Source organism: Lathyrus oleraceus, chromosome 7 (genome assembly GCF_024323335.1).
Source record: "Lathyrus oleraceus cultivar Zhongwan6 chromosome 7, CAAS_Psat_ZW6_1.0, whole genome shotgun sequence".
NCBI classification, from domain to species: domain Eukaryota; kingdom Viridiplantae; phylum Streptophyta; class Magnoliopsida; order Fabales; family Fabaceae; genus Lathyrus; species Lathyrus oleraceus.
Window position 1 is genome coordinate 505,747,399 of NC_066585.1, and position 144,179 is coordinate 505,891,577.

At 39.1% G+C, this 144,179-nt stretch overlaps 1 protein-coding gene across 1 annotated transcript; it reads left to right on the plus strand.

The window, feature by feature from the left end:
- The first annotated feature begins 61,836 nt into the window (after positions 1–61,836).
- LOC127104626 (uncharacterized mitochondrial protein AtMg00810-like) lies at positions 61,837–62,430 on the plus strand. Its single transcript, XM_051041805.1, has one exon. The coding sequence runs from the start codon at positions 61,837–61,839 to the stop codon at positions 62,428–62,430; it is 594 nt and encodes a 197-aa protein (XP_050897762.1).
- The last annotated feature ends 81,749 nt before the right edge of the window (positions 62,431–144,179 follow it).

Genomic DNA, 144,179 nt, shown 5'->3' on the forward strand with positions numbered 1-144,179 from the left:
TTTCTTTTAAGTGTGGTATGTTTTAGGAGTATGGTTCATAGTACAATATCTCTAACAAGCATTAACACTAAAATTTCTATTGCCCGACCTCAAATAGTTGTGACTTCTACATAAGTTCAATTACGATTGTTTAACATAGCGCTAAATTTTGACACAAAAGGCAGAGCATTCTAGTAAGTGAGATTGTAAGTCTCCCCTCTTTCATGGTATTGTGTGGAAACTTTGTCTTTTTTCCTTCTGTAAGACCCCAATTTTGTCCCTAAGATCCCTCATGGCATCATATCATATCATATCATTACCTCAAGGATCATTGTGCACCTTGCCTTCTTTGTTGTGGGTGGGTTACATTGTGAGTGTGGTTCTTGATCACCAAGCATGTTTAGTATTTATATATCATTGCTTTTCATTTGTTTACTAACCCAAAAGTACAAAAATATTGTCATCTAACCCTGTTACTTGCAGATGAAACAATTAGGTCAAACCAGTCAAATGCAGCCATTGAGCCATAGATGGTGACCATTCTGAAGAATTTGGGCACCATGATCATTCATCAAGAGTTCATATGAGTTGTGATATCATTTGGAATCAAGATCCCAAGTGGTAGAGGCTTGAAATTCATCAAAGCATGGCTCAGTCAACCAAAACCCTAGCAAAGTCAACTGTGGTCAACTGTGCATTTAATCAGGGATTTGAAGGTGTTAAATGGTTTGAGAGGTCTCATTCATGTCCATACAAGTCTCATATAACATGTCAAACATCATCATTGAAGAATTGGAGGTCAGACAAAAAGTTTCCAAAAATAGCAAGTGACCTGTAATTTCAAACTGCCAAAAATGGAAAGGTCTTCTCCTCAACTTTACATCATCAAGCAAGCTTCAAATCAAATTTTGTCCAACATGAAAGTTGAAGATATTGCTCTTGCCTTTCCAAAATGTCCAAGAACATCCATTTCTCATGTGTGGTTGGCAAGTTATGATCAAATCATTGGCAATGGATTTTGAACTTCAAGGAGGCATAACTTTTGAACCAAAAGGCCAATTCATGTGATTCTTTTTTGAGGAAATCCCATTTGACATGAGCTATCATAATCCATCATTACATTTCATCAAAAATTAACACATAAAAAGTCCATTTTTCAAGTGAATCAATTTGAATTTTGGTGGGAAAAAAGGTCATTTTGAGAAGTACACATGATTTTCACTCCAAACCAATTGCAATGTCCTTAAAACAGAAATTTGGATTTGCTGCAAGTGGAATTTTACTATTCCATTGGTTACATTTGAAAAAGGGCATTTTGGCATTTTTGCATAAAGCTTCATTTCACTAATCCAATCCATTTGGCCTAATCATGTTTAACAATGCTGATTAACAGGTGGTATAAAGTCCTAATCATAACAGAATTCTGCAAAAAAACACTTCACAATTTCAGATCAAAACTTCTTCATCTCAAAATTTTCTCAAATTCTCTCAATTTTCCTCAACTTCTTTTCATCAATTTCTGCATTGCTTTTGCTTTGTTCTTGTTCTAATCATCATTTGCAGGCTTTATTGGCGTGAATTGAAGGAAGATCATTGAGAATTCATGCTGGATCTTGACTGTTGAACCTTGCACATTCACATGGCAGTTGGAGTTTTCAAGAGAATCGAGCATTGTTGAGCTGAATTCTTGCCTTCATTCATCTTCTGCATCATCATTGAGCATCTGTTTTCATCTTCCTGGCCTTGATTCACACGATTCCAACTCTGTTTTCTCCAACAAGGTTAGATTTCGAATCTTCCAATTCTTGAAATAATGATATGCATCTTATAGATCCCTTGCTGCTGGTTGTTCTGCACTTTAGATCGTTTGATTTCATTGAGTTTTGAGGAAGTTATGCTGTTTTGAACCTATGCATGTGAAATTTGTTTTAGCTCGATCCGTTTGTGTTAGCTTGAATTAATTGAAAATGATGCTGGATTGTTGATGTATGAAGTGAGAGGTTTCGATTGATATATGGCTCGATGATTTCTGTGCATGTTGGTTCATGTTGATGATGAACACGATGAGTTTTGTGAAGAACACTAGGGTTTGCTTTCCAGATCGTATTTTGATCCATCTCCCCGCGTTTCAGCATGTTATTTCGTGTTTGTGCACATGAATTGGGCCACTTGTCGCGATATCATTGGGCTGCGTTTCCTTTTAATGAAACGCGGCGTTTCATACAGGCGCCAATATTCAAATGTTCGGCCTAATTACATGATTGCCATTCGTTCCATTAATTCATTTTAATTTCCAAATGTTTATTTCATTTCATGATCAATCTTCAAAAAATCATAAGTAATGCATTGTTAATCCAAATTGAGTGGGAATTTTTGCATTGATCTCCATTTTTCCTCTAGTTTTTTACTAGCATGATAGCAAAAGTTGTGCACGGCCTGTTTTTGTTTTGGTCTAATGGTTTTGATCATGTATGCTTCTTGCCTATGCTTTACCATTTCATTTGTGAAATCATGATGGTTGATCCAAAATTCTTGAAATTTTACATGTGTAATCTAGACTCATTCCTGGTCATTTTGGTATATGGTTTGTGATTTTTGCCTTTCTGGATTGTGAGATATAATGTGATCTTTGGAGGTGTGACAATGTATGTCACACCATTTCTTGTCCATTTTGTGGAATTTTTGCCATGCCTATTGAACTTGAATTAATCTGGATTTTTGCATGTTGATACTTATGAATGTTAAGTTTGCTTGTGATTTTTCCTGGAATTTTTGAATGCATTTTCTATTTGTTTGAGAATTTTCCCTCTGTTTGACCAATTGTGAACATTTTGTGAGTCATGATCTCATATGTTTTGTGAAATTCTTGTGGTTTATTGGATGGACTTGAAATTTGGCATGCGTATTATAGACATCTTGAAGTTTGCCATGGCTTTGGTCTCATTCATTTATCATGTTTGGTTTCTGTTTTATGCTTGCTTGAAGTTGATGCATGATTTAGTGCCTTGTATGAGCTTGTTTTAATATGCTTTGACTTAGGGATTTTAATTGACTTGCTTCCACTCATCCAAATGCCATGATTTTTGGTATGTTGCTCATTGAATGTGTTCTGTTTAAGCATGATTTTTGTTGGAATTTATTGAGCCATTATTGATTTAATTTGAAGTGATTCATTCTGTTTACATCATTGAGTTCTCAACTTGCCTAGTTTGACATGATTGCTTTATGAAATGGATTTGATGAATAGTTTTGATATGAGACCAATTGGACTTTGTTCTTATTTGATTAATCTTGATTTTGATCAATTTTCATGTTCTGTTTTGGTTTATTTCTCCTCCTTTGACCCTAGGCTTTGGCCTAAGGGTCTACTTCTCATGTTTGAATGTGATTTTCAGGTTGAAGAAGCAATTGCTTTAAGGATTTTGATTCAAGTAGATTGAGTTTGGTTTATTTGATTGTTATGGACTAACTTGATTTTTTTTGTAGGATGCTATCTCATGTGATTTGAGTTTGTGCTTTGCACATGTGATTGATTATGTTGACTGTTGGTTCTTATCCTGTCTGTTTTGACTTTGTGATTGGTATACTGATTTTATTTGATTGATTTCAGGTACCTTAGTTGCTATAGTTCCTTTGTGAACTCGCTTTTGCTTTGCTTGATAGCATTAGCATTGAGGTAGAACCTCTTGTCTCCATGTAGTCTGGAAGACCTGGCCTGTTACTTGGCCAGACACCTGTCTGAAGTCCTCCTTAAGAGGCAATGTTTGTGATTGTTTACTTTTGTCCCCAAGCAGGAAAAGACCTCATATGAGGCAATTGGTAGATAGAAGAGATATGTAGCCTATCTCCTACTATTCTGTGTGTCACTCACCTTGCTCACACCATATGTGTTGATGCATAGTGAGTAAAAACCCAAGATCTATCGAGTCATTAACTTGTGGAGAGAGTTCCAACTTTCTGAACTCCCACACCTTCTGATATTCAAAGCTCTCCCTGACCAGGGATAAGAGTGATGAGGCACACCCCTCATATCCTTTCATCTGCTTCACCTTGGATCTCAATGTCAAGGTTAAGAGCACCATTTACCCCATTCCAGTTGACTGAAAAGTCTAACCCTTGCTTGAGCCTAATTGCTTGGTTATAGTGTGTGCTAAATGACTTTGTTTGATTGATTGATTGATTGATTTGTACATGTTTGTTTGATTGCCTTTGTGCATTTTATCACCATTGATTGTTCATTATTGCATGATCATCATTTCATATCTTTGTGATCCATCTTTGGTTTACCCATTGAGGACAACTGTAAGTCCATCCATTGGCCATTATTCCTATGATTTGGAAGGGATAGAGTGTAAGACCATTTCATTTGGCCACTTATGTCCATTGTTTCTGTTTGTTTGTTGTATGGGAGGATGCGATTGTAAGACCATGTTGTTGGCTTTTGTATTCCTATGATCCTTTGGAGGTTGGTATAAGTCCAGTTGATTGGCATCCGGTATCCACCCTTTTGTTTTGTTTTTGCTTTGTGAGATTGGAATAAGTCCATTTATTGGCTTCCGGTATCATTGTTTGTTTTAGGAGATTGGTGTAAATCCATTTATTGGTATCCGGTATCCGCCTTTGTTTGTGAGATTGGTATAAGTCCATTGATGGCATCCGGTATCACCTTGCTTTTTAGTTGCTTGCTTGTTCTGTTGCCTCATTCCAAAGGACACACTTGAATCATCTTCTATATGATTTCAAGAGGTGAACTTCTAGGAAGTTTTACACTCCATTATCCATCAGCATCCTTTTGTTTCAAAACCCCTTTTCACTTGTTGATTTTAAAACTTGTAAATACATGTTGTGCAAACATTTTCATGTCTTTTCAAATTAGAAACCTGGACCCTAAGTCCTTGACTTTTCAAACTTCACTTTTCATAACACTTCTTTGAATTGGATCTTAATCGTACCTTGACCATATTTTGTGAATACTCATAATCAATTAACTTCACCCATTCAATTGTTTTGTGGCTTTGTCCATCGTTGATATGTTTTCATACATTAGCCATAGGTTTCAATTACCATAGTGGTTGGTGTAAATCTTACCTTATCCTTAGTGAGTTGATTGTAAGTCTTCCATACTTATTATAGGGTTAACCCCTCACTAGTATGTTGAAGCCGTCCTCGCATGGTGGATTGTTGATTCAGGTTGAGTTTTCTCCCATTGGTAATGAAAAGCCTTAATGCTTGTGTTTAAAATGAACTCACTAATTTTTGGAAATCTTTTAGCCGAACTACGGCGTTTTGATCCTTACCTTTGATGGAAGGTACGTAGGCAACGGGTTCATCCGTTCAAACACAAAAATAATAAAAATGTACATTCTTTTCTCATCTTCCCATTCATGTTTGCACAATATGTCATAAACAAATAAACTTTTTATACAACAAGTCTGAAAAGGGCTCCCTAGGAGTACCTAGGACGTGATGGGTGCCTAACACCTTCCCATTGCGTAATTTACCCCTTACCCAGATTCTCTGATCTTTTCATTAGTTTTCTACGTGTAAAACTTCTTAGGCTTTTGTTCGCTTTTTAGCCAGTCCTTAGGATAAATAAAAGTGCGGTGGCGACTCGATTCTTTGTATACTTTGCTTATGGTTTAATCAATAAATCATATAGCGACGAATACACCGCTACAGAAAAGTGGCGACTCTGCTGGGGAATACATTAGACCTTCCCTGGTGGTATTGCCTACTTTTCACCCTTGTTGTATGATATTTGTTTATGTGTTATTTGACATATTTTTGTACAATTTGGGATAACTGTATTGATTGTAATGTTTGAATTGCTTGATATACAATTGTTGTTTGCTTTGGTGATCTCTGTGAGATGAGTTCTATACCCGAACTCGAGTGCACTCTAGGATAGGAGAATGGCGTAGTCTTGTTGACTGGTGTGGAGTATTCCTTAGCCAGTTGACTTGCGAGTCCATTCACTTGGTGGAGGTCATGTTGGATTAATAATGTCACACAAGTTATTTGTGGTTAGGCATTATTCTTTCAATCATGTGCCTTAGAAGCCAAGGACCTTAGTTTACCAAACCCATCTTGGCCTATTCTTAGGACGTAGTGCGGAGGTCGTTCAGATGTCAGATCTGATGCGATTGTTACGCGATACTACACTCATAAGAGTCTCTCTTGAGAATATTTTTGGAATACGAGTATTCGTTCCTCCGATAATATCCGAAAGATGGGACGATGATTATGGGAACCTCTGGTAGAACATGTCTGGCAGGTTTAAACCCTAGTACACTCCCTTTGGGTGGTTCTTAACCGAGACTCCATGCTCGTGACTCTCAGCAAACCCGTGATTCATGGTTGAGTCGTTCAGACAATCTTAATATCAATGGAACTTGGGTATTGATAAGGTGTAAAACCATAATCCGCCAAAATGGATGATTGATATTAAGGATGATTGAGCCGGTTCATGTATTGTTAATATCAATGGAACTTGGGTGTTGATAAGGTGAAAACCTAAATCCACCAAAATGGATAATTGATATTAGGGATACAATGAGCTTTCCCATGACCTTTGTTTGGTGTGACTTGCTTGATCCTTGAGTGTGATTGTTGAATTCATGCATTCATGCATTCATCTGCATCCATATCATCAGAAAAAAGAGAAAATTTTCAAGGAACTCAAAGGAGTTTATTTGCAAAAAAATTCAAACATGGAAAAAACCGGAAAACTTTTTCACCTGATATATCTGATGAGATATTCTCATATACGATCAAAATGTTAAACATTTCAAAGTTTGCAAATAAAACTCTCGAGTTCCTTTGAAATAAAAACAAATCATCCGCACGAGCATTGCATGCATCATGTGCACAAGAGGGTTTTGTTCCGGTCTCCCGTCCTGTGGTCTGATCCCCGTGCTCTTCATTTATTTTGAAGACGCACCTCGCCGGTACTATACCAAAGCCATCTCTGCCAGATTGATGGATCATCCTGAGCAAGAGAGTTGTGAACTTAGAGAGGAATCACCGGACTAAGTGCTTTGATGGAATTATTCCTGGTTAGCCACTTGTCTTCTTTCTCGTATATTGACGCTGAGGATGAAGTTGGAACGCCGTTCCAAGCTTTATTTATTGATGAACCAATCGAGAAGAAGTCTCTTTCATTTTCTTCCTACAAAGATGCGAAACTGGCCATTGAATGTGGTGCAGTTGCTGGTTTAGGAAAGGTGATCGAGCTTGAAGACAATAGATCCCGGGCTGGCATTGGCTACTGTTCTGGGGCATTTAATGAGCAAGGTTTGTTCAAGAGTGGAGGATTCATCCATGCCGATCAACCTGAGGAAGAAGCTGCTGCTATCTTGGAAGAGGATGCAGAAGATCTGAACAATTTCATCATACCTGGTGGTGTCTGCCACAATTGGGTCGCTGTAGATGTTCCTACAGTCATCCATAGATCAGAGTAATAGTTCACTTTGTTCAAAACCCTTCTCCCATGCTAAAAGGAGAAGTGATGACATTGTTGGCAGCATTTAATACAATGATATTTCATTCAATTAATGCATTGTTAAACATTTGTTTTTCCATTTGTTTTCACTTTTTGCTTTTGCATGAAATCAGTGATCACAAAAAACCCATAAAAACAAGAATAAAAGCAAACATTCTTCATCTGCATGATGATTTGCTTGTTTAAATTCTAAAGTTTTTCATTAACCAAAATCATTATGCAGGTTGATTCTAAAACCCATTGAACATAATGATCCAACGCCATCTCAATACAATTTTGAATTCCCTGTATTCGAGGCAGAGGAAGATGATGTTGAGGAAATTCCTGATGAGATTACCCGTCTCCTTGAGCACGAGAAGAAGATCATTCAGCCGCACCTTAAAGATTTGGAAACAGTCAACTTGGGGTCTGAGGATTGTGTTCGTATGGTGAAAATTGGGGCACTTCTTGAAGAATCTGTCAAGAAGGGGTTGATCAGTTTGCTACGAGAATATTCCGATATCTTTGCTTGGTCGTATGAAGACATGCCGGGTCTAGATACAGATATTGTGCAACATTTCCTGCCTTTGAAGCCTGAGTGCGTGCCTGTGAAGCATAAGCTCAGAAGAACTCATCCAGATATGGTAGTGAAGATCAAAGAGGAAGTTCAGAAGCAAATTGATGCGGGGTTTCTGGTGACTTCTACATATCCTCAATGGGTGGCCAATATTGTGCCTGTGCCTAAGAAGGACGGAAAAGTCCGTATGTGTGTTGATTACAGAGATTTAAACAAAGCTAGTCCGAAAGATGATTCTCCTCTACCACACATTGATATGTTGGTAGACAATACAGCTAAATTCAAAGTCTTTTCCTTTATGGACGGATTTTCCGGTTATAATCAGATCAAGATGGCACCCGAAGATATGGAGAAGACAACATTCATCACACCTTGGGGAACATTCTGTTATCGAGTGATGCCCTTCGGTTTGAAGAACGCCGGAGCCACGTATCAACGAGCTATGACTACCTTGTTTCATGATATGATGCACAAGGAGATAGAGGTCTACGTTGATGATATGATTGCTAAGTCCCGAACGGAAGTTGAGCATATTGAGCATTTGTTGAAGCTTTTTCAGCGTCTGAGGAAGTTTAGACTTCGTTTGAATCCGAAAAAATGTACATTTGGAGTCCGTTCCGGCAAGTTGTTGGGTTTTGTGGTAAGCGAAAGAGGTATTGAGGTTGATCCTGCCAAGGTCAAAGCAATACAAGAGATGCCTGCACCCAAAACTGAGAAGCAAGTCCGAGGTTTTCTTGGCCGCTTGAACTATATTTCCAGATTTATATCCCACATGACTGCCACATGTGCGCCGATATTCAAGCTCCTTCGGAAAGATCAGTCTCATGATTGGACCGAGGATTGCCAGAAAGCTTTCGACAGTATCAAAGAATATCTGTCTAAACCTCCGATCTTGTCTCCGCCTGTAGAAGGAAGACCTCTGATCATGTACTTGACTGTTCTTGAAGACTCGATGGGTTGTGTACTCGGTCAACAAGATAAATCAGGGAAGAAAGAATCTGCTATCTACTACCTCAGTAAGAAGTTTACTGATTGTGAGTCTCGGTACTCTATGCTTGAGAAGACGTGTTGTGCTTTGGCTTGGGCTGCTAAGCGTTTGCGCCAGTACATGATAAATCATACAACTTGGTTGATATCCAGAATGGATCCAATCAAGTATATTTTCGAGAAACCTGCTTTAACCGGGAGGATTGCCCGTTGGCAGATGTTGTTGTTTGAGTATGATATCGAGTATCGAGCTCAGAAAGCTATCAAAGGTAGTATTTTGGCTGACCATTTAGCGCACCAGCCGATTGAAGATCATCATTTTGTTCAGTATGACTTCCCTGATGAGGAGATTCTGTATTTGAAAATGAAAGATTGTGATGAGCCTACACTTGATGAAGGTCCGGAACCTGGTTCCAGATGGACGATGGTGTTTGATAGCGCTGTAAATCAGTATGGAAATGGAATTGGGGCAGTAATCATTACTCCTCATGGCACACATATTCCGCTTACAGCAAGGCTAACTTTCAAATGCACGAATAATATGGCTGAGTATGAGGCCTGTATTATGGGACTTGAAGAATGCATTGATTTGAGAATCAAGCATCTTGACGTGTATGGCGATTCGGCCCTGGTTGTCAATCAGATCAAGGGTGAATGAGATACGAATCAGCCAAGTCTCATTCCGTACAGAGATTATGCAAGAAGGATTTCAACGTTCTTTACAGAAGTTGACTTTCATCATATTCCTCGAGAGGATAATCGGATGGCAGATGCTCTTGCTACGCTTGCTTCCATGATTGTTGTCAAGTATTGGAATGAAGTACCCAATATTGCCGTGATGCGCTTGGATAGACCAGCTTACGTGTTTGCAGTTGAAGAAGTGAATGATGACAAGCCTTGGTATTTTGATATCAAGAATTTCCTCCAGAACCAGGTCTACCCGCCTGGGGCATCTGTGAAAAACAGGAAAACTTTGAGAAGGTTGTCAGGCAGTTTCTACCTCAGTGGAGAAGTGCTGTATAAGAGAAATTTTGACATGGCTTTGCTCAGATGCGTGGATAGACATGAAGCAAACCTGTTGATGACTGAGGTCCATGAGGGTTCATTTGGTACTCATTCCAATGGACATGCCATGGCTAGAAAGATGCTGAGAGTAGGCTACTATTGGCTGACAATGGAGTCTGACTGCTGCAAATATGTGAAAAAATGCCACAAGTGTCAGATTTACGCGGATAAGATTCATATTCCTCCGACACTTCTGAATGTGATTTCGTCACCATGGCCTTTCTCCATGTGGGGAATTGACATGATCGGCATGATTGAACCGAAGGCGTCCAATGGGCACAGGTTTATTCTCGTAGCAATTGACTACTTCACCAAATGGGTCGAGGCCGCTTCGTATGCGAACGTGACCAGACAGGTGGTTGTGAAGTTTATCAAGAACCAGTTGATTTGCCGTTATGGTGTGCCAGATAAGATCATTACTGATAATGGATCTAATCTGAATAACAAGATGATGGATGAGTTGTGCGCTGAATTCAAGATTGCACACCATAATTCCTCTCCTTACAGACCTAAGATGAATGGGGCTCTTGAAGCTGCTAATAAGAATATCAAGAAGATCATCCAGAAGATGACAGTTACGTACAAAGATTGGCATGAGATGCTGCCATTTGCTTTGCATGGATATCGTACATCTGTCCGCACTTCAACAGGGGCAACCCCTTTCTCTCTTGTTTACGACATGGAAGTTGTTCTCCCAGTAGAGGTGGAGATCCCATCAATGAGAGTCTTGATGGAAGCCAAATTGACCGATGCTGAATGGATTCAGAGTCGTTATGACCAGCTAAATCTGATTGAAGAGAAGAGATTGACTGCCATGTGCCATGGTCAGTTGTATCAGCAGAGAATGAAGAAAGCATTCGATAAGAAGGTCAAGCCTCGTGTGTTCCGAGAAGGTGACCTCGTGCTCAAGAAAGTCTTGTCTTTCGTGCCCGATTCCAGGGGCAAGTGGACTCCAAACTACGAGGGTCCATATGTTGTTAAGAGAGCCTTTTCAGGCGGAGCTTTGATGCTTACAACAATGGATGGGGAGGATTTCACTCGTCTTGTGAATTCAGATGCAGTCAAGAAATACTTTGCCTAAAAAAAAAGTATATGCAAATGAAAAACAGAATAGCTCGCTAAGTTGAAAACCCGAAAGGGCGGCTTAGGCAAAAATGAATGTCTCGGTGGAGAACCCGCAAGGGTAATTCAGGCAAAAATTAGAGACTTGAAAAAAGAGATATTTGCATCCCGCTAGATTGAGTACCTCACCCTGGGGCAATCTAGGCAAAAATTAGGGATCTGGCAAGTAACTGCGTCCTGACAAGACTTTCTGTTCCGCAGTCGTCTTTTCGTCAGAGGATTCTCGATTCGTCGTCAACTGAAGCTTCGCATACATCGAGATTCAAATTGGTAGAGAAAGGATCATTATGTTCAATGTAGCCCTCTTCCAATATATATCACTGGTTTCAAATTTGTACAGATCTATGGGGTCTTGCCATTTGCAGGCTACCATTCCATCAAATCAATTTGAGCTTTTTATCCAATTATTTGCATTCTTATTTGTTTCAATTCAACAAATGTTTTGCATGTTTTAATTGATAAAATATCATTGTTTTAAACAAAGAATTTTTTCAAAATTGTTGTTTTAAACAAAGTGAATATTCACAGTGGTGAAAGGATACTCAAGAATGTCTCAGTGCTCTCCCGAGGGTGGCATGATTTCCAACAGGTAAGATGTAACACCCTTCTAAAATACCCCAAATATTTAATTAAAATAACAACATATATCAATCAGAGTAGATATGCAATTAAGGGTGTCACACAAACACTTCACACCATTCACCATGATAACTGTCATGCTCTTTTATTAATTCAAAACATAAAGCATTTGCACAATACGCAGCGGATAGAGATTAATTCAATCATGCAAAACATGTAGCATATTACATGTAAACTGGTTCACAACCAACAATAAAACATTTAAAACATCCCATCCCGATGTTACATCTACCAGAGCATGACCCACTAAGGAACTACACTAGATTTCAAGCACTAGCTCCTACTCAATCACTGCTCGTTACCTGAAAAATAGTTGTAAGGGTGAGTTCCTCAATCGATATAATAAGCATTATAAAATATCATGCAATGTTAAGTAATTTAACACATTTCATCACCCTAATCATAACACACATTCAGTAACGGCACATCAACTCAAACATCATACTCAACACCAACATAAAGCACACGTATAATCTCAATTCATACTCAACACCAACACAAAACACACGTATAATATTGGAATACATCCATTCATATTATACGCCATACATACATTATGCAATGAGACTCCATGCATGCGGTACCGACTATTCGTGAACATATAGTTCAACTTCACCGACCAAATCCAGGTACGGCTACCAAGCTCACTAGTCCCACTCATTTGAGACCTAGTGACTCACATCACTAATTCCTCACCATGGGAATTAGCTACCACCCCAAGGGCCATGCTATGCACGCTAATCACCTAGCATGCAAACATCAACAACAGTCCAAAATGACTAACATCACTAATTCCTCACCATGGGAATTAGCTACCACCATAAAGGCCACATTATGCTATGCCAAATCACCTAGCATGCAACATCAACAACAATCCACAATGGACATATGCTCACACTCTAAGCCATAAAACAGTCCATCCACAATTACGTACATAATATATACATTCACAACATTATGCATATTTTCACACATCATCAGCATATTTATCACATAATCATATTATGTCATGCCAAATAATTCAGTCACAGTATTAGCACACTCTACTAATACCTATCCTACTCAAAACAACGGGAAATAATCCCTAATATATCACACACCGATATAGGCCAATCACCAATTATGTTCACAACATTAAAATATCAATTTTTCCAATTTCCAACAGTGTTAACCGGTTAACGCCCTGGGTTAACCGGTTAACGCAGGACAAAACACGCTTCCTGGCCAATTTTAACAGTGTTAACCGGTTAACGCCCTGGGTTAACCGGTTAACGCAGACAGAACAGCAATTTCTCAGAAATCACAACAGTGTTAACCAGTTAACGCCCTGGGTTAACCGGTTAACGCAAGCAAAACAGCAATACTTCATAATTCCTAACAGTGTTAACCGGTTAACACCCTGGGTTAACCGGTTAACGCAAGACAGAAAGTTGTTCCTGCGCTAACACGAAGCAGAATGCAGAGTTCTCCGCATTTTCCGCCGTTGGAGGACTTCCGGACCTCCGATTTCGATTCCGTAAAAAGCTATACGTTCGGAAAATCACTACCCATCCAATTACAGATTCAATTACGGCTTTAACACAGTTTATTCATCACAATTTTTCAGCACTCATCATCCCAATTATGGTCAATTCAACGGTTTATCACTACCCATTACATGTTAATTCATAATACCCATTAAACGGCGATAAACCCCCCTTACCAGAGTTAATCCTGCGAATCTTTAAGCTTCAAGCTTTTCTCTTCTCCAACCTTCTTCCTCTTGCTCTGTCTCTTTGCCCTTTTCCTCTTTTCAGCCGCTTCTCTGCTTTTCACGTGAAAACTCTTTTTACCAAAATGGAACTCTTTTTCTTATTTCCAACTTATATATATTTTCCAATAATTATTATTCCAATAATAATAATAATAATAATCGAATAATTCCAATTATTTAATTAAATTAATAAATATAGTATTAACTTAAATTAAATAATTATCTTATTTTTATCGGGGTGTTACAACTCTCCCCCACTAAAAGAGTTTTCGTCCTCGAAAACATACCTCAAGCGAATAACTCCGGATAAGACTCCTTCATCTGACTCTCAAGTTCCCAAGTCACATTGCCACCTGCTGGTCCTCCCCAAGCTACCTTCACCAAGGCAATCTCTTTACCCCGCAACTGCTTCAACTCTCGATCCTCGATCCTCATAGGTGATGTTTCAACAGTCAGGTTATCTCTCACCTGTACATCATCTATTTGGACCACATGCGACGGATCAGGAATGTACCTCCTCAACTGAGACACATGGAAAACCTCATGCAAATTCGCAAGTGACGGCGGTAAAGCGATACGATAGGCTACCTCCCCTATCCTCTCCAAAATCTGATAAGGACCAATAAATCGAGGTGTCAACTTCTTCGACTTCAAAGCTCGACCAACCCCAGTTATCGGAGTAACACGAAGAAACACATGATCTCCCTCTTGGAACTCAAGTGCCTTCCTCCTCTTGTCGTGATAACTCTTCTGACGACTCTGAGCAATCCTCATCTTCTCCTGAATCATCTTAATCTTTTCCGTAGTTTGTTTAACAATCTCCGGTCCAACTACAGCACTCTCACCGGACTCATACCAACATAAAGGTGTCCGACATCTCCTACCATACAAAGCTTCAAACGGTGCCATACCAATGCTCGAATGAAAACTATTGTTGTAGGTAAACTCAATCAAAGGCAAATAACAATCCCAAGCACCTCCCTTTTCCAAAACACAAGCCCTCAAAAGATCCTCTAGTGACTGAATCGTCCTCTCAGTCTGACCATCAGTCTGCGGATGATATGCAGAACTCAATCTCAGCTTAGTTCCCAAAGCCCTCTGCAAACCTTCCCAGAACTTCGATGTAAATCTAGGATCTCTGTCCGAAACAATACTTGACGGAATACCGTGCAAACTTACAATTTTCTCAATATACAACTCAGCTAATCTCTCTAACGGATAATCCATTCTGATCGGAATAAAATGAGCCGATTTTGTCAACCTGTCAACAATCACCCAAATAGATTCAAAATTCTTACTTGTCCTCGGTAAACCAGAAACAAAATCCATACTGATACTATCCCACTTCCACTCTGGAATAGTCAACGGTTGCATTAGCCCAGACGGCTTCTGATGCTCAATCTTTGACTTCTGACAAGTCAAACAAGAATAAACAAAACTCGCAATTTCTCTTTTCATTCCCGGCCACCAAAATAACTTTTTCAAATCATGATACATCTTCGTAGCCCCAGGATGAATACTCAGGCCACTACGATGTCCTTCCTCAAGAATACTCTTCTTAAGCTCGGTAACATCCGGAATACACACCCGATTACCAAATTTCAAAACACCATTCTCATCAACTCTGAATTCACCACCTTGACCTTGATTCACTAGAGTCAACTTATCAACCAAAAGCACATCGGATTTCTGACCCTCTCTAATCTCATCCAGAATACCACTCGTTAACTTCAACATTCCCAATTTAACACTATTGTGAGTACTCTCACACACCAAACTCAAGTCTCTAAACTGCTCAATTAAATCCAATTCTCTAACCATTAACATAGACATATGCAATGATTTCCGACTCAATGCATCAGCCACTGCGTTTGCTTTACCCGGATGGTAATTCAAACCAAAGTCATAATCCTTCAGAAACTCTAACCATCTCCTCTGTCTCATATTCAACTCTTTCTGATCAAACAAATACTTTAAACTTTTATGGTCACTGAAAACCTCAAATCTTGACCCGTACAAGTAATGCCTCCATAACTTCAGAACAAATACCACAGCTGCCAACTCTAAATCGTGTGTCGGATAGTTCCTCTCATGAACCCTCAGCTGTCTCGAAGCATAAGCTATAACCTGCTTATTCTGCATCAACACACCACCCAAACCTAACAATGAAGCATCACAGAAAACCTCAAATAAATCTGACGGACTTGGTAATATCAGAACAGGAGCAATAGTTAACCTTCTCTTTAACTCTTGGAAACCTTCTTCACATTTTGAGTCCCAAACAAACGCTTTCCCCTTTCTAGTCAACATCGTCAACGGTAACGCCAACTTAGAAAATCCCTCAATGAACTTCCTATAATATCCTGCAAGTCCAAGAAAACTCCTTATCTCAGAAACTGACTTCGGAGCTTCCCACTTAGATACCGCTTCTATCTTAGAAGGGTCAACAACAACACCACCTCTTGAAATCACATGACCAAGAAAGCTAACCTCTTCTAACCAAAATTCACACTTAGACAGCTTAGCAAATAACTTCTTTTCTCGTAGAACTTCTAAAACCACTCTCAAATGTTCAGCATGCTCTTCTTCAGATTTCGAATACACCAAAATATCGTCAATAAACACCACAACAAACTGATCTAGGTACGGATGGAAAATCCTATTCATATACTCCATAAATACTCCAGGCGCATTAGTCACACCAAAAGGCATTACAGAATACTCATAATGTCCATACCTTGTTCTGAAAGCAGTCTTCTGAATATCCTCAGTTTTCACACGTATCTGATGATACCCCGATCTCAAATCTATTTTGCTGAACACACTCGCACCAACCAACTGATCCATCAAATCATCAATCCTCGGCAAAGGATACCGATTCTTGATCGTCACTTTATTCAGTTGCCTGTAGTCCACACACAACCTCATAGTACCTTCTTTCTTCTTAACCAATAACACTGGTGCACCCCACGGTGACACACTCAGACGAATAAATTTCTTATCCAACAGATCTTCCAACTGGCTCTTCAATTCAGTTAACTCAACAGCAGACATACGGTACGGAGCCATCGATATCGGCCTAGTACCAGGTACCAAATCAATCGAGAACTCAACTTCACGCTCTGGCGGTAATTCATTCACTTTTTCAGGAAACACATCAGGAAAATCACACACCACGGCTAGATCGCAAATCACCAGTTTATCTTTAGCCTCCAAAGTCGCTAACAACATAAACAACTCTGCCCCATCTGCTACTGCCTCATTCACCTGCCTTGCTGATAGAAACAAACTCTTTCCTTCCTCAATCTCAGGAAAGATCACAGTCTTATCAAAACAGTTGATATAAACTCGGTTAAACACCAACCAGTTCATACCCAAGATAACATCAATCTGCACTAGTGGAAGACACACTAGGTCCACCCCAAAGTCTCTACCAAAAATACTCAAAGGACAATTTAAACAAATTGAAGTAGTAGTCACTGAACCCTTCGCAGGAGTATCAATCACCATACTTCCATGCATCTCAGATATCTCTAACTTAAGTTTCACAGCACAATTCAAAGATATAAAGGAATGAGTCGCACCTGTGTCAATAATAACTACAAGAGGAAAGCCATTAATATAACACGTACCTCGGATCAAACGATCATCTGCAAAAGTCTCAGAACCCGATAAAGCAAAGACCTTGCCTCCCGACTGGTTCTCTTTCTTCGGCTTAGGACACTGTGGGCTAATATGACCCACCTCTCCACAGTTGAAACAAGTCATAGTCTTCAACCGGCACTCTGCAGCCAAGTGACCACCTTTGCCACACTTGAAACACTTCTTCTCAGCACTGGTACACTCATGGAAACGATGTCCAGCCTGACCACATCTGTAACACTTAGCAGGGGCACTGGAGTCTCCCCCACTAGGCCTCTTCATCCCACTCTGTCTCTGGAAACCTTTGCCAGCTGCATACGGTTTCCCACGATCATTCTGATTCTTGCCTTTCCTATCAACCCTCTGCTGATAGCTCTCCGCTCTGGCTTTGGTATCCTGCTCAAAAATCCTGCAACAGTCAACCAAATCAGAAAACACTCTAATCCGTTGATACCCAATAGCCTGCTTAATCTCGGGACGTAACCCGTTCTCAAACTTCACACATTTCGAGAATTCCCCAGTAGCCTCATCATATGGAGTGTAATACTTCGACAACTCTGTGAACTTAGCAGCATACTCAGTAACAGACCGGTTGCCCTGCTTCAATTCTAAGAACTCTATCTCTTTGTTTCCTCTAACATCCTCTGGAAAATACTTCCTCAGGAATCTCTCTCTGAACACAACCCAAGTGATCTCAGCATTCCCAGCAGATTCCAACTCCGTGCGGGTAGCAACCCACCAATCATCTGCTTCTTCTGACAGCATATGCGTACCGAACCTGACCATCTGGTTATCGGCACACTCAGTCACTCGGAAGATCCTCTCGATCTCCTTCAACCACTTCTGAGCACCATCTGGATCGTATGCTCCCTTGAACATTGGAGGATTATTCTTCTGGAACTCACTCAGTTGACGAGCAGCTCCCATTCCCACAACATTCGGATTCCCTCCAAGTACTCCAGCTAGCATACCCAGAGCCTCAGCAATCGCAGCATCATCTCTACCTCTTCCAGCCATCTCTATTCTGAAAACCCAACAAGCTAAAACAATAAGTACTGATAGGGTTACACAACACCTATCACGTACAGGGAAACAGAATAATTACGACTCGACTCGACCGACTATGCTCTGATACCACTCATGTAACACCCTTCTAAAATACCCCAAATATTTAATTAAAATAACAACATATATCAATCAGAGTAGATATGCAATTAAGGGTGTCACACAAACACTTCACACCATTCACCATGATAACTGTCATGCTCTTTTATTAATTCAAAACATAAAGCATTTGCACAATACGCAGCGGATAGAGATTAATTCAATCATGCAAAACATGTAGCATATTACATGTAAACTGGTTCACAACCAACAATAAAACATTTAAAACATCCCATCCCGATGTTACATCTACCAGAGCATGACCCACTAAGGAACTACACTAGACTTCAAGCACTAGCTCCTACTCAATCACTGCTCGTTACCTGAAAAATAGTTGTAAGGGTGAGTTCCTCAATCGATATAATAAGCATTATAAAATATCATGCAATGTTAAGTAATTTAACACATTTCATCACCCTAATCATAACACACATTCAGTAACGGCACATCAACTCAAACATCATACTCAACACCAACATAAAGCACACGTATAATCTCAATTCATACTCAACACCAACACAAAACACACGTATAATATTGGAATACATCCATTCATATTATACGCCATACATACATTATGCAATGAGACTCCATGCATGCGGTACCGACTATTCGTGAACATATAGTTCAACTTCACCGACCAAATCCAGGTACGGCTACCAAGCTCACTAGTCCCACTCATTTGAGACCTAGTGACTCACATCACTAATTCCTCACCATGGGAATTAGCTACCACCCCAAGGGCCATGCTATGCACGCTAATCACCTAGCATGCAAACATCAACAACAGTCCAAAATGACTAACATCACTAATTCCTCACCATGGGAATTAGCTACCACCATAAAGGCCACATTATGCTATGCCAAATCACCTAGCATGCAACATCAACAACAATCCACAATGGACATATGCTCACACTCTAAGCCATAAAACAGTCCATCCACAATTACGTACATAATATATACATTCACAACATTATGCATATTTTCACACATCATCAGCATATTTATCACATAATCATATTATGTCATGCCAAATAATTCAGTCACAGTATTAGCACACTCTACTAATACATATCCTACTCAAAACAACGGGAAATAATCCCTACTATATCACACACCGATATAGGCCAATCACCAATTATGTTCACAACATTAAAATATCAATTTTTCCAATTTCCAACAGTGTTAACCGGTTAACGCCCTGGGTTAACCGGTTAACGCAGGACAGAACACGCTTCCTGGCCAATTTTAACAGTGTTAACCGGTTAACGCCCTGGGTTAACCGGTTAACGGAGACAGAACAGCAATTTCTCAGAAATCACAACAGTGTTAACCGGTTAACGCAAGCAAAACAGCAATACTTCATAATTCCTAACAGTGTTAACCGGTTAACACCCTGGGTTAACCGGTTAACGCAAGACAGAAAGCTGTTCCTGCGCTAACACGAAGCAGAATGCAGAATTCTCCGCATTTTCCGCCGTTGGAGGACTTCCGGACCTCCGATTTCGATTCCGTAAAAAGCTATACGTTCGGAAAATCACTACCCATCCAATTACAGATTCAATTACGGCTTTAACACAGTTTATTCATCATAATTTTTCAGCACTCATCATCCCAATTAGGGTCAATTCAACGGTTTATCACTACCCATTACATGTTAACCCATAATACCCATTAAACGGCGATAAACCCCCCTTACCTGAGTTAATCCGGCGAATCTTTAAGCTTCAAGATTTTCTCTTCTCCAACCTTCTTCCTCTTGCTCTGTCTCTTTGCCCTTTTCCTCTTTTCAACCGCTTCTCTGCTTTTCACGTGAAAACTCTTTTTACCAAAATGGAACTCTTTTTCTTATTTCCAACTTATATATATTTTCCAATAATTATTATTCCAATAATAATAATAATAATAATCCAATAATTCCAATTATTTAATTAAATTAATAAATATAGTATTAACTTAAATTAAATAATTATCTTATTTTTATCGGGGTGTTACATAAGACATTTGTTCATATTCCTGGCTTGGTTGTATCCTCTTTCTCCTGCTTTGTTGTTGGGGTTGTTCCCCAAGCGGAGTTCGTTGTTTGGGTGTTCCCCAGGAAGAGTTGTTGGTGGGGTTGTTCCCCAGTATAGTCGCAAGCAGAGATGTTGTTGAAGACTTCGTTTTCTTCTCCAGCAGTAGTCTCTCCCCAGTGCAGTCGCCAGCGGAGTTGTTGTTTCTCTCCTCAGCATGGTTGCTTTCCATTTTTCCCAACTTAGTCTACAAAATGGTTGTTGTGGCAGTTTTGCCTGTTGAAAACTCTCTCAATCCCTAGTAGGGTCGGTTGGTGGCTCTAGCATCCCAAAGATTGGAGTGGTTTCCTGATTTGCTTGTGATCCCAGTAGAGTGGCTTATTGCAGATTCTATTTGTGCGATCCGTCGGATGTATGTTCTCCCCGAGTAGAGTGGCGTGTTGCAGAATCTACTTGTGTGGTGCTTTCTCCTTCAGTGGTTTGTTCCCTGGAAGGATAGCTGACAGCTTTCCCCAGTAGAGTTGCTTGTGCAGTTAGATTCTACTTGGATGATTCTCCTGCAGTGGGTTGTTCCCCGGAGTTGTTGGGAGTTGCTTTTGCGGCAGTTCTTGTTTGTGCCGTGAACTTTTGTTTCTCAGTTGATACTGAGATCCCCTGCAGAATCTCGAGATTCTCTCGTTCCCCTACAGATTGGTCTTGGTGGTTGTTTGCCTGTTGTGACTTTCTGTACCCTGGTTGGGTTGGTTATGGATCCATCACTAAGAGATTCTGTGATATCTCTTGTTTTGCCTCCCCCAAATCTTTGCTTTTTAGCATGTGGATCTCAGCAGATTGGCTTTCCAGTTGGTTTTCCCCTGGAAGTATAGTACTGGGCGTGTGATTCCTGGGCCTGTTGTGTTAGATATGTCTGTTTTGTCAGCATTCATCAAACATAAATTACGCATATTCATGCATAATCATAAAACATTCAGATATTCATGTTGCATTGTTTGCCATATATCTTTTGTTTGTTGTTCTCCTGCTATGGGTGATCTAGATCTCTTTATAGATCTCCTTAAGCAGATGTCGGGTGTTTAATCTCTCCATATAGAGTCAGCCCCGTAAGCAGAAAGCGTCTGTCTTTCCTTCTGCAGTTCCCCACTGAGATACGTCCTCGTGGATGACGGTTTCTTCCGTTTCTTCCCAACACATGTATTGGGATGAATTGTTCCTTTTGAGTTATATCCTCAATAGGACGAGTTTTGATTCAGTCTGTCCTTTCGGATTAATCCCGAATTGGCGTTTTGTCAACTGTTCTTGTACTTCCCTGTGGAATAAATGAATGAATTGCCCAATAACTGGCAATAATTCTTTTTATCCCCAACGGAGTTTTTTGGGCCTCTACCCAGTAACCGGTAGTTGTAAGTCCTATGTTCTTTCTTCTTGATGGAATTTGTGGTTATATACCTTTTATTCCTCGGCAAGAGTGTTGGTTTTCTACCCAGTAGTCGGTAGTCGTAAATCCTGTTTGCCTGCTCTCCAGCAGTTTGTGATTTGTTATAAACCCTATTTTGTTTTCCGTGCGGATTTGTGATTTTTCCCATCCCCACGTGGAGTTGTCGGTTTTCTACCCGGTATTCGGTAGATGTAAACCCTAATTCGTGTGTATCCCCACCAGAGTATGGCTACTACCCCGTATTCAGTAGTCGTAAGTCCTATCTCTTTTCCCCTAGCAGAGGTAACCTTTGTGGTTCGTTCTGGTTGATGGTGGATTTTGTGTTGTTGTGGTTTTATCCCCAACAGAGTTGGTGTCTCCCTGTGGTATAAGTTGAATAAGTGCTCAGTATTTGGCCTTCATTCACCCCCTCCCCAGTGGAGTCTGTGGTCTTCTACCCCGTATTCGGTAGTTGTAAATCCCATGTTTTGGTTTTTCTCCCCCATCGGAGCTTTGTACCTTGTGGTACAGTTGGATAATTGCCGGATGCTTGCAATTTTGTCCCAGTTGAGTCTTTGGTTGTCTACCCAGTAGTCGGTAGTCGTAAACCTCTTGTTTCCTCAGCCAGATTTTTGGTATTCTACCCCGTATTCGGTAGTTGTAAACCCTAATTTATCCTCTTTACAGAGTTAACCTTGTTGTTCATCCTAACCGATGATGGTTACTCTTTGTGGTTATCTTCATTCAATATTCGATGTTGATATTCCTCCCTTTGCTTGTGGATAATTGCCGGTTGCTAGCAATTGTATCCCCAACAAGTTGTCTTCTGGATCATTGCCGTATGCTCGCAATGCTATCCCTTTTGAAGTCGCCAATGGGTCCTTTCACAGTTCGCTAGTGATTTGTTCCCCGGATTATTGATTGATTCTCAATATACCCCCAGCTAGTCTTTGTGGATAATTGCTGTTTATGCAATTCATCCCCGGATCATTGATTTTTGTACCGATGTATCCTCAGCAGATCGCCTTTCATTTACCCGTTTGCTTGGTAATGATTGTTGCTCCTTTGATTGGTCATCATTATATACCTAGTTTTGGTATCCCGATACCTTTCTTTTCGGTCGATTTATCCTTTGTTAACCCAGTAATCGGTTGTGGATAATCTTCCATGCGAGTATGTTATCCACGTTCTGACGGTAATGGATAATATATCTCATGCACTCTTCAGTTGAAACCTTTTGTGTTTCCCTAGTCGAGTAAGATTCGTTATTCCCCTTTGCGGAGTCGAATGTTTGTTGTTGGATAATTGCCGGATGCTGGCAATTTATCCTCTGAGTTGTCTTTCGTTTACCCGGATGCTTGGTATCGATTGTCTCTCTTTTTGGTTAGTCACCTACTATATACTTCGGTATCTCTGGTGGCTTTTCCTTTCGAGTATATTATTCACGGTCTGCCGGTAATGAATAATATGTCTCATGCACTCTTTGGTTGGAGTCCTTTGTTGATCTTTCCCCAATAAAGTAAGATTCGTATTCTTTGTAGAATCGAATATCCATCCTTTAACCAGTTTGTGTTTTGGATGATGAGTGTTTTGGCATATATACCAATCCACGTTTTCGGTAGATCACCTATTATATACCTCGGTATCTCTGGTGTTTCTTACCATGCGAGTGTATTATCTACGTTCTGACGGTAATAGATAATATATCTCATGCGAATATTCTATCCACGTTCTGACGGTAATGGATATTATATCTCATGCACTCTTTGGGTTTGTGTCCCCAGTTGAGTAGGATTCGTTTTCCCGTTGTGGATTCGAATGTCCGTCCTGTAAGTCGGTTTGCTTTTTCAAGCCCTCCTTCCGGATGACACCACGCCAAATAAGGGAAAAGAGGGCGCTTATTTTGGCCTATAACAGCGCTTTTAAGCGCCCTCTAAAGTGGCGCTGGCATAGGTAAAGACAGCGCTTTGTTTTCCTGGAGAAAGCGTTGTCTAAAGTGGCCCTTTAAGGGCCACATTATAGTGCGCTTTCAGAAAAAAGCGCCCTCTGGAGTGGTCCATAAAGGGACACCTTAGAGGGCGCTTTCTGGAAAAAGCGCCCTCTAAAGTTGTCAATGTAAAGTGTTTAGAGGGCGCTTTCTGGAAAAAGCGCCCTCTAAAGTTGTCAATGTAAAGTGTTTAGAGGGCGCTTTCTGGACAAAGCGCCCTCTAAAGTTGTCAATGTAAAATGTTTAGAGGGCGCTTCCTATAGAAAGCGCCCTCTAAAGTGTTAAGCGCCCTCTAAAGTTGTCAATGTAAAGTGTTTAGAGGGCGCTTTCTGGACAAAGCGCCCTCTAAAGTTGTCAATGTAAAATGTTTAGAGGGCGCTTCCTACAGAAAGCGCCCTCTAAAGTGTTAGTTATTTTAAAAAAATTTGTTTGAAAAACAGTGGATATTTAATTGGTAACCTGTTCGCATGCTGCAGAAGTCTAAAATTCATATTGATTTCATCCTTTAATCCAATGTTATACACCATTAATCCATTGATATATACAACATGAATCCATTTATATACAACATTAATCCTCCATATATACAACATAATATATGATTCTTTGATCAACAATATACAACAACATATTCATGATTTAGTAAAAGTACAACAACAATATACAACATATATACAACAACAGCATACAACAACAACATTCCATACATATATGTACAACAATATACAACCTAGCTATATGATTCTTTGATCAACAATGAATTGACACAATTCATCCTTCATTTCATCCAAATGAGCTCTTGAGTAAGATTTGTATTCCTCAAAGTACTACAATTAAGAGAATAAAACATATTCATGATTTAGTAACAAATTAGATGAAATATCCGATAATATTAAAATAAACCCTAAGTTATTATTCCATACCATTTTTGGGATGTCTATACGATTCAACGCAATGATATCTCTCATAAATCTCAATACAAAAATCCGCAATCGACCGAATTATTTTGCTGAGGACACTACACAGAAAAACAAACAATATATATATATAGTTAATTTCTTACAAACACTATTATAAGCAAAAAAAACAAACACTATTATAAGCAAAAATAAGATACTTAATATATACCTGAACTCTGATCCAGGTAATGTCCTTCCTATTGCGATAATTCTTTTTCGATCTAAATTTTATTATTGCCCTAACAAAATAAAAACGTATATTGAGATCAATCTGACAGACATAATTAAATATACAAATACACACGAATATTTAGGGGAATTTCACTTACGCGTCAACCGTCTTCTTCATACTCGGATATTTACTCCAATCACCCGATAACGAATCGAGATAATACACTATTAGTCTCGAAAGATCCATAGCAACCAACACCCAGTGACCACTGTAAAATAAAACAAAAATTTAGATGAATGAAAATTTTCTACGTAAAAGATATACATAGATTAGAATGAAATTATTAGAAAGAAAATCTAACCCGTTGCCAGAATTAAACGGTAAAAAATACAAACTGGGTGTAGTATTATCGCCGGCCGCCATGAATCTATCGACTAGATCATTCTTTACGGATGTTGGATTTTTCGTTATTAACGTTGCGTTGATACGGGAAGCAGCAATAAAATTGAAACGGTTACACAATTCAGTTCCCCGCAGCAATGTTACATACATATACCTTAAATAGAAACATAATAAACATTAGACTACTCATTGAAATGTGTAAATAAATTGTTCAACTAAGTAAATTATAGATTGATCGGAGTACCATATGTATGTATGAATGACAGCGATGCCCAATTCGTCGTGTTCAAAAAGTTGTTGCATGTCCTCCTTTGCAATTATTTCTAAATGAGCAGCTCCGAAAACACCTTCATCAAAATCTATACTACGAATGGCCCCGTGCATAATATCGGACTCATTCACCATTTTCTCAAGACGCATCATAATTTGAGATTTTGTCCCGGACGTCGTTGGAGGAATATCGTTACCAGCTTTTTTCAACTTTCGACCGGGAACCTAAAAATTCATATAAATTAAATCATGACTTTTTGTGATGCAACAGAATCGTTGCGTATATAATTCAATAGGTATATATATTTGTACCTCTTTTAGAGATGCAACCGACTCGATGCGTCTTGAAATCCCTTTACCAGCTTTATGCGTGGGTCTTGTAGGAGTCTAACATTACCATGTAATAAGGATTGATTAAATATCATAATTGTAGCTGAATTGAAATGTGAATACTAAAGATTCATAATCATTTAGAACATATATACCTCGGCATCTGGGAAAATTAGATCTGACGGCCATCCAATAAAGGATCTGACTGCTTCTCGCATCAATGTTGTCTCTGAAACAACGTCAGGTAATGGTAGAAGCGCGTCGGTATCTAATACAAGGTCAACCGAAACTTTCATATATCCCACCGGGAGGGGATTATGGTGAAGTAATTCACCCGAAGTGTTGTGCACTTTTCCCTTGCCATAATACGTGCTCCGGAAGAGATGTTGCGTCACTTTTCTCCTCGGCTAGCTACACATTGAATTAGATTATAAGATCATCAATTATAACATATTGTGACAATGTATAAGCTCATAGCATTTGAATATACTCACAATTCTTTGTTGTAACCGTGCATATCCCGTACGCCCTTTTTTGTACGGATACGCGGGTTTTGATGCCCTTTTCCGATTTATGTCGCTTACTTCCTGGATAAAAAAGTTTAAGGCATATTAGAACCAAGTAACAATTAACAATTGTATAATACCATAATTAATAGACATTACATGGAATTTTTCGTTTTTTTGTTTGGCGACAAAGTTATTCCATTCATCGGCTGAAATAATCTCGGCATACTTCATTGGTCGTTCTCCTTCAACAAATTTTCCTTCCTCATCCTTGAGAAATTTGTTGGACAAAAAGGATCGAAATCCTCGGAGTCTTTTTCCGGCCAATTGAATACAATATTTTTGTCGGCTTTCATCGATGTGAAAGGATCTCTAAAAAACATACACATGGAGTGTGTTATTATAAAGTAATACTATAACAATATATGGTCAACAAATAGTCAACAAAAAAAACATATAACAATATATGGTAAGTACCTGTATCTCCGACCATATTTTTTCTTTGCCAACCTTCAAGTCCGGACTTCTCCAATTATCACATGTAATCGGAATATCTTGTCGAACAAGGAAACCAATGTAACTTGCCAACATTGAACCGTTAGGCTCAATTAGTTGGTCTTCAGCACTCCAATGTACTTCAAATTTTACACCCTTGCCTCTTGCACGAATGATTGACTTCATAACAGTCAATCCTCGTTTGATTTCTTTTTCAACATTGTTACGTGATCCATTCGCGTCATGGGTATCGTCTTGGTTAGCCATTTTATCTGTAATATAGAAATGATTTAATAAGACCCAAGTAAGACAATGATTCAATACGTGAACACATTCATATACCTTCCATTTCTCTCATGTTACAACAATCTAAACTCTTTTTTTTTTATCATTATTGAATACAAACTCACACACACCTACTGCATGCAAAAGATCAATGCAAACTTATGGTGTTTGGAACATGAACAAACTTGCATCCATAATCATCAAACTTCCAAGCACAAGCTCAAACACACTTCAAATGATATCAGTTTTCAATCAGAAATAAAAAACTCAGTTTGCCCTAAACAACATTAATCAACATAATGCACAAAATGTAAAACTAAGTTTAGAAAATGCCCTAATCAAACACATGAAGAAAGTGAACGGTAACGATGGAGAAGAGAAATACCTTCAAGGTGACGGTAACGATGGAGAAGAAAGTGAACAGTGACGGTGGACGTGAACGTGAACGCAGCAGCAGAAAAAGGCGACGGCGACGATGACGGTGAGGGAGGGAGAACGAACGGAGGACGAGAGTAATCGCAGTAGAGAGTAATCGCAGTAGAGAGAAAACCCAGTTACGTAAACGAAATAGCTTATAGAGAGGGAAAATAAAGAGACATGCAGTATATGTTATAATTTTAATGTTTACTAAAGGGGGCCTTAGAGGGCGCTTTTGTAAAAAAAGCGCCCTCTAAAGGGGGCCTAAGAGGGCGCTTCTGAAAGCGCTCTCTAAGGCTTTCCAAAAGCACCTTCTAAACTGGAAATGTACATGGACTTAGAGAGCGCTTTTTTAAAAGCGCCCTCTAAGGGTAACCTTAGAGGGTGCTTTCACTAAAGCGCCCTCTATTGTTGTCCCTCCATTTCCTCATTATTTTTTTTTGCTTCACTTTAGAGGGCGCTTTGTTACAAAAGCGCCCTCTAAAGGGGGCCTAAGAGGGCGCTTCTAAAAGCGCTCTCTAAGGCTTTCCAAAAGCGCCTTATAAACTGGAAATGTACATGGACATAGAGAGCGCTTTTTTAAAAGCGCCCTCTAAGGTTACCCTTAGAGGGCGCTTTCAATAAAGCGTCCCCTATTGGTGTCCATCCATTTCCTCATTATTTTTTCGCTTCACTTTAGAGTGCGCTTTTTTACAAAAGCGCCCTCTAAAGTGCGCTGTCTATTCCAATAGTATGCTCCTTATTTTTTCTCTTCACTTTAGAGTGCGCTTTTGTAATAAAGCGCCCTCTAAGGGGCGCTGTCTATTCCAGTTTTTGGCGTAGTGTGATGGGTGTTTTGGCATATATACCAATTCACGTTTTGGTCGGTCACCTATTATATACCTCGGTGTCCCTGGTGTTCCTTCCTTTTTGCTCCCTATTGTGACCTTGGTCCCCTGTGGAGTCAGATTTTCCTGAGTTGATGTACCTTTTTCAGGTCTTTCTCAGATGTTTGGTTGATTGACATCTTTCACCCTTATACCGGTCTTAGATATTCATTCTTCCTGAGTTTGTTACCCTTATACCGGTAACACCTCATTTTGTTGCTTTTCCCCGTGAGAGTCTCTTTGTTAGACATTCTCCAGTGGAGTTTCCTGTTGTGATTTTTACCCTTTGCTGTATTGGCGTTTCCCCAATATATGCAATTTTCCCCCGACAGGGAGGTTCTTTGTGAATCGTTCCTGGTCCGAGTCCGGATTGTTATCCGAAATGTCCTTTGTGGATAGTTTGAGTCAGCTTGTGTCTTTCCAATGGATGTGTTTCCTTTGGAAATCTTCTGATCCCCAGTGTGAGTCCTTTACTTCCCCAGTAAAGTTTCCAGTCTGTTTTCTATTTCCCCTAAATCAGAGTCGTGTCCTGCTCACGCATTCTTTTTATTATCCCCAATAAGTGTCCTGTTAGAGTCTCTGTTCCTGGTGAGTGTATTACTCCGATGGGTCGTCTTTTCTTCTGTGTGAATCATATCCCCACAAAATTTGTGTCTCTTACTTGCATACATCTGCATCATGAGGTCTCTTAGGGACCAAAATTTGTCTCATTACTGTTATTTAAGCCCATTCTACCGCGTCGAGATGAAGATTCCTAAACTTCACTTCTCTGGCTAGAATGATCTTAAATAGGGGCATCTGTAAGACCCCAATTTTGTCCCTAAGATCCCTCATGGCATCATATCATATCATATCATTACCTCAAGGATCATTGTGCACCTTGCCTTCTTTGTTGTGGGTGGGTTACATTGTGAGTGTGGTTCTTGATCACCAAGCATGTTTAGCATTTGTATATCATTGCTTTTCATTTGTTTACTAACCCAAAAGTACAAAAATATTGTCATCTAACCCTGTTACTTGCAGATGAAACAATTAGGTCAAACCAGTCAAATGCAGCCATTGAGCCATAGATGGTGGCCATTCTGAAGAATTTGGGCACCATGATCATTCATCAAGAGTTCATATGAGTTGTGATATCATTTGGAATCAAGATCCCAAGTGGTAGAGGCTTGAAATTCATCAAAGCATGGCTCAGTCAACCAAAACCCTAGCAAAGTCAACTGTGGTCAACTGTGCATTTAATCAGGGATTTGAAGGTGTTAAATGGTTTGAGAGGTCTCATTCATGTCCATACAAGCCTCATATAACATGTCAAACATCATCATTGAAGAATTGGAGGTCAGACAAAAAGTTTCCAAAAATAGCAAGTGACCTGTAATTTCAAACTGCCAAAAATGGAAAGGTCTTCTCCTCAACTTTACATCATCAAGAAAGCTTCAAATCAAATTTTGTCCAACATGAAAGTTGAATATCTTGCTCTTGCCTTTCCAAAATGTCCAAGAACATCCATTTCTCATGTGTGGTTGGCAAGTTATGATCAAATCATTGGCAATGGATTTTGAACTTCAAGGAGGCATAACTTTTGAACCAAAAGGCCAATTCATGTGATTCTTTTTTGAGGAAATCCCATTTGACATGAGCTATCATAATCCATCATTACATTTCATCAAAAATCATCACATAAAAAGTCCATTTTTCAAGTGAATCAATTTGAATTTTGGTGGGAAAAAAGGTCATTTTGAGAAGTACACATGATTTTCACTCCAAACCAATTGCAATGGCCTTAAAACAGAAATTTGGATTTGCTGCAAGTGGAATTTTACTGTTCCATTGGTTACATTTGAAAAAGGGCATTTTGGCATTTTTGCATAAAGCTTCATTTCACTAATCCAATCCATTTGGCCTAATCATGTTTAACAATGCTGATTAACAGGTGGTATAAAGTCCTAATCATAACAGAATTCTGCAAAAAAACACTTCACAATTTCAGATCAAAACTTCTTCATCTCAAAATTTTCTCAAATTCTCTCAATTTTCCTCAACTTCTTTTCATCAATTTCTGCATTGCTTTTGCTTTGTTCTTGTTCTAATCATCATTTGCAGGCTTTATTGGCGTGAATTGAAGGAAGATCATTGAGAATTCATGCTGGATCTTGACTGTTGAACCTTGCACATTCACATGGCAGTTGGAGTTTTCAAGAGAATCGAGCATTGTTGAGCTGAATTCTTGCCTTCATTCATCTTCTGCATCATCATTGAGCATCTGTTTTCATCTTCCTGGCCTTGATTCACACGATTCCAACTCTGTTTTCTCCAACAAGGTTAGATTTCGAATCTTCCAATTCTTGAAATAATGATATGCATCTTATAGATCCCTTGCTGCTGGTTGTTCTGCACTTTAGATCGTTTGATTTCATTGAGTTTTAAGGAAGTTATGCTGTTTTGAACCTATGCATGTGAAATTTGTTTTAGCTCGATCCGTTTGTGTTAGCTTGAATTAATTGAAAATGATGCTGGATTGTTGATGTATGAAGTGAGAGGTTTCGATTGATATATGGCTCGATGATTTCTGTGCATGTTGGTTCATGTTGATGATGAACACGATGAGTTTTGTGAAGAACACTAGGGTTTGCTTTCCAGATCGTATTTTGATCCATCTCCCCGCGTTTCAGCATGTTATTTCGTGTTTGTGCACATGAATTGGGCCACTTGTCGCGATATCATTGGGCTGCGTTTCCTTTTAATGAAACGCAGCGTTTCATACAGGCGCCAATATTCAAATGTTCGGCCTAATTACATGATTGCCATTCGTTCCATTAATTCATTTTAATTTCCAAATGTTTATTTCATTTCATGATCAATCTTCAAAAAATCATAAGTAATGCATTGTTAATCCAAATTGAGTGGGAATTTTTGCATTGATCTCCATTTTTCCTCTAGTTTTTTACTAGCATGATAGCAAAAGTTGTGCACAGCCTGTTTTTGTTTTGGTCTAATGGTTTTGATCATGTATGCTTCTTGCCTATGCTTTACCATTTCATTTGTGAAATCATGATGGTTGATCCAAAATTCTTGAAATTTTACATGTGTAATCTAGACTCATTCCTGGTCATTTTGGTATATGGTTTGTGATTTTTGCCTTTCTGGATTGTGAGATATGATGTGATCTTTGGAGGTGTGACAATGTATGTCACACCATTTCTTGTCCATTTTGTGGAATTTTTGCCATGCCTATTGAACTTGAATTAATCTGGATTTTTGCATGTTGATACTTATGAATGTTAAGTTTGCTTGTGATTTTTCCTGGAATTTTTGAATGCATTTTCTATTTGTTTGAGAATTTTCCCTCTGTTTGACCAATTGTGAACATTTTGTGAGTCATGATCTCATATGTTTTGTGAAATTCTTGTGGTTTATTGGATGGACTTGAAATTTGGCATGTGTATTATAGACATCTTGAAGTTTGCCATGGCTTTGGTCTCATTCATTTATCATGTTTGGTTTCTGTTTTATGCTTGCTTGAAGTTGATGCATGATTTAGTGCCTTGTATGAGCTTGTTTTAATATGCTTTGACTTAGGGATTTTAATTGACTTGCTTCCACTCATCCAAATGCCATGATTTTTGGTATGTTGCTCATTGAATGTGTTCTGTTTAAGCATGATTTTTGTTGGAATTTATTGAGCCATTATTGATTTAATTTGAAGTGATTCATTCTGTTTACATCATTGAGTTCTCAACTTGCCTAGTTTGACATGATTGCTTTATGAAATGGATTTGATGAATAGTTTTGATATGAGACCAATTGGACTTTGTTCTTATTTGATTAATCTTGATTTTGATCAATTTTCATGTTCTGTTTTGGTTTATTTCTCCTCCTTTGACCCTAGGCTTTGGCCTAAGGGTCTACTTCTCATGTTTGAATGTGATTTTCAGGTTGAAGAAGCAATTGCTTTAAGGATTTTGATTCAAGTAGATTGAGTTTGGTTTATTTGATTGTTATGGACTAACTTGATTTTTTTTGTAGGATGCTATCTCATGTGATTTGAGTTTGTGCTTTGCACATGTGATTGATTATGTTGACTGTTGGTTCTTATCCTGTCTGTTTTGACTTTGTGATTGGTATACTGATTTTATTTGATTGATTTCAGGTACCTTAGTTGCTATAGTTCCTTTGTGAACTCGCTTTTGCTTTGCTTGATAGCATTAGCATTGAGGTAGAACCTCTTGTCTCCATGTAGTCTGGAAGACCTGGCCTGTTACTTGGCCAGGCACCTGTCTGAAGTCCTCCTTAAGAGGCAATGTTTGTGATTGTTTACTTTTGTCCCCAAGCAGGAAAAGACCTCATATGAGGCAATTGGTAGATAGAAGAGATATGTAGCCTATCTCCTACTATTCTGTGTGTCACTCACCTTGCTCACACCATATGTGTTGATGCATAGTGAGTAAAAACCCAAGATCTATCGAGTCATTAACTTGTGGAGAGAGTTCCAACTTTCTGAACTCCCACACCTTCTGATATTCAAAGCTCTCCCTGACCAGGGATAAGAGTGATGAGGCACACCCCTCATATCCTTTCATCTGCTTCACCTTGGATCTCAATGTCAAGGTTAAGAGCACCATTTACCCCATTCCAGTTGACTGAAAAGTCTAACCCTTGCTTGAGCCTAATTGCTTGGTTATAGTGTGTGCTAAATGACTTTGTTTGATTGATTGATTGATTGATTTGTACATGTTTGTTTGATTGCCTTTGTGCATTTTATCACCATTGATTGTTCATTATTGCATGATCATCATTTCATATCTTTGTGATCCATCTTTGGTTTACCCATTGAGGACAACTGTAAGTCCATCCATTGGCCATTATTCCTATGATTTGGAAGGGATAGAGTGTAAGACCATTTCATTTGGCCACTTATGTCCATTGTTTCTGTTTGTTTGTTGTATGGGAGGATGCGATTGTAAGACCATGTTGTTGGCTTTTGTATTCCTATGATCCTTTGGAGGTTGGTATAAGTCCAGTTGATTGGCATCCGGTATCCACCCTTTTGTTTTGTTTTTGCTTTGTGAGATTGGAATAAGTCCATTTATTGGCTTCCGGTATCATTGTTTGTTTTAGGAGATTGGTGTAAATCCATTTATTGGTATCCGGTATCCGCCTTTGTTTGTGAGATTGGTATAAGTCCATTGATGGCATCCGGTATCACCTTGCTTTTTAGTTGCTTGCTTGTTCTGTTGCCTCATTCCAAAGGACACACTTGAATCATCTTCTATATGATTTCAAGAGGTGAACTTCTAGGAAGTTTTACACTCCATTATCCATCAGCATCCTTTTGTTTCAAAACCCCTTTTCACTTGTTGATTTTAAAACTTGTAAATACATGTTGTGCAAACATTTTCATGTCTTTTCAAATTAGAAACCTGGACCCTAAGTCCTTGACTTTTCAAACTTCACTTTTCATAACACTTCTTTGAATTGGATCTTAATCGTACCTTGACCATATTTTGTGAATACTCATAATCAATTAACTTCACCCATTCAATTGTTTTGTGGCTTTGTCCATCGTTGATATGTTTTCATACATTAGCCATAGGTTTCAATTACCATAGTGGTTGGTGTAAATCTTACCTTATCCTTAGTGAGTTGATTGTAAGTCTTCCATACTTATTATAGGGTTAACCCCTCACTAGTATGTTGAAGCCGTCCTCGCATGGTGGATTGTTGATTCAGGTTGAGTTTTCTCCCATTGGTAATGAAAAGCCTTAATGCTTGTGTTTAAAATGAACTCACTAATTTTTGGAAATCTTTTAGCCGAACTACGGCGTTTTGATCCTTACCTTTGATGGAAGGTACGTAGGCAACGGGTTCATCCGTTCAAACACAAAAATAATAAAAATGTACATTCTTTTCTCATCTTCCCATTCATGTTTGCACAATATGTCATAAACAAATAAACTTTTTATACAACAAGTCTGAAAAGGGCTCCCTAGGAGTACCTAGGACGTGATGGGTGCCTAACACCTTCCCATTGCGTAATTTACCCCTTACCCAGATTCTCTGATCTTTTCATTAGTTTTCTACGTGTAAAACTTCTTAGGCTTTTGTTCGCTTTTTAGCCAGTCCTTAGGATAAATAAAAGTGCGGTGGCGACTCGATTCTTTGTATACTTTGCTTATGGTTTAATCAATAAATCATATAGCGACGAATACACCGCTACACCTTCCCTTGGAAGATGTCTTGGTTCAAGGATCCATTCTTATGAATAGTGGGTTGAGTGTTCTCCAAAGAATGACTTAAATAAAACAAAAGCAAAAGCAATACTAACTTCTAATCAACTAACAACTAACATTTAATTTCAAGTAATTTACTTTTATGCACTTTAAATTCAAGTCTTTATTCATTTTCCATTATTCATACCATTTAACTTGTTTATTTTAATGCCATTTTAATTTTGCTCACTTGAGCTTTACTTTGTGATTATATTGTGATTGTATATACTTGTTTGTGTTTGTGGTCCTTTGACCTTAATGTACATAATAACAACTAAAACCCTAAAAGATATTTGTGTGAACTGCTGGATTTGATCTGAGACATTGGACTTAGAATTAGGCAACATTCCCTATGCAAAACGACTTGGCCAATGCCAACTTTCATGAAACCAAGTGCTTGAGAAGTGAACTTTCATCCGATGCAAGTATTGAGATCCATTTGAGTTCATCTGCAACATGATTTTCATGAAGCTATTACTTTGAACCTGTGTCTAGTGAGTTATTCTAAGCCATTCAAGGAGTAAATCATCTGATACATGGGAGATTATGAAGAAGATCATGGAGTTGCTAGCTTGGATGTGACTATCTTTATTTGATGCATTGTTCTTCATCTTGCTATTTGTGTATTGATATTGCTTGATTCAAAAGCCCAAGGGGAAATTGGGTTTCTATATGACATTCTTGTCTATTGGATTGCATCCCATTTGTCAGATCTTTTCAACCCTTAACTTTTAGTTTTTTCTTAGGATTAGTCTCTTCATCTCCTCCCCACTTCTTTAATTTCAAACCTCTCCCTATTTTTCAAAAATCTTCTTTGCTTGTGATTTGTAAACTTAGACTTTATTGCAAATTAGAAACTTTGGTCTTATGCCATTGCATTTTCAAACTCTTTTCTTAATCAAACTTGTAAATGAATATAATCATATTGACTTAAAATTTCAAAAAGTCAAAAAGAACTAACACTCATTCAAACCTTTTAGGCCCCTTTGTGCCTCTTTCAAACTTAAAATCTTGTTAAAAGTAATTTATTCACTTTGAAATTGATACCACGAACTACGAGGTTTTGATCTCCCATTTTTACGTTGGTACGTAGGCACAAGTTCGAAGGTCTTGTAAAACACAAAAACGTAATTAATGAATTCTTTTTTCATCCCTCCACTCTATTTATTGCAAACATAATTTTATACAAAAACACATATGCACACAAAAAAGGGCTCCCTAGTGTCGCATTACGCGAAAAACCGACGGGAAAAAGAAACAACAGAGCCGCCACCGTGCGTTATTTATCCCAAAAGAGGGAAAGGAAACGCTCGAAGTAAACCTGGAAAAGACATGGTGTCGCGACCAAAGAGAGATGGGATCGGGAGTCGGTTATGCGAAGGGAAGGTATTAGCACCCCTACGCATCCGTCGTACTCGACGGGATCCACGCACAAAAGGAAGGATAAAGGTTGCTAAATGCTGCTCAAACATCACACACTGGCTGAAAAGAGACACAGAAAACAAAAGAAACTAACTCGGCAGGATATCGCATCCTGGGCCTACGTAGTCTATCAGGCACAGACATCAGAGTCCACGTAGTTCGGGACAGGGGAAAACGTGCTTGCTAGGATGTTGCATCCTATGCATACGTATCTTCTCGGACTAAAGAAGAATCAGAGCACTCGTAGCTCGGCTAACGCACGCCAAACAAAACCATACAGGAAACCGACTGCCAATCGCTGGACTTACGTCAGACTCCACACAAAACAGGAAAACCTGGAAACCGAATGCCAATCGCTGGACTTACATCAGACTCCGAACCAACAAACACACACAGGAAACCAACTGCCAATCGCTGGACTTACGTCAGACTCCAACCAGAAAAGGAGAAACAACTCACACAAACAAAACAAAAGGGCGCCCGGAGAGATCTGCTCATCTCCTGCCTACCTACCTCATCTGGTATGAGGATCAGGGCGACGTAGTTCCCTTACGCAGGGAAAGAACTTCTAACCTAACCAGAGACTGGGAAATGACATACTAGAAGGGAGACTAACTCGAGCCTAATAGTTATCATGTAAATTCACCATGGTCCTAGGTTGAAGTTTCTACCTAACTTGCACAGGGAGCAAGCTATCCTAAACAGCAACTGAGTAAACACAAGCACAAATAGCACACACTATATACAAGCAAAGTGGGCTCACACAAGGTTAAGCTTTAGTCGAGGGGTCATATCAACCTCAACAAACAAGCCACTGTATCAGGGTGATGTTAGCTCTTAACCCTAACATTGAGAGTTAGGGTGAAGCAGATGAAATGGGAAGTGAGGGGTGTTCCTCACAGCTCTTATCCCTGGCCTGGGAGAGCTTGACTCAAATAGAAGGTGTGGGAGTTCAGAAAGTTGGAACTCTTCTATCCACATATGACTGACACAACATAGATCTTGGGTTAATATCCACAATGCATCAACACAAGGTGTGTGAGCAAAGGGATGACACATTGAATAGCAGGAGATGGGTTGCGCATCTCTTTTATTTGCCAATTGCCTTATCAAAGGTCTTTTCCTGCTTGGCACAAAGATAAACAAGCACAAGCATTGCCTCTTAAGGAGGGCTTCAGACAGGTGCCTACCCAAGTAACAGGACAGGTCTTCCAGACTACATGAAGTCAGTGAATTATACCTCAAATGGTTAAGCAACCAAGCAATAGCAAAATCAAGTTCAAGAGAACTTAAGCAACTAATGTTCCTGAAAACAATCTAACTCAGTCAGTACACAACTCAAAAAGGTCAAACAGACAGTTAATAGTCTACAATCAAACAAGCAAGGCAACAATGTGCAAGGCACAAGCTCAACTCAAAGGAGCTAAAAGCCACCTACAAAACAAGTCAAGATTAGTCAACATTCAACAATCAACCAACTTTAAGCAAATGAATCAATCTCCTCAAGGCCATATGCTTCTTATCCTGAAAACAAAGCTCAAACATAAGCACCAACCACTAGGACAAGGCCTAGGGTTAAAGAGGGAGAAATAATTCAAAACAGAACATGAAAATTGACATGAATCAACTTCAATCCAATAATAACATCATCCAAAAAGTTCCACATCCATATCATGCACGAAAACCATTTCACAAGTCAAATAAGGCAAAGCATGCAAGTTGGAAGCTCATTGAAGCAACAGAATGAACAAATCCACATTAATTCCAAAATGGTTCAATAAATCCCAAGAAAAGTCATGGCTAAACAGAACACATCACATGATCATCCCACCAAAATTCAAGGCATTTGGACAAGTTTAAGCATAGCAATCAAATTCATCAAGTCATGGTAAGCACAAACAAGCTCAAATAAGACCACAATTGGTACATCAACTTCACACAAGCCTAAAACAGAATTGACAAATGATAAATGCCTCAAACCAAAGCCACAATAAACTTCAAAGTGTCTAGAAACAATGTGCAAAATTTCAAGTTCATATGATAAACATCAAGCATTTCACAAATCATCTAAGTTCATGACTATCCAAAAGTCCACAAATTACTAACCAGCAAAGAAAATCCCAAACAAATCAAAAATGCATCCAAAAATTCCACAAACATTCATGACCATTCCTAACATTCACAAGTAGCATCATGCAAAAAATCACATCAATTGGCATTTATTTGGCATGGCAAAGAAAATCAGCAAGTCAAGCAAGCAAAGGTGTGACACACATTGTCACACCTACATTAATCAGATCATAAATCATCAACCAGATATGCTAAAAATACAAACTCAACACCAAAATTTCAATCAAAGTGTCTAGTTTAAGCATGCAAAGTTTCAAAATCATTAGATCAAAACTCATCATTTCATGAAGCTTTTGGCAAGGTAGGTCAAGAAAGCACATACATATACAATCCCTAAGCCAAAACAAAATTCATGCGTGCACAATTTCTGGACAAAATCTCATAAAATACTAGACATGATGAGGAGCAAGATGCAAAAAACCACACATCATTTGGATAATTATTCATTGAGTTATGAATTTTCAAAGTGAAGAGAAAAATTAAAAACACATGAAATGGCATGTATGAACATGGATGAGAAAAGGAAATAAAATGGAATGGCATTTTTGGATAATGCTGTGAGCAGGATTCGAACTGAGTTAAATTTCAAACATAGGCGCGCTAACAACGAAGCTCACCGTTTCACTAAAGTCTACCTGGCAGCGCAAATCGTTTTGGACCAATCATTTTAACACCTCAATGCCACGCGTACCAGTACATGAGCAAAACCACTCAAAAGCATGCAGAGCACGCAGGAGAAGATCAAACACGTTCTGGAGTCATAAACCCTAAGATCTTCATGCGTGTTCTTCATAATTTTTCCAGGTCATGAACAATTATGCACAGAAATTCACAACAACCACACCATTGGATAGATCTCTCATCATGCAACATGGATCAAGGCTTGGTTTAACCTAATTCGACCTAGGTTCAAAGATTCGAGCAAAATATTTTTCATGTATCAAACTTAGATCTATCATAACTATCTCATTTCTCCATGGAATTCAGTGAAACAAAGCTCAGATTAATCACCCATGAAAGACCTACAACATGCATCTATCAATTTCCTCAATCATGACATTCGAAATCTGACCTTAATGGAAGTGCAGAACTGGAATTGGTTGTTTTAAGTCCTGGAAAGCAAAAACAGATGATCTCCAATGCTCATGTAAATGAATGGATGAAGAAATTATGCTCAATCGTGCTTGATGTTGCTCAAATCTTCAATTGCCATTAATGGATGTAACTTTCAACAGTTCCAAATTAGCTCGAAAATGGATGGATCTTGCTTCCAAAATGTCCAACTATGCTTGTGGATGAAGGATTAATCAAGAAACATGTAATGCTTTTGAAGAAATTTGCAGAAAAATTTGAGAGCACAATGTGAAAAAAAGTGTGAAATAGATCTAGATCTGAGAAATTATGAAGTGTTAATGCTGAAATCTGTTAGGGTTTCACTTACAGATCATCTGTTAATCAAGTTCTTAATCATGTTCAGCCATGTGGTAAGTGGAATTAGTGAAAACAAGTGTTTATGCAAATTGATATTTCCACCTCTATGCATGGTATGAATGGAACAGTACACGAATTTGGGCCTAAATCCACTCAAAATTCTGTTTGTAAGCCAATGGAAGTGTTGCCATGTGTAAACAATGCATTATTTTAAAATTTGAAAATTCCATCCAAAAATCAAGTGAAAAATCAAATAATTATGTGATGAGAATGCATGACTTGTGATGCATGATTTGGATAGTATAGGTCAAGACATGAATGTTGCAAAAAGAACCACTCCAATTGGCCTTATGGTGTGAAAGTTATGCATGTTTGAAGTTCAAATTCACTTGGCAAAGATTGATCCATATCTTCTCAACCATACATGAGAAATTCATGTTCTTGGACTTTTTGGAAATGGGAGAACAAGATCTTCAACTTTCATGTTGGACAAAATTTCATTTGAAGCTTCCTTGATGATGTAATCTTGAGGAGAAAACCTTTCCATTTTTGGCAATTCCAAATTACAGGTCACTTACTATTTTTGGAAACTTTTCATCTGACCTCAAATTCTTCATTGTTGATGTTTGAAATGTCAAATGAGACTTGTATGGACATGAATGAGGCCTCTCTAACCATCTCCCACCTTCAAATCCATGATTGAATTGACAGTTGACTTTGGTTGACTTTCTAAGGTTTCAGATGAATTGGTCATTGACTGATGAGCTTTGAACTTTCAATGCTTTGCCAAACCACTTCAAAATGATCCTTGAATCACATGAACTCAATGAACCAACCTTAGGGCTTTGATTCCATAGGAAAGGCACTTGCTTGCTTGCACAACTGGATCTCCTGACCAGTCTTGACTGATGACTTGTACTAGGCAATGGACAATGCAATGCTATGCAGTGTTAATGACCTAAAATGAAAATGTATGTACAAATGGGAGGTGCAAATTTAAGGTGCTACAGCTGCCCCTATTCAATCAGCTGGGAACCCGAATGGATGAGAGCAACGGCTGTCAGACTTTCAGGGTAAACAGGGATTGAATACCAAAGAACCGTAGAAATTTGCACCACTGGGGGTTTTGATTTTTCCTCAGAACAAAGGAACCACATCAAAACGTCCAAGGACGATGAACGGGAATAGAAATCACAACTAGACGCCAACGGACGACCAGGAAAAACTCGACGTTTATCGAAACCAACGGAGAGGTAACCAGACATTAACGGATGAATGGGAAAGAGAGACAACCATACGTCAACGGACGAAATGGGAAAAACTCAACGTTTATCGAAACCAACGGAGAGGTAGACCAAACATCAACGGATGAATGGAAGACTCGACCAGACGTCAACGGACGAATGGGAAAGAAATACATCTAGATGTCACCGGACAACTAGGAAAAACTCGATGTTTATCGAAACCAACGGAGAGGTAACAGACATCAACGGATGACTGGGGAAAATACATCTAGATGTCAACGGACAACTAGGAAAAACTCGTCGTTTATCGACACCAACAGAGAGGAGAACTCGGCTTGGGGAAACAGAAAGATGTTACAAACATCGAAAGATGATGTTTACCGACATCAAACAAAGGATCGACCAGACATTTACTGATGAATGGGAGAAAACTTGACGTTTACCGACATCGAAAGATGATGTTTACTGACACCAAAAAAAGATCGACCAGACATTTACTGATGAATGGGAAGACTCGACCAGACATCAACGGATGAATGGGAGAAAACTCGACGTTTACCGACATCGAAAGATGATGTTTACTGACACCAAAAGAAGATCGACCAGACATTTACTGATGAATGGGAAGACTCGACCAGACATCAACGGATGAATGGGAGAAAACTCGACGTTTATCGACATCGAAAGATGATGTTTACTGACACCAAAAGAAGATCGACCAGACATTTACTGATGAATTGGAAGACTCGACCAGACATCAACGGATGAATGGGAAAAACCCGACGTTTATCGACACCAACGGAGAAGGAGAAGCTACTGGGGGAAAAACTAATCACAACCAAACGTCAACGGACGATTGGGAAAAACTCGACGTTTATCGACACCAATGGAGAGGAGAAGCTACTGGGGGAAAAACTAATCACAACCAAACGTCAACGGACGATTGGGAAAAACTCGACGTTTATCGACACCAACGGAGAGGAGAACAGACATCAACGGACGACCTGTGGGGAAAATACAACTAGATGTCAACGGACAACTAGGAAAAACTCGACGTTTATCGACACCAACGGAGAGGAGAATACTTCACTGGGGAAAATACAACTATACGTCAACGGACGCATAGGAAAAACTTAACGTTTATCGAAACCAACGGAGAGGTAGCTCACTGGGGATCAAGGTCACGACAGGGAGCAGACAGGAAGGAACACCAAGGATACCGGGTTGTAGGCACGAAACAGGTGACCGACCAAAGCGTGAATTGGTTTGTGTTCCAAAACACTCATCATCCTGAAGAGAGCGAAAGCAAACTTGTTAGAGGATGGACATTCGATTCCACAAGGAATACGAATCTTACTCAGTTGGGAAAACAAGCAAAGGGTTCAACCAAAGAGTGCATGAGATATATTATCTATAGTCGTCAAAACGTAGATAATACACTCGCATGGAAGATTATCCATAACCAGGTTGTAGGTTGTTAAATGGATAAATCAACCGAAAATGAAAGGCATCGGGATACCGAAACTAGGTATGCAAAGATGACCAATCAAAAGGGGAAACCACAAACATTACCAGCAAACGGTGAATGAAAGAGGACCCGCTGGGGATAAAGTTGCTTAATCACAACAAATATCCGAGAGGTGAAAGGAATATCAATACCGAAACTGGATAATGATAACCACAAAGAGGGGATTACATCTACCGGTTAGTAGGCAGAAAACCACGGAACAACAACCGTCATCACTAGGATGAGCACAAGGGTTGACTCCACAAGGGGAGAACATGGAGTTTACATCTACCGGTTAGTAGGTAGAAGACCACAAAGATAGGACTTACAACTACCGGTTTGTAGGCAGAGGCCAACAAATTCCGCTGAGGGTAAGATGAATGAGTGCCGGTTAGTGAGCAACTATTCATTTATACCATATGGAGGCACAAGAGACAGCCAAAAGGAAGCCAGTTTAGGATCGATCCAAAAAGGCATACTGAATCAAGACTCATCCTAATGAGGAAAGAGCTCAATAGGGAAAACCCATCCCGTTATGTGTGGAGGGAGGGAACGGAAACAACCGTCATCCACGAGGATATAACTCAGTGGGGAGCGCAGAAGGAAATGACAGACACTTTCTGCTTAAGGGGTCGACTCTATATGGAGAGATCAGACACACCCTCATCTGCTAGGGGAACAGATCCAAGCTGGCAAGATGCTACCAATTTTGGGGAGTAACACTGCTGGGGATACCCGCTCAACTAAGGAGTCACTTGTTGGGATAACACCATCCTCTCAACCATGCTGGGGAACCCAATTCTGAAATCAATCCAATGGCGTGATGCTAAACTCTTTCCAACAACCCAATCTCGGATGGTTACCACGGCCTGGGGCTAATGGATATGTTTGCAATGCTGATGCATGAGTTTTTTTTTTTTTTTTAGCGCAATGCCCCATGATCATGGAAATTCTACGCACTAATGATGTAATATGCTATGCTTATCTAAATGATGAATGCATATAAACACATCTCCTCCAGAGACAACACCGGGGAGCTCCAGGAACTGCGCTGAGGATTTCAATACCACGTCAATTTCCACCCTGCCGGGGAAAGACAACCCTTGCTGGGGATGATCTCCATCGAACCTGAACTGCTTCGGGATTACTCTGCTAAGGGAGGCAACCCATGCTTATCTCTACTGGGGATAATCCTTGCCGGACCCGATCCGCTTGGGGACCTCGCTGGGGGAAAACCATCAACACAACCTCTGCTGGGAAGACAGTAACCTTCAGACTTGCTGAGGAGACACTGATCTCGAATCTGCTAGGGAGATAACACTCTCACACCCATTGGGGAAATACAGCCTATTGGACACGGACCGCCCTTCGACTCGTCGGACACTGGTGTTCACCATCCCACCACAGTATTGACTTTCCACTTTTGAGAACTCCCAGACTCATCTGGACTTTTCTGATTCATTTGAAGCTTCCTTGATGATGTAATCTTGAGGAGAAAACCTTTCCATTTTTGGCAATTCCAAATTACAGGTCATTTACTATTTTTGGAAACTTTTCATTTGACCTCAAATTCTTCATTGTTGATGTTTGAAATGTCAAATGAGACTTGTATGGACATGAATGAAGCCTCTCTAACCATCTCCCACCTTCAAATCCATGATTGAATTGACAGTTGACTTTGGTTGACTTTCTAGGGTTTCAGATGAATTAGTCATTGACTGATGAGCTTTGAACTTTCAATGCTTTGCCAAACCACTTCAAAATGATCCTTGAATCACATGAACTCAATGAACCAACCTTAGGGCTTTGATTCCATAGGAAAGGCACTTGCTTGCTTGCACAACTGTATCTCCTGACCAGTCTTGACTGATGACTTGTACTAGGCAATGGACAATGCAATGCTATGCAGTGTTAATGACCTAAAATGAAAATGTATGTACAAATGGGAGGTGCAAATTTGAGGTGCTACACCTAGGAGTACCTAGGACACTTTGGGTGTTAACACCTTCCTTTGTGTAACCAACCCCCTTACCTGTAATCTCTGGCATTTTATTAGTTTTGATTTAAAAACTTCTTATCTTTGGGTTTTGTTCGTACTTTTCCCTTTTCCCTTGGAAACAATAAAAGCGCGGTGGAGACTCTGGTTTTATTGACGTTAAGTTTATCTATAACTTAACGGTCATGAATTTACCGCTACACTAATGAAGAATCAGATTGTCAAGAACTCGCTTTTTAGGAACTTGTTGATTCATACAAAGAGTTGTGCCTCAGAAGTGAAGAAGTGTGTCAACTAGGAGAATATCAAAAGAAAGTCATTGCCTAACTACAAGCTGAAAAAATAGAGCATCTATTTATCATCTCTGATCTGAATGATGAAGTTGTATTGCTCAATTCAAAAGTTGACAATATGACTAAGTGTGTAAGAATGCTTAACAATAGTTCTGATGTGTTGGATGAGATTCTTCAAACTGGTAAGAATGCTGGAAATGTTAAAGGTTTTGGTTAGGATAATCAAGTTGTGATGAACAAAGGAAAAAGGTATGCAATGAATTTTGTTCATCCTAAAAGAAAACATGAACAAAATATGTCAAATCAAATGTCCCAACATCATTATGATTACTCAGGAAGCAAGACCCTATGATGGAGATGTCATTATTATGGAAGGTTTGGTCACATAAAACCCTACTATTACAAACTATATGGCTATCCCAAACCTATTTCATAGCCCATAAGAAAACAAACTATTATTAAAGCAAAGAAAAAGGGGATTCCCAGAAATGGAACTTCTGGACTCATAGCTCACACCTTCGTCAGAGCCTCTGCTAGAGAGGATTGGTATTTTGATAGTGGTTATTCTAGACACAGGGTTAGTGTCAAGAAATTCTTGGTAGATATTAAATCATATTCCACTAGCTATGTCACTTTTGGAGATGGAGCAAAAGGTGAAATAAAGGGTGTTGGAAAGCTGGATTATACTGAATTGCATAGTCTTGATGATGTACTGTTTGTTAAAGGGATGACTGCTCATTTGATAAGTATTAGTCAACTATGTGACCAAGGTATCAAAGTTAACTTTACTAAATCTGAGTGCCTGGTAACAAATGAGAAGAATAAAGTTATCATGAAGGGAGCCAAATCTAAAGATAAATGTTATCTATGGACTCCTCAAGAAACAGATTGTTTATCCACATGCTTGATGTCAAAAGAAGATGAAGTTAAGTTATGGCATCAAAATCTTGGTCACTTACATATGAAAGGTATAAAGAAAGTTTTGTCAAAGGAAGAAGTCAGAGGTATTCCCAAGCTGAAAATTGATGAAGGAAGAATCTGTGGTGAATGTCAAATTGGGAAGCAAACAAAGATGTCACATAAGAAGCTCCAACATCTGACTACTTCAAAAGTTCTGGAACTACTTCATATGGACTTGATGGGACCTATGCAAGTTGAAAGTCTTGGAGGAAAGAGGTATGCATTTGTTGTTGTTGATGACTTCTCAAGGTTCACCTGGGTGAATTTCATCAAATAGAAGTCAGAAGTGTTTGAAGTATTTAAAGAACTTTGTCAAAAGATTCAAAGAGAGAAGGATCATGGTATTGTCAGAATTAGAAGTGACCATGGGAAGGAATTTGAAAATAGCAAGTTTGATTAATTCTGCACTTCTGAAGGGACTAGTCATGAGTTCTCTTCACCCATCACCCCTCAACAGAATGGTGTGGTTGAGCGCAAGAATAGGATTATTCAAGAAAGTTCCAGGGTCATGCTTCATGCTAAGAAACTACCATATCATTTTTGGGATGAAGCCATGAACACTGCCTGCTATATCCTTAATAGAGTGACCACCAAATTTGGTACATTTGCTACACTTTATGAATTATGGAAAGGAATAAAGCCAATTGTGAAGTATTTCCATGTATTTGGAAGTAAATATTATATTTTGGCAGATCGTGAGAAGAGGATAAAAACAGATCCTAAAAGTGATGAGGGAATTTTTCTGGGATGCTCTACAAACAGTAGATCATATAGAGTATTCAACTCCAGAACTAAGGTGATGATGGAATCCATAAATATTATTGTTGATGAATCAACTAAAGAAGCTAATGTCACAGATGATGTTGAAACATCTATGAATGATGTTCCTGAAGATGTTGCAAACTCAAGTGCTAATACTGAACCTGTAGAGATTGAGTCAACTGACAAAGGACCTTCCATCAGAATTCAAAAAGATCATCCTAAAGAGCTTATAATAGGAAATCTAAATGAAAGGATAATTACCAGATCAAGGGAAGTTGTGTTAAATGCCCTTTTTGATTCTAAATTTGAACCCAAGAATATCTAGAAGGCCTTGACTGATGAGTTATGGATTAATGTTATGCAAGATGAACTTGGCCAATTCAAAAGAAATGAGGTTTGGGATTTGGTACCAAGACTTGAAGGGACAAATGTTATTGGTACTAAATGGCTGTATAAGAACAAGTAAGATGAACAAGGTGTTGTTACCAGAAACAAAGCCATACTTGTTGCTCAAGGATACACTCAAATGGAAGGAGTGGACTTTGATGAAACATTTGCTCCCATGGTTCGCTTGGAATCTATCAGACTGTTACTTGGAATGACATGTTTTTAAAAGTTCAAGTTGTTCCAAATGGATGTTAAAAGTTCCTTTTCAAATGGTTATTTAAATGAAGAAGTGTATGTTGAACATCCAAAAGGATTTGTTGATCCTACTTTCCCAAATCATGTGTTCAAACTAAAGAAGGCACTATATGTTTTAAAACAAGCTCTAAGAGCTTGGTATGAAATATTGACTGAGTTTATCATAAACCATGGTGTCGCATCTCGAAAAATACGATTCCTCGCGATGGTCGCGGAAAAATTATGTTCGAACAGAGTCGCCACCGAACTTTATTTATCCCAATGAAGGAATAGGAAAATATCGATAAAACCTTTGAAAAATAGAATAATGGTCGTCGCAAACATATTCGGGTTCGGGAGTCGATTACGCAAGGGGAAGGTATTAGCACCCCTCACGTCCGTTGTACTCAACGGGAACCTTTTAGTCTAATTTGCTATTTGAATGTTAGTTAATTGTTATTCGCTTTCTTCGAGTAATTAGAATTGATGATAAATATGGATGAAGACCTCAGGAGGGAAATGGGAGGTTTTTTATTAGTATGCTCGCAAAGATACAGCAATCTCCTGCCTATGTATCCTTATGGTGCAATAAGGAAATCAGAGCATTCGTAGTTCGGGCAACTACGGTTTTGGTGTGTTTTGTTTTGATGAACGACTGTGTAGGTCGGCGTTCTAACGGCTAAACGCTGGCTTGTCTACTCTCGACGGAGGCCTAAGCACTGGTTTGTTGTGCGCATTAGAAAGGATTTACAGTGTTCTTTTGAAAGGAGTTTTGGTCACGCAGGGTGACAAGTTGAATTGATGTGTTTGGGTTTGATTGGTTTCGACCGCTCGGGGGCGAGAAGTTAGTTTTGATTTGTTTGAGATGTTTTGAACAACGACGAAAGATTGAGCAATGTGGTGTACACCAATCGTTCAATTCTTTCGAGGAATAATAAGGCAACCGCCTTCTACTCCTTTTTCATTCGAATTATTTTGAAAGTTTGTTTGTGGATGTTGAATGTGCACGGTAGTGAGGCGTACGCCCCCTACTTGCATATTCAAGGAATAATGAGGCGTACGCCACCTATTCCCTTATCCAAGTTTATTTAAAGTGTTTTAGTCGGAAGTCGATAATTTGTGCAATATGGCGTACGCCAATTATTCAAATAATCGAGAGATGGTGAGGCGTACTCCTCTCATCTTTTATCATCCGAAGTTTAAATTGTAAAAGATATGTTTAGATGTTTGTATGTGATTTGCAAAAATAGTTTGTATTTGAATTGGTAGGTTAGGATTTGAAGATGATTTGAGCAATGTGGCGTACGCCAATTATTCAAATAATCAAGGAATGGTGAGGCGTACGCCTCCCATTCGCAATTGAAGTTGTATAGTTTATTTTGTAAAATTGGGTTTGATATGAAAACATGATTTGAGTTTATTTGATTACGGTTTAATTATTGATGACGAAGATTCGAGCAATGTGGCGTACGCCAATTATTCGAATGATCGAAAGATAGCGAGGCGTACGCCTCCCATCCTTTTTTCATCTGAGATATGGAATAAAAAAAAAGATTTGGAATTTGTAGAAATGATTTAGAAGATGTGATTTGAATATGTACGATTAAGGTTTAATCGGGTGACAAGAACTCGCGCAATATGGCGTACGCCAATTATTCGAGTGCTTGAGAAATAGTGAAGCGTACGCTTCCTATCTCCTTTTCATCCCAAGTTTATGTTTGAAAGAGAAAATCCTTTTGAAATTGAATGATTTAGAAAAATGATTTGAATTTGTGTTTATGAATGAAATGAATTTTATTTAGTGTATTATTTCATCTACTCGATTAATCAATAATCAAGTAGGTTTCATTGTAAGGAAGCCCAAGAGTAAGCTATGTGAGGTTGATGGCGATGCGAAGAGCGATTGACTTACAAGGGTGTTTTTGAAAATGGGCTCAATATTGAATCGAGAATTGTGGTTTGTGCTTTTGAAATTGGTTTGATGATGGTGAATTGAAATGAAATAGATAAATAAATATTTAACCAAATTAATTAATTAAGACTTGAATAGATCAATTAATTAACTTAATTAAAATTAATTATCAAAATTATTTATTTATACCAAATAATCATGTTAATTAAAATTAATTAATGGTAATTAATTAAACAATTTTAAATTTATTGATTAATTAAAGAAAATTGAAATATGTGATAACATTGATTTGCAAAATTTAATCATGGTCACAAAATGTGCTCGAGAACCGGTTAGGGTGAAATGACAATATGGTAGATGTCATACACGAGTGTCATAACACGGTGAAAAAATGCTCGATTAATGTATTTGGAATTTGGCGCTATATCGACATGAATTTGTCGACTCCGCATAAAAATTCTATTTAAGTGTCATGGATTTTAAACTGCAATTCAACATTATTTACACCAAAGTAAAGTAGGAGTAACTCGGGACTATCTATATGATGTACAAATTGGTTACAGAATGAAAGAAAAGAAAACTCCAACAAAACATTATCCTTAACCCAATTCCATTTAACCCAAGAGTCGGAAGAAATTACTTGTGCCAATTTAATCATTCGAAAAGAGAAATGGTAAAATCTATGAACATCAAACAGTCAGCATTCATTCGGCGTATCGATTCCTTAAGCAAAACTATAAAATCTAACCCCATTTTCAGTCCAGAATATCAAAACAGTAAGCAGCAAAACTATAAAATCTAAACCCATTTTCAGTCCACAATATCAAAACAGTAAGCAGTACACGATCAAATAAGCACAATAGTGCAGCAAAATACATTCAACATGATCATATCAAAAATGCAGCAAAGTAAACCCAACCTTAAACCGAATCAAGATGTGAAAAAAAAAAAGAAAATCCAACCGTATCTACGACGTCGGCATCGACTCGTGCTTTCTCAGGAACCAATGACTCCAAATCGCACTTGAACTTTGGCTTTGTGCTCAATCCCGATCCAGCGCTAATCTGGATCACGAATATCGTTGGTGTAGCTGCCGATTCGTAAGTTGTCTTGGAGGTTGAAGCAAGGACGATAGATGTTTGAGCGGCGAGGGTTTTTTTTCGGAGTGGACGGCAGTCGTTTGGGGTTGTGATTTTGGTGGTGTTTGGTGCGGATTTGGCTGTTTCTCCCGTTGGAAGATGAAGGATGTGAGGTGAAGGTTTGAGCTCGGTGGTTTTGACGGCGGTGAAGAGATGGAAGGTGGCGGCGGTGCTTGTGATATTGGTGGTGGGTGAAGGTAGCGATGTGAAACGGAGGATGAGTTTCGCGGACGGCGGAGGTGGAACTGAGGGTTTTGATGGTGTTTGGAGGTGTGGATCGGAATCGAAGTGTGAAGGAGGAAGACGGAGGAGGCGGTGGAGAATGATGGGTTTTCGGTTGGTGACGGTTGTGGGTCACAGGGGTGTTTGCATGTGGGTTTTTGTAGAAGCGATTCGAAGGTGATGATGAACGGTGGCTACGGTTTATGGTGAGGGTTTGACGGTGGTTGGTAGGCGATTTGAAGGTAGATGGTGGATTTAGGTTGAAGGGCGGGCGGTTTTGAAGAGGAAGAAGATGTTTCCTTTTCTTTTTTCTGTTGGAGTGAGCGAGACGAGAGAGAATAAGGTGAGGATTTCCAGAGATTTTTTAGTGAATGAGTTGGTAGGTCATAGGTTAATGGACTGTGAGGTATTGTGAGAGAGAGACGTGTGGTGTTGTTGAGGAAAATGAAGGATTTGTGTGGTCTTTCAAAATGAGTGGAAGGTCAATGGGGAAAACGTGAGTGGAGAGTGGAAATAGGGAATGAGTGACGCGTGAGGATTTTTGAGTGTGAGAGTGATCTGTGAGTGAAACGTGTAGCAGACCGTTGGGAGAGTTTTTTTTTATTTTGTTTTTTTGTTTTTTATGTAAGGAGGGAATCCAATGCATACAATTTTTTATAATTATTATTGGTTTAAATAACAAATCATAAAAAACTAACTAATATTTAATTTAAACACAATCTAATTATTTTAATTAAATATCTAAACAAAAAAATAATGACCCATTAAAAATAGAAATCGAGTACAAATTTGTTCAAAAAAATGAACCGGTCACACTAAAATTGTCAGGACAAAAATATACTTTATTAAAAAACAGTCTTTCCTCAAATTCTGACGATTCAACCGATTTGTCTATATTCTCAAATAAATCCATTCTGACTGACATTTCTAGGCATTATTCATGATGCAATGTATGTCATGTTGTGCATATGATGCAAAAATAAAAATGAAATCGATTGTATGAAAAAAATTATGCCCGGACAAAATTGGGGTATGACAGTTGCCCCTATTTAATTATCTTGAACTAGAAAGTAAGAATGACGACAGTCTTCATACATTCGTGGTGAAAGGTAATTAAATACGAAAAGACTCAAATTTTGTCCTTTGGGATGCAATGGAGAAATGCAGAAAGAAAATGCAGTGAGAAATACAGTAAGAAAAGTTTTTAGTAGGTAAAATGAAACAGTCAAGACTCTCTGGGAATCGTCAGAACAGTATCTTGGATGTCATAATCGAGATATTCCAATAATGGAATGATGCCTTAACTGTATCTAAGACTTTCTGATAATTAGCAGAATAGTGTCTCGATTTGAACGCACGAGATTCTCTGAGGATCAACGAAGCAGTACCTTATATGATATAATTGAGATATTCCGACAAGGGAATGATACCTCAACCGTATCTAAGATTCTCCGAGGATTATTAGAGTAGTATCTCTAAAAATGAATGAGACTCTTCATATTGATGAAGCAACATCTCAAATAGTAGAAACGAGATTCTCTGTATCGAGTCGAAGCAGCATCTTATCTGATAGAATTAAGATATTCCGAACAAGGGAATGATACCTTAATTAAATCTAAGACTCTTCGAGGATACTAGAACAGTATCTCTAAAAACTGAATGAGACTCTTCATATTGATGAAGTAGCATCTCAAACAGACAACTGAGATTCTCCATATAAATGAAGCAGTATCTCAAATGTTTATCTGTTGGGGGAAATATTTTAGACAAGACTCCTTTTGGAGGAGATTTACTATAAATGCTTTGTAGTGGAAAAGCTCATAAGAGACTTTTTAGGGTAACCTCTGCTTGGGGAGCAATGATAGCAAAGATGTTGGGGAATATCATTATCAATCATAAAGTTGAAGAATGACTGGCTGGGAGATAATTCCACGAGCACATGCAAGGTAATAACTCTATTGAATTAAATGAGGAAAGTCCGGGATACATATGGACAACCCTGGATCTTGATATTTTATGTTTGTATGATGTTTCACTTTGGGTGGCAATGTCATGCATGGGATGATGCATTAGATGCATGAAGGGATGCAATTGTTGGAGATATTTAGGATGTGTATGTATGAATGCGAGTAATTTTGTTCATTTTTTATGAAATTTCCGTTTTGATAGGAGTGCTTATGCATGGGTATGCTGATGATTGATAGGATTGTGTTTGATGAATCTTCTTGTTTGGCAGGAAAATTATGCATGAAATGATGCATGTGATGTATGTGGGAATGCAACTGGGTAATTGGATGTTTTTTTTGTAGGGTTTTATTCGTGATTGCTAATGAGGTTGGACTTTTAAATGGGAATTGCCAGATGAGAATGGGTGAACAATATTGAACTGTCAGATGAGAACAGAACTTGAAGGATATGTCACCAGACGAGAACTGCTGAAAATAAATGAAATGCCCGGCGAGACTGACTTTGTTTTTGTTTGTCAGACGGGAATTGACTTTTAAAATGGGCTACCAGACGAGAACTGGTTACGAAAAAATAGACTACCAGACGAGAACTGGTATTTAAGAGATAATTTAGCAGACGAGAACTGGTATTTGGCAAATGATTTGTCGTACAAGAACTGATTTTTGATATAGTTTGCCAGACGGGAACTGGACTTTGGAATAAGTTGCCAGACGAGAACTGGACTTTGAAATAAATTGCCAGACAGGAACTGGGCTTTGAAATGAATTTGCCAGACGGGAACTGGGCTTTGAAATAAATTGCCAGACGGGAACTGGACTTTTGAAAAAGGTTTGCCAGACGGGAACTGGGCTTTCAAATAAATTGCCAGACGGGAACTGGGCTTTTGAAAAAGGTTGCCAGATGGGAACTGGACTTTGAAATAAATTGCCAGGCGAGAACTGGACTTTGAATTGCCAAGCGATGTTGGACTTTGGTGTTAGATTTTGTGTTTCAAGGATTTTTGATGTCAGGTTCATGTTATGGGGGGTTATGCCTGATAAATGCTATGATATGCTATGTTAGAGCAGAGCGGCATGACTAATGCATGGGGATGATTTATGTAATGATTTGTATGCTTCCAAAATGCCCCTGCGTGGGTATTGGAAGAGAAGGTTCTTTGCGACAAGGCTTCTTATCATATCGAAAGGTTATTGGATGGGGTGATAGCATGATTCCCCGACACTCATCCTGAACTCTGCAGTTGATGACGTGCGAAAAAGGTTTTGCTTGAACCGCTTGAAAACATGGAGAGGACTCGCTCCTGTATAGCTCATCTTGCCCCAATGTGATGGGTCTATGCAAAATGTTTACCTCGAAAGGATTTTGAAAGCAATTGTACCATAATTTGGAGATGGCTTGCCCCAGAATTTTTAGTCATGAAAGAATTTATCCTTGGTTAACCGACTCTTAGAGTGGTTGACTTTTCTGTGCTCTTGAGGTAGCTTGCCCCGGTATGAGCGTTGAAGCGACTTAACTCACCCTAACTGAATATTGAAGGGGTCTGCCCTTGGCCAACAGAACCTCTAGGTGATTTTCCCCTAGTTAATAGAGTCTTGAGATGATTTACTCTAGATCAAATGATTCTTGAAATGACTTTCCCCTGATTAACAGATGTTTGGAGACTATTTCAGGCTGACTGATTCCTCGAGTAATCTTCCTCCGATCAACTGCTGTTTTTGGGTGGCATGCCCCTGATTCATGGATTATGAGGTAGTCTTGATTCGGGTCAGCACCAGCGAATGTCCAAGTTCCTCTTATTGTTCCTTATTGTTGGAATTTCCCTGACGTCAAGTAATGACTTGCAGTTAAAATTGTTTGTTCAGAAATGGTAATTTTAATGCGATACTCATGCAAGTTTTGAAAAATCATTTATTTGAATGATGTGATAGTGTGTGGCGAATGGACCATGAGTCCAAGCGCAATGTTGGTTTAACAATATGAAAGATACAACAAGAAGATTATACCAAAGTAGATGGTCAGCAAAACTTTAGGAGTCAGTTTACGCAACATTGATGTAGTATGCTTTCAGAATAAACCCTGCTTCAATTAGGTCTTTTAAGGGTTGTAACGTGGCCTGGTTCATGGTTATCGAAACAAAGGATATGAGGCTCAAAATTATTTTTGTACCCACCCTTCTTCTTGATAAACTCCAATCCTACGCTCAGTTAATTCAACATACACATTCTTTTTGAAGGTGTAAGGATAAAGATGGTGATTCAAGGTCTCTTGAAATGGCAACCACCTTATTTCGTTTTTTTTAATGTTGGTGACCCTTTGATTTTGGTATGGTGGTCACTGAATCTTGTTTTGTTGAGTTGAGGGTTTTCACGACCTCTTTTGATTATTTTTTTTGTCTTGATCCCTAACTTTTGCCTGAACTGCTTTTGAAGCTTTTAGTCCATCGGGATTGCCCTAATTTTTGTCTAAGTTGCCTCTTGGGTGTTCGACTTAGCGGGCTTTTCTTTGATTCCATTTTTTAGAATGTGACTGCCAAGTCAATGGTCATTGAAGAACAACCATCATAACTTTTTGGATTTTTCAAGGTTCCTTCGACACTTTAGGATGTGTGCGAAGAATGTCATGTAGTTGATCCAAAAATGGGATATTTCATCTTTTAATTTGAATGCATCGTCAGATTAACTGAACACTACCCTGCCCCAGGTTAAATGTAAGGGTTTGTAGATTCGAAAGAAACTCCTACTTCTAGGCTCGAAGTGGTTGACTAGGGATTAACTCCTTATCTCTCCAGTATTTGGGAATTTGAAACAATGCCTGTACATCATTAGTAGGATTTTATCTGAAAGCATACAGTCATCAATTATGGGTATTTTATTTTCGTCATCCTCCCTCCAATATTGCTAAAACAACGGTTTGATAAAGAAGGTGAGGTAAAGAACATGGATGTATTTTTTTGTTTTTTTTTTAAATAAGAGAAGAAAAAAAATGAGCGAATGCGATATAATTGGTTCAAAACATGCGTCATTACTTCATTAATATTACCATTAAAGGCAACAAAATTTAAAAACAAGTAGCATTCAACAACAAGGAAATTATAAATGCAAATGAAAACAAATCAGCCCAGTGATTGCCAATGTTAAGGATGTCTTCCTGTTTGAACCACTGGCCTTATGAGATACTCCCTTGAAGTCTTCGAACTTATTCAGACGAGAGGTTGACGTGCACCAACAGATTTCCGTCTGGAAAGGATATGTACTTTTTGTCAATCAACTGTTGAACCTTGGCTTTAAAAGCGTTGCAGTCTCCCTATTGACCCGGCATGATATCCACATTGCACATCCGGGTCATATCCAGGTGGGTATGGTTCTGGCAATGGCCTGAGAGACTTGGGATCCACCAACGAGTTTTGAATCAGATATGGAAGAAGTTGACTGTATGACATAGGAATTGGAACGAGAGGAGCGTTCCTTCTTTCCAGATTGTTTCGAGGCCTAGATTGGTTCGGAGGCTGATTTTGATATCCTCGACCACGAGATCGTTGATTTGCGTAAGGAGCTGACCATGGTTTCTGGTATGGTGCACTCGGCATTGCCGGTTTCCTGACATCTGTAATGACTGCATTGGTTTCATCCTCCTCTTCCCTTTGGGAATTGCTGAGGGATTCCGTCTCACTAACTTGGCTGCTCGAGGCGCCTTGGATTCTTCCACTTTTGAGGGCACTCTCGATGCGTTCTCCTATTGTCACTAAGTGGGCGAAGTCTGATAATGCATTGCCTACCATCCTTTCAAAGTAAGGACTCTGCAAGGTATCCATAAACGAGTCAACCAATTCCTTATCCAAGAGTGGTGGTTGCACTTGGGCTGCCAATTCTCTCCATCGTTGTGCATATCCTTTGAAAGATTCATTGCTCTTTTGGGATAAGCTTTGTAGCTGCCTTCGGCCTGGAGCCATGTCCAAGTTATAGTTATACTGCTTCAAAAAAGCATTGGCTAAGTTTTCCCATGACTGAATATGGCTTCTTTTCAATTTCATATACCAGCTCAATGATGCTCCAATCAAACTGTCTTGAAAACAGTGAATCATCAGTTTGTCATCCTGAGTATGTGATGCCATTTTTCGGAAGAACATCACCAAATGGTGCCTTGGACAACTATCCCCTTTGTACTTCTCGAAGTTGGGTAATTTGAATTTCGGGGGGATTATTAGGCCTGGTACTAAGCACATATCAAGCCTAAAATTGTCATTTACATCCATTGTCTGGACTCTCTCCTCAAGGGCATGAAGCCTTTCAACATCATGATTGGTCAATGGCATCAACTGGGATTGAGTAGGAATGTTCACTTGTGGAGGATTATAGTCAGACAGAGGGTCATACATTGGGTTGGTAATTACAGTAAAGCCTGATGAGGAACCAACATTCTCTGTGACACCATGTTGAAAATTGTTCTTTGATTGGGCTAGCCTAGCCTCCAACATCTGGTCTACCTTTCCTTTCATGTTGTTCATATCCATTTTCAACTCAACTTGATTATGTTCTCAGTGCTCCCTTGTCTTTCAGTAGCTCTCAAAGGTTCAGTACGAGTGTCAGGAAATCAGCCTACTGGTAATTTGGCAAAAGGACAGGATGAGTTTTTTTGTATTGGAAAATGATATGCAATCCATGTTGATGAAATGCGAATGCATGAAATTTTATATTTGTATGCAAAGAAAATATAATGCAGGTATAATTAGGATCCAGGATATCATGAGTATCATATGGTACACCCTATACGGAGGTTCTATGTTCTCTACCCCACACACAAAGGATGGCTCCTAAGGTTGTTCGTTTTCAGGATAAGAACTTAGAGTCATGGACCAAGTTCAGTCTTCCATCGCAATAATGGGCTAGCCACATTGAAATGGAAATTCTGAATCAGTCTACTCTGAGTGGGATCCTCGTATTGTTCGAACAGGGTGTAGACCCTTCGGTTCAATACTACACGATCGCCAATCATGAAGACGGATTTCAGTTTAAGATGAGGTTCCTAGAGTCATGGACCATGTTCATCGTTTCCTCGCAATGATGGGCTAGCCATATTGTGATGGAAATTCAGAACAGATCTACTCTAGGTGGAGTTCTCGTATTGTCCCAATGAGGTGTACACCCCTCGGTTCAATACTACACAACTCCGGGTTCTAAGTTCTTCTCAAAGCTCGGGTACGGAGCTTATCTCACAACATGTGTCAAACACCATAGATCACCCAATGTAATAGCAGGATAAATCATATTGCATAAATAACACAGCAAGATATAAAGAAGCAATAAGGAAAAAAACAATATTTTAACATTCATAGCAATTTGAACTAAATTAGGCTTGACTCTCTCTTGCTTGGAGCAGGATCCCCAGCAGAGTCGCCATCTGTCGCATCTCGAAAAATACGATTCCTCGCGATGGTCGTGGAAAAACTATGTTCGAACAGAGTCGCCAGCGAACTTTATTTATCCCAATGAAGGAATAGGAAAATATCGATAAAACCTTTGAAAAATAGAATAATGCTCGTCGCAACCATATTCGGGTTCGGGAGTCGATTACGCAAGGGGAAGGTATTAGCACCCCTCACATCCGTTGTACTCAACGGGAACCTTTTAGTCTAATTTGCTATTTGAATGTTAGTTAATTGTTATTCGCTTTCTTCGAGTAATTAGAATTGATGATAAATATGGATGAAGACCTCAGGAGGGAAATGGGAGGTTTTTTATTAGTATGCTCGCAAAGATACAACAATCTCCTGCCTACATATCCTTATGGTGCAATAAGGAAATCAGAGCATTCGTAGTTCGGGCAACTACGGTTTTGGTGTGTTTTGTTTTGATGAACGACTGTGTAGGTCGGCGTTCTAACGGCTAAACGCTGGCTTGTCTACTCTCGGCGGAGGCTTAAGCACTGGTTTGTTGTGCGCATTAGAAAGGATTTACAGTGTTCTTTTGAAAGGAGTTTTGGTCACGCAGGGTGAGAAGTTGAATTGATGTGTTTGGGTTTGATTGGTTTCGATCGCTCGAGGGCGAGAAGTTAGTTTTGATTTGTTTGAGATGTTTTGAACAACGACGAAAGATTGAGCAATGTGGTGTACACCAATCGTTCAATTCTTTCGAGGAATAATAAGGCAACCGCCTTCTACTCCTTTTTCATTCGAATTATTTTGAAAGTTTGTTTGTGGATGTTGAATGTGCACGGTAGTGAGGCGTACGCCCCCTACTTGCTTATTCAAGGAATAATGAGGCGTACGCCACCTATTCCCTTATCCAAGTTTATTTAAAGTGTTTTAGTCGGAAGTCGATAATTTGTGCAATATGGCGTACGCCAATTATTCAAATAATCGAGAGATGGTGAGGTGTACGCCTCTCATCTTTTATCATCCGAAGTTTAAATTGTAAAAGATATGTTTAGATGTTTGTATGTGATTTGCGAAAATAGTTTGTATTTGAATTGGTAGGTTGGGATTTGAAGATGATTTGAGCAATGTGGCGTACGCCAATTATTCAAATAATCAAGGAATGGTGAGGCGTACGCCTCCCATTCGCAATTGAAGTTGTATAGTTTATTTTGTAAAATTGGGTTTGATATGAAAACATGATTTGAGTTTATTTGATTACGGTTTAATTATTGATGACGAAGATTCGAGCAATGTGGCGTACGCCAATTATTCAAATGATCGAAAGATAGCGAGGCGTACGCCTTCCATCCTCTTTTCATCTGAGATATGGAATAAAAAAAAAGATTTGGAATTTGTAGAAATGATTTAGAAGATGTGATTTGAATATGTACGATTAAGGTTTAATCGGGTGACAAGAACTCGCGCAATATGGCGTACGCCAATTATTCGAGTGCTTGAGAAATAGTGAAGCGTACGCTTCCTATCTCCTTTTCATCTCAAGTTTATGTTTGAAAGAGAAAATCCTTTTGAAATTGAATGATTTCGAAAAATGATTTGAATTTGTGTTTATGAATGAAATGAATTTTATTTAGTGTATTATTTCATCTACTCGATTAATCAATAATCAAGTAGGTTTCATTGTAAGGAAGCCCAAGAGTAAGCTATGTGAGGTTGATGGCGATGCGAAGAGCGATCGACTTACAAGGGTGTTTTTGAAAATGGGCTCGATATTGAATCGAGAATTGTGGTTGGTGCTTTTGAAATTGGTTTGATGATGGTGAATTGAAATGAAATAGATAAATAAATATTTAACCAAATTAATTAATTAAGACTTGAATAGATCAATTAATTAACTTAATTAAAATTAATTATCAAAATTATTTATTTATACCAAATAATCATGTTAATTAAAATTAATTAATGGTAATTAATTAAACAATTTTAAATTAATTGATTAATTAAAGAAAATTGAAATATGTGATAACATTGATTTGCAAAATTTAATCATGGTCACAAAATGTGCTCGAGAACCGGTTAGGGTGAAATGACAATATGGTAGATGTCATACACGAGTGTCGTAACACGGTGAAAAAATGCTCGATTAATGTATTTGGAATTTTGCGCTATATCGACATGAATTTGTCGACTTCGCATAAAAATTCAATTTAAGTGTCATGGATTTTAAACTGCAATTCAACATTATTTACACCAAAGTAAAGTAAGAGTAACTCGGGACTATCTATATGATGTACAAATTGGTTACAGAATGAAAGAAAAGAAAACTCCAACAAAACATTATCCTTAACCCAATTCCATTTAACCCAAGAGTCGGAAGAAATTACTTGTGCCAATTTAATCATTCGAAAAGAGAAATGGTAAAATCTATGAACATCAAACAGTCAGCATTCATTCGGCGTATCGATTCCTTAAGCAAAACTATAAAATCTAACCCCATTTTCAGTCCAGAATATCAAAATAGTAAGCAGCAAAACTATAAAATCTAAACCCATTTTCAGTCCACAATATCAAAACAGATCATATCAAAAATGCAGCAAAGTAAACCCAACCTTAAACCGAATCAAGATGTGAAAAAAAAAAAGAAAATCCAACCGTATCTACGACGTCGGCATCGACTCGTGCTTTCTCAGGAACCAATGACTCTAAATCGCACTTGAACTTTGGCTTTGTGCTCAATCCCGATCCAGCGCTAATCTGGATCACGAATATCGTTGGTGTAGCTGCCAGTTCATAAGTTGTCTTGGAGGTTGAAGCAAAGACGATAGATGTTTGAGCGGCGAGGGTTTTTTTTCGGAGTGGACGGCGGTCGTTTGGGGTTGTGATTTTGGTGGTGTTTGGTGCGGATTTGGCTGTTTCTCCCGTTGCAAGACGAAGGATGTGAGGTGAAGGTTTGAGCTCGGTGGTTTTGACGGCGGTGAAGAGATGGAAGGTGGCGGCGGTGCTTGTGATGTTGGTGGTGGGTGAAGGTAGCGATGTGAAACGGAGGATGAGTTTCGCGGACGACGGAGGTGGAACTGAGGGTTTTGATGGTGTTTGGAGGTGTGGATCAGAATCGAAGTGTGAAGGAGGAAGACGGAGGAGACGGTGGAGAATGATGGGTTTTCGGTTGGTGACGGTTGTGGGTCACAGGGGTGTTTGCATGTGGGTTTTTGTAGAAGCGATTCGAAGGTGATGATGAACGGTGGCTACGGTTTATGGTGAGGGTTTGACGGTGGTTGGTAGGCGATTTGAAGGTAGATGGTGGATTTAGGTTGAAGTGCGGGCGGTTTTGAAGAGGAAGAAGATGTTTCCTTTTCTTTTTTCTGTTGGAGTGAGCGAGACGAGAGAGAATAAGGTGAGGATTTCCAGAGATTTTTTAGTGAATGAGTTGGTAGGTCATAGGTTAATGGACTGTGAGGTATTGTGAGAGAGAGACGTGTGGTGTTGTTGAGGAAAATGAAGGATTTGTGTGGTCTTTCAAAATGAGTGGAAGGTCAATGGGGAAAACGTGAGTGGAGAGTGGAAATAGGGAATGAGTGACGCGTGAGGATTTTTGAGTGTGAGAGTGATCTGTGAGTGAAACGTGTAGCAGACCGTTGGGAGAGTTTTTTTTTTATTTTGTTTTTTTGTTTTTTATGTAAGGAGGGAATCCAATGCATACAATTTTTTATAATTATTATTTGTTTAAATAACAAATCATAAAAAACTAACTAATATTTAATTTAAACACAATCTAATTATTTTAATTAAATATCTAAACAAAAAAATAATGACCCATTAAAAATAGAAATCGAGTACAAATTTGTTCAAAAAAATGAACCGGTCACACTAAAATTGTCAGGACAAAAATATACTTTATTAAAAAACAGTCTTTCCTCAAATTCTGACGATTCAACCGATTTGTCTGTATTCTCAAATAAATCCATTCTGACTGACATTTCTAGGCATTATTCATGATGCAATGTATGTCATGTTGTGCATATGATGCAAAAATAAAAATGAAATCGATTGTATGAAAAAAATTATGCCCGGACAAAATTGGGGTATGACACATGGATATAGAAAGGGTGGAATTGATAAGACTCTCTTTGTCAAAGAGAAGAATGGAAAACTTATGATAGCTCAGATCTATGTGGAAGATATTGTATTTGGAGGGATGTCAGATGAGATGGTCCAACATATTTTTAAGCAAATGCAATCTGAGTTTGAAATGAGTTTGGTAGGTGAATTAACTTACTTTCTTGGACTCCAAGTCAAACAGCTGGAAGACTCCATCTTTCTTTGTCAAAGAAAATATGCAAAGAATATTGTGAACAAATTTGAATTGGAGAATGCTAGTCACAAAAGAACTCCTGCTCATACACACTTGAAGTTATCTAAAGATGAAAAGGGAATTAATGTTGATAAGAGTTTATATAGAAGCATGATTGGAAGTCTTCTATACCTTACAACAAGCATATCAGATATAAATTTTCCTGTTGGAGTTTGTGCTAGATATCAAGCTGAACCCAAAGTGAGTCACATCAATCAAGTAAAAAGGATTATGAAGTATGTGAATGGTACATGTGATTATGGAATGTTGTATTCTCATGATTCAAATTCCATGTTAGTGGGGTAGTGTGATGTTGATTGGGATGGTAGTGTTGATGACAGGAAGAGTACCTCTGGAGGATGTTTCTTTTTGGGAAACAATTTGATTTCATGGTTCATCAAGAAGTAGAATTGTGTATCCCTATCTATTGATGAAGTTGAGTACATAGCAACATGTAGCAACTGCTCTCAACTAATGTGGATGAAACAAATGCTGAGTGAGTATAATGTCACACAAGATGTCATGACATTATTCTGTGACAACTTGAGTGCTATTAATATCTCCAAAAATTCTATTCAACACTGTAGGACTAAACATATTGACATCAAGCATCATTTTATTAGAGAACTTCTTGAAGACAAAGTCATAAGACTTGAGCATGTTAGCACTGAAAATCAGCTTGCTGACATTTTTACCAAAGCCTTGGATGCAGTTCACTTTTAAAAATTAAGAGGAAAACTTGGTATTTGTGTTTATGAGGACTTATAGCAATTGCAACTATTTATGTGTGTCAGATAAAATTTTCACTTTCATTATTACACACGACATGCTTGTCTAAGCCCATTACTCCAATATCTATCTTTTTGGATAGAAACACGCTACCTGTTTCATTCAAACGATTCGTTCCTCTCCAGAAATCTATGCTCACATTATCTCACTTGTCTTTCCCCATTCCGCCTGTGTTAAGTTTTACCAAAGATGTCGAAATAATCTTCAGCCAAGCACATGCATATCTCAACTGAAAACATTGGGTCACCTTCTCCAACTGCTAGGGCAGATGAACCATTCCAAATGATCAATTTGTCTGATCTTGTCTCAGATGTTGCTCCCTTATCCATGATTCCTGCACCCACTCAGAAGAAAGCAATTCAATATGTTTCAAAGAATGCCAAGACTTCTAGTAAGTCTTCTGTTTCTGAGCCTACAATCCCTAGTGATGATAAGACTATTGTTGAAGAGGGTTCTAGGTTTAGAGGCTGTGAGATGAGAAACCCTACTAAGCATACTGGTTCACTGAGAATCAAACTGAAGCGGAAAGGATTGCCATTGATAAGGAACATTGGAAGTTTGTTACCTCTATTTTGCAGGATGCTGAAAGATGGAAGTATGTTATTCAAAGGATGATAGCTTTAGAGAGGGAATTGGGTAAGGATGCCCTAAAATGTTAAGAGGTTATGGAGCTTATAGAGGCAGTTGATTTAATGAATACTGTCATGAAATTTGGTCCTTGCTATGAAGGTCTAGTCAAAGAGTTTGTCTTGACCATTCCTGATGGGTGTAATGATGTGAAGAGGGAAGACTATAGAAAGGTGTATGTTAGAGGAGATGTCGTGACATCCTCTCCTGCTATAATCAACAAGTTTATGGGAAGGACTGAAGAACCTCAAGCTGAGCTAGAGGTTACAGATGACCAAGTGTGTGAGGAGATAATTGCGAAACAGGTGAAACACTGGCCATACAGAGGAAAGTTGTCAGCTTGGAAGCTGAGTGTCAAGTATGCAATCCTTCATAGGATTGGGACTATCAACTGGGTGCCTACAAATCACACTTCAACCATCTCTACTGGGCATGGGAAGTTTATATATGCTATTGGAACAAGAAGAGCTTTTGATTTTGGGAAGTACATTTTTGAACAAGTTATGAAGTAGGCCTTCTCAATTGCTGCGAAAATGCCTATCTACTTTCCCTCACTCATCTGTGGGATAATCCTGAACCAATATCCTGGAATCTTATTGCCTATTGATAGTGTGAAGAAAAGGGAATCTCCTTTATCCCTCCATTACAAACTGTTTGCTGGAACACATGTTCCAGATATTGTCATGACATCTTCTCAAGTACCTGGCCCTGCCACTTCCAAGGAGAGCATTATTACTCAGCTGAAGGAGACTTATAAATAATTGGATGATTCCATCCGGTCTAGCACTACTACAAAGATAAAGCTTGAAATATTGATCAAGGCTTTAATGGATAAAGAGGAAAAGGAAGTTGGACATAGTGGTGATGACAATGTTGGAGTTGATGTAGAGGACTCTGCTGGTGGCAATGATACTGAGAATAATGAAGATAAAGAAGCTAAAGGAGAGGAGTATGCTATTGCTGACTCAGATAGTCAGAAAGTTTTTTGGATTGTAATGTTTTTTTTTTGTTTTTGTTTTGTGGTCTCTGACCAGGATTTCAAGCACCCTTGTGTGCACTTTTGTTTGTGCTACTTAACTTTATGTCCTAATGTGCTAATGTGGTTTATATGTTTTGGGTTACTGTTAGGTCTGTGATTTTATGATTGGAAATGATTTTGGTAAAACATGTTTCATTTGGGAAAACATGTATCACAGCCTAAAGTTGAATAAGGTGTCATGACATATTGATCAACTATGCAACAGGTGTTGCTTATGTTCCTTGCAGACTGATGCACTGACATATGTTATGACATCTTACACCAGTACACCTTTCCAGGTCTGTAAGTTTGAATTCTTGAAGATTTGATTTTAAAATGTGATATTTTGGATGATTCTAGTTCTCCTATATGCGCAACAAATCAAGGATGTTTTAGGAACAATGCAAATTTGATTTGATTTCATAAAAAGGATATTTTAAGACTTTTTAGGAAATATTATAGATTTGTTCCTATTATTATGGAGAAGATCTTGCAGCCGATTTACAAGAGAATGTTGGATATGATTTAAAGAGTCCAAGCCCATACTACAAAAGTCTATTTATAAGGTCTGGCTAAACCTAAATTTGGAGAGGAATTCACATTGAAGAAACTGTGTGCACAAATAATGGTTTAGGGTTTTGAGAGTTCCTTAGTTTTTAGTGTTTGTTTGTACGTCCCTCATGGATCTTTTGATGCATAGAGATTGACTGATTGTACTTGATTGTATATCAAGTTATTATTCTCACTCATGAGATTTTAAGCAAAGAGTTGAGTATTGTTCTTGGTTGAAGCTTTTAAGCAAAACCAAGTATTGTTTATTGGAAGTGTAATTGTATGTTTTGGGTTATTATCATTGGTTTGTGACTTAGGATATTACTACGGTGATTGAAAGTAAGAGGGGGATTCTCATATCTAGAAGGGTTCTAGGTAGAAATTGCATGTGTAATTATTAGGTGATAAGTTGTAAACTGGGATTGTTTAGGCTTTGAACTAATACTATTAGTGGATTTCCGTCCTGGCTTAGTAGCCCCCAGATGTAGGTGAAGTTGCACCGAACTGGGTTAACAATTGATTGTGTCTTTTACCTTCTACAATTTAATTTTACTTAATTACTATTTTGGTAAAAGTGTTTCTGTCAGCAGATGGTGTCTTAACATCTGTCTTGACATTGTGTTTTGTTATTTTCTGTTCTCATATCTGTAAGTTATCTTGTTATTGTGTATAGATCAGATATCAATGTCTCGACATCTCTTAGGACATATGATATCTGCTTACCAGAATTTTAATTGGTATCAAAGAAGGCACCCTGCTCTGTTTCTGCGTGAGATCCAGGGAAGATACTTTCTGGTACCATGGAAGGAGGACTTGTTAACAGACCACCCATCTTAGATGCCACCAACTATGACTATTGGAAGGCACATATGGTGGCATTCCTAAAATCTATGGATAACAAGACTTCGAAAGTTGTCATCAAGGGTTGGGAAAATCCTGTTATGAAGGACAAAGATGGGAAGGATACTGCTGACTTGAAGCCTGAAGAGGACTGATCTAAGGAAAAAGATGAATTGGCTCTTGGAAACTCCAAATCTTTGAATGCTCTATTCAACAGAGTTGACAAAAACATATTCAAGTTAATAAACACATGTACTGTGGCCAAAGATGCATGGGAATTTCTCAGAACCACTCATGAAGGCACATCTAAAGTGAAGATGTCTAGACTTTAGCTTCTCACTACCAGATTTGAGAATCTAAAGATGAAAGATGATAAGATTATTCATGATTTTCACATGAATTTTCTTGAAATTTTAAATTCATCTAGTGCCTTGGGAGAGAAGATGTCAGAAGAAAAGTTAGTTAGAAAAATTCTCAGGTCCCTACCTAAGAAATTTGACATGAAGGTCACAACCATTAAAGAATCCCAAGACATCAGCAACATGAGAGTAGATGAAGTTGCTGGGTCACTGCAAACTTTTGAATTGGGTATTAGTGACAAATCTAAAAAGAAGAACAAAAGCATAACTTTTGTATCCAAAACTGAAGATGAAAAGGACCAATGTCACTTGGATACTGATGAGGGAATGTATAATGTTATTATACTACTTAAGAGACAATTCAACAAGGTGCTAAAGGGAATGAACAGGAAGTCAATACCAAATATCAAGAATATCTCATCTGACATTAGCAAGAATAGTGATTCCTAGAGAAAAGCAAGAACATAATAAAATCCCAATCAAGGAAAAGTTATTCAGTGTCATGAATGTGAAGGTTTTGGCCACATTAGATCATAATTTCCCACGTATCTCAAGAAACAAAAGAAGGGCTTGTCTGTTTCTTCGTCTAACGATTCTGAAGGTGAAATTGATGATGAAACTGCTAAGCATGTTACAACTTTCACTAGTAGATATGAATTTGATGAAGATTCTTGTGATGAGGATGCCTCTTATGAAGAATTGGTTGCTTCCTACAAAGAGCTTTGTGTCAGAAGTGACAAGGTGTGTAATACAGGAGAAGAGCAGAAGAGAATCATAGCTCAACTACAAGCTGAAAAAGAGAAACTTTTATCTACTGTAACTGATCTTGAAAATAAGGTAACTCTATTTTCTTCTAAACTTAAAAACATGACTAAATCCATAAGAATGTTGCACAATGGGTCTGAGTAGCTAGATGGAATTCTTCAATTTCGAAAAGAGGCTGGAAACTTAGAAGGTATAGGTTTTAATTACCAATATCAAAATAAACAAGGAAAAATCCCCGTGACAAAATTTATTCCTCTAGAAAGGAAGTATGAGCCCATGATGTCCAACCAAATGTTACAACATCCTGCCAGACATCAGGATACTCAAACTAAAGTTAAGTTTTTTCCTTGGAAATGTCATTACTATGGTAAATATGGACATATAAATCCTTTCTGCTATAGACTGCTGGAAGACCCCAATTTTGACCCTAAGATCCCTCATGCTATCTCATCATTTGCATTGGCTTTGGGATCACACCTTGGTATCCTCCTTACCCCTCATTCATTGGGTTTGCATTGGGAGAGATCACCCAACACATTTGATTGTATCATACTTTATTTTTCCTTGTTTACTAACCAAAGTACCAAAATATGTCTATGTATAGCTTGGTTTCTTTTGTAGGTAGTGTGTGCATCCACTTATGCCTCATCAAGCTCACAACTAGGGTTTGAGACCCTTAGTGCAAGATATCAATCAAGGAAAGGTTAAAAATGGTTATAGACATCATATATGGATCCCCAGGTTATTCATTTATCATTTTGATCAAGAATTCATCAAGATTTTGAAGCTTGTTTGTCTTGGAAGTCCTAATTCATCTAGGTATCTTATGTGACTTCCTCAGCGAGTTTCTTCAACATTTGGTCAAATATTTGAAGGGATACTTCATTATACACCATCTTATGCATATATGGTCCTCCATGAGTCCCAAAGATCAAGATAACTTCAAGTTTGCAAGTTGGTTCAAAGAGGTTGACCAGAGAAAGTCAACTAGTCAAAGCTGGGGTTCCCTAGACCCTATCTCCTATAATTTTTGTCATATGAAAATGATTCCAAGAGCAAAGCTACTCTTTATGATCTACTTTAAATGATCTTGAAAATGAGGTAACTCTATTTTCTTCTAAACTTAAAAACATGACTAAATCCATAAGAATGTTGAACAATGGGTCTGAGTAGCTAGATGGAATACTTTAATTTGGAAAAGAGGCTGGAAACTTAAAAGGTGTAGATTTTAATTACCAATATCAAAATAAACAAGGAAAAACCCCCGTGACAAAATTTATTTCTCTAGAAAGGAAGTATGAGCCCATGATGTCCAACCAAATGTTACAACATCCTGCCAGACATCAGGATAATCAAACTAAAGTTAAGTTTCTTCCTTGGAAATGTCATTACTATGGTAAATATGGACATATAAATCCTTTCTTTTATCGACTAATGGAAGACCCCAATTTTGACCCTAAGATACCTCATGTTATCTCATCATCTGCATTGGCTTTGGGATCACACATTGGTATCCTCCTTACCCTTCATTCATTGGATTTGTATTGGGAGAGATCACCCAACACATTTGATTGTATCATACTTTATTTTTCCTTGTTTACTAACCAAAATATCAAAATATGTCTATGTATAGCTTGGTTTTTTTTGTAGGTAGTGTGTGCATCCACTTATGCCTCATCAAGCTCACAACTAGGGTTTGAGACCCTTAGTGCAAGAGATCAATCAAGGAAAGGTTAAAAATGGTTCTAAACATCATATATGGATCCCCATGTTCTTCATTTATCATTTTGATCAAGAATTCATCAAGAGTTTGAAGCTTGTTTATCTTGGAAGCCCTAATTCATCTAGGTATCTTATGTGACTTCCTCAGCGGGTTTCTTCAACATTTGGTCAAATATTTGAAGGGATACTTAATTATACACCATTTTATGCATATATGGTCCTCCATGAGTCCCAAAGATCACTAGAACTTCAAGTTTGCAAGTTGGTTCAAAGAGGTTGACCAGAGAAAGTCAACTAGTCAAAGTTGGGGTTCCCTAAACCCTATCTCCTATAATTTTTGTCATATGAAAATTATTCAAAGAGAAAAGCTACTCTTTATAACATTACAAACAACTTTCAGGTTGACATCAAGAGCGATTTTTGCTTGAAAAGTGATTTTTTATTGTGAAAGATTATAGGTCATTTTGTATGTGCCCTAGTCAGGAGGTCAACTTCCAAGGACCATAACTTGATCAATTTTTATGATATGAATTCCACCCAATTTTCATGATAAAATTCAAGATGTCCTCTCTAAGTTTAATTCTTTGAGAAATGTCAAAATCAACTTGCATGGGTATGTGCCAAGAGGAAACATTATAGGTCATTTTGGGCCATCATCACTGAACAAGCTATTTTCCTCAACTTATAAAATGCATAATTCCCTTATGCCAAATAAAAATTATGTCAAATATGTGACCAAATTGAATAGCAATGAAAGAGATACAACTTTTAAGAAACCATTTTCATTAGGAGCTCATAGGAAAAGTTATTCAAGGTAGAAGAAGTGGTCATTTGACTTGGTACTTCGAAAATTTTCAATTATGTTTGATTTATCATGATACAAGCTACAAATGGAAAAGTGTTCAACATCAAAGTCGTTCCCCATGATGTCACCTTTCCAAAGAGTCCAAGATCACCTTATTTGGACAAGAATTGAGGGACTTGCACCAGGTTCCTTTATTGGGTTTGTTTTGGCAAGTTTTGAATTCAAGTGTCCATTTCCTTTTGCATGCTTACATGTTATTGTTTCAGGATCCATTGTGCACAAATTGGAGTAAGATTACATCATGGTTTAGGTCCAAATCAATTCTCATTCATCCATGCATCAATGTTGCTAAATTTGGCCAAATTTTCAAGTGTGTGAAAAGCAATGCATAACCCTATAAATACATGTCCATTGTGATCAAAATATGGATCGCTTCTTCCCAAGCTTTGAAGCGTTGCATCCCTAATATCCATTAAAGGATAAACTTGAAGATTTCACTTGAAATCAAGTTTCAATTCTCCTTCTATTTTGAGATTGAAATCCAAGAATATAAGCCTTTTATTGATTCATTTCACTTCCTACAAGCTTCTAGAGTCGAGCCAAGGCAAATTGAAAGAAAGATCAAGCTGAATTGAAGCTACCCGAAGGTTATTTTTCTCAAACTTCTCTTCTTCTATTCTCCCTAATTTCTCAACTATTTTGATTGATTATTGGTTGGCTGAAGTCCTACCAAAGTAGGCAACAAGATTGAGTTGCTTTGAGGTCAAATCGAAGCATCAGATCATGCACCTCAAATTTCAAATCCATGTATCTTTCAATATACTTGGAATTGGATGAAATGGAGGTCAGATTCGAGCTCCTGAGCATTTTTTATTTAAAATCATGTCCTTACTTTTCATTTTGGTGGTGGTTGATGGTGGACCAGTCCGGTGAGGTCCATCAGAGAAGATGACCGGAGCTAGGGTTCGGTGATGTGCTGGCGTGCATCCTGGCCATCTGATCTATTTAAAATTTTTTAATCTCAGCCTTTCCTTGTGATTACCAAACCTTCTACGCATTGACTAAGGACCATCGTGGAACGCGCGCGCTTGGCCATCAGATTTGCCACCTCAATTAATGAGGGAGATCTGTTGGCCCTTGTTTTTTTTAACTATATTTTATTTTTTGAATCTTCATTTAACCCTCTTATTTTATTTAATTCATAAAAATTTCATTTTTAATTCTAAAAATATTGGACTTTCACCAAAAATCTTTAAATATTTTTCTCCTTCATGTTTTGAATTAAAATTATTTTTTGGATTAATTTTGGTATTTTCATGAATTAAATGTTTGTGTGCATATTTTTAATTATTTTAAAATACTTCTGACTTTCTAAAAATCATGAATTTTTTTTGTCTAAGGTTCTTTGACCTTGTTTGACCTATGATAAATCCCTTGTCCATTTATTTGGTGTTTTGAAGGGACTTGAGATTTTGTCCAAATTAAAATGCATTTTAACTCATTTTTAATGTGATTTTTAATTGATTAAATGTTTAAAAATTATGTTGAGCCATTTTTATGGTCTTGTGATGTTTGACTTTCTGTTTGGGCCTTGGTCATGGTTGATTTGACTTTTGTTTGATCAAAACAATTGGATTTAGGGGATTGATGAAATGTACATTTCATCTCCCAAAATGAATGGATGGTATTGATCAAATGGAATTCCTCTCATGATCAATTTGTGTTTCTATTTCATCTTCCCTCTCCATCTTCATCCTTGTTCTTCCATATTACCTCATTTGACCAATGATTTCTCTAATGTCTAAATGCTAATTGATTCATCAATGACCTTGTGTCAGATGAATCAATATAAGTATGACTAAGATAGGTCCCTCCTTTTTCTTTTAGCTTGTGGTATGTTTTAGGAGTTTGGTTCTTTGCACCAAATCTCTAACATGCATTAACACCTATATTTTTATTGCCTAGCCTCAAATAGTTGTGACTTCTACATAAGTCCAATTACGATTGCTTAACATAGAGCTAAATGTGATCAAGAAGGCATAGCATTCTAGTAAGAGGGGTTGTAAGTCTCTCTTTTTCATGGCATTGTGTGGAAACTTGACCTTTTTTCCTTTCATAAAAGCTAGTGGCATACTTATGGAATTATCCAAGTTGGATCCCTTCTCATGGAAGATGTCTTGGTTTAAGGATTCATACTTGTCAATGAATGGTTGAGTGTTCTCCAAAGAATGACTTAATAAATTAAAACTCAACACTAACATTTGAGTAACCATTGACTAAATCTTATTCATTATGCTTTTACTTTCAAGTCATTTACTTTATTCAATTTAAATTTCAATCATTTATCATTCATTGCCATTTACATTTCATGTGACTTGTTTATGTTTCAAGTCATTTTCACTTTGCTCACTTGAGCCATATCTTGTGATTGTATATATTTATTTGTGTGTTTTGATTTTGTTTGTGGTCTTAGAACCTTAAAATACATAATAACAACAAAAACCCTAAAATAAATTGTTGGACTGTTGTGACTTGATATGAACTTTTGGACCTAGAACTACGCAACACTCCATATGCTAAAGGACTTGGCCAATGCCAACATCTGAGACTAAACTATCTTTGACTGTGCCTTCATCTGATGCAAGGCCTTGGACCTCTTTAATTCATCTGTTACTCTGCCTCCGTGCTTAATTGTTATTTTGTTATTATTGTCTATGTCTAATGTTTTGTTCTAAGTTGATCAAGGAATATTTCATTTGATACATTGGAAGACACTGAAGACTGCTAGCTATTGGAGTGTTTGCTTGGATATTGCTATCTTTATTTGATGCCTTGGTTTTCACTTGATGCTTGGGTGTTGCTCATTGCTTATTGCTTATTGCTTATCAAAGTCCAAAGGAAAATGGGTTTCTATATGACATTCTTGTCTGTTGGATTGCATCCCATTGGTCAGATCTTTTCAACTCTTAAACTTTTAAATTTTTGCTTAGGGTAGTCCCTTCATCTCCTCCCACTCCTTTAATTTCAAAATCTCTCCCTCTTTTAAAAAACTTTCTTTTCTTGAAATTTCAAACTTAGACATGTTTTTATGATTAGAAACTTTGGCCTTATGCCATTGAATTTTTAAACTTATTTTCTTAAATCAAATCTGTAAATAAACTTAACCATATTGACTTAAATTTCAAAAGACAAAAAGAACTAACAATCCCATTCAAATTTTTGGCCTTTTGTGCCTTTTCATTTAAACCTTTGTTAAAATCAATTCACCAACTTCTTTGAAATATTTACCATGAACTACAGGGTTTTGATCCGTCATTTTTATGTTGGTACGTAGGCATAAGACCGAAGGTCTTGTCAAACACAAAAATATAATTAATGAATTCTTTTCTCATCTCCTCACTCATTTTTATCAAACATAATTTATACCAGAAAACATATGCACATAAAAAAGGGCTCCATAGGAGTACCTAGGACACTTTGGGTGTTAACACCTTCCCTCTATGTAACCAACCCCCTTACATGTAATCTCTCTAATTTTATTAGTTTTGATTTGAAAAATTCTTATCTTTGGGTTTTGTTTGTACTTTTCCCTTTTCCTTTGGAAATAATAAAAGCGCGGCGGCGACTTTGGTTTTTGTTGACGTCAAGTTTATCCATATCTTAATGCTCAAGAATTTACCGCTACAAAAATTAAGTGGCGACTCTACTGGGGAGTAGTCCTCAGTGGGATTAGCCTACTTTTTTATGTGTATATATTTGTATATTTGATATTTGTATATGTTGTTTGTGTGATATAATTTGTCTGTTGTGCTTGGTGATCTCTATGTGGTGAGATAACTTCTAACCCGAAATTGAGTGCAATTAAGATAGGAGGATGGTATAGTCATGTTCAACTTGTGTGGAGTAGTCCTTAACAAGTTGGCTTGAGACCCATCTACTCAGTGGAGACCCCCTTAGAATTACTGATGTCACACGAGTTAATTGTGGATATGCATTACTCTTTCTAACCTGGGAGTCCGAGAAGCTGAGGACCGTAGAACATTTAATCCAACTTGGCATATTTAGGATGTAGTGCAGAGACTATTCAAGTGTAGACTTGATAACAGTTGTTACGCGATACTACACTCAGACGAGTTTCTCTTGAGAATATTATGGGTTGATGAGTCAGTCATCCTAACTTGTAATATCTGATAGATGGGATTAAGACTCTGGGAACTTTTTAGAACATGATTTACAGGTTTTTATCCTTAGTACACTCCTTTGGGATGGTTTTTAACCCGACTCCATGCTCGTGGCTCGCAACAAACCCTTTGACTCTCAGTTGATCCGATCAAGTCTTGTCAATATCAATGGAACTTGGGTGTTGATAAGGTGAAAACCATAATCCACCAAAATGGATGATTGATCTTGATTATGACTTGATCCATCCCTTGACCTTTGATTGTGTTTGCCTTGTGTGTGATCCCTTGTTTGTGATTGTTGCATTCATGCATACATGCGCATCATAACATTCATCACAGAAAATAAATTTCAAGGAACTAAGGTCTTGTTTGCAAATATTTTCAGACCATGGATTATGGACGAAGGAACACTAAGAAGTATAGTTTCAGATGTCCTGATTTGAAAGAATTAAGGAATTTGTCATCCTTTGTATTAGATCCCTTGGACTTCAAGCAACATCATGGGAAACTCTTGTCTGTGTTATCTACTGATGTGGTTGAAGGACTTCTGAGTGTCTTGGTTAAATTCTATGATCCTCTCTACCGGTGCTTCACATTTCCTGATTATCAACTTGTGCCCATGTTAGAGGAGTATGCCAATCTCTTGGGTATGCTCGTATCTAACAAAGTACCTTTCAGTGGATTAGAGGAGATTCCCAGATCTCATATCATAGCTGAAGCTCTTCATCTGAAGAAATATAAGATTGAGGCTCATTTGGTGAAGAAAGGAGGTATTCTTGGGTTCACTTATGAGTTCCTCATTGGTAGAGCTACTATTTTTTCTCAAGCCGGTAGCCTGGATGCTTTTGAAGCTATCTTTGTTCTGATCATCTATGGCTTGGCTTTGTTCCCTAACATTGATGGTTTTGTTGATGTTAACGCCATTAGAATTTTCTTGATTGGGAATCATGTTTTCACTCTGTTGGGTAACATGTATTTCTCTTTGCATTTGAGGAATTTTAAAGGTGGCGGGACTATTGTGTGTTGTGTTCCTCTTCTGTACAAGTGGTTTATTTCACATTTGCCTCAGACGCGTGCTTTCATGGAGAACCGATAATGTCTATGGTGGTCCAAGAGACTTATGTCTCTCACTAATGATGATATTGTTTGGTATGATTTTGCATTGGGTAGCTTGGATATTATTGATAGTTTTGGTGGGTTATCTAATGTGCCTCTTATTGGTACACAAGGAGGAATCAACTACAACCCTGCTTTGGCCCGCCGTCAACTTGGTTTCCCTTGAGAGATAAGCCTAATAACATCCAGTTAGAGGGTCTATTCTATCAGGAGGGTAAAGATCCCCAAGAAAAGGATGGTGCATGCTTGGCATAATGTGCATAGGAAAGGAAGATCTGAGCTTGGCCCATGCAACCGTGTAGCTTTGGAAGCTTATTTGGGTAAAGAAAATAGCTTTGGAGCTGAAGATGTCGTATCTTGTGAGAGACCTATGTCTTTGGTTGTGACTTAGCCATCAACTCTCCCTAACCAAGATGCAGAGGAGTTGGAAGACGCACTTGCCAAGATGAAGCAAGAGAAAGAAATGTGGGAAGAACAATTCCATTCTTTGAGCCGAAAGCATGAGGAGTTGCAACTTGAGTCGAAAGACAAAGATGCACTTATTGAGATTCTTGAAGACCGCACAGTGAAGAGACAGAGAGAGCTAGAGGATTTATCTTCCTCTAGCATGCCTCCACCTTCCGGTGCTTGGAAGAAGATTGTTGATCAGCTTGTCCTCGAGAAGGCTCGGATGAAGACCTCCTTTGAGTCCGAGATTCGACGCATCCGATGAAGACCTCCTTTGAGTCCGAGAATCGAGATTATTGATCAGCTTCTCCTCGGGCTAATCGACTACGAAGAATGGAGCATCTAGAGCAAGAGAATAGAGAGCTGAAGGATGAGATCGCCAGACTTACGACATTGATGGAATCTGTAATTGCTGCTCAGAACCAGCCGTCTCTGCCTCCCACAAATCCTCTTCCTCAGAGGACTGTCATCTCAGAAATCACTTCATCAATTGTTGCTATTACCAGCCAGTCTGTCCCTGCTATGCCAGCTGGATTCCCTTGGGGAATGTCACCAAATTTTATGCCTGAAGGGTATGCGCCTACTTTTGTTTCTTTGTCGGCATCTTGCCTGGTCATGTTAGTGCCTCCTCCTATCGTTCATACTCTGCCTCGTGTTAAGGAGACTATTTACCACTCCGAGTCGTCTGAAGGTCCGGACATGTATGAGAAGATGGATGAAATGAAGAATCAATTTATTGAGCTGTGCAAGGAATTAAAAACTCTGAGAGGAAAGGATTTGTTTGGCAAGAGTGTTGCTGAACTCTTTTTGGTTCTCAACATCAAAATTCGAGTGAAATTCAAGGTCCCAGGTGTAACACCTCAAAATTTGCCCTCCTCTCTTGGGACTAGCTTAGCATATTGCATTTCATTTTTTAGGTCATTAGTCATTGCATCTTTGCATGTCATGTGGCCACATTAAGCAAGTCATCCTCCTAAGTCTTGATCAGAAGATAAAGAGGTTAAGATATTCAAGCTGAGCGTTTCATTGGATTGATCACTAACCATCTGAGGGTTTGTGCTTCAAATTAGGGTTTCTTGATTCTTCAAGGAGATTGATCATTATCTTGGTTGAAATGGTACATCATCATCATCATGGTCTATCATCACCAAGAGGTTCATTATGCATGACAAGCTTCCTTGGGATTAGGGTTTTGACCTCTGGTCAACCCTAATCAGTTGCATTGAGCCAATCAGGGTTTTTGCAAGGAGATGAGGGTTTCAATGGAGATGGGGATCATCATATGGTTTTATTGAGCTTATGAAGGCTAGGGTTTCATGTTTGAGCCATTTCATCAGGAGATTGAGGCTCAAGTTCATCTGTGCATAGCCAATTCATCTCTCAGTCAACAAAAGTCAACCACCAGTCAATTGATGGATTTGGAGGTGGGAGAGGGTTGGATACACTTCATTCATGTCCAAACAAGTTTAATTTGACATTTCAAACATCAACATTGAAGAAAATAAAATCAGATGAAAACTTTCCAAAAATAGAAAGTGACTTGTAATTCAAAATTGCCAAAAATGGAAAGGTTTTCTCCTTAAAATTACATGTCCAAAAATGCTTCAAATGAGATTTTGTCCAACATGAAAGATGTAGATCTTGCTCTCACCTTTCCAAAAAGTCCAAGAAAATCCATTTCTCATTTGTGGTTGGTAAGTTATGATCAAATCATTGTCAATGAAATTTGAACTTCAACAAGGCATAACTTTTGCACCAAAAGGCCAATTCATGTGGTTCTTTTTGGAGAAATTTTCTCTTGATGTGCACTATCATATTCATGCATCACATTTCATTAAAACTCATCACAAAAAAAAGTGCATTTTTCACTTGACTTCATTTGAAAATTGGAGTGAAAAATCAAGTTTGAAAATTATGCTTGGTATTCACTCAATTCCACTTGCCTTGGCCTAGAAACCACATTTCCAATTGAGTTGAGGCATAAAACCTGCACTGTTACATTGAATCACATGTGAAGGGTGAATTGGCCAATTTAGCACAAAACTTGACATTACTTAATCTTTAGCATTAACACTAATCATGATTAGCAACATGCTTAACAACACATATAAAAGCTAAATCATAACTGTTTCATTGCTAATCATAACAGAATTGAGATCTAGATCTAGAAATCCAAAAATTCTTCAACTTCTTCTCTCAACTTTTCTTCATTTTTCTGCATAAACATTGCCTTTGCTTTGATCAATCCTTCATCCATGTGCATTATTGAGGCTGTTGGAAGCAAGATCACAAGGTTTTCAAGCTGAATTTGGAACTGTTACAAGTGTGTTCAACAATGGCAATTCGAGTTTCCAGCTAGATCGTGTACAATCAACATCAAAGCCTTGCTTCATTCACTCATACAAGCATTAAAGAGCTTCTGTTATAGCGCCATGTACTGGACCACGTGTCCAGGTCCACTCAAGCGCGCGCTGGATTTTGAAAACGTCCTCCCTTCAATTATGGCCGAGGACATTCCATACATTGCCTTTGCATTTTTTTGTTCATGTTGCTTCACCATGTTCATACCATTGCTCATGTCCTTTTTTATTTTTTCCATCACTTCAAAAAATCATATCTCATGGAATAATGATCCAAATTGGCTGGAATTTTTTGCACAATGATCCTTATCATGTCTATTATTTAATGATGATTTTTGAAAAAATTGTGCACGTGTGGTTTTTAATGTGGCCTAGGGTTTGTTCATACATGTGTTTTGTTGCACCTTGCTTGCCATTCCTTTTTTGAAATCATGATGCTTGATCCAATGGAGCTGAAAATTTGCATGCATAAACTAGATCCTAAGTGACATTTTGGCTTTGAGTTTGTGATTTTATCATTTCTGGTTTGTGAGATATGAGCTGATCACTCTAGGACCGACAATGTGTGTCACACCATTTCTTGTCCAATTTGTGGAATTTCTTTACCATGCCTATTGAATGTCAAATAATCTGAATTTTTGCATGTTGATACTTCTGGATGTTAGGTTCACTTGTGAAGTTTTGTGGATTTTTCGGATGTATTTCCAATTTGATTGAGATTTTCTTTGCTGATTGGTCAAGTTTGGGCTTTTTGTGAGTCACGATTTTAGATGTTTTGTGAAATTCTTGATATGTATCACATGAGCTTGAAATTTTGTGGAGTGATTCTAGACACTTTAAAGTTTGCCATGGCTTTGGTTTGATTCATTTATCATGTGTAGATTCTGTTTTAGGCTTGCTTGAAGTTGATGCATGATTTTGTGCCTTGTATGAGCTTGTTTTGCCTTTCCTTGACTTAGGGAATTTAATTTACATGCTTCCACTTGTCCAATTGACTTAAATTTTGGTATGATGATCATGTTATGAATTCTGTTTAGCCATGATTTTTCTTGAGATTTGTTGAATTATTTTTGAGTTGAAATGGATTGGATCATTCTGTTTGGTTCTATGAGGTTCTAACTTGCATGCTTTGCACTATTTGTTGTGTGAAATGAAATTGGTGTATGATATGAATACGAGACCACTTGGATTTGTTTCTTATTTGATTGAACTTGATTTTTGATAATTTTCATGTTCTGTTTTGGTTTATTGCTCCCATTTTGACCATAGGCCATGTCCTAGTGGTTAGTGCTTAATGTTTGAGCTTTGTATCAGGTCAAAGAGCACAATTGCTTATACTTGATGATGTGCACTCAATTGGAGTTGGTCCATTGCTTGTTTATGACTAACCTTGAGTTTGTTTTGTAGGCTTTGAGACTTGTACTTAGGCCTTGTGGATTGCATCTTTGTGCATTGCTTTGCTTGTTTGTCTGTTTATGTACAGTTGACTGTTGACCATTAGCTTATCTGTTTGACTGTTTGAGCTGTGTACTGATTATGTTAGATTGATTTCAGGTACATTAGTTGCTATAGTTCATTGTGAACTTGCTTTTGTTGTTGCTTGGTTGCTTAACCAATTGAGGTATAGCATCACTAACTTCATGTAGTCTGGAAGACCTGGCCTGTTATTTGGTCAGGCACCTGTCTGAAGTCCTCCTTAAGAGGCAATGCTTGTGATTGTTTATTTTTGTCCCCAAGCAGGAAAAGACCTTTGATAAGGCAATTGGCAGATACAAGAGATGTGCAATCCATCTCCTGCTATTCTGTTGAGTCATCCCTTTGCTCACACAACTGGTGTTGATGCATTGTGGATATTAACCCAAGATCCATGTTGAGTCAGTCATAAGTGTAGAAAGGTTCCCACTTTCTGAACCCACACTTCATTTGTCTAAAGCTCTCCCAGGCCAGGGATAAGAGCTGTGAGGCACACCCCTCACTTCCTATTTCATCTGCTTCACCCTAACTCTCAATGTTAAGGTTAAGAGCTAACATCACCCTGATACAGTTGGCTTGCTTTTGCAGCCTAACCCTTGTGTGAGCCCACTTTGTCTGTATATAGTGTGTGCTAATTGTGTATGTTTGCTTTGTTTTGATTATGCTTGCATGCTTTGCTTTGCCTGTTTAGGATTAGCTTGCAGCCTGTGCAAGTAGATAGAAAACTCAACCTATGACCATTGTGGAATACATGATAACTATTAGGCTCGAGTCAGTCTCCCTTCTAGTTGGTCATTTCCCAGTCTCTGGTTAGGAGAAAGTTTCTCCCCTGTTCAGGGGAACTACGTTGCCCTGATCCTCATACCAGATGAGGTACGTAGGCAGGAGATCGCACGAGATCTCTCTGGGCACCCTTTTTCTTTGTGTGTGTGTTTGCTCGACAGTTGCTAGGCTCGAGTGCCAGACTCCTTAGTAACTTGTTGCTTGTTTCTTCTTGTGTGTGTTAGGATATGGATGTAAGCCCAGCGATTGGCATTCCGTATCCTATTGTTGTGTGCTTGGAGTCCGATATAAGTCCAGCAAGTGGCATTTGGTTTCCAGTGTGGGTTTGTTTGGTTCGGAGTCTGATGTAAGTCCAGCGATTGGCATTCGGTTTCCGTGTTTGCCTGTTGTGCGTGTGTTTTGTTTCGGCGTGCGTGAGCCGAACTACGGTAGCTCTGATTCTCATTCCAGATGAGATACGTAGGCATAGGATGCGATATCCTAGCGAGCCCTTTCCCCTCTTTTCCACCTGTGTTGTTTTCAGTGTGTGTGTGTGTGTGATGTTTGTTTTAGCAACCTTGTTCTATCTTTCTGAGCATGGATCCCGTCGAGTACGACGGATGCGTAGGGGTGCTAATACCTTCCCTTCGCATAACCGACTCCCGATCCCATTCTCTCTAGTCGCAAGACCATGTCTTTTCCAGGTTTACTTCGAGCATTTCCTTTCCCTCTTATGGGATAAATAACGCACGGTGGCGGCTCTGTGTTGTTTTGTTTTAGCCCGCCGGTTGTTTTTCGCGGATGCGACAGCTGGCGACTCTGCTGGGGACTATAGAGGTTGACCTGTTGCTGGTCCATCTTCCCTAAGCGAGTCTCTCCTAGCGTTCTAGGATAGTTTAGGTTGTTTGCGTTGCTCTATTTATTGCATTTATTATTATTCTGTTGTGTATATATTTGCATAAATATTTGCATGCATCATACTATAATGTGTTGTCTTCTGTACAGGTGGTTCCTCTGTTTTGGGGTGGGTGTTCTGAGTGGGGCTAAAACCCAGGCCCGAGTATACACCTAGGATTAGTCTGGTCTCACGTTCCTCACATGCTGGTTGGGCATGTTGTTGCGACGTGACATACCACAAGCCGGACGAGGTTCATCTGAGAGTGCTCTTCCTCAGTGGGGTTTTCCACTTTGGTTGGGTTACCTCTTTTGAGCTATTGACTTCGGTGACCGATCTTTCCCGGATCTTTGGTTTAGACGATCTCAGGAGAGCTACAATGGCACACTCGAAAGGGCAAACCCATTGAGTATCTTTGCCCGATTGTCGAGACTATTACCCGCCTTAGGATGACCTGATTAGAATTTACCTGTGAGGGGAGGGTGATTCTTACAGATGCATGTTCAGATGGTGACTTTGATGGTGACTATTGGTTCCGCTGATCAGAGTCCTATTTATAAGTCGGATTTATGGGCATTTATTTCTGAGACGCCGGAGTGTTGTCTGTGTTATTTATCAGTGGGGATCCGTTTATTTCAGGATTCCCCGGGCCGATTCAGAGATTTTGTGGTTATCTGCTCAGAGATTGTCTGATGATGATGGTGATGTATCTTTCAGTTCCGTTTATTTCGGAACCCTTGGGTCGGACTTATGATTGCTCAGTACCTCAGATGGTTGTGATCAGTTCAGAGGCCGTAACTCAGTGCAACAAATGTTCAGATGACTTGGAGGATGGCACAATGCATTGCATTCATTCATCAACATCATTAACATTTTGCATTTACTTGCATCTAACTCATGTTTATTCATATGCAGGGACATTTTTGATCGAGATCCTGGTTGAGAGACTTCTTGCTCAGACATGAGGCCCGGTTTGAAGGACGATGTTGTCTACAGTTTCTTTGATCCAGAGATCAGTATGCTGAAGGATATGATAGCATTGATTACACCCGACCATGGGGGATGTTCAGAGAGGCATACGGTGGTATTCTGAAGACGGTTTTCAGACTCACTGACAGAGATAGGAGTGCCATCCATACTCTTCTCCAGTTCTATGATCCTGGTTTGAGGTGTTTCGTCTTCCCAGATTACTTATTGGGGCCTTTGATGGAGGATTATGCTGGTATCTTGGGCGTTCAGATCAGAAATCAGGTTCCTTTCTATGCTACTAAGGAAGAACCTGATATTGATGGGATTTCCCGTGCTCTTTATTTGAGTCCGGAGATGGTTAAAGGGGGTCTGAAAGAGAAGGGGAAGTTGCCCGGTTTTCATATGAGTTTCCTAGAAGCTAAGGCCAAAGAGCATGCTGAGTTGGGTAACTGGAACGTTGTCTGTGCCTTGATTGCTGTGAGCATATATGGGACCATTCTGTTTCCTAATCAGAGGAGCTTCGTGGACATTAATACTATCAGATTGTTTATGCAGAGGAATCCTATTCCTACTTTGATCGGAGATGTCTATTACTCGGTCCACAATCGGAACGAGAAGAGGCGTGAGGGATTGATTCAATGTTGCACTCAGCTGCTATACAAGTGGTTTATGGGATATTTGCCTTCCAAGGGTGCTTTTGTTCTTCTTGACCATACTGCCAATTGGGCGACCAAGTTGATGGGTTTGTGGGCCAAAGACATAGCTTGGACTCACAGTAGCGGGGTTGGACAGGACTTTATTTGCAGTTGTGGAAGTTTTCCCAACGTGCCACTTATAGGAGTTCAGGGTTGCATTAATTATAACCCTACGCTTCTTAAGAGACAAATGGGATTTGCTATGGAGGTTCCTCCTCTCAAGAGTGAGATTCAGGAAACTTTGTACTTCCCGGTTGAGGGCAATCAGGCCAAGTTAAGGCAGGTATCTGATGTATGGCGTAGCATTCAAAGGAAAGGCAAGTTTTCTTGGGGTAGAGCCAATAACAGGTCTTTTCCTCCGTTTGATGATTGGCTCAGCAAGAGAGTGGAGCTTACTTGTCTACTGTTTCCTATGGTTGATCCTTGGTATCCGTTGATTGAGGAATCTCCTTCTTCTGTAAGTATGGAAGAGTTCCTAGAGATGAAGAGGGCCAGAGATCAGTTGCTTGCAGAGAAAACCGAATTGGAGATGAGTGTCGCTCGGATTCAGATGGCTAATCAGGAGATCAAAGTAAGGATGGAAGATCAAGACAAGCGACATGCCCTGGAAGCGAAGCGCTTTGAGATGGATACTGCCTACTATGGGAAGATCAGCCAAGCCTTAGCGTCGTCGACAAAGGAGCACGACATCACTAAGGAGAAGCTAGCCAGAGCTGCAAAGGTCATTGAAGATGAGAAGAGGAGGCAGATCCTCGTGAGAGATCAGAGGGAAGATAGAGTCAGAGTCCTCATCGCTAAGTGGGAGACAAAGCTGAAGACCAAGGAATCAGAGAATGTGAAGATCATTGCTGAGAGAGATCATTATATCGCTGAGAGAGATCACTACATTGCTGAGAGAGATCATTACTTCAGACAGATGAAGATTCACCAGAAGGAAGTGGGGAGATTACAGCAGGAGAACACCGAGCTCAAGTTCGCCGCAGAGTTTGCAAAGATGGTTGATGATATAGGGCCTTCTGTGGGACCTTCATCAGGCTAGACTTGTCTCATTTGTGTGGATTACCGTCAGGACTGTTGACGGAATTCACTTGCTTGTATTTCCTTTCTGATTCTGGAGAATTGTATTTGATTTATATCAGCTTTGATGTATGACTATTGCACTTACTGTGCATTTTGCTATGCGATGGTTATTTTTCATTCAGTGATTGATCTTCAAGCTTTATTTGCTTTACCGTATGCACTCACACAGCACACACATGGTTGGGTGGTATTTTGCTAAATCATATATCTCTGATTTGTATGATGAAATCAAATGCTGAATATCAGAATATTGCCGCCGGATTATTATTTGTCTCGATGAAGCCAGGATCGAAAGACGGAGTGTTCCTCATGTGGATAGATGCTGCATTCATGCATGATCATAATAACTTGTTTTTATTTTGCAGGTATCAGTTCTAACGTGCTTGTTTGTTACAGGCATCATTGCTCGTGCTCGTAGAGTTGTACCTTTGCATTCAACACGTCCTCACAGATACTTCACCCGACGCAACACTCTAAGACTGATGGATCTACCAAGTGCAGATGTTCTCGAGCTGAAGGATAAGATGAGTGAGCTGATCAACATCATGCAAGGGTTTGCAGTTGGTCAGAAAGCACTGGCTGATAAAGTTGAGAAGCTCGAGCGGGCTTCAGCTGCTAACAGCGGTGTCAACTTAGATGGTGTCTCCAACCAGGGGCTGGGTGGTTCTCGAGACGGCGGAAAGAAAACCACTGTGGGTGTAGTGAATAATGCTGGTGGTTTTGGTGCTGCCACTGGTGGTCAACCTGTTCAGATGGACAATAACATGAAAGATAGTCTGTTCCCTCCATTCTTTGGGGTTGATGATGACAGAGAGGAAGACCGAGAAGCTGATCAATTCTCTATGCACAATGAGCCGTTTGGGCAATATGGTGTCCAGCCACCCAACAAGGAGATTCAGTTGCTGGCTGAGAAGATCAGAGCTCTTGAAAGTTATGCCACTCCCGGGGTCGTAAATATGTCAAACATGGGGCTGGTTGAGGGGATTGTGATCCCACAGAAGTTCAAAGCGCCCGCATTTGATAAATATAATGGGAGTTCCTGCCCGGAAACTCACCTTCAGGCTTTCGTCCGCAAGATCTCTGCATACACTATGGACCAAAAGCTTTGGATGTACTTTTTCCAGGACAGCCTGTCCGGAGGATCCCTGGAGTGGTACACCAAGCTGAAGTCTTCTGATATTAAGAGCTGGCAGGATCTCGGGGATGCCTTCTTTAAACAGTATCAATTCAATGCTGACATGGCTCCTAGTCGTACCCAGCTGCAGGGTATGTCTCAGAAGTCAAGTGAAGGGTTTAAAGAATACGCTCAAAGATGGAGGGAGTTGGCTGCCAGAGTGCAACCTCCACTGGTGGACAGGGAGATGTCTGATCTCTTTATGGGTACCCTGCAGGGGGCATTCGCTGAGAGAATGGTGGGTTGTCCAGTGACAAACTTCGCAGACATTGTTGTGGCCGGTGAAAGAATTGAGAGTTGGCTGAAGCTCGGAAAGATTCAGGGTGGCAATGCTTCGCCTTCAGGATCGAAGAAGCCTTTCGGGAACGGCCATAGGAAGAAAGAGGGTGATACCAGTGTTGTATACACTCAAAGAGGACCAAGTAGGGATCATTACTTCCAGCACACTGCTGCGGTAACTATTCCTACTGATAATCAGCCTGCACAACAGCAACAACAACAACCGCAACAACAAAGACAACCATTTCAGCAGAGACCTCAGAGGGCTGGATATCAGGTCAGGGGAAGAATGAACGATCGGCAGTTTGATAGGCCGCCTGTGACCTACTCTTTCCTGTTGAAAAAGCTGAAAGATCTGGGGTTGGTACAGTTGAGAACTCTGGCACCTTTGAGACCTGATCAGAGGCCAGCCAATTTCGATGAGAATGCTAAGTTCGAATTCCATTCAGGTGCTCCTGGGCATAACATAGAAAACTGCAAAGCTTTTAAGCATGTAGTCCAAGACCTGGTGGATTCAAAGGCTATCAACTTTGCACCTTCTCCGAACGTTAATGCTAATCCCATGCCCGCGCATGGTCAAAGGGGGGTAAATGCTATCTCTGAGGAGAACAGAATCGGGCTGTTGAATGTTGATCAATTGAAGACTCCTTTGGTTGAGGTCAAGAGGCAGTTGTTGTTGAATGGGGTCTATCCGGGATGTGGTGTTGTTTGTGCTGCGTGCACTATTGCTGTTGATGGGTGTGAACTGTTAAGAGAGGCTGTCCAGGGACTGATGGACGATGGAAGTATCAGGGTTGAGAAGGTTAGTTTGGGGAAAGATGATGTCTCCACCATAACGATTTACTTTGACCCGGTTGATTTGTCAACTCTGGCGGAGGCGGCTCCAGTGACTATCACGGTACCTGGGCCAATTCCTTATGACAAAGATGATGCCGTACCGTGGCATTATGGTGGGGAGGTATACTGCAATGGAGAGAAGGTAGAGGATCAAGCTGCAGGTGAAACCACCGTTTCAAAGGTGGATAATGCCGGACCCAGTGGTTTCACTCGCAGTGGAAGACTGTTTGCTCCTGATGCGTTGAGGGGAGGAGAAGGGGAAAAAGAGAAAAAAGAAAAGGCTGAGGCTTTAGCCGGGGCAAAAGGAAAACAAGCAGTGGTGAATGATGGTACTTCCGTGGTGACACTGGCGCCTGGAGGGTCGGAGGAAAAACTTGATGATGAAGCAGAAGAATTCTTAAGAATCATCAAGAAGTCCGAGTACAAGCTTGTGGACCATCTGCAGCAGACTCCTTCCAAGATATCGATTCTGTCATTGCTGTTAAGTTCTGAGGGGCATAGAGAGGCTTTGATGAAGATCCTGAAGAAAGCCTATGTTCCTCAAGAGATAACGATTAATCAGTTGGAGACGGTGGTGTCTAATGTTCATGCCAGCCATGGGTTGGGTTTCACCGACATGGATCTAACTGTAGATGGAAGAAATCATAACCGGGCTTTACACATTGCAATGGAATGTAAAGGGGTTGTGCTTTCGCATGTGTTAGTTGATACTGGCTCCTCATTAAATGTGTTGCCAAAGAAAGCCTTGGCGAAGTTGAACTGTGAAGGGTTGATCCTGACGCCTACAGATTTGATAGTGCGGGCTTTTGATGGTTCGAAGCGGGCTGTGTTCGGAGAGGTTGAGCTCCCGGTGAAGATAGGCCCTGAGGTGTTTAAGTCTGTTTTCTATGTCATGGATATTCAGCCGGCATATAGTTGCCTGTTGGGTCGCCCATGGATTCATGCTGCTGGGGCAGTGACCTCGACTTTGCACCAAAAATTGAAATATATATGGGAAGGACAGGTCGTCACCGTCTGCGGGGAAGAAGATATCTTTGTCAGCCACCTTTCCTCGTTCAAGTACGTCAAAATGGACGGTGAAATTTGGGAGACACCTAGTCAAGCATTCGAAACCGTCAAGGTGGAGAATGCTCTTTTTGCAAAAGAAGAAGAGAAACCGTCCATATCTTCGTATAAGCAGGCCGCTGAGGTGGTGAAGAATGGAGAAGCTCCTGGTTGGGGTAGGATGATGGATATCTCCGCCAAGAAAGACCGCTTTGGAGTGGGTTATCAGCCGGGCCGAGGCTCAGGACAAGGCAGAGGACGCCGTACGTCAGTCACGTTCACCAGTGCCGGAATGCTGGATCCGGATCACATCTGTATGGTGGGTGACGAAGCTGATAGCGACTGTGAAATAGACCGATGGATAAAGCCGTGCGCACCAGGGATGGGAGTCCAGAACTGGAAGGCTGAAAAGATCATCACGGTCACTCTGCTCGAAGAGTAATAATTTTTGTTTTCAATTTTATCTGCATGAAAGCCATACGTGTTGCCCGACACGTAATGGTTCATTGTAAGGGCCACCTCATGTTTAATTTTGCAAGCTTTTTGCATCATGAATAAACGGATGTTTTTCAGTTAAAAGCGGTGTTCCCTGTTCTTCATTTATTTTTGCAGTTTAAAAATAAAAACAAAATAAAAATGGCAATGTTTTCATTTTTCTTTTCAATTTGTCTCGTTCCGGTTCTAAAGCAATGCATGAATCCACATTCATGCAGATGCGATCATTCTCCGGATCTCATTGATAACAATCGTGTTACACCCTCATATGACTTCGACAATCCGATCTATCATGCCGAAGAAGAAGGCGAAGAAGATTATGAACTGCCAGGGGAATTAGCCAGGTTGTTGAAACAAGAGGAGAAGGTGATTCAGCCGCACGAAGAGCTAGTTGAAATTGTGAATTTGGGTACCGACGAGGTCAAAAAGGAAGTGAAAATTGGGGCTTTTTTGGAGGAAAGTGTCAAGAGCAGAATGGTGGAATTGTTGAAAGAGTATGTCGACATCTTTGCCTGGTCTTATCAAGATATGCCAGGGTTGGATACCGATATCGTTGTGCACAAGCTACCGTTAAGAGCAGATTGTCCTCCAGTGAAGCAGAAGTTGCGCAGAACTCGACCTGACATGGCGATGAAAATTAAAGAGGAAGTGCAGAAGCAGTGGGATGCTGGTTTCCTTGCTGTCACTAATTATCCGCCATGGGTCGCGAACATTGTGCCAGTCCCGAAGAAGGATGGGAAGATGAGAATGTGTGTGGACTACCGAGATTTGAACAGAGCTAGCCCGAAAGATGATTTTCCATTACCTCACATTGATGTGTTGGTAGATAATACAGCTCAATTCTCGGTGTTTTCCTTCATGGATGGCTTTTCTGGCTATAATCAAATCAAAATGTCGCTAGATGATATGGAGAAAACAACGTTCATCACACCGTGGGGCACTTTCTGTTATAAGGTGATGCCATTCGGTCTCAAGAACGCCGGTGCTACTTATCAGAGAGCCATGGTGACTTTGTTTCATGATATGATTCATCATGAAATTGAATGCTATGTTGATGACATGATAGCAAAGTCCCAAACAGAAGAGCGGCATTTGGTAGATCTGGCCAAGTTGTTCGACCGGCTGAGACAGTTCAGACTGAGGTTGAATCCAAACAAGTGCACTTTCGGAGTGCGGTCCGCTAAATTGCTGGGGTTTATTGTAAGTGAAAAAGGAATCGAGGTTGATCCTGCTAAAGTAAAAGCAATAAGAGAAATGCCTGAACCGAGAATGGAGAAGGAGGTTCGTGGTTTCTTAGGTAGATTGAACTACATTTCACGGTTCATATCTCATCTAACAGCCACGTGTGAACCTATATTAAAGTTATTGAGAAAAGATCAAACGGTCAGGTGGAATAATGATTGCCAAGCGGCATTTGAAAAGATAAAAGAATATTTGCAGGAGCCTCCGATTCTGATGCCTCCTGTGGAGGGAAAACCATTAATCCTGTACTTGACAGTCCTCGAGGGGTCTATGGGGTGTGTATTGGGGCAGCATGACGAGTCTGGTAGAAAAGAGCATGCCATATACTACCTTAGCAAAAAGTTTACCGACTGTGAAACAAGATATTCACTGCTCGAGAAAACTTGTTGTGCTTTGGTCTGGGCTGCTCGCCGACTGAGGCAGTATATGCTGGTTCATACCACTTTATTGATTTCCAAGATGGATCCAATCAAGTACATTTTTGAGAAGCCAGCATTGACCGGACGGGTTGCGAGGTGGCAAATGATTTTGACTGAATATGATATCCAGTATACCTCTCAGAAAGCAATAAAGGGGAGTGTATTGTCTGATTACCTCGCTCAGCAACCCATTGAGGATTATCAACCGATGAAGTTTGAATTCCCTGATGAGGACATCATGTTTCTCAAATCGAAAGATTGCGAGGAACCGATCCTGGAGGAGGGGCCTGACCCTGAATCCGAATGGATTCTGATGTTTGATGGGGCCGTTAACGTGAATGGAAGCGGTGTTGGTGCTGTTTTGGTTACGCCGAGAGGATCCCACATTCCTTTTGCTGCCCGGCTAACATTTGAGTGCACTAACAACGTAGCTGAATACAAAGCTTGTATCTTGGGGATTGAAGAGGCGATTGATTTGAGGATCAAGAACCTTGTTATATATGGAGATTCAGCTCTGGTTGTGAATCAGGTTAACGGAAAATGGTATACGCATCGATCTCATTTAGTTCCATACCGGGATTATACGAGGAGATTGTTGACGTTTTTCACCAAGGTGGAGATGCATCATGTGCCTAGAGAGGAGAACCCTTTGGCAGATGCTTTGGCTACTCTGGCCGCCTTGATCAAGGTGTCGTGGTGGAATCAGTTCCCCAGTGTTGAGGTGGGACGTCTGGATAGACCGGCTTATGTGTTTGCTGTTGACACAGCGCCTAATGATGAGAAGCCGTGGTATTACGATATCAAGCACTATCTAGAAACCCAAGAATATCCTGAGGGAGCATCTAAGAAGGACCGAAAGACTCTGCGGAGGTTGGCCATGGTGTTCTACTTGAATAAGGATGGGGTTCTGTACAAGAGAAATTTTGATTGGGTCTTGCTCAGATGTGTTGATGATAAAGAAGCAAGCCAATTGATGAAAGAAGTCCACGAAGGATCGTTTGGTACCCATGCCAGTGGTAATGCAATGGTGAAGAAGCTGCTGAGGGCAGGTTATTACTGGATGACAATGGAGGCCCAATGTTTCAATTACGTGCGGAAGTGTCATAAATGCCAGATTTATGTTGATAAGGTGCACGTGCCTCCAAATCCATTGAGTTTGATGTCGTCCCCATGGCCGTTCGCTATGTGAGGCATTGATATGATTGGGAAGATTGAACCTACGGCTTCGAATGGGCATCGGTTCATATTGGTGGCTATTGATTACTTCACCAAGTGGGTGGAAGCAGCCTCTTATACGAACGTGACGAAGCAGGTCGTTGCCAGATTTCTCAAGAGAGACATCATTTGCAGATATGGGGTTCCCGAGAGAATCATTACTGATAATGGTTCTAATTTGAACAACAAGATGATGGCAGAACTGTGTCGGGAATTCAAGATTGAGCATCATAATTCTTCTCCTTATCGTCCGAAGATGAATGGGGCGGTTGAGGCAACCAATAAGAATATAAAGAAGATTGTGCAGAAAATGGTTGTGACTTATAAAGAATGGCATGAGATGTTGCCGTTTGCATTGCATGGGTATCGAACGTCGGTACGTACATCTACTGGGGAAACGCCTTTCTCGTTGGTATATGGAATGGAAGCGGTGCTACCGGTTGAGGTCCAAATTCCCTCTTTGAGAGTCCTGATGGATGTGAAATTGCAAAAGGCTGAATGGGTAAGGACCCGGTACGAAGAGTTGAGCCTGATTGAAGAAAAGAGGCTGGCGACCATTTGTCATGGGCAGTTATACCAGCAGCGGATGAAGCGTGCTTTTGACCGGAAGGTGCGACCTCGGGTATATCACGTGGGAGATATGGTGCTGAAAAGGATCCTTCCTCCTCAAAATGATCGTAGGGGCAAATGGACACCCAATTATGAAGGTCCATTCGTGGTCAAGAAGGTTTTCTCTGGCGGAGCCTTGTTGTTAACGACCATGGATGGCGAAGATTTTCCATCCCCTGTGAATGCAGACGCAGTTAAAAAATACTTCGTATAAGAGACCCGCTGGACGAAAAGAATAAAATAGTCCAGGCAAAAATGGGCATCCCGGCGAACCAAAAAACAGAAAGAAAAGGTTCAGGCAAAAATTAGGGATAAAATGAAAAAAAACTGTACACCCGGCAAGTCGAAAACCTGAAAAGGCGACTTGGGCAAAAAAGGGTATCCCGGTGGATTGAAAACCCGAAAGGGCGGTCCAGGCAAAAGAGGGATTGAAACGAACAACTGCGTCCAGCATGATCATTTACACTATGGTTAAGACACATGGATAATACCCGGTAAGGATCAATCGGAATCGTCTTGTTCAAAAGGCAGAAAGCACGGAAAGTCTGAGGGCATATGGGGTGTAACCGAGTTGGAACTCGATGAGATCACGGTTTCACATTGCCATTAGGATAGATTTTTCCTTTTGTGCGCAATTACCTCTTTTCAGGAGTTGCTTCCTTTGTATTGCTCAATTTGAGCCACACTTTTTCAATCAATAAAATGCATATTCAGTCAAATGATTTTGTTTTTGTTTTTCATTACCGCTTTGATTGCAAAAACATCCGATTATTTGTGATAAAGAATCTTGCATTTTAAGACATACAGGTCTCTTCCAATGCATGCTTATAAGATTGAAAGCTTGAAATCTTATTCGGAAGGTTGAGTGACCCAAGTGTTGAAATCTTGACACGCCTGGGGCACGGTTTTATCTAACGATCTTTTTTGCAGGTGTTGTTAGATATTTTTCCCTCACTTGCAGGTTGTGATGTGAAGCCTTTTGATAAAGGATCCCCGTGGACTCTGGTCGGGGACAAAGGATGGAAGAATGGTGAAAAGACGGCGAGAGACGTACGACGATCCTTGAGAATTAATCAAGAAGACTCTTCAAAGTCTAAGATTGAAAAGTCTGTATAAATCCCAGGAGTTCGCTCTCCGTCGAGTGCGGAGCATTTGGGAATACAAGGTGATGAATCAGAAAAGTCCAGACGAGTCTGGGAGTTCTCAAAATTGGAAAGCTGACATTGGAGTTGGATGATGAATGCCAAGGTTCGACGAGTCGACGGGTGTTCAGTACCAGAATTTCCTCATCTCCCCGAGCAGAGTCCGGAGGACTAATTCCCCAGCAGATTCAAGGTCTGTGGCTTCCCTAGCAGGGTCAGGTATGGTTATATCCCCAGCAGGTCGTAGATTGGTGTTTCCTCAGCAGCCAGGCCTGAAGGTTGCTATTTCCCCAGCGGAGGTATCTGTGGGTGGTGGTTCCTCAAGTAGAGTTGGGATTGCTGTATCCCCAACAAGTCGAAGACCGTTGTTTCCCCACAGAATGCGTTGGTGGTTCTTTCCCCAGCAAGGTCCTCAAGCGGATCAGGTGCAGAAGAGGTTATCCCCAGCAAGGGTTGCCTTTTTGCAGCAGCAGTGTTATTCCCCAGCAGGGTGGAAATCGGAGTGTTGTCGAGTTCTTCAGCAGAGTGCCTCGAGCTCCCCAGAGGAGTCCCTTGAGGAGGATACTTTTTATGCATTCATCATGTAGATAAGCATAGCATATTGCATAATAAATCGCGTAGCATTTCCATGATTATGGAGCATTACGCTGAAAAAAGTCATGCATCATCATCGCAAGCATAGGTTAGTCTCAAGCCGTGGTTACCGTTTGAGATTTGGTTTCGCTAGGGGTGAAGGTGCTACTCAAGCCGTGGTTACCATTTGAGAGGTGGTTTCGCTAGTTGGGGAATCATCAGCATTGCAAGCATCAGTTACTCAAGCCGTGGTTACCGCTTGAGATTTGGTTTCGCCGGATGGTGAAAATGTTACTCGGAGGAGTTTAACATCATGACGCGATCAGCACGACTCGAGCCGTGGTTACCGCTTGAGGTTTGGTTTCGCCGGATGGTGAAGATGTTACTCGGAGGAGTTTAACATCATGACGCGATCAGCACGACTCGAGCCGTGGTTACCGCTTGAGGTTTGGTTTCGCCGGATGGTGAAGATGTTACTCGGAGGAGTTTAACATAATGACGCGATCAGCGCGACTCGAGCCGTGGTTACCGCTTGAGGTTTGGTTTCGCCGGATGGTGAAGATGTTACTCTGAGGAGTTTAGCATCATGACGTCAGATCAGTAATGTTCCCCAGTAGTACGATACTGGAGGAAACTTTTCCGTCGGGCGGAGATGGAAATAAAACCAAAGGACGTTACGCGATCAGCGCGAAAATACAGTTCAATCGGAGAAAAGGAAATATTGAGGCATTTTCTGGAGAACGGGGTTCAAATGGAGAAAAGGAAGTGTTGAGACATTTTCTGGAGAGCGGGGTTCAAATGAAGATTGGAGTTGAAGATTATATCCGGGATGAGGTCCTCAGGATTATCTTCTGTTCATGTGTCGCCTTAGACTTTGGCTGAGGCCAACAGAGGTCGTTATGGGTGTCTTCTGAGGAAGAATTGCACATGTTACCTTCCTTTTGTGAAGGTGTGCCCTCTGATATGTCGCCATCAGAGTGGAGTTTTGGTGTTATTTCCGACGTTGCCAGCGGAATTATCACAAGTTTTTGGAGAGCGGGGTTCAAATGGAGAAAAGGAAATGTTGAGGCATTTTCTGGAGAACGGGGTTCAAATGGAGAAAGGGAGACACGAGGTGTTTTCTGGAGAACGGGGTTCACAATGGCGATCACAAGTTATCGTCAGGCGATTGGGGTTCAAAATGGAGAATGGGGTTCATTATTTGGCAAACAAGGCTACTATGGAGTTGTCGGGGTTCAACCGCGGTGATCCGGGATCATACGCAAGAAAATGTTTGTTCGGGGTTCAAGAAAAAGTAAAAAAAAAAATATAAAAAAATAAGTAATCCCCAGCGGATAGGTGGTGTTCAGGCCATGGTTATCCCTGTGTTACCATTTGTTTTGGTATCCAGGTCGACATTCTGTTTCGGTGATCAGACCAACTTGCTCCGTACCAGACGGATTCTGCTTTTGAGATTGCTTCTTTGCCGATTCTGACAGGAATTGTTAATTATTTTCCCATCAGAGTGCAAATTGTTCGTCTGTTCTTGGTATTCAATCACTCTTCATCCTGATCATCTGAAAGCCGAGGCTATTCATATCGACAGGTTCACAGTGGATTGAATAGGGGCAGCTGTAACACCTCAAAATTTGCCCTCCTCTCTTGGGACTAGCTTAGCATATTGCATTTCATTTTTTAGGTCATTAGTCATTGCATCTTTGCATGTCATGTGGCCACATTAAGCAAGTCATCCTCCTAAGTCTTGATCAGAAGATAAAGAGGTTAAGATATTCAAGCTGAGGGTTTCATTGGATTGATCACTAACCATCTGAGGGTTTGTGCTTCAAATTAGGGTTTCTTGATTCTTCAAGGAGATTGATCATTATCTTGGTTGAAATGGTACATCATCATCATCATGGTCTATCATCACCAAGAGGTTCATTATGCATGACAAGCTTCCTTGGGATTACGGTTTTGACCTCTGGTAAACCCTAATCAGTTGCATTGAGCCAATCAGGGTTTTTGCAAGGAGATGAGGGTTTCAATGGAGATGGGGATCATCATATGGTTTTATTGAGCTTATGAAGGCTAGGGTTTCATGTTTGAGCCATTTCATCAGGAGATTGAGGCTCAAGTTCATCTGTGCATAGCCAATTCATCTCTCAGTCAACAAAAGTCAACCACCAGTCAATTGATGGATTTGGAGGTGGGAGAGGGTTGGATACACTTCATTCATGTCCAAACAAGTTTCATTTGACATTTCAAACATCAACATTGAAGAAAATAAAATCAGATGAAAACTTTCCAAAAATAGAAAGTGACTTGTAATTCAAAATTGCCAAAAATGGAAAGGTTTTCTCCTTAAAATTACATGTCCAAAAATGCTTCAAATGAGATTTTGTCCAACATGAAAGTTGTAGATCTTGCTCTCACCTTTCCAAAAAGTCCAAGAATATCCATTTCTCATTTGTGGTTGGCAAGTTATGATCAAATCATTGTCAATGAAATTTGAACTTCAACAAGGCATAACTTTTGCACCAAAAGGCCAATTCATGTGGTTCTTTTTGGAGCAATTTTCTCTTGATGTGCACTATCATATTCATGCATCACATTTCATTAAAACTCATCACAAAAAAAGTGCATTTTTCACTTGACTTCATTTGAAAATTGGAGGGAAAAATCAAGTTTGAAAATTATGCTTGGTATTCACTCAATTCCACTTGCCTTGGCCTAGAAACCACATTTCCAATTGAATTGAGGCATAAAACCTGCACTGTTACATTGAATCACATGTGAAGGGTGAATTGGCCAATTTAGCACAAAACTTGACATTACTTAATCTTTAGCATTAACACTAATCATGATTAGCAACATGCTTAACAACACATATAAAAGCTAAATCATAACTGTTTCATTGCTAATCATAACAGAATTGAGATCTAGATCTAGAAATCCAAAAATTCTTCAACTTCTTCTCTCAACTTTTCTTCATTTTTCTACATAAACATTGCCTTTGCTTTGATCAATCCTTCATCCATGTGCATTATTGAGGCAGTTGGAAGCAAGATCACAAGGTTTTCAAGTTGAATTTGGAACTGTTACAAGTGTGTTCAACAATGGCAATTCGAGTTTCCAGCTAGATCGTGTACAATCAACATCAAAGCCTTGCTTCATTCACTCATACAAGCATTAAAGAGCTTCTGTTTCAGCATTGCAAGGCCAGAAAACATCAAAATCATTTCTGCACTTCAAAGAAGGTCAGTTTTCGACTTGCATAATTCATGAAATTGATACATGTTTTTGGTAGATCTTGGAATGTATGTTAATCTGCAAGTTGAATCGTTGAAATCCATGGAGAAACAAGAAAGTTATGTTGATTTTCATTTTGATGCATGAATATGTTTTTCTTCGAAACTTTGAAATTAGGAAGAATTAGGTTAAAATGATTAGCGATCTGTGTTGCTTGTTAGAAGATCTTTCCAATGGTATAAGGTTTGTGAAATTTGGTGATGAAATGTTCTTGAGCTGGATTTGATGAAGAACACGCGTATAAACCCTAGGATTTTTTCCAGAAAACCTTGTTTGATCTTCATTGCCTCGCGTTTGCATGTGCTATGATGTTATAGCGCCATGTACTGGACCACGTGTCCAGGTCCACTCAAGCGCGCGCTGGATTTTGAAAACGTCCTCCCTTCGATTCTGGCCGAGGACATTCCATACATTGCCTTTGTATTTTTTTGTTCATGTTGCTTCACCGTGTTCATACCATTGCTCATGTCCTTTTTTATTTTTTCCATCATTTCCAAAAATCATATCTCATGGAATAATGATCCAAATTGGCTGGAATTTTTTGCACAATGATCCTTATCATGTCTATTATTTAATGATGATTTTTGCAAAAATTGTGCACGTGAGGTTTTTAATGTGGCCTAGGGTTTGTTCATACATGTGTTTTGTTACACCTTGCTTGCCATTCCTTTTTTGAAATCATGATGCTTGATCCAATGGAGCTGAAAATTTGCATGCATAAACTAGAGATCCTAAGTGACATTTTGGCTTTGAGTTTGTGATTTTATCATTTCTGGTTTGTGAGATATGAGCTGATCAATCTAGGTGTGACAATGTGTGTCACACCATTTCTTGTCCAATTTGTGGAATTTCTTTACCATGCCTATTGAATGCCAAATAATCTGAATTTTTGCATGTTGATACTTCTGGATGTTAGGTTCACTTGTGAAGTTTTATGGATTTTTCGGATGTATTTCCAATTTGATTAAGATTTTCTTTGCTGATTGGTCAAGTTTGGGCTTTTTGTGAGTCATGATTTTAGATGTTTTGTGAAATTCTTGATATGTATCACATGAACTTGAAATTTTGTGGAGTGATTCTAGACACTTTAAAGTTTGCCATGGCTTTGGTTTGATTCATTTATCATGTGTAGATTCTGTTTTAGGCTTGCTTGAAGTTGATGCATGATTTTGTGCCTTGTATGAGCTTGTTTTGCCTTTCCTTGACTTAGGGAATTTAATTGACATGCTTCCACTTGTCCACTTGACTTGAATTTTGGTATGATGATCATGTTATGAATTCTGTTTAGCCATGATTTTTCTTGAGATTTATTGAATTATTTTTGAGTTGAAATGGATTGGATCATTCTGTTTGGTTCTATGAGGTTCTAACTTGCATGCTTTGCACTATTTGTTGTGTGAAATGAAATTGGTGTATGATATGAATATGAGACCACTTGGATTTGTTTCTTATTTGATTGAACTTGATTTTTGATAATTTTCATGTTCTGTTTTAGTTTATTGCTCCCATTTTGACCCTAGGCCATGTCCTAGTGGTTAGTGCTTAATGTTTGAGCTTTGTTTCAGGTCAAAGAGCACAATTGCTTATACTTGATGATGTGCACTCAATTGGAGTTGGTCCATTGCTTGTTTATGACTAACCTTGAGTTTGTTTTGTAGGCTTTGAGACTTGTACTTAGGCCTTGTGGATTGCACCTTTGTGCATTGCTTTGCTTGTTTGTCTGTTTATGTACAGTTGACTGTTGACCATTAGCTTATCTGTTTGACTGTTTGAGCTGTGTACTGATTATGTTAGATTGATTTCAGGTACATTAGTTGCTATAGTTCATTGTGAACTTGCTTTTGTTGTTGCTTGGTTGCTTAACCAATTGAGGTATAGCATCACTAACTTCATGTAGTCTGGAGAACCTGGCCTGTTATTTGGTCAGGCACCTGTCTGAAGTCCTCCTTAAGAGGCAATGCTTGTGATTGTTTATTTTTGTCCCCAAGCAGGAAAAGACCTTTGATAAGGCAATTGGAAGATACAAGAGATGTGCAATCCATCTCCTGCTATTCTGTTGAGTCATCCCTTTGCTCACACAACTGGTGTTGATGCATTGTGGATATTAACCCAAGATCCATGTTGAGTCAGTCATAAGTGTAGAAAGGTTCCCACTTTCTGAACCCACACTTCATTTGTCTAAAGCTCTCCCAGGCCAGGGATAAGAGCTGTGAGGCACACCCCTCACTTCCTATTTCATCTGCTTCACCCTAACTCTCAATGTTAGGGTTAAGAGCTAACATCACCCTGATACAGTTGGCTTGCTTTTGCAGCCTAACCCTTGTGTGAGCCCACTTTGTCTGTATATAGTGTGTGCTAATTGTGTATGTTTGCTTTGTTTTGATTATGCTTGCATGCTTTGCTTTGCCTGTTTAGGATTAGCTTGCAGCCTGTGCAAGTAGATAGAAAACTCAACCTAGGACCATTGTGGAATACATGATAACTATTAGGCTCGAGTCAGTCTCCCTTCTAGTTGGTCATTTCCCAGTCTCTGGTTAGGAGAAAGTTTCTCCCATGTTCAGGGGAACTACGTTGCCCTGATCCTCATACCAGATGAGGCACGTAGGCAGGAGATCGCACGAGATCTCTCTGGGCACCCTTTTTCTTTGTGTGTGTGTTTGCTCGACAATTGCTAGGCTCGAGTGCCAGACTCCTTAGTAACTTGTTGCTTGTTTCTTCTTGTGTGTGTTAGGATATGGATGTAAGCCCAGCGATTGGCATTCCGTATCCTATTGTTGTGTGCTTGGAGTCCGATATAAGTCCAGCAAGTGGCATTTGGTTTCCAGTGTGGGTTTGTTTGGTTCGGAGTCTGATGTAAGTCCAGCGATTGGCATTCGGTTTCCGTGTTTGCCTGTTGTGCGTGTGTTTTGTTTCGGCGTGCGTGAGCCGAACTACGATAGCTCTGATTCTCATTCCATATGAGATACGTAGGCATAGGATGCGATATCCTAGCGAGCCCTTTCCCCTCTTTTCCACCTGTGTTGTTTTCAGTGTGTGTGTGATGTTTTTTTTAGCAACCCTGTTCTATCTTTCTGAGCGTGGATCCCGTCGAGTACGACGGATGCGTAGGGGTGCTAATACCTTCCCTTCGCATAACCGACTCCCGATCCCATTCTCTCTGGTCGCGAGACCATGTCTTTTCCAGGTTTACTTCGAGCGTTTCCTTTCCCTCTTATGGGATAAATAACGCACGGTGGCGGCTCTATGTTGTTTTGTTTTAGCCCGCCGGTTGTTTTTCGCGGATGCGACACCAGGCTTTGAAAAATACAAAGGGAATACCGGTCCGTTGAGCCATATTGTTATGTATGCCAGGAAAATGTCTACTCAAACTGATAATGATCAGCTACTGATTCACTACTTCTAGGATAGTCTGACTAGAGCTGCCTTGAGATGGTACATGGGCTTGGATAGTGCTAGCATTCGTACTTTCAATTACTCGGGAGAGGCATTTGTCAAGTAGTATAAGTACAACATTGATATGGAACCAGATAGAGATCAGTTGAGGTCAATGTCTTAGAAGGATAAGGATACATTTAAAGAATATGCTCAGAGATGGAGAGAGCTTGCTGCTCAGATTAGTCCTCCTTTGGAAGAAAAAGAGATGACCAAGATATTTCTGAAGACGTTGAGTTCATTTTATTATGAATGTATAATTGCAAGTGCCCCCAATGGTTTTACTGAGATGGTAAACATGGGGATGAGACTAGAGGAAGGAGTCTGTGAAGGGCGTCTGCCCAAAGATGAAGCGTCAACAAGCAAGAAGTATGATGGGAATTTATCTAAGAAGAAGGAAGGAGAAACTAATGCAGTGTCAGCAGGGAGGCAGATGAGGCCTCATGTGAGGAAAAGTTCTCAATCTCGTCAACATCAGCATCAAGTATCATCAGTGGTTCCAGTTTTTTCCAACAATTCCAACAATCAATCAGTATAACAACAACATCAGCAACAACCACAATAAAGAACCAACTATAACAACAATAATTATCATCAAAATTTTGAGAGGGAGAAGGTCTCTTTTGAACCTATTCCTATGATGTACGCAGAGTTGTACTCGTCTTTGGTACTCAAGAATCTTATTCAGCTAGGAAACCCTCCACAAATTCCTGAGCCACTACCATGGTGGTTCAAGCTTGATCTTCATTGTGCTTTTCACCAGGGAGCCCCTGGTCATGATATAGAGAATTGCTATCCCCTAAAGTATGAAGTTCAGAAGCTTGTGAAGAGTGGCATGGTGTCCTTCGAGGGAAGAGTGCCAAATGTGAAAGCCAATTTGTTGCCTACTCATGGTAACGCTTCTGTTGACATGGTGGACGGTTGTCTAGGAAATTTCAGAGTTTTTAATGTGAGGCGTATCCATAGATCTTTGGTGGAAATGAATAGAACTTTGTATTTGATTAGTAATTATGAACATGACCATGATGGTTTTGTCATTTGCAGTGTGAACCCCCGTGGGTGTATGATTGTCAAAGGGATATTTAGAACTTGATGGATGAGAATGTAATCTAGATTTAACAGTCAAGGGATATGAGAGATGATGTGAACGTCATTATGCCAGTGTTCAAGACCCCTGAGCGGGTAGTTATTCAATTCGATAGCAGCAATAACAATAATGTCAACAAATTGGTATCGCTGTTGGTAATACGGTTAGCGGGCCCTATCCCCTATTCATCCGATAAAGTTATGTCGTACCAGTATAATGCCACAATGATTGAAAATGGTCAAAAGGTTCCTCTCCCAGTTGCAGATTCAATGGTAAATATTGCAGATATTGCAAAGGTGACCCATAGTGGTCGAGTATTCAGTCCAGTATTTCCAAAGGTTGTGGAAGATGTGTCAGTGGGAAAGAAGGCAGAAGTTCCTGCAGTGGATCCAGTTAGTGATCCAACGTGTCAGTCTAGTGAATCCAGCAAGTTGAATACTAATGATGATGATGAAGTATTACGCTTAATAAAAATAAGTGAATTTAACATTGTCGAGCAGCTCCTCCAAACTCTGTCAAAGATTTAGTGTTGTCTTTATTGATGAATTCTGAAGCGCACAGAGAAGCATTGCAGAAAGTGTTGGAACATGCTTATGTTGAACACGATGTTACTGTGCATCAGTTTAACCACGTTGTTGCCAACATCACTTCCTGTAACAACCTGAGCTTTTGTGACGAAGAACTTCCTGAAGAAGGCAGGAATCATAATTTGACATTACATATTTCAATGAATTGCAAGGAGGACGCGTTGTCCAATGTTTTGGTTGACACAGGTTCATCATTGAAAGTGTTTCCAAAATCAACTCTATCAAGGCGCCTAGATGAGGTATAATGGCGTAGTTGTTAAAGCTTTTGACGGTTCTCGTAAAACTGTCATTGGAGAAGTGGATCTTCCGGTGAACATAGGTCTGAGTGATTTCTAAATTACTTTTCAAGTGATGGATATCCACCCGGCCTATAGATGCTAGTTGGGAAGGCCATAGATTCATGAAGTTGGAGCCGTGACGTCTACTCTACACCAAAAACTAAAATTTGTGAAGAACGACAAACTTGTCGATGTTGGTGGAGAGAAAGCATTTTTGGTGAACCATTTGTCATCTTTTACTTATGTTGATGCTGAGGAGGAAGTTGGAACGCCGTTCCGAGCTTTGTCTGTTGCTGATGAATCAAAGAAAGCTTGGGCACCCATGTCTTCTTTAAAAGATGCACAAGAGGCTATTCAAGATGTCAGTATTAATAAGTGGGGCCGTGTTGTGGAAGTCGTCGAGAATAAGAACAAAGCAGGGCTAGGATTTCAACCAGGGCCATTCAACGCCAATGTCAAGGTTGTGCAACCAATTTTCCACAGTGGAGGGTTCATTCATGGGAATGGTCAACACTCAACTTCGATTATAGAAAATAGTGACCAAGACGAAGCTTGCGCCAACTTTGTGATACATGGCCAGACTTGCAACAACTGGGTTGATGTTGTGTTCCTGTTGTTATGCACCATTCGAAGTAACTTGTTTTTATTATTTTAAGAAAAATACTTCTCCTATGCCTAAGGGAGAAGTGAACACTGTCAGGCATTTTCTTATTATCATCAATAAAGACAATTTTATTCATCTATATCTATGATGTTTTATTTTTACTTTTTTCTTTTTTTTAAAATGGTAATCACAAAAAAAAACATAAATAAATAATAATATTTCCATATGCATAATATTTGTTTGCACTCCACTACTCTAAAATCAAAATATCAAATCATTATGTAGGTTGGTTTTCAAACCCATTTAATATAATGATCCAACTCCCTATCCAAACTTTGATTTCCTTGTGTTTGAAGCTGAGGAAGAGAATGATGATGAAGAAGTATCTGATGAGTTATCCCGTTTACTTGAGCACGAGGAAAAAGTCATTCATCCATTTGAAGAGAAGATTGAATTAGTCAACTTGGGTTCTGACGATGATGTGAAGGAAGTCTATATTCGGTCTCAACTGTGTCCAGAAGCTAAGAAGGGGTTGGTTGATCTTCTTCGTGAATATTCTGAGGTGTTTGGTTGGTCCTATCAATATATGCCTGGTTTGGATTCTGAGATTGTGGAGCATAGATTACCGTTGAAGCCAAAATGCCCGTCGGTCGAACATAAATTGAGAAGGACTTATCCTGATATGGCAGTGAAGATTAAAGAGGAAGTGCAGAAGCAGATTGATGTTGGATTTCTTATTACCTCAGAGTATTTGCAGTGGGTGGCCAATATTGTGCCTGTTCCTAAGAAAGATGGAAAAGTCTGCATGTGTGTTGATTACAGAGATTTGAATAAAGTCAGTCCGAAAGATGATTTTCCTCTGCCACACATTGATATGTTGGTATACAATACAACTAAATTCAAAGTCTTTTTGTTTATGGATGGATTCTTCGACTATAATCAGATCAAGATGGCACCTGAAGATATGGAGAAGACCACATTCATTACACCCTGGGGAAAATTCTGTTATAGAGTGATGCCTTTCGGTTTAAGAATGTTGGTGCAACATACCAGAGAGCTATGGCCACTCTTTTCCATGATATGATGCATAAAGAGATTGAGGTAAATGTTGATGATATGATTGCTAAATCAAGTGATGAAGAAGATCATGTTGAGCATTTTTTGAAGTTATTCCAACGTTTGAGGAAATATAAATTTCGCTTGAATCCCAATAATTGTACTTTTGGTGTTCGTTTTGGTAAGTTGTTGGGCTTCATTTTTAGCGAGAGGGGTATTGAAGTTGATCCTGCCAAGGTCAAAGAAATACAAGAGATTCCTGCGCCTAAAACTGAGAAGCAAGTCAGAGGTTTTCTCGGCCGCTTGAACTATATCTCAAGATTTATATCGCATATGACTGCCACATGTGAACCTATATTTAAGCTTCTTCGGAAAGATCAATCTTGTGTTTAGACCGAAGATTACGAGAAAGCTTTTGATAGTATCAAAGAGTATCTGTTGGAGCCTCCGATTCTGTCTCTGCCTGTTGAAGGAAGACCCTTGATCATGTATTTGATTGTGCTTGATGATAGTATGGGTTGTGTTCTTGGTCAGCAAGATGAATTTGGGAAGAAAGAATATGCAATTTACTAACTCAGTAAGAAGTTCACTCATTGTGAGACTCGGTATTCTATGCTTGAGAAGACATGTTGTGCATTGGCTTGGACTGCTAAGTGTCTGCGCCAATACATGTTAAATCTTACTACTTGGTTGATATCCTAAATGGATCCAATCAAGTACATTTTTTAAAAGCCTGCTTTAACTGGAAGGATTTCCCGTTGGTAGATGTTGTTATCTGAGTATGATATTGAATGTCGATCTCAAAAAGAAATTAAAGGAAGTGTCTTGGTTGGCCATTTGGCTCACCAACCTATTGAAGATTATCAGTCAATGCAATATGATTTTCCTGATGAAGAGATTTTGTACTTTAAGATGAAAGATTGTGATGAACCATTGCTTGAAGAAGGGACAAAACCTGGTTCCCGTTGGGACATGGTATTTGATGGAGTTGTTAATTCGTATGGTAATGGCATTAGGGCAATAATTATTACTCCTCACGACACTCATTTTCTGGTTACAGCTAGATTAACCTTCAAGTGTACAAACAATATGGCTGACTATGAAGCTTATATTATGGGGCTTGAAGAACCATTGATCTCAAAATTAAATATCTTGATGTCTATGAAGATTCAACTTTGGTTATGAATCAAACAAAAGGTGAATGGGAAACGAATCAACCCGGTTTGATACCATAAAAGATTATGCGAGGAGGATTTCAACTTTCTTTATAGAGGTTGAGTTTCATCATATCCTTCTAGATGAAAACCGGATGGCAGATGCTCTTGCAACCTTGGCTTCCATGAGGGTTGTAAATTTTTGGAATGAAGTTCCTAATTCAGTTGTGATGCGTCTTGATAGGCTAACTCATGTATTTGCCGTTGAAGAAGTCAAAGATGAAAAGCCTTGGTATTTTGATATCAAATGTTTCCTCCAAAGTCAGATTTACCCGTCTAGGGCATCTTTGAAAGATAAGAAGACTTTGAGAAGATTAGATGGAAACTTCTACCTGAATGGTGATGTGTTTTATAAAAGAAACTTCGATATGGTTTTTCTCAGATGCGTGGATAGACACGAAGCAGACTTATTGATGACAAAAGTCCATGAAGGTTCCTTTGGTACTCATTCCAATGGACATGCTATGGCAAAGAAGATGTTGAGAGCAGGTTACTATTGGCTGACAATGGAATCTGACTGTGGCAAGTTTGTGTAAAAATGCCACAAGTGTCAAATTTATGAAGATAAAATTCATGTTCCTCCGACACTGTTGAACGTCATTAAATTTTGGCATCAAATATGAGATGTCGAAGGTAATGTCACGACACTGATATCTGAACAATACAAACAGGATAAAAGATAAATAACAGTAATGCAAGAGACACAAGCAATTGTTAATGCAGTTCGATGCAAATCACCTACGTCTGGGGGCTACCAAGCCAGGAAGGAAATCCACTAAATAGAATCAGTTCAAAGACTCTCAGTAAACAACACAAGTTACAGTCTTTTTCACCTAATCTCTACCCGTGTGACTTCTACCTAAGAACTCTTAGATATGAGATCCCACTCACTCCCCCTCAATCACACCAGTGATATAAACAAGAATTACAATGAAAAGAAGACACTCTTCAAAGACACACACTTGATATTACTTAACAGCTTCAATCAAGTAGACACACACTCATGCTTAAAAGCTTTGAGTGACAAATTACAACTCAAAAATCAGACCAATTCAATCATCTATGGATGAATTGAATGGCTTACAATTCACAAGACCACACAAGACTTAAACCCATATTCTCTCTCAATATTTCGTTCCTTATTTCTTATGTATCAAATCAGGTTTTCCATTTCCTTTTTATAGAAGCATTTGGCTGGGCTTGGACATCATAAAACCCTAAAACTATTTTCCATTCAAATCTTCTCATGACAGCTGATTAGATCTCTTTGGAAAATAAGTAAATCTGGTTGTAATTAATGATTGAATGCACGTGTAAATCATATCTTCAATCATACATAGATTTGCATTAAAAACGCAATCACATAATACAAAATATTCAAACTGAATGTTCTGTATATAGATGTCACGACATTGGGTCTGACATCCTGGAACAATCCTGCATAATTACATTTTAAACATCCAGCAGGTACATGATATCTTATGTTAAGACAACACATGTGACATCTTGTGAATACTCTAGGTTTTATCAAAATTGTTGCCAACACAAGAACCAACAAACTCCCCCTTTGGCAAATTTTGGCTAAAACATATATCAGTCTATTTGTTCACAAGAGTAAACGCATATCAGCAGTTAAGCAGCAACAGAAGCAATAAACAGACAATTACTAGCTATAATAGCAACTTGTAATACACACATTAAACACATGGGTGCTTCTTCTCCCCCTAAGTCTGTTCAACACAGACATCTCCTTCAACAACAACTGCACCTGTAACATTCAGAATTTCCTTTTGACATCTCCTTCAACATGTGCACCTATAACATTCAGAATTTCCTTCTGACATCTCCTTCAACATGTTAACATTCAGAACCTCCTTCTGACATCTCCTTCAACATGTTAACATTCAAAACCTCCTTCTGACATCTCCTTCAACATCACATGTACAACATAGAACATTATTCTGTTCAACATCAACTGTCACCTGTTTAGCCTAGCTAGCTACTTCAGCACATATAGCTACTTCAACACATATTAACTGCAGTTCTCCACATCTCCACACATTAACTACAACTCTCCACATAATAACTTCTCCCCCTTTTTAGTCAAAATAGACCAAAGTGACCAATTAGACAAAATAAATGTCAATCAATCCAGCAGAGAATGTCACAAAGGATGTTATAACATATAAAATGTTAAACATAAATGTCAGGTGGTACAAACCATAATTATACACAGTTGCATTAGCTGAGATAATCAGAAATCCAGGGAACTCATAAAGAGCCCAAAAATTACACCATGGCATCAAAAAGGACTACAAAAAAAAACTACAAACATCAAACAGAAAAACATCAAATCATCCAAGCATCCAGAACACACAACATTATAACAGGGGGACCATCAATATCACAACTTAGTCTGAGGAGGTAGCATCTTCTTCACCTTCAAATTCAGAAATCCCACTAGATTGATCTTGAGAGTTAGACCTCTCACTTGAGGTGTGGGCATCTGTTTCCTTCGCTTCACCAACCTTATCCATCTCTTCTTGCTCCAAGCTACTAATTAGAACCTCTAAATCCTCTTTCCTAGCCTTAGCCACCCTAATCCCAGTTTCCAACTCCTTACAGGTTTCTTTCAATTGAGCAATCAGGCCACCTTGAGAGGCTGACTTCTTCATTGCAGATGTCATGACAATGTCATTGACATGACTGCCTTCAAATAACTTGTAATGAATGGACAATGGAGGCTTCCTTATACTGGGGATATCACTTGTGTTTAGAATACCAGGTTGCTGGCTTAAAATTATTCCACAAATGATTGAGGGAAAGGCAATTGGCAGCTTCACTGCACTAGTGGAAGCATGTCTAATAATTTGTTCAAACATGAACCTTCCATAATCAAAGTTGAGCCTGGTTCCAATAGCATAGATTATCCTTCCAAGAACATTAGATATTGTTGAGATGTGGTTTGTTGGTACCCAGTTGGTTGAACCTATCTTATGCAAGATAGCATATTTTACAGTTAATTTGCTAGCTGATAGATGCTTTTTGCTTGGCCATTCCTTGACTTGACTAGCAGTGATTGTCCTACAAACTTCATTGTCTGTGGCCTCTAATTCAACAACGCCTTCTGTTCCTCTCCCTAGGAACTTATTGATTACAGTTGGGGAGAACCTTACACACCTTCCTCTCACAAACACCTTGCAAAATTCTTTGCTATTCTTGTCAGAAATATCCTCTAGTATGTTCACAACAAACTCCTTCACAAGACCTTCAAAACATTGGGGCAAAGCACTAATTGTTTTCATTAAACCAGCAAACTTGATCAACTCCATAACCTCATTCACTTCCACAGCCTCCTTCCCTAGTTCCCTCTCCACAGCAACTCTCCTTTGTATCACAAATTTCCACTTGGCTGCACCATCTTCCAAATGAAAGGAAATGTTATCTAAATGCACAACAGCAACCTTAGCTGGAGATTTTCTAACACTTTGCTTTTTAATAGGAGAGATGTCTGGGACATCGTCTTCGGCATCATCTTCAGAGTCAAAACTTTCTCTGACCTTTCTCTTCTTGACTTCCACTTTACTCCATGATTTTGAAGGACCTACGGCAGCAGCCTTCTTACTAGTTCTAGCTGTCATCATCTCAGCCACAGACCTCCCTTTCTCGGTCTTCATTCTCTTTTCAACACTTGGCTCCAAGTGATGAAGCAAGGTGTCGTCTTCCTCATCTGAGCTTTCTTCTTCCAAATCAATCACTTTCTCAGCAGTGTCATGCTTATTAGACTGAGAAGCATCTATAGGTTTCTTACTAGGCAAGGTTTTTCCTAGAGAACACAGTCCCTCAGCAGCAATATCTTTCTCTGACCTAGATGAATCATCATCTTTCTTATTTTGAGGTTCCACCTCAGGTGATGGGTCCCTTTTAGACAGAGGAGTCGAAACTCCCTTGACTGAGTGTCCTACATTTAGGATCCTTGTGACCAGATTCCTAATGACACGGTATGTATAATGCATGTCATCCTTAGGAGGAGGGTTGTTAGAATTGTTACCTTGATTATTTCCTGTAGTGGAAGAAGAGCCAGGGGCGTCGCCTGGGATTACTGAAAGAGGAATAACTTCCAAAACATCTTCAACCAGAAAATCCATGGAGGGAGTTCTTGCTTTGTGAGTAGGTTTTGAACCAGAAGATGACGGATGTTGTGACATTTTGTTGAACTTGTGAAAATATTTTTGTTGCCCTAGCAGAGATGGTCGATACTGTTTGATGAAGATGGAAGTGGTTGTACTGAGGTTGAGTGTGAAAGTGGTATAGATGGTAGTTCCAATATTTGGTAATGATTTTCCATAAATGGGGAACTTTCTTTTAAGTGGGCAGACAATATTTTTATTACCTTTTCCACTCCACATTAATTGCTATAAATTCTCATGGATACATATCCCCAATTTCCCTCTTAAACATTCAAACTGATTAGCATCCAAAGCCTTTGTAAATATGTCAGCTAATTGCATTTCAGTAGTAACATGCTCCAGTGCTATGATTTTCTCTTCCACAAGTTCTCTAATGAAGTGATGACGAATATCAATGTGCTTTGTCTTGCTGTGCTGAATAGGATTTTTAGAAATATTTATAGCACTCAGGTTATCACAGTACAATGTCATGACATCTTGTGTGACACTGTATTCAGTCAACATTTGTTTCATCCAAACCAATTGAGAACAACTACTTCCAGCTGCTATGTATTCAGCTTCAACAGTGGATAGGGACACACAATTTTGTTTCTTGCTAAACCATGATATCAAATTGTTCCCCAAGAAGAAACATCCTCCTGATGTGCTTTTCCTATCATCAGCATATCCAGCCCAGTCAACATCACAGTAACCAGTCAGCATAGATCCAGATCCATGAGTATATAACATCCCATAGTCACTAGTTTCATTGACATATTTCAGTATTCTCTTTACTTGGTTTATGTGACTGACTTTTGGTTCAGCTTGATATCTAGCACAAACACCATTTTCATCTTTGGAGATTTTCAAATGTGTAGGAGCAGGTGTCCTTTTATGACTTGCATTCTCCATGCCAAACTTCTTAACAATGTTCTTGGCATATTTGCTTTGAGATAGAAAGATAGAATCTTCCACCTGCTTGACTTGTAGCCCAAGAAAATAGGTCAGTTCTCCAACAAGGCTCATCTCAAACTCAGACTGCATTTGTCTAACAAAATGTTCTACCATCTGATCTGACATCCCACCAAACACAATATCATCCACATATATTTGAGCCACCATGAGCTTTCCTCCTTCATTTTTCATAGATAGGGTCTTGTCAATACCTCCCTTCCTGTAGCCATTGTTAGTGAGGAACACTATGAGTCTCTCATACCAAGCCCTAGGAGCTTGCTTCAAACCATAGAGGGCTTTCTTCAATCTGTACACATGCTTTGGAAAATTTGGATCTGTGAGTCCTTTAGGCTGCTCAACATATACTTCCTCATTTAAGTAGTCATTCAAGAAGCCACTTTTTACATTCATTAGGAACAGTTTGAACTTCAGAATACATGCCACTCCATGCAAAAGTCTAATGGACTCAAGGCGAGCTATATGAGCAAATGTTTCATCAAAATCTACTCCTTGTTCATCAGATTTATTCTTATACACCCACTTTGTACCTATGACATTTATTCTTCCAGGTCTAGGAACCAGTTCCCATACTTCATTCCTCTTGAATTGACCTAACTCCTCCTGCATGGCATTGATCCAGAACTCATCAGTTAAGACTTCCTTGACATTCATAGGCTCAATCTTGGACACAAAGCAGCCATGTGAGATCACTTCCCTTGATCTAGTTATGACCCCTTTATTTGGGTCTCCTATAATGATATCTTTGGGATGATCCTTCTGGATTCTGATGGAGGGTGTCGCACCTCGAAAAAATGTGATCCCTCGCGATGGAACGCGGAAAAATGTTGTTCGAAACAGAGTCGCCACCGAACTTTATTCATTCCAATGAAGGAATAGGAAAATATCGAGAAAACCTTTAGAAAATAGAATAATGGTCGTCGCAACCATATTCGGGTTCGGAAGTCGATTACGCAAAGGGAAAGTATTAGCACCCCTCACGTCCGTTGTACTCAACGGGAACCTTTTAGTCTGATTTTGCTATTTGATTGTTAATTGAATGTTATTCGCTTGCTTCGAGTGTTTAGAATTGATAATAGATATGGATGAAGACCTCAGGAGGGGGGAAATGGGAGGTTTTTTATTAGTGTGCTCGCGAAGATACAACAGTCTCCTGCCTACGTATCCTTATGGTGTAATAAGGAAATCAGAGCATTCATAGTTCGGGCTACTACGAATATTTGGTGTGTTTTGTTTTGATGAACGACTGTGTAGGTCGGCGTTCTAACAACTAAACGTTGGCTTGTCTACTCTCGGTGGAGGCTCTAGCACTGGTTTATTGTGCGCATTAGAAAGGATTGACAGTGTTCTTTTTCAAAGGGTTTTGGTCACACGGGGGTGACAAGTTGAATTGATGTGTTTGGGTGTTGTGGTGTACACCAATCGTTCAATTCTTTCGAGGAATAATAAGGCGAACGCCTTCTACTCCCTTTTCGTTTGAATTATTTTGAAAGTTTGTTTGTGGATGTTGAATATGCACGGTAGTGAGGCGTACGCCTCCTACTTGCTTATTCAAAGAATAATGAGGCGTGCGCCACTTATTCCTTTATCCAAGTTTAGTTAAAATGTATTAGTCGGAAGTCGACAATTTGTGCAATATGGCGTACGCCAATTATTTAAATAATCGAGAGATGGTGAGGCGAACGCCTCCCATCTTTTATCATCCGAGGTTTAAATTGTAAAAGATATGTCTTTAGATGTCGTATCTGATTTGCGTAGATAGTTTGAATTTTGAATTGGTAGGTTTTGATCGAAAGATGATTTGAGCAATGTGGCGTACGCCAATTATTCAAATAATCAAGGAATGGTGAGGCATACGCCTCCCATTCTCTATCGAAGTTTAAGTTGTTTATTTTGTAAAATTGTGTTTGATATGAAAAGTGATGATTGCGGTTTTAATTTGACGACGAAGATTCGAGCAATGTGGCGTACGCCAATTATTCGAATAATCGAAAGATAATGAGGCGTACGCCTCCTATCCTTTTATTGTCTGAAATGTAGAATTAAAAGGATTTAACATTTGTAGAAATGATTTGAAATATTATGATTTGAAGTCTTAAAATAATTTGAATTTAGAAATTACATTTGATTTGAAAAAGTGGTTTGAAATTGGTATTTGGTTAAGGATTTAATCGGGTGACAAGAACTCGTGCAATATGGCGTACGCCAATTATTCGAGTAATTGAGAAATAGAGAAGTGAACGCTTCCTATATCTTTTTCATCCCAAAATTTAAGAGAAAATTCTTTTGAAATTAAATAGTTTGAAAAATGGTTTGAGTTTGTTAAATAAATGATGGTGAATCAGTCATCTACTCGGTTAATTAATAACCAAATAGGTCTCATTGTAAGAAATCCCAAGAGTAAACTATGTGAGGTTGATGGCGATGCCAAAGCAATCGACTTACAAGGGTGTTTAAAAATGGGCTCGATGCTTGAATCGAGAGTTGTGTGATGTATTTTTGAAATTGGTTTGGGTTGATGTTGAATCGAAATTGAATTTGTTTATTATTAAAAGATGGTGGAAAAGAGAATCCTCTAATTATTAAATCATCAGAATTTGGTTGAGTTAATTAGTTAAAATGAATTGATCAAAAAAAAGTCCAATTAATTAATTTTTAAGAAAACAAATGAAAATAAGTCACAATGTTGATTTATTTAATTTAAACTGATGTGCTCAAACCGGTCCGTGCGAGATAACAAGGATTAATGTTATTCACGAAATTCAAACGCGGTGAAAATATTCTTTTGATGTATTGGAACTTTTACAGAATGACGACATACAAATGTCGGATTCACCGTAATTAAAATTCAGAGGAATTGTATTGAAATCAAATAGCAACCATTCTAAATTAACAAATCTGTATAATACAACCATTCTAAAAACTGAGCTAAAAGATTGACACAATATATGATACAAAAACTGTCGTTCACCTTCTAAACTTCATCAATTTAAAATTAAAATAGAACTGTGAATTGAACAAACAAAGGGAACTAATTGGTTTCTCTCCAAAGCATTTTTTACATTTTCATTTACCAGCACAGTATCAAATGAAATGCAGCAGACCCAATATTCTTAATATCTAATAATTTATTTGTGATACCCACTAATATCCTATAACCTGTAAATCACAGTGAAATGGTGGACATCAAAATAACCTTGCATTTAAACCAACCAAACGGGTTCAACAAACATGCTATGTTGGTGTAGCGGTGTATTCGTCGCTATATGATCTATCGATTAAATCATAAGCTAAGAGATACATTGAAATTTCGAGTCGCCACCGCACTTTTATTTATCCAAAGGACTGGCTAAAAAGCGAACAAAAGCCTAAGAAGTTTTACACGTAGAAAACTAATAAAAAGATCAGAGATTCTGGGTAAGGGGTAAATTACGCAATGGGAAGGTGTTAGGCACCCACTACGTCCTAGGTACTCCTAGGGAGCCCTTTTCACACTTGTTGTAAAATATTGTTATTTGTTATGACATAAAGATTGTGCAAACATGATTGGGATGATGAGAAAAGAATATACATTTTTATTATTATTGGGTTCGAACGGATGAACCCGTTGCCTACGTACCTTCCATCAAAGGTAAGGATCAGAACGCCGTAGTTCGGCTAAAAGATTTCCAAAAGTTGGTGGATTCAGTTTTAAACACAAGCACTGAGGCTTTTCATTATCAATGGGAGAACACTCGACCAAAAACAACATCCACCATGCGAGGATAGCTTCGACGTACTAGAGGGATTAGCCCTGTTTGAAGTACGGAAGTCTTACTGTCGACTCACTAAGGATAGGCAAGATTTACATCAACCACAAAGATAATTGAAACCTATGGCTAATGCAGGAAAAGATTAATAATGGACAGAGCCAAAACAAGTGAATGAGTGAAGTTAATTGATTGTGATTATGAAAATGGAGTCAAAGTATGATTAAGATTGATTCAAGGAAGTATTATGAAATGGAGTTTTGAAAAAAAGTCAAGGACTTGGGTCCAGGTTTTTAATTTGAAAAGCATGAAGATGTTTGCACAACACTTATGTCAAGTTTGAAAGATAAAGTGTGAAAAGTCTAGGACATAATGAATGATGAATGGATGAGGATGGATAGCAAAACTTCTTAGAGGGTTCACTTCTTGAAATCATATAGCAGATGATTCAAGTGTGTCCTTTGGAATAGCAATAGATAATAACAAACAAGCAAAGCAAGCAAAAGCGGATATCGGATGCCAATCACTGGTCTTATACCAATCTCCTAAAACAGAATGGGATGTCAGATGCCACTCAATGGTCTTACACTAATCTCCACAGGCAAAGAAATAAAAGGCGGATACCGAATACCAATAGATGGATTTACACCAGTCTCCTAAAATAAAAATGGATATCAGATGCCACTCAATGGACTTACACCAATCTCCTCAAAAGAAAAACAAGAATGAAATGTGGAAATTAACTGCCAATCTGTCTGGACTTAGGTTAACTCCACAGATGCTCATAGGAATACCAATGCCACATCACAGGGACTTACAATGGATCCTCACATACAAGAACAAAAGCAACAGTATGATCACAGGAATGCAAATGCCAACTTACAGGGACTTATAATTGCAACCTCTCATACAAACAGATAAAACAAACTATGATCACAGGAAAGCAGATGCCAACTTACAGGGACTTATAACTGCAACCTCACATACAAAACCAAACAGATCAAATTATGATCACAGGATAACAGATGCCAACTTACAGGGACTTATAACTGTATCCTCACATACCAATCAAACAGATCAAATTATGATCACAGGACAACAGACGCCAACTTACAGGGACTTATAACTGTATCCTCACATACACACAGATAAACAGAAGATATGAGTGACCAATGAGGTCCTACACTCTATCCTTCCATATCACAGGAGCAAATGCCAAAGCAATGGACTTACAATTGTCCTCAATGGGCAAACAACAATGATAACATCACAAAAAGCAAATGAGATGATCATGCATTAATGGCAATTGATGATGATAAATGCATAGCATACAGGCAAGCAAGTGCATATGAAGCAATCAAATAATCCATGAATATCAAACAACACACTCTATAGCCAAACAATGGGGGCTCACACAAGAGGGTTTGACTTTAAAAGTCCACTGTAATGGGTGAAAGTTGCTCTTAACCTTGCCATTGAGAGGCTAAGGTGAAGCAGATGAAAAGGAGATGAGGGGTGTGCCTCATTGCTTCTATCTCAGATCAGAGAGAGCATCAAAGAAAGTGTGGGAGTTCAGAAAGTAGGAACTCTCTCCACATTATTGACTCGATTAGATCTTGGGTATTTATCTCATTGCTTCAACCATGTAATGGGAGCAAAGAGAGGACACACTGAATAGTGGGGGATAGATTGCTTATCCCTACCTTCCACCAATTGCCTTACTTGAAGGACTTTTCCTGCTTAGGACAAATATAAACAAACACAGGCATTGCCTCTTAAGGAGGACTTCAGACAGTTTGCCCGGTCAAATAACAGACCGGGTCTCCAGACTACATGAAGAAGAAGTAATTATACCTCAAAGCAAATGCTAAAAAGCAAAGCAAGCAATCAAGTTCAAAGAACTTAGGCAACTAAGGTACCTGAAAAAGTCAAACTCATTAGTAAACAAGTCAACAGTCAAAATCAAAAGAAAATGAACCAATAGTCAACCACAGAGGGACCAATTGTGCAAGGCACAAAGACTCAAGCATAGGAGTCTCCTACAAAACAAAGGTTAGCACATTATAAACAAACCAACTCAATCAAAATTGAAAGGTCTTTGGGGCATTGGTACTCAACCTGAAACAGATGAACTCAACATAAGCTTAGAAGACCACTAGGACTAGCCTAGGGTCAAAGATGAAAGAAAAAGTCAAGGCAGCAAGGAAAAGTCAACCCAAACCAAGTTTAAACATTCAAGAAACATTCTCAATTGGATTCATAATTAAATCATGCATCATGGTCATTTCATATGCAAAAGGATGCAAAGCATGGCAAGAGAAGCATACAAAAGTCAACAACAAAGACTCCATTCAAAAGTCAACTCAAACCATCTCAAAAATTATGAAATAAATCACATTCAATCCTAACATCTAGCATGGCAAGCATGTAAAATTTCATGGCATTTGGGTGAGAGGAAGGCAGTCAAATAAAATCATGAAGTCAAATCAAATTCAAGTAAGCATGGTGAAAGTCAACAAGCATGGGTCAACTTCAAAAAATCATATCAATTTGAAAACAGAAGAGAAATGAATGAGATTAACACCAATGCAAAGCTTGAGATGTCTAGTTATCACATATGAAATTTCATGATCATACAATAAGATTTGAGAATTTCACAAAAAATTTGGCAAGGCATAGCACAAAAAGTCAACAAATGACCACATATGGAAGAGAATTCTCAATCAAATGGAAAACAGCAAGATTAATTCCAAGAAAATTCACACATAAACTAGACATGTGATAGATGGTTCATGCAAAATTTGGAGTCATTTGGATGTGGGGAAGTGTGTGAACAAAATTTGTGAAAATACATGATCATGGTATGACACCCAATGCAATACACAAGCTTCAAAAATTCATAACTCCCAATCCACCAATGATAAATGCACAAAGTCTATATGGAAATGAAGGTCAAGGAGTCTATTTTCACCACAAAAAGTTTCAAAGGCATTGGATATAACATGAGTATTTCACAATTGAAATGGCACAATGTATCATTTTGGCATACATGTCAAGAAAATAATTACCATAAAAAATCCAGCCAATGGAAAAATCATTAAAAATCACAATTAAATGAAGGACACATTCATGATCATGAGGAAAAAATTTCGAGATTTTTGGATGAAATGTGAATGAGAAATTAATTTGTGAAGTTGGATGAAACAATTGGATGAATATGCACAAGATAGCATGGTAATTGGTCAAATAAAGTCAACAGGATGGCAAACTTGTAATTCCGGGCTCATTAACCTAAACTACTGCGTTTTGGCAAGGCAAATAAAATGTTCCTATTGGCTCCCAGCCAATGGAACAGTAACACGGCCAACAAGTTGAAAATTCTGAGTTTTGGAAAAGCCCTAGGGTTTCTAACATGGCAAAGGCATTCTTCTCACTCATGTTCATGAACAACAATCACAAACAGCATCAAAGATCAATCATGACAAGGTAACATCATCATTAAGCAATGTCAACCAACAAACAGAATATGAAACAAGGTGAATTTCTGGACATGGTTATGTTCATGCAAAACAGCAGCAGGGCATACATGTGTAGTTACCAACATCCACACCAAAACTTGGTCAACAATTACAACAGCATAGCATTTAACAGGATTCTTCAATACAACCATAACACAACAGCAAACCAACACCATTAGTTCATGCAGAATTCTAGGCAAGTTTATGATTTAAACGCAACAGCATAGCATTTCAACATTCGAACAGCAACCAAACAACACCATGGCATTCAGCAAGCAGACAGCATTCATTATCATGTAAGCATCATAAACAAAATCAAGCAACAGCATAGCAGCTATCAACATTCTTCATAACATAACAGCAAAACAACATGAGCATTGAGGATTTCTGGACAGCTCATGATTCAAGCATAGCAGCAGCAATGTAGCATAGCATTTGTACTCAACAGCAACACAAAAAACGACCAGCCACAACAGCATTCAAACTCATGTATCATTAACCAACAACAGCATACAACCTATTTCTCATGGCATAAGTTTGAAAACAACAGCATCATGGAATTTCAAGCAAGTTCATCATCTTTAATAAATAACATTCGAAACAAACACCATTCAAAAGCAATGGCATAAATGGTTCATGTAGCAGGCAGGTCAACAGTATGCAACATAATCGAATGGATTTTCAGGGCAAAATTCATGGAGTTTCAAAACTGCAGCAAGGTTTCACATCAGCAATGATCATCAAAAAACAACAGCATGGCATTGGTATCATGTTCTCATAGCAAGCAAACCAACAATATATAACACAAAACATATGGTTCTTCTTCTGGGAATTTTCGAGGATTTCAAACAGCAGTATATGTTCCTCATGCTCATCAATCATCATCAATCGCAATTCTGTCATGGCAATCCTTATGGCAGCTAAACAACAGCATACAGCATATTAACAACAAACCAAACAAAATCATAAGGAAATTCTGAACAAGGCAAAAGTTTGGACAGCAGTATAATTCATTCATCATCATAGAACCAGTCATGAACAAACAAATATAACAGAAGCAACAATGATCAAGCATGTGCATAAATTTTGGGTTCTCATGCAATAAACCCTAGGGTTTAACCAACAGCAACATGAGCTTCAACATACAAGCAACAGTCATGCGCAAACAAACACATCCAGCAGCAATAATCCAACAAGCCATGCAACAACTATCATCATTTAACATCAACCAAAAACAAAACAACATTTAACCCTGTGGAAATCCGGACAGAATTAAGGTTTTAATGCAACAGTGTTCATCAAGTTCATGCAACATCATCATGAATCAACATGCCCAAAAAAATGAAACCAAGCATGCCAATAGCTTCATCAGGCATCAAACAACAGGAATGTGGTATCATATTTCATTAACTCATCATGTCCAAGCCAAGTCGAAGAAAAATGCATTTACACATGAAAATGAAAGTTCAGATTTAACACGATATAGTCAACCATTTCAAGCAAACTAACATCCATTAGAATCAGCATCAAGTGAACTATCTAAAGCATATCATGGCATGGTAAAAGGAGGAGGTCGATTCACTTACTTATTTTGGAAAAAATGTGAAACAGTGGTTGTTTGTGTGTTGCAGCTTGAAACAGGTGATGCTAACAGTTGATGTTAATGTGTGCTTGCAGAAACCTAGCTCAGTGATGCTTAGAACTCTTCCAATCTTGATTCACCATGGATGTGACTTTGTGTAGCAGCAGCAGGCAAAGGCGTTACAGCTAAGAAACAGGATTTCAAATCATCTCAAGATTGTTGTAAGATGATGGAAATACCAAGGGTGCTCGAGGGTTTTTTGAAAGTTGATCAGAATTCTGCTATTTTGTGAAAATGGAGAATGAGAGGAGAGAGTGTTTTCCGGTTGGTGGCTGCTGTCTAGGGTTGGCCAACGTCAGAAAAGAGACTTTATATGGTCTGTTTTAGATTGGTTTAAGGAATGATAAGCTGGATTAGCTTAATGAGCTCCATTTGCCAAAATTGCTAACTATGCATAGGTGAAGAATGGAGGTACATGGCTGGTCGAGTTGGGCCTGAAAGGCTGCTAATGGCCTGCTGCAGAATGCTGCTTTGTGGTCTGCTCCTTAATTGCTAACTTTGCCTTGCTTACATGGAGCTATTTGCACAATTGCTAATTATGTACAAAGTGGAAAATGGGAGGTGCAATGCTGCTCAGATGGGCCTGCAACAGGCTGCAGACAGACTGTATGTTTGTGCTGTTTTTATTCTGTACTAGCATGATGTACCTGATTTGCTCAATGAACCAAAATGCATAAAAATGCCAACTTTGTACCTTGGTCCAAAATGGTGGTAAAATGGTGATATGAACATGTTTTAGGGCTTTGAGCAAGTTTCAAATATGATTTAAAACATTTCCCAATTGGCCAAAGTGAGAAAAAGTCAAAGAAGCCAAAAGTCAAAGTTTGGTCAAACTTTGAATTTAAATGCAAAAGGTCCAAAAATGCCATTTTGAATGGTAAGGTTTTAGGTCATGAAATTTATATTTTTGGAAAGAGGATGAAAAATGTGGTTTGTAGGAAAAAACCCCACCAGATTTGGCCTTATGGTTTGAGAGATATGGCTTGTTGAAGTTCAAAAATTGGTGAAAATGATTTGATCATATCTTGACAACCACACATGGGATTTGAGAGTTCTTGGACTTTTTGAAAATGGGAAGACAAGATCTTCAACTTTCATGTTGGGCAAAAATTCATTTGAAGCTTGTATCATGATGTAAGTTTAAGATCAAGAAGTTTCCATTTTTGGCAGTTGAAATTACAGGTCCACTTTCTATTTCTGGAAAATTTTCTGATTGACTTGATTTTCTTCCATGATGAGGTTGAACATGATATATGAGGCTTATACAAGCATGAATGAACTCCTTCAGATCAATTCTATCCATCAAATCTCTGATTAAATCCTCAGTTGACCAAGTTTGACTGTTTGTTGACTTTTCTAGGGTTTTGGATGACTGGACCACTTCTGATGAATTCCAAACCCTAATTCCTTGAGAACTTGACTTCAAATGATGTCTCAAGTTGTTTGAACCTTTGATTATTGATCATGGTGCCCAAATTCTGCAAGAATGGCCACCATCCATTGCTTTGACTGATCAATGACTGACTTTGACCTAATTGCTGATGATTGCTTCAACTGCAAGCAACAAGGTTAGACTGACAATATTTTTGTACTTTTTGAATGATAAACATATGAAAGCAAAGATATACAAATGCAAAGTATGCTTGGTGATCAAGAAACAAACCACAAGGCAATCTACCCACTAGGAGGAAAGCTAGGGCATGCAGTGATCCTTGAGGCCATGATATGAATGATATGGGCCATGAGGGATCTTAGGGCCCAAAATTGGGGTCTTACAGATGCCCCTATTTAAGGTCATTCTAGCCGGAGAAGTGAAGTTTAGAAATCTTCATCTCGACGCGGTACAATGGGCTTAAATAACAGTAATGAGACAAATTTTGGTCCCTAAGAGACCTCATGATGCGAATGTATGTATGCAAAAGACACAAATTCTGTGGGGAATATGATTCACACAGAAGAAAAGACGATCCATCGGAGTAGTACACTCACCAGGAACAGAGACTCTAACAAGACTCTATGGGGATAATAAAAGAAAGAGAAAAGCGTGAACAAGACACGACTCCAAACTGGGGAAAGACGAAACTGACACAGCGTGAACAAGACACGACTCTGATTAGGAAATAACAGAAAACAGACTGGAGAACTCACTGGGGAGTGAAGGACTCACACTGGGGAAAAGAATTCCAAATGGAAAATAAATCCATTGGAGAGACACAAGCTGACTCCTGGGGAGAAGCAACAAAAAGTTCCACTGGGGAAGGCAACAAAGAAAATGAGATGTTACCAGGCATACGGGTAACAAACTCAGGAAAATCTGACTCCACAGGGGGACCGAGGTCATAATAGGGAGCAGAAAGGAGGGAACACCAAGGATACCGGTTACTGGGTATATAATAGGTGACCGACCAAAGCGTGAATTGGATTTCACTTCCAAAACACTCATCATCCTGAAGAGAGCTAGAAAAGCAAACTTGTTTATAGGATGGATATTTGATTCTGTAAAGAATGCAAATCTTACTCTGAGGGGAAAGCAACAAAGGATTGACCCAAGAGTGAACGAGACATATTATTCATTACCGGCAGACCGTGAATAATATACTCGAAGGGAAAATTATCCTGAACCGGTTACTGGGTTGTTTAAGGATAAGATCCGAAATCGTGAATTGGTTTGTGTTCCAAGACACTCATCATCCGAAAGAAAGCTAGAAAAGCAGACTTGTTTAAAGGATGGCTGAAAAAACGTGAATTGGTGTGTGTTCCAAAACACTCATCATCCAAAACGCAAACTGGTTAAAGGATGGGCAAAAAACGTGAATTGGTGTGTGTTCCAAAACACTCATCATCCGAAAGAAAGCTAGAACAGCAGACTTGTTTAAAGGATGGTCAAAAAAGCGTGAATTGGTGTGTGTTCCAAGACACTCATCATCCGAAACGCAAACTGGTTAAAGGATGGGCAAAAAGCGTGAATTGGTGTGTGTTCCAAAACACTCATCATCCGAAAGAAAGCTAGAACAGCAGACTTGTTTAAAGGATGGTCAAAAAACGTGAATTGGTGTGTGTTCCAAAACACTCATCATCCAAAACGCAAACTGGTTAAAGGATGGGCAAAAAAACGTGAATTGGTGTGTGTTCCAAGACACTCATCATCCGAAAGAAAGCTAGAACAGCAGACTTGTTTAAAGGATGGTCAAAAAACGTGAATTGGTGTGTGTTCCAAAACACTCATCATCCAAAACGCAAACTGGTTAAAGGATGGGCAAAAAAACGTGAATTGGTGTGTGTTCCAAGACACTCATCATCCGAAAGAAAGCTAGAACAGCAGACTTGTTTAAAGGATGGTCAAAAAACGTGAATTGGTGTGTGTTCCAAAACACTCATCATCCAAAACGCAAACTGGTTAAAGGATGGCTATTCGATTCTACAAAGAATACGAATCTTGCTCAGTTGGGGAAAATCAACAAAGGATTCCAACTAAAGAGCGCATGAGATATATTATTCATTACCGGCAGACCGTGAATAATACACTCGCATGGTAAGAAACACCAGGGATACCGGTTACTGGGTATATAATAGGTGACCTACCGAAAACGTGAATTGGTTTTCACTTTCCAACACACTCATCATCCAAAACACAAACTGGTTAAAGGATGGCTATTCGATTCTACAAAGAATACGAATCTTGCTCAGTTGGGGAAAATCCACAAAGGATTCCAACTAAAGAGCGCATGAGATATATTATTCATTACCGGCAGACCGTGAATAATACACTCGAAAGGAAAAGACACCAGAGATACCGGTTACTGGGTATATAATAGGTGACTATCCAAAATAGAGAGACAATCGATACCAAGCATCCGGGTAAACGAAAGACAACTCAAAGGGATAAATTGCAAGCAACCGGCAATTATCCAACAACAAGAATATTCGACTCCACAAAGGGAAATAACGAATCTTACTCGACCGGGGAAACGCAAAAGGCTTCGACTGAAGAGTGCATGAGATATATTATTCATTACCGGCAGACCGTGAATAACATACTCGCATGGAAGATTATCCATAACCGGTTACTGGGTTAATAAAGGATAAATCAACCGAAAAGAAAGGCATCGGGATACCAAACTAGGTATATAATGATAACCAATCAAAAGGGAGCAACAGACATTACCAACAAAAGGGTAAATGAAAGGCGAACTGCTGAGGACAAATTGCAAGCATCCGGCAATTATCCAAAGGGACTAGCTGTGGATGCATTGGTAAACAACCAATGATCCAGGGAACAAATCACGAGCATACGGTGAAAAGACCCACTGGGGATAAAATTGCTAGCATACGGCAATTATCCACAAAAAACTTGCTGAGTATATAAGTGCTGATCTGAGCAACTTATCCAAGCAAAGGAAAATCAATCATCAAGTACTAGATGAAGATAACCACAAAATTAGGGTTTACATCTACCGAATACGGGATAGAAGACCAAAAACTCCGCGTGGGGATAGCACAAATCACAAATCCGCACGGGAAACCAAAATAGGGGTTTATAACAAACCACAAACTGCTGAAGAGCAGGAAAATAGGATTTACAACTACCGGGTAGTAGGTAGAAAACCAAAAACTCTGGCTGGAGAATAAAAGGTGTATAACCACAAATTCTGTCAAGAAAGCCAGGAAAGATAGGACTTACAACTACCGGTTATGAGGGTAGAGGCCCAAAAACATTCCACTGGGGAACAACCCACTGGGAAACACAAGACATCTGACAAATGGCCGATTCGGGAATGATCCGAAAAGACAGACTGAATAAAAGACACGTCCTAATGAGGATGTAACTCAAATAGGAAAATCCATCCCAATATATGTGTTGGGAGGAAACGGAAGAAACCGTCATCCACGAGGATATATCTCAGTGGGGGAACTGCAGAAGGAAAGACAGACATTTTCTGCTTATGGGGTTGACTCTACATGGAGAGATTTTTAAACACCCGACATCTGCTTGGGGAGATCTGTAAAGAGATCTATATCACCATAGCAGGAGACACGATAAACAAAAGATATATGGCAAGAAATGCAATATGAATATTTGAATGTTTATGAATATGCATGAATATGCGTGATTTATGTTTGATGAATGCTGACAAAACAGACAATTCTAACACAAACAGGTTCAGGAACAAACGTCCGGTATTATACTTCCAGGGGAAAAACCAACTGGAGAGCCAATCTGCGGAGATCTACATGCTGTAAAGCAAAGATTTGCAGGTACTGCTGAAGAAGCAGCGAATCAGAGATATCAGGAAACGACCCAAACAGGGTACAGAAAGTCACAACGGGCAAAACAGCCACCAAGACGAATCTGTAGGGGAACAAGAGAAGTCCCAAAGTATATCGGCAGGGGATCCCAGTGTCAACTGAGAAACAAAAGGGTGCATGAGCACGAACAAGAACTGCTGTAGAAGCAAATCCACATAACTCCACTGGGGGAACAACCCACTGAGGGAGAATGATATCTTCCAAATAGAATCTAACTGCATAAGCAATTCTACTGGGAAAAACTGTCGGCTACTCTCTTGGGAACAAACCACTGAGGGAGGACAGATCAAATAAGCAGAGTCTGCAACGAATCACTCCACTTGGGAAGAATATACACAGCAAACTGATCACAACAAGTAGATCCTGCAATATAAGCCACTCTACTGGGGATCGCAAACAGTCAGGAAATTAATCCGCTCACTGGAGGCTAGAGCCATCATCCGGCCATACGGGGATTGAAAGAAGTATTCAACAGGCGAAGCTGCCACAACAAACACTCTGCAGACTGTGCTGAAGAAAAGATGGTTGAACACATTGGGATATCAACCCAAATCAAAACTGTTCAGGAAAATAAATCCTGCTCTGCTGAAGAGAATAACTCTGATGGAGAGAGAGCAACAATTCCACAGACGACTTCGCCGGGGAAAGGGTAAAGTACCGGGTATCAAACCACTGACTTACCGAGTCTTCAAAAGAAAACAAACGTGCTGAGGAAACAGACAGTTCCTGCTGGCACACTGCATGGGGAAAAGCGGTAACAACTCCACTTACAACCCTGGTGGGGATATCAATAACAGCTCTACTCGCGACTCCGAGGGGAGTATCAGTCAATCAGTTATACTCATGACTGCGCTGAGGAGACAAGTAAAGTCTGGGGCAGACGACCCACTGGAGAAAGTGACGGGGCACCAAGATGACAGACCATCAACCACCGAAACTTCTAAAGAAAAACACCCATGCTGGGAAAACTGCTGCTGGAGAAAACAAAGTCTTTGACAACACTCTGTTTGCGACTGTACTGGGGAAAAACCCCACCAATAACTTTGTCTGAGGAACAACCTCAACAAAGATCTGGAGAAAGAAGATACCACCAAACCAGGAATATGAACAAATGTCTTACCTGTTGGGAATCATGCCACCCTTGGGAGAGCACTGAGATATTCTTGAGTATCCTTTCAATCTTGTGAATGTTCACTTTGTATAAAACAACAAATTTTGAAAAATTGATTTGTTTAAAACAATGACATTTTTATCAATTTAAAACATGCAAAACATTTGTTGAATTGAAACAAATAAGAGTGCAAACAAATTGGATAAAAAGCTCAAATTGATTTGATAGAATGGTAGTCCGCAAATGGCAAGATTCCATAGATCTGTACAAATTTAAAATCAGTGATATATATTGGAAGAGGGCTACATTGAACATAATGATCCTTTCTCTACCAATTTGAATCTCGATGTATCCGAAGCTTCGGTTGACGACGAATCGAGAATCTTCTGACGAAATGACGACTGATGAACAGAAAGTCTTGTCAGGATGCAGTTACTTGCCAAATCCCTAATTTTTGCCTAGATTGCCCCAGAGTGAGGTACTCAATCTAGCGGGATGCAAATATATTCTTTTTTTCAAGTCTCTAATTTTTGCCTGGATTACCCTTGCGGGTTCTCCACCGAGACGCTCATTTTTGCCTAAGCCGCCCTTTCGGGTTTTCAACTTAGCGAGCTATTCTGTTTTTTTCATTTGTTTTTTCATTTGCATATACTTTTTTTTCTAGGCAAAGTATCTCTTAACTGCATCTGAATTCACAGGACGAGTGAAATCCTCCCCATCCATTGTTGTAAGCATCAAAGCACCGCCTGAAAAGGCTCTCTTAACAACATATGGACCCTCGTAGTTTGGAGTCCACTTGCCCCTGGAATCGGGCGCGAAAGACAAAACTTTCTTGAGCACAAGGTCACCTTCTCGGAACACACGAGGCTTGACCTTCTTATCAAATGCTTTCTTCATTCTCTGCTGATATAACTGACCATGGCACATGGCAGTTAATCTCTTCTCTTCGATCAAATTCAACTGGTCATATCGACTCTGAATCCATTCAGCATCAGTCAACTAGGGACTTGAGGGTATAATTTTTCTTTTTTCTTTTGAAAAGATTTTTGAAAAAAAAAAAAAAAAATTTGCTGATTTTTGATTTTTCATCTTTTTCACCCTCTTTTTTTTCTTTTTTTTTTTGTTTCTTTTTTTGTTTTTTTTGAATGCCCCAGTTTAACTGTTTTGCTGATTCTCATGATACAGCTGAATGAGCCTCTTTTGTGCTCAAGAAGGCGGGTAATCTCGTCAGGAATCCCCTTCAACATCATCTTCCTCTGCCTCAGATACAAGGACTTCAAGATTGGGAGATGGCGTTGGATCATTATGTTCAATGGGTTTAGCAATCCCTGCACAATGACTCTGGATAATGAAAAGCTTTTGAATTTTAAACAAGCAAATCATTTATGCAGATGAAAAAGCTGTTTTTGTTTTTTCATGGTTTTTTGTGATCACTGATTTCATGCAAAAAGCAAAAAGTGAAAACAAAGGAAAAACAAATGTTAAACAATGCATTAATTGAATGAAAACATCATTGTATTAAAATGCTGCCAACAATGTCATCACTTCTCCTTTTGGCATGGGAGAAGGGTTTCAAACAAAGTGAACAAATCATGCTGATTTATGGATGACCGTAGGAACATCCACAGCGACCCAATTGTGGCAGACACCACCAGGAATGATGAAATTGTTCAGGTCCTCTGCATATACTTCCAAGATAGCAGCAGCTTCCTCTTCTACAGGTTGATCGGCATGGATGAATCCTCCACTGGTGAACAGACCTTGCTCGTTGCATGCCCCAGAACAGTGGCCAATGCCAGCCCGGGATCGGTTAAACAGGAATAAATCCATCAACAGGAATAAATCCATCAGCAGGAATAAATCCCTCAACAGCACTAAGGCTGACAAAATCCTCCCTGAACTCACAATTCTCTTGCTCAGGATGATCCATCAATCTGGCAGAGATGGCTCTGGTATAATACCGGCAAGGTGCGTCTTCAAAATAAACGAAGATCGCGGGGTCAGACCACAGGACGGGAGACCGGAACAAAACACCTGTTTATGCAAATGATGCATGAAGTGTTTATGCATATGCTTGTTTTTTATCAAAGGAACCCGAGGGTTTTATTTGCAAACTTTGAAAGATTTAAGCATTTTGATCATACATGAGAATATCTCATCAGATATATCAGGTGAAAAAATTTTCCCGGTTTTTTCATGTTTTGAAAATTTTTGCAAATAAACTCCTTTGAGTTCCTTGAAAATTTTCTTTTTTCTGATGACATGGATGTAGATGAATGTATGAATGTATGAATGCAACAAACACACTCAAGGATCAAGCAAAGCACACCAAACAAAGGTCGTGGGAAAGCTCTATGTATCCCTAATATCAATCATCCATTTTGGTGGATTTAGGTTTTCACCTTATCGACACCCAAGTTCCATTGATATTAACGGTACATGAACCGGTTCAAACATTCTTAATATCAACCAGCCGCTTTGGTGGATTTTAGGTTTTACACCTGATCCGGGATCCATTGATATTAACAATGTTTGAACGACTCAACCACGAATCACGGGTTGTTGAGAGTCACGAGCATGGAGTCTCGGTTAAGAACCACCCAAAGGGAGTGTACTAGGGTTTAAACCTGCCAGACATGTTCTATCAGAGGTTCCCATAATCATCGTTCCATCTCTCGAATATTATCGGAGGAACGAATACTCGTATTCCAAGAATATTCTCAAGAGAAACTCTTATGAGTGTAGTATCGCGTGACAATCGTATCAGAACTGACATCTGAACGACCTCCGCACTACGATCCTAAAAATAGGCCAAGATGGGTTTGGTAAACTAAGGTCCTTGGCTTCTGCGGAACATGATTGAAAGAATAATGCCTAACCACAAATAACTTGTGTGACATTATTAGTTCAACATGACCTCCACCAAGTGAATGGACTCGCGAGTCAACTGGCTAAGGACTACTCCACACCAGTCGACAAGACTATGCCATTCTCCTATCCTAGAGAGCACTCGAGTTCGGGTATAGAACTCATCTCACAGATCACCAAAGCAAACAGCAAATGTATATCAAGCAATTCACACATTACAATCAATACAGTGATCCCAAATTGTACAAAAATATGTCAGATAAAGAATAACAATATATCATACAACAATGGTGAAAAGTAGGCAATACCACCAGGGATTCTGGTGAGGTCTCCCCAGCAGAGTCGCCACTTTTCTGTAGCGGTGTATTCGTCGCTATATGATCTATCGATTAAATCATAAGCTAAGAGATACATTGAAATTTCGAGTCGCCACCGCACTTTTATTTATCCAAAGGACTGGCTAAAAAGCGAACAAAAGCCTAAGAAGTTTTACACGTAGAAAACTAATAAAAAGATCAGAGATTCTGGGTAAGGGGTAAATTACGCAATGGGAAGGTGTTAGGCACCCACTACGTCCTAGGTACTCCTAGGGAGCCCTTTTCACACTTGTTGTAAAATATTGTTATTTGTTATGACATAAAGATTGTGCAAACATGATTGGGATGATGAGAAAAGAATATACATTTTTATTATTATTGGGTTCGAACGGATGAACCCGTTGCCTACGTACCTTCCATCAAAGGTAAGGATCAGAACGCCGTAGTTCGGCTAAAAGATTTCCAAAAGTTGGTGGATTCAGTTTTAAACACAAGCACTGAGGCTTTTCATTATCAATGGGAGAACACTCGACCAAAAACAACATCCACCATGCGAGGATAGCTTCGACGTACTAGAGGGGTTAGCCCTGTTTGAAGTACGGAAGTCTTACTGTCGACTCACTAAGGATAGGCAAGATTTACATCAACCACAAAGATAATTGAAACCTATGGCTAATGCAGGAAAAGATTAATAATGGACAGAGCCAAAACAAGTGAATGAGTGAAGTTAATTGATTGTGATTATGAAAATGGAGTCAAAGTATGATTAAGATTGATTCAAGGAAGTATTATGAAATGGAGTTTTGAAAAAAAGTCAAGGACTTGGGTCCAGGTTTTTAGTTTGAAAAGCATGAAGATGTTTGCACAACACTTATGTCAAGTTTGAAAGATAAAGTGTGAAAAGTCTAGGACATAATGAATGATGAATGGATGAGGATGGATAGCAAAACTTCTTAGAGGGTTCACTTCTTGAAATCATATAGCAGATGATTCAAGTGTGTCCTTTGGAATAGCAATAGATAATAACAAACAAGCAAAGCAAGCAAAAGCGGATATCGGATGCCAATCACTGGTCTTATACCAATCTCCTAAAACAGAATGGGATGTCAGATGCCACTCAATGGTCTTACACTAATCTCCACAGGCAAAGAAATAAAAGGCGGATACCGGATACCAATAGATGGATTTACACCAGTCTCCTAAAATAAAAATGGATATCAGATGCCACTCAATGGACTTACACCAATCTCCTCAAAAGAAAAACAAGAATGAAATGTGGAAATTAACTGCCAATCTGTCTGGACTTAGGTTAACTCCACAGATGCTCATAGGAATACCAATGCCACATCACAGGGACTTACAATGGATCCTCACATACAAGAACAAAAGCAACAGTATGATCACAGGAATGCAAATGCCAACTTACAGGGACTTATAATTGCAACCTCTCATACAAACAGATAAAACAAACTATGATCACAGGAAAGCAGATGCCAACTTACAGGGACTTATAACTGCAACCTCACATACAAACCAAACAGATCAAATTATGATCACAGGATAACAGATGCCAACTTACAGGGACTTATAACTGTATCCTCACATACCAATCAAACAGATCAAATTATGATCACAGGACAACAGACGCCAACTTACAGGGACTTATAACTGTATCCTCACATACACACAGATAAACAGAAGATATGAGTGACCAATGAGGTCCTACACTCTATCCTTCCATATCACAGGAGCAAATGCCAAAGCAATGGACTTACAATTGTCCTCAATGGGCAAACAACAATGATAACATCACAAAAAGCAAATGAGATGATCATGCATTAATGGCAATTGATGATGATAAATGCATAGCATACAGGCAAGCAAGTGCATATGAAGCAATCAAATAATCCATGAATATCAAACAACACACTCTATAGCCAAACAATGGGGGCTCACACAAGAGGGTTTGACTTTAAAAGTCCACTGTAATGGGTGAAAGTTGCTCTTAACCTTGCCATTGAGAGGCTAAGGTGAAGCAGATGAAAAGGAGATGAGGGGTGTGCCTCATTGCTTCTATCTCAGATCAGAGAGAGCATCAAAGAAAGTGTGGGAGTTCAGAAAGTAGGAACTCTCTCCACATTATTGACTCGATTAGATCTTGGGTATTTATCTCATTGCTTCAACCATGTAATGGGAGCAAAGAGAGGACACACTGAATAGTGGGGGATAGATTGCTTATCCCTACCTTCCACCAATTGCCTTACTTGAAGGACTTTTCCTGCTTAGGACAAATATAAACAAACACAGGCATTGCCTCTTAAGGAGGACTTCAGACAGTTTGCCCGGTCAAATAACAGACCGGGTCTCCAGACTACATGAAGAAGAAGTAATTATACCTCAAAGCAAATGCTAAAAAGCAAAGCAAGCAATCAAGTTCAAAGAACTTAGGCAACTAAGGTACCTGAAAAAGTCAAACTCATTAGTAAACAAGTCAACAGTCAAAATCAAAAGAAAATGAACCAATAGTCAACCACAGAGGGACCAATTGTGCAAGGCACAAAGACTCAAGCATAGGAGTCTCCTACAAAACAAAGGTTAGCACATTATAAACAAACCAACTCAATCAAAATTGAAAGGTCTTTGGGGCATTGGTACTCAACCTGAAACAGATGAACTCAACATAAGCTTAGAAGACCACTAGGACTAGCCTAGGGTCAAAGATGAAAGAAAAAGTCAAGGCAGCAAGGAAAAGTCAACCCAAACCAAGTTTAAACATTCAAGAAACATTCTCAATTGGATTCATAATTAAATCATGCATCATGGTCATTTCATATGCAAAAGGATGCAAAGCATGGCAAGAGAAGCATACAAAAGTCAACAACAAAGACTCCATTCAAAAGTCAACTCAAACCATCTCAAAAATTATGAAATAAATCACATTCAATCCTAACATCTAGCATGGCAAGCATGTAAAATTTCATGGCATTTGGGTGAGAGGAAGGCAGTCAAATAAAATCATGAAGTCAAATCAAATTCAAGTAAGCATGGTGAAAGTCAACAAGCATGGGTCAACTTCAAAAAATCATATCAATTTGAAAACAGAAGAGAAATGAATGAGATTAACACCAATGCAAAGCTTGAGATGTCTAGTTATCACATATGAAATTTCATGATCATACAATAAGATTTGAGAATTTCACAAAAAATTTGGCAAGGCATAGCACAAAAAGTCAACAAATGACCACATATGGAAGAGAATTCTCAATCAAATGGAAAACAGCAAGATTAATTCCAAGAAAATTCACACATAAACTAGACATGTGATAGATGGTTCATGCAAAATTTGGAGTCATTTGGATGTGGGGAAGTGTGTGAACAAAATTTGTGAAAATACATGATCATGGTATGACACCCAATGCAATACACAAGCTTCAAAAATTCATAACTCCCAATCCACCAATGATAAATGCACAAAGTCTATATGGAAATGAAGGTCAAGGAGTCTATTTTCACCACAAAAAGTTTCAAAGGCATTGGATATAACATGAGTATTTCACAATTGAAATGGCACAATGTATCATTTTGGCATACATGTCAAGAAAATAATTACCATAAAAAATCCAGCCAATGGAAAAATCATTAAAAATCACAATTAAATGAAGGACACATTCATGATCATGAGGAAAAAATTTCGAGATTTTTGGATGAAATGTGAATGAGAAATTAATTTGTGAAGTTGGATGAAACAATTGGATGAATATGCACAAGATAGCATGGTAATTGGTCAAATAAAGTCAACAGGATGGCAAACTTGTAATTCCGGGCTCATTAACCTAAACTACTGCGTTTTGGCAAGGCAAATAAAATGTTCCTATTGGCTCCCAGCCAATGGAACAGTAACACGGCCAACAAGTTGAAAATTCTGAGTTTTGGAAAAGCCCTAGGGTTTCTAACATGGCAAAGGCATTCTTCTCACTCATGTTCATGAACAACAATCACAAACAGCATCAAAGATCAATCATGACAAGGTAACATCATCATTAAGCAATGTCAACCAACAAACAGAATATGAAACAAGGTGAATTTCTGGACATGGTTATGTTCATGCAAAACAGCAGCAGGGCATACATGTGTAGTTACCAACATCCACACCAAAACTTGGTCAACAATTACAACAGCATAGCATTTAACAGGATTCTTCAATACAACCATAACACAACAGCAAACCAACACCATTAGTTCATGCAGAATTCTAGGCAAGTTTATGATTTAAACGCAACAGCATAGCATTTCAACATTCGAACAGCAACCAAACAACACCATGGCATTCAGCAAGCAGACAGCATTCATTATCATGTAAGCATCATAAACAAAATCAAGCAACAGCATAGCAGCTATCAACATTCTTCATAACATAACAGCAAAACAACATGAGCATTGAGGATTTCTGGACAGCTCATGATTCAAGCATAGCAGCAGCAATGTAGCATAGCATTTGTACTCAACAGCAACACAAAAAACGACCAGCCACAACAGCATTCAAACTCATGTATCATTAACCAACAACAGCATACAACCTATTTCTCATGGCATAAGTTTGAAAACAACAGCATCATGGAATTTCAAGCAAGTTCATCATCTTTAATAAATAACATTCGAAACAAACACCATTCAAAAGCAATGGCATAAATGGTTCATGTAGCAGGCAGGTCAACAGTATGCAACATAATCGAATGGATTTTCAGGGCAAAATTCATGGAGTTTCAAAACTGCAGCAAGGTTTCACATCAGCAATGATCATCAAAAAACAACAGCATGGCATTGGTATCATGTTCTCATAGCAAGCAAACCAACAATATATAACACAAAACATATGGTTCTTCTTCTGGGAATTTTCGAGGATTTCAAACAGCAGTATATGTTCCTCATGCTCATCAATCATCATCAATCGCAATTCTGTCATGGCAATCCTTATGGCAGCTAAACAACAGCATACAGCATATTAACAACAAACCAAACAAAATCATAAGGAAATTCTGAACAAGGCAAAAGTTTGGACAGCAGTATAATTCATTCATCATCATAGAACCAGTCATGAACAAACAAATATAACAGAAGCAACAATGATCAAGCATGTGCATAAATTTTGGGTTCTCATGCAATAAACCCTAGGGTTTAACCAACAGCAACATGAGCTTCAACATACAAGCAACAGTCATGCGCAAACAAACACATCCAGCAGCAATAATCCAACAAGCCATGCAACAACTATCATCATTTAACATCAACCAAAAACAAAACAACATTTAACCCTGTGGAAATCCGGACAGAATTAAGGTTTTAATGCAACAGTGTTCATCAAGTTCATGCAACATCATCATGAATCAACATGCCCAAAAAAATGAAACCAAGCATGCCAATAGCTTCATCAGGCATCAAACAACAGGAATGTGGTATCATATTTCATTAACTCATCATGTCCAAGCCAAGTCGAAGAAAAATGCATTTACACATGAAAATGAAAGTTCAGATTTAACACGATATAGTCAACCATTTCAAGCAAACTAACATCCATTAGAATCAGCATCAAGTGAACTATCTAAAGCATATCATGGCATGGTAAAAGGAGGAGGTCGATTCACTTACTTATTTTGGAAAAAATGTGAAACAGTGGTTGTTTGTGTGTTGCAGCTTGAAACAGGTGATGCTAACAGTTGATGTTAATGTGTGCTTGCAGAAACCTAGCTCAGTGATGCTTAGAACTCTTCCAATCTTGATTCACCATGGATGTGACTTTGTGTAGCAGCAGCAGGCAAAGGCGTTACAGCTAAGAAACAGGATTTCAAATCATCTCAAGATTGTTGTAAGATGATGGAAATACCAAGGGTGCTCGAGGGTTTTTTGAAAGTTGATCAGAATTCTGCTATTTTGTGAAAATGGAGAATGAGAGGAGAGAGTGTTTTCCGGTTGGTGGTTGCTGTCTAGGGTTGGCCAACGTCAGAAAAGAGACTTTATATGGTCTGTTTTAGATTGGTTTAAGGAATGATAAGCTGGATTAGCTTAATGAGCTCCATTTGCCAAAATTGCTAACTATGCATAGGTGAAGAATGGAGGTACATGGCTGGTCGAGTTGGGCCTGAAAGGCTGCTAATGGCCTGCTGCAGAATGCTGCTTTGTGGTCTGCTCCTTAATTGCTAACTTTGCCTTGCTTACATGGAGCTATTTGCACAATTGCTAATTATGTACAAAGTGGAAAATGGGAGGTGCAATGCTTCTCAGATGGGCCTGCAACAGGCTGCAGACAGACTGTATGTTTGTGCTGTTTTTATTCTGTACTAGCATGCTGTACCTGATTTGCTCAATGAACCAAAATGCATAAAAATGCCAACTTTGTACCTTGGTCCAAAATGGTGGTAAAATGGTGATATGAACATGTTTTAGGGCTTTGAGCAAGTTTCAAATATGATTTAAAACATTTCCCAATTGGCCAAAGTGAGAAAAAGTCAAAGAAGCCAAAAGTCAAAGTTTGGTCAAACTTTGAATTTAAATGCAAAAGGTCCAAAAATGCCATTTTGAATGGTAAGGTTTTAGGTCATGAAATTTATATTTTTGGAAAGAGGATGAAAAATGTGGTTTGTAGGAAAAAACCCCACCAGATTTGGCCTTATGGTTTGAGAGATATGGCTTGTTGAAGTTCAAAAATTGGTGAAAATGATTTGATCATATCTTGACAACCACACATGGGATTTGAGAGTTCTTGGACTTTTTGAAAATGGGAAGACAAGATCTTCAACTTTCATGTTGGGCAAAAATTCATTTGAAGCTTGTATCATGATGTAAGTTTAAGATCAAGAAGTTTCCATTTTTGGCAGTTGAAATTACAGGTCCACTTTCTATTTCTGGAAAATTTTCTGATTGACTTGATTTTCTTCCATGATGAGGTTGAACATGATATATGAGGCTTATACAAGCATGAATGAACTCCTTCAGATCAATTCTATCCATCAAATCTCTGATTAAATCCTCAGTTGACCAAGTTTGACTGTTTGTTGACTTTTCTAGGGTTTTGGATGACTGGACCACTTCTGATGAATTCCAAACCCTAATTCCTTGAGAACTTGACTTCAAATGATGTCTCAAGTTGTTTGAACCTTTGATTATTGATCATGGTGCCCAAATTCTGCAAGAATGGCCACCATCCATTGCTTTGACTGATCAATGACTGACTTTGACCTAATTGCTGATGATTGCTTCAACTGCAAGCAACAAGGTTAGACTGACAATATTTTTGTACTTTTTGAATGATAAACATATGAAAGCAAAGATATACAAATGCAAAGTATGCTTGGTGATCAAGAAACAAACCACAAGGCAATCTACCCACTAGGAGGAAAGCTAGGGCATGCAGTGATCCTTGAGGCCATGATATGAATGATATGGGCCATGAGGGATCTTAGGGCCCAAAATTGGGGTCTTACAGTTGGAAATGAATACCCAATAAATAGACTTAAGCCTTTCGACTTTTACCGGAAAAGTTTAATTAGAAAACAAATCTTGAATTTAAAACACCCATCGTTAATAGGTACAACATACTGAATCATCCATGACCCAACAACGGTAATAGTCACCCGAACGCGAAACCACAAAAGAAAGTCAAAATTTCAACCTATAATCATCCATTTGCAAACCAGTATTTTCTAACAATCTGTATGAACAAACATAGTCAATAGTAATAGGAAGAAAAATACCCACGGATGCGCCAATGGAACCCCTACGAAAAGGTTGCCAAGCGGTCGAGTTATTGAACTTGGCGTTTGGAGGATTTGTTCCCTCGACTTCGTCGGTTGTTGAAGTTGAAGCGCGAACCGTGATGCGGAATCTAGTTGTAGTTTCGCCACGGTGCAGGGAGATCTTGCACGATGAGATTCGATTTGTTCACGATGGCTGTTTTTGTTGACTCAGATCGGAGTGAAAATGGAGTTTCAAGTGTGGTTGCACCGACGCCGGTATGGTGGTTGGTTTGGAGAAAAACAAGATCGGTACCTGAAAAACAGAAGAGTACACAACAAACCCCTAAACTTCTTGGTGATGGCTTCGCGAGATCTACACATAAAGACGGTGAAGACCGTTGTGGGTGAAGGTGGAAAACCACACGTGGAAGAGGATGAAGGTTGGTCAGAGGGTGATGGTTATGGCGGCGATGGTAGGTGGATTCGCTGGTTTAGTGGTTGAAGTGGTGGCGAAAGGGTGGAAAGGCGAGGTGCAATTTCACAGATGGTTGAAGGATGATGAAGATGATTGATGGTGAAGGTTTTGTGGTGTTTGGTGGAGAAGGTGGGAAGGAGGAAGAGAGGAGTTTTTTTTTTAGAGAAAATCTGGAGAAAGAGAAAGAGGATTTTCTGAGAGAGAGATGAGTGTGGATATGAGTGGAGTGTCCGCCGAAAGAGAGGCGTGAGAGTTAGGTAATAAAATGAGGGGAGTTTTAGAGAGTGAGCTGTCAAAAAGAGCGTGTGGGGAGAGAAAACGTGAGTGGATTCTGTTGAGTGTGAGAGAGTGACGCGTGTGGGCGTAGTGAGTGGGTGAGTGAAGCATGTGAGGCGAGAAAGAGAGATAAAATCTTAATTTTATTTTCTTTTTCTTTTTATCAATAATTTTCATTATTTATTACTTAAAGAAAAAATATTAACAATCCTCAATCCAACTTAGAAAAATAACCATTTTTATTAATTATTAAATAACATAAATAACTCTAATTACTTCTTTTGAATATTGGAACAAAGAAATAAAGTGATCAATTATAACTGAAAATGAGATGTAAACTTACTCAAAAAATGAAATTAGACGATTTAAAATGATCAGCACAAAATACTTATTGAAAAAAATACAGCGTTTTCCTTTAATTTTGAAATAAATTTTTACCGGTTAAAAGGCTTAGGCGGATCAAAATGCTGCCGAAACAGCCGCTGAAAAGTACAACGAGTACACCAGGTTAAACTACGTGAACCGTAGATTAATAATACTGGTGTCTGCAATTTTAATTTTAAAACTTTATACCCGCGGATTTTGCACATTCTTGAGAAGCAATTTAACCGATTTGTCTGTATCTTCAATAAATTCATTCTGATTTATATCTTAGGTATTATTCATGATGCAATGTATGTCATGCTATGCATATGATGCAAAATAAAAAATGAACTCAATTTTTACAAAAATTTAAATATGCCCGGACAAAATTGGGGTATGACAGCTGGTCATTGCTGATGTAAAGACAAATGCGATCCCTCGCGATGGAACACAGAAAAATGTTGTTCGAAACAGAGTCGCCACCGAACTTTATTCATTCCAATGAAGGAATAGGAAAATATCGAGAAACCTTTAAAAAATAGAATAATGGTCGTCGCAACCATATTCGGGTTCGCGAGTCGATTACACAAGGGGAAGGTATTAGCACCCCTCACGTCCGTTGTACTCAACGGGAACCGTTTAGTCTGATTTTGCTATTTGACTGTTAATTGAATGTTATTCGCTTGCTTCGAGTGTTTAGAATTGATAGTAGATATGGATGAAGACCTCAGGAGGGGGGAAATGAGAGGTTTTTTATTAGTGTGCTCGCGAAGATACAACAATTTCCTGCCTACGTATCCTTATGGTGCAATAAGGAAATCAGAGCATTCGTAGTTCGGGCTACTACGAATATTTGGTGTGTTTTGTTTTGATGAACGACTGTGTAGGTCGGCGTTCCAACGACTAAACGCTGGCTTGTCTACTCTCGGTGGAGGCTCTAACACTGGTTTGTTGTGCGCATTAGAAAGGATTGACAGTGTTCTTTTTGAAAGGGTTTTGGTCACGCGGGGGTGACAAGTAGAATTGATGTGTTTGGGTGTTTTGGTTTGGTTTCGATCGCACGGGGGCGAGAAGTTAGGTTTAATGTGTTTGAGATGTTTTTTGAAGAACGACGAAAGATTGAGCAATGTAGTGTACACCAATCGTTCAATTCTTTCGAGGAATAATAAGGCGAACACCTTCTACTCCCTTTTCGTTTGAATTATTTTGAAAGTTTGTTTGTGGATGTTGAATATGCACGGTAGTGAGGCGTGCGCCTCCTGCTTGCTTATTCAAAGAATAATGAGGCGTGTGCCACTTATTCCTTTATCGAAATTCAGTTAAAATGTATTAGTCGGAAGTCGACAATTTGTGCAATATGGCGTACGCCAATTATTTAAATAATCGAGAGATGGCAAGGCGAACACCTCCCATCTTTTATCATCCGAGGTTTAAATTGTAAAAGATATGTCTTTAGATGTCGTATCTGATTTGCGTAGATAGTTTGAATTTTGAATTGGTAGGTTTTGACCGAAAGATGATTTGAGCAATGTGGTGTACGCCAATTATTCAAATAATCAAGGAATGGTGAGGCATACGCCTCCCATTCTCTATCGAAGTTTAAGTTGTTTATTTTGTAAAATTGTGTTTGATATTAAAAGTGATGATTGCGGTTTTAATTTGACGACGAAGATTCGAGCAATGTGGCGTATGCCAATTATTCGAATAATCGAAAGATAATGAGGCGTACGCCTCCTATCCTTTTATTGTCTGAAATGTAGAATTAAAAGGATTTAACATTTGTAGAAATGATTTGAAATATTATGATTTGAAGTCTTAAAATAATTTGAAGTTAGAAATTACATTTGATTTGAAAAAGTGGTTTGAAATTGGTATTTGGTTAAGGTTTTAATCGGGTGACAAGAACTCGCGCAATATGGCGTACGCCAATTATTCGAGTAATTGAGAAATAGAGAAGCGAACACTTCCTATATCTTTTTCATCCCAAAATTTAAGAGAAAATTCTTTTGAAATTAAATAGTTTGAAAAATGGTTTGAGTTTGTTGAATAAATGATGGTGAATCAGTCATCTACTCGGTTAATCAATAACCAAATAGGTCTCATTGTAAGAAATCCCAAGAGTAAACTATGTGAGGTTGATGGCGATGCCAAAGCAATCGACTTACAAGGGTGTTTAAAAATGGGCTCGATGCTTGAATCGAGAATTGTGTGATGTATTTTTGAAATTGGTTTGGGTTGATGATGAATCGAAATTGAATTTGTTTATCATTAAAAGATGGTGGAAAAGAGAATCCTTTAATTATTAAATCATCAGAATTTGGTTGAGTTAATTAATTAAAATGAATTGATCAAACAAAAGTCCAATTAATTAATTTTTAAGAAAATAAATGAAAATAAGTGACAATGTTGATTTATTTAATTTAAACTGATGTTCTCAAACCGGTCCATGCGAGATAACAAGGATTAATGTTATTCACGAAATTCAAACGCGGCGAAAATATTCTTTTGATGTATTGGAACTTTTACAGAATGACGACATACAAATGTCGGATTCACCGTAATTAAAATTCAGAGGAATTGTATTGAAATCAAATAGCAACCATTCTAAATTAACAAATCTGTATAGTACAACCATTCTAAAAACTGAGCTAAAAGATTGACACAATATATGATACAAAAACTGTCGTTCACCTTCTAAACTTCATCAATTTAAAATTAAAATAGAACTGTGAATTGAACAAACAAAGGGAACTAATTGGTGTCTCTCCAAAGCATTTTTTACATTTTCATTTACCAGCACAGTATCAAATGAAATGCAGCAGACCCAATATTCTTAATATCTAATAATTTATTTGTGATACCCACTAATATCCTATAACCTGTAAATCACAGTGAAATGGTGGACATCAAAATAACCTTGCATTTAAACCAACCAAACGGGTTCAACAAACATGCTATGTTGGAAATGAATACCCAATAAATAGACTTAAGCCTTTCGACTTTTACCGGAAAAGTTTAATTAGAAAACAAATCTTAAATTTAAAACACCCATCGTTAATAGGTACAACATACTGAATCATCCATGACCCAACAACGGTAATAGTCACCCGAACGCGAAACCACAAAAGAAAGTCAAAATTTCAACCTATAATCATCCATTTGCAAACCACTATTTTCTAACAATCTGTATGAACAAACATAGTCAATAGTAATAGGAAGAAAAATACCCACGGATGCGCCAATGGAACCCCTACGAAAAGGTTGCCAAGCGGTCGAGTTATTGAACTTGGCGTTTGGAGGATTTGTTCCCTCGACTTCGTCGGTTGTTGAAGTTGAAGCGTGAACCGTGATGCGGAATCTAGTTGTAGTTTCGCCACGGTGCAGGGAGATCTTGCACGATGAGATTCGATTTGTTCGCGATGGCTGTTTTTGTTGACTCAGATCGGAGTGAAAATGGAGTTTCAAGTGTGGTTGCACCGACGCCGGTATGGTGGTTGGTTTGGAGAAAAACAAGATCGGTACCTGAAAAACAGAAGAGTACACAACAAACCCCTAAACTTCTCGGTGATGGCTTCACGAAATCTACACATAAAGACGGTGAAGACCGTTGTTGGTGAAGGTGGAAAACCAAACGTGGAAGAGGTCGAAGGTTGGTCAGAGGGTGATGGTTATGGCGGCGATGGTAGGTGGATTCGCCGGTTTAGTGGTTGAAGTGATGGCGAAAGGGTGGAAAGGCGAGGTGCGGTTTCACGGATGGTTGAAGGATGATGAAGATGATTGATGGTGAAGGTTTTGTGGTGTTTGGTGGAGAAGGTGGGAAGGAGGAAGAGAGGAGTTTTTTTTTAGAGAAAATCTGGAGAAAGAGATAGAGGATTTTCTGAGAGAGAGATGAGTGTGGATATGAGTGAAGTGTCCGCCGAAAGAGAGGCGTGAGAGTTAGGTAATAAAATGAGGGGAGTTTTAGAGAGTGAGCTGTCAAAAAGAGAGTGTGGGGAGAGAAAACGTGAGTGGATTCTGTAGAGTGTGAGAGAGTGACGCGTGTGTGCGTAGTGAGTGGGTGAGTGAAGCATGTGAGGCGAGAAAGAGAGATAAAATCTTAATTTTATTTTCTTTTTCTTTTTATCAATAATTTTCATTATTTATTACTTAAAGAAAAAATATTAACAATCCTCAATCCAACTTAGAAAAATAACCATTTTTATTAATTATTAAATAACATAAATAACTCTAATTACTTCTTTTGAATATTGGAACAAAGAAATAAAGTGATCAATTATAACTGAAAATGAGATGTAAACTTACTCAAAAAATGAAATTAGACACTTTAAAATGATCAGCACAAAATACTTATTGAAAAAAATACAGCGTTTTCCTTTAATTTTGAAATAAATTTTTACTGGTTAAGAGGCTCAGGCGGATCAAAATGCAGCCGAAACAGCCGCTGAAAAGTACAACGAGTACACCAGGTTAAACTACGTGAACCCTAGATTAATAATATTGGTGTCTGCAATATTAATTTTAAAACTTTGTACCCGCGGATTTTGCACATTCTTGAGAAGAACTTTAACCGATTTGTCTGTATTTTCAATAAATTCATTCTGACTGATATCTTAGGTATTATTCATGATGCAATGTATGTCATGCTATGCATATGATGCAAAATAAAAAATGAACTCAATTTTTACAAAAATTTAAATATGCCCGGACAAAATTGGGGTATGACAGAGGGTTCCTTGTTGATTTTGTCATCTGCAGTTCAGCTTGAGGAGGTTCACTCTCATTATTTTTGTCTGAGAAATCAGTTGGGGGATCATTTGGAGATGTCTCAACATCGCCTGTGACATCAGTCTGTTGATCATCAACCACAACATTGATAGATTCCATCATTACTTTTGTTCTAGAATTAAAGACTCTATATGCTCTGCTGTTTGTTGAGTAGCCCAGAAATATTCCTTCATTACTTTTGGGATCCATCTTCCTTCTTTGTTCACTTCTAATTTTGATAACTTGACTTTCCTTTTCTTTTTGAAGTTTTAGACAAAGATCTTTGAAGACTTCAAAAACATCAGATTTGTCTCTTATAAAATTGATCCAGGTGTATCTGGAGAAGTCATCCACCACTACATATGCATACTTCTTCCCACCAAGGCTTTCCACCTGCATGGGTCCCATCAAATCCATATGGAGGAGTTCCAATACTTTGGAAGTGGTGTCATGTCTGAGCTTCGGGTGTGACATCCTAGTCTGTTTTCCAATCTGACATTCCCCACAGACTTTTCCTTCATCAATTTTGGGAATTCCTCTAACATCTTCAACATATATAATCCTCTTCATACCTTTTAGATGCAGATGGCCCAATCTTTGATGCCATATCTTTACTTCTTCTTCTTTGGCTAAAGTACACATTGAAGAATAACCAGTTTCTTGAGAACTCCACATATAACAGTTGTCTTTAGACCTGACTCCTTTCATGATCACTTCATTTTCTTTGTTAGTAATCAGACATTCAGTTTTAGTGAAGTTTATATTTAGACCTTGGTCACACAGTTGACTGATGCTTATTAGATTTACAGTCAATCCCTTAACAAGTAGGACATTGTCAAGGTCAGGAACTCCAGGGCAATCAAGCTTACCAATTCCCTTGATTTCACCCTTTGCTCCATCACCAAAGGTTACATAGCTAGTGGCATGAGGATGAAGGCCAGTTAGCAGATTTTTGTTTCCAGTCATGTGTCTGGAACACCCACTATCAAAATACCAATCTTCTTTGGCTGAAACTCTGAAGGAAGTGTGAGCTATCAAACTTATAACATCAGTCCTAGGAACCCATTGCTTTTTGTTGACAGGTCTATGATGTTTGGGTTTAGGTTGATGATGAGAGGGACTAGGATAGTCATACAACTTATAGCAGAATGGTTTTTTGTGGCCAAACTTTCCACAGTAGTGACATTTCCATCTTTGATTTTTCCCTTTCTGCTGTCTTCCTTTATGATGTTGTGACATATGATGTGACATCTCTGGTTTGCTCCCAGTGTGACTGCACTTGTGTTTGAGCTTTAATTTGCTACCAGTGTGGCTGCACTCAGGTTTAGATTCATTGAACCCAATGTCAAACTTGTCTCCTGTCATTTGTCCAGTCTGGAGAATTTTGTCTAAGGTGTCAGATCCATTGTTTAGCATTCTTACATACTTGGTCATCTCATCCAGTTTAGAATTCAAGAATACAACTTCAGTTTTCAACTTGGAGATGGTTTCCACATGTTATGCCTTCTCATTCTCCGGATGTGTTATCACTTTCTTATGGCTTTCAACTTGTTGACACACTTCTGCACTTCTATGACACAACTTTCTGTAGGTAGTGGCCAACTCTTCAAAGGTTACTTCTTCATCACTTGAGTCTTCATCAGAACCCCATCTTCCAGTCAAGGAAGTCACAAGATTTGCAGACTCTTCTGTTTCACTTTCATCAGACCAAGTGGCAGCAAGACTCCTCTTCTGTTTCTTGAGGTAGGTTCCACATTCAGTTCTAATGTGTCCATACCCATCACATTCATGGCACTGAACTCCTTTTCCCTCTTTTGGATTTTCATATGACCTTGTTCTTTTTCCAGCATTGTTGGATTTACTGATGTCAGATGAGATATTCTTGACATTAGCCTTAGATCTTACATCCATCTTTTTCAGAAGTCTGTTGAACTATGTTCCCAGCATTGCTACATCATTTGCCAGATCTTCATCAATATCTTGACCATATTCCTCCTCTTCCTCCTTAGTGTTTGACATGAAGGTTATGCTTTTGGCTTTGTTTTCAGATCCATCACACATTCCCATCTCAAATGTTTGGAGGGATCCAATTAGCTCATCAACTCTCATATTGGAGATGTCTTGAGACTCTTCTATGGTTGTCACCTTCATAGCAAATCTCTTAGGGAGTGACCTGAGTATTTTCCGTACTAATTTTTCATCTGACATCTTCTCTCCCAAGGCTCCTGAGGCATTAGCAATTTCAAGGATAATTCATATGAAATTCATGAATATTTTCATCTTATTTCATCCTTAAATTTTCAAACTTGGTAGTGAGCAGCTGTAGTCTAGACATCTTCACTCTAGAGGTGCCTTCATGAGTGGTTTTGAGAATGTCCCAAGCATCTTTAGCCACCTCACAGTTGTTTACCAATCTGAAGATATTCTTGTCTACTCCATTGAATATAGCATTCAATGCTTTAGAATTTCCAAGGGCTAGATCATCCTCCTCCTCGGTCCATTGTTCTTCAGGCTTCTTATCAGTTGTAGCTTCTCCTTCCTTAGTAACTATTGGATGTTCCCAGCCTGTTAACACAACCTTCCAAGCCTTATTATCCAAAGATTTTAGGAAGGCTACCATTCGAAGTTTCCAGTAGTCATAGTTGGATCCATCCAAAATAGGTGGCATGTGAACAAATCCTCCATCTCTCTCCATTGTACCAGAAAGTATCGTCCCTAGATCTCACCCAGAACCAGAGCAGGATGCCTACTCTGATACCAATTG

Coding starts and splice junctions, on each gene's coding strand:
- LOC127104626 (XM_051041805.1), top strand. CDS start 61,837: ATGCCCGGACAAAATTGGGGTATGACACATGGATATAGAAAGGGTGGA.